We start from the raw sequence: 144179 nt of genomic DNA on the forward strand, positions 1-144179 counted from the left end.
GTTTGTTTCCACCGTTTGTGTTTGGTATTTGGTTGATACATACTGGGATTTGTAAGAAGAAAAATAAAAACTACCCCCCCCCCCCCAAGAAAAAAAGAAAAAAAAGAAAAAAACTCTTTATATATCGTGTCAACACTGTCGTCAGCTGTGTACGTGAATCCAATCAAATATGATGACGGCGTCAATTATTTGCGTCCAACTATCGCGATAATCGCGTTAGGTATCGACGTGGTGTCTAGACCAACCGGGTGGCTATCACTCAACGCTCCGTGACCCAACAACATGGTGTATTTATTATGACAAACATTTGCCAGGCCGGCCAGGCGTACTCAACAGATGAATCGCGTTCAATTACACGAAAATAACAACGCTTTTGTGAAACAATGATGAAATGAACAACAGCAATCTGTTCCAGATTTCAATGAGAATATAGTTAGTATAGTGGTGAAAGAGAGAACATCAATTTGGTACAAAGCCTTGCCTTTAAAATAATTTTAATAAATGTAACGTTTCTTTGGATATCAGAAAGTATAGAGTTTTCGAAAGAAATCAAATATATAGAGATTTATATAGATAGTGTGTCTATTAGATGTCTTACTTCATATATTTGTAGTAATACTGCTTGGGTATTTATTCACTTTGACGTCTTCAAAGCAGTAGGAAATGTATGTCTATCCGACAGTGTCTTTAGAATCACTCACTGTCTAACTTTTAAAGTTTCCGAAACAAGGCCAAAGGAAATTTGTATTTTAAAGTCCATTTCAAGACTATTAACTTTTTTAATGTCCATTTCAAAAAGGCGACACGTACGTTTGTTTTGGGGGTTTTTTTGTGTGCTGTTTTGTTTGTTTGTTTGTTTGTTTGTTTGTTTTGTCAAATACAGTATGTTATGACCTGAAAATATAATCGCTTGAAATGAAACTGGCGAATGTTACGTTACAGAATAACTTTATGATATTTTTTGAGGTTTGCCGCCCATAAAATCCAAGTCTGAGAATCGATGTTAATTTCATGACTGGTTGATATGATATCGAATTTTCATACACATTATATACGATGGAACCTACAAAGAACTGCGGTATGTCTTAACGACCTCTGCTTTGGCCTAACACTGTGGTTAAACGTAGAAAATTAATATTTCTAAAACTTGAATTTTGATCACCGTGTCCCCCGTACGTTACCGGCATTTATGTGTAACCTCTTTTCACCTAGATACCTCCCAGAGTGAGTTATGAAGGCCCTGTGGACGTTCGTTCTGGGACACAAGGACAAGAGTCGATTACAGGCATACCGAAATACTAAACTAAATACATGACATGCCACGACCCAATAAATGCGTTGTGTTGATCCCAACCATACCACATAAATCAATCAAGCAATTTAAAATCCTTATTTTCCCCTTACCGAATATATTCGCCTTGCCTCATCATCATCACCACCACGTACGCAGGAAACTTGTCGCATCGGGTCACTTTGTGAGCAACGTTTAGTACGCAATTATCGTCCAAACAGTCGTCCGATTTTATTGTACAACATAAATGAAAAATTCTCGTCGGTATAACGCCATCGTTATTTATTATAAAACATATCAAGTTACGTAAAATTCGCACCCAATATCACATAGGTTATTATCTGTTGCTCGTGCAGATGCTTTATTCACGATCACGTCACTGTATTGCTTTTCGGAGAGATGAAAATTATCACAGATTAATGAACTAAAATTGTTGAAGCTTAATTTGCGGAGATATATGAAAGAAAGGTCATTTTGTATTTTCAATTTTTAGAGTCATGAGGCCACAATAAAAAAATGGTGTGTTTCCGATCGATAACCCGACCGACCCTAGTTTAAGCCCACGACCCTATATATTTTTTGCATGCAACATTTGCAAAATGGTAATAATTTACTTCTATTTCCGTGTACATCTTTATGCCATTGCCTCATCTGTGGTCACTTTTTTTTTTAATCGTACTCCAGAGAAAACAACAGGTTCTTTGGACTACAACAGTACAGTGTGCATAACGTGTTCTTCTACTTAACTTATAATGGTGATAATTTACTTCTTTTACACCTCATCAAACTCTCACAAAAGCATTGTGACCGACAAGTATCTTATCTTGGGGTCTAAGTAATTAAAAAAGATTAATAAAATAAAATTCCGACCTATCTACTCTATTTTCTGAAGTCATGTTATCGGAATCAATTTTGTTTAATTTTGAATTGATTCGTGCGCGACTAATAGAGTGGCTAAATAGACTAAATAGCTAAATAGACATGTGTTTGATTAATCCGTGTTTGACACGGAAATAAAGACTCGGTGATACACACCTATTATTAAAGCTCACAGTTAACCACGCTTCCTCACAAAGTGATTCTCCAAATATGTTATATTCTTAAATTTAGTTTCAACTTCTGTGTAAGTATGTTTGTGAAAGGCACGGTTAGCATTTTAAAATAAAAAAAAAGTCACTGTGTTATTTAATGCTACAGTGTAAGATTTCATAACGCCTAGTCATCGGAAACAATTAATATCGTACTGAGCTACAATTTCAACTATTGATATTCTATCTGTGTTATATCTTGATTTGATATTGCGTGATGTAGTTTACCGTGACTCAGAAAACATAAATAACACAGTCTTTTCCTTTAGTAAAATCCATACATGAAATCTGTGAATCATCCCCATCATTCTTCCCATTCCCACAGAGGGCAGTGTACATACACGTCACTCTCGTTTGAGTTGTACATCGGCTCGGGTTTTGTTTAATTTGTGCATATTCTTGACCACTCTCATCAAACTATTTATTTCTTTTTAAGAAGTAAAGAAACTTTCTAAGAAAATAAGTGTAGAGAAAAAGAAGGAGAGAAAATAAGTGTAGAAAATATCGTTATTATTGTATAAATTTCAACTAGCCCTTAGGTATAATGAAACATAAAAAAAAAAAAACAGTTTCTATGCTAGCACCATGATACGACAGTGGGATAAAATTCAGACTGTATAGAAAAATTGAAATAAATATTAAGAAATTATAACCTTCATAACTGTACGGTCTGTACTTTCTGCAGCAGTCGAACAGCGCAGTGTGGGAAATCGACCTGACTTTTTCACCGTTCAAGTTTCTGTACGTTATAACCATATAGAGTTACACAAATAACGTTTTAAAAAGATTGAATCGTTATAAATCCAATTTAAAGTTTCAGCGAAACCAAAACCGAACTATAGACACGTGGGGATTCGTGAAACGCCCACAGCAATTTCACATACAAGTCATATGTGAGAAGCCGAGTCGTGCTGAATTGAAACCTCAAATCTTGATTGTGCGTGTGACTTCTTGTATACTCAGAACAGCTGAATCGCTCTACGAATACTGCTTGCGTGTGCAGTGACATAGGGGCGTGTTAGTGTAGTGTTTCTCATAGTGTTGATAGAGATTGATACATTTGTAGCAACAGGATTTGTAATATTTTTCCTTTAAAACACGTACCCCTGTGGTGCGTGATAGGTGATCAACTTTCAACTTCGCGCACACAAATAATAATATAGCTTTCGAAGCTCAAATTTCACAATTACTTGTTTCATAAGTTTAATTGCATGGTTATAGCCATGTCATGACAGAAGAGCGTGAATTCCTTCAAGTTATTGTGTTTACAGTGGGGGGGGGGGGGAGTTGGATACTTTTTAGCTTCTCAGTATGTATCCCGATCCCCGGATGTACAACGGGTCGAATTCGGGAGTTGAAGCTTACTACCTTGCGACCACTAGCTCTATAGTAATAGTATATATATATATATATATATATATATATATATATATATATATATATATATATATATATATATATATATATATATATATATATATATATATATATATATATATATATATACATAAAATGAAAGAAGACGAGTCTGATATTACATTGTGGAATTACACTACGGACCGTTAATATCAGACAATGTAATTCCACAATGTAATATCAGACTCGTCTTCTTTCATTTTATGTATGATAGCTCTCCAAGGTGATCGAGCACTCTACTTGGCGAAAGAAGAATGAAATTATATGTATATATATATATATATATATATATATATATATATATATATATATATATATATATATATATATATATATATATATATATATATATATATATATATATATATATATATATATATAACTCGGTGAGTATCAATCTGCTAAGACAGTGCTCTATACCGCAGTGGCAGAGCGTAATAGTTTTGGTAGTACTGGAACTCTTTCTTGGTTGTAACTCGGAGTTTCACGCATGGCGCGATCATCAGACAACTCGAGACAACAAGAGTTGTCTGATGATCGCGCCATGCGTGAAACTCCGAGTTACAACCAAGAAAGAGTTCCAGTACTACCAAAACTATATATATATATATATATATATATATATATATATATATATATATATATATATATATATATATATATATATATATATATATATATATATATATATATATATATATATATATATATGGTGCGATATACATACGCCAAGCACTTTGACTCATATATGAACGTGAACACCAGCCGTGTGATGAACTTTTCAATTTCTCTATTAAAGTAATGCAGCTCGATGCTCAAGGCCATGACGGTGAGTGTTTCGCCTTGAGAGATTTATGTTAACCCGAGAAGGTATAAACGTAATATAGTTACTTGTGAGGACACATAAGGCACGGTTTCATCAATATTTAGATGGTGTAGTGATATAAACACCAGTACAACTACAAGTGAGGATAAAATCGATGTAAAGAAAGATCTAAAGTACACACAAGCTACCAATTTGTAAACTTAATCAACCCACTCTTGTTCAGTTTTCGACCACGATTTCGTGTAAGTTTGAGGCTAAAGTGTTTTTAACCAGTAAGCTTAAACAGTTCATCTATCACGTGATGTGCTTTCTGCTCGGTACTATACACATACGTAAACCAGTACAGTGGCAAAGTTATAGACTATGATCTGTGAGCAATAAGGGACTCGACTCGGGACTGTTCTCACAGGTGTTCGATCTGAGGCTTGAGATCATATCCCTGAGCATAGCTAGCTGCACCTGAATCGGAGCCGAGGACTAGCCTAGCTAGGTACGGGTAACTTACACAGTAGTGTCCCAGTGTGGTAGGGACAGTCCCTGACACGATAACGGTTAAAGGTGAACCTTATTTCGTAAAAATGGGTTCGTAACTGATGATTGGTCGGTAAACACAAACGTCAAAACACCTGACAGTCATGTGGATATTTCTGCTTGGGAAATACCCCGTCCACGCACTCATGTTTTTCCACTATATATGGGCCGAAGTATTTGCTATCTACATGGAAAAATGCCAAGGCGGAATCGCATTGTAATATATAGTTATCGATAGTTCGACTCTGTAGGTAGACGAAATGATTCCGAAATTCCTTGTTCCATTCATTGTTACGGCTGTCAATGTAAAGCTGTGCGACCCTTTTATTTATGTGTGACGCACGTAACTCGATATTCGCAGAAGGTCTATTGTCTCGGACATCTATTTTTGGAGAGGGTGCGTTTTTTCAAAAGAATGGTTGTTTTGTTTTGTTAAACAACGTTCAAAATGTGACAAACACGTGAGTTTGTCAGGGTATGTTGTGTATAAAAATAGATTTAATAAAAAGGCCGTCATCTCAAGCACGAACTCGCTATTGGAGCGAGTTTTTTCCCCTTGGTGACTCATTGTTTCTTATGGGAATATCAATGGTTGGAAGATAAACAAGTTGACTGGGTGAAATTTGAACATTTGTATTTGTTTCGAAAATAAACAAGGCGCGTGGAACTCAAGTTTTGTATTGAGAGTGTCAGGTTAAAAATCACGTGAATGTTAACCTAGTAGAAGGTAGCGATTGTGAACTAGGGCTGTTTTGATGCTACTAGTAGCATATTTTCACTCAATAGAATTATAACATTATTGAGACCTGGGTACCTTATTTTATAATGAGATTTCGATTTCACATGTTTGTTGTGTTTTTGAGCCTTTCTAGCGAATAAAACTGGCGAGTCGTCGCTATTTCACTACCGATATCAACATATGCAAGCCTTTATCAGCCATTCTCGCAAACCAGAGCTGGGAGGCTCGTTAAGAACGTTGCCGTAAAACAGGCCGTGGTTTGCGACGATGATATCATGATGTCAGCTCGTCGTAGCAAAACACATTTCTTGATCTATCGCTGTCTGCACCCACGCGTCTCATTAAACTTACCAATTTTATCGTCACAAGAGAAATAGAAATATAACTCCTTTCGTAGTGATAGTCATCAATGCCATGTTTTCGACTCTTTCAAGCTAAACAAGTGGGCCATCACAAATGAGTTTACATTGTACGTTTCCTCTGACGGGGTCGTGTAAACAAATCCGTTGTAAACAATGCAATTTCTTTCCACCGATTTATTTTGTAAACCCAATAAATTAATAGTAGAAAAAAGGCATTGTGTTTTAAGTGAATATTTAAGCTCTTCCAATGCCATTCGTCAGTTCAAGGCGAGTTTCTTGCGAACGGAGTATAATTTGGCCTTGCCGACAATATAACGCTTTTAATTATGTGAACTAATGTAGGCAAAAGATTGCACCGAGTTGACCTTAAATTGTCATGCCCTTCGGACATGTCTGCTAGACATTGTGTTGATTTTTTCGCTGACAGTCGAATAAGATATTCACCCGTCTACTATAGTCACAAGACGAAAATCACAAATTCACGACGGGTTCATGGGTGGTCGTTGGTAGTGTGCTCGCACGTTAATACTAATATTCTGTCTTCATAGCTAGCGCTAGATATGTGCGCTCCGATAACTCAGACACAGCTCCGGAGAACCGGAAATGTATCGGAGTTATTGGAGCGCACATAGCCATAGTATAGCTATCTCCATTAATTACACACACACACACACACAGTCTCACTAAACAATGCATCCAGGCAATATATTTACAATTTTAAGAACGTTTTATTGTTTTCTGTAAAACTTAAGAACAAAAAGTCCTAATTACAATAATGCCATGCAATTGTAAAAGACTTTTAAATAAATATACAAATAAAGTTCTGGGAAGATTTTTCCCAACTTTGAAATTATTGTTGAGTGATAGGGAAGCCAACATTTGAAACCATGGTTTCCCAACCACTTGTAAAATTATTTAATTTTGTCCCGCTGAGCTCGCAGCAGAAATGAAGAATAAAAATTGTCAGTTTCACAAATACAAAATACATATAGTACAGAAATCTGAGACGAGATGAAGTATAGAATGTCAGAACAACAATCAACACTTTCATATACATAAATTTTGTTTTACATGGCCTACAACAAGGACGTCAGGTGGTCACTGACTTCTGTGACGGCAACAGGAAGTACAATTATCATAATATATTCATTATCAAAACGGATACTGTAAAGTAAACAATAACTGTTGGGCATATTAACAGCTAAAGTCTGGCAGTTTTAGTAAAAATATCTACAGCTCACACGTTTAAAGAAATTTCGACGAGGAAAGAAGTGGGAAATCCCGTAGTCATGACGGTAATTTTCAAGTTTGAATCGGTATAGACTAATGATGTCATCTACAGCCAATGAAATACCTAGTGATTCAATGCATAATTAGGTATGACATAGTGTATATATTCCAAATATGGGCATGACTACGATAGTCTACGACGTGGGATTTCCCACGCCTGTCAATGAAACGTGCTCAAACACGTACATTTTACGTCGAAATAACACATTTGCGATCGATATTGCATAAGGGTATTACCATCTCGCGTGACGCAGAAAAAAATGTATACACACACTTCCTTGATCCTAATATACCAGTTATGAACATTACAATTACAAGTTGTGTTCACATGATAGTCTTGAAGTAGCCAACCACTCTCTTATAAATAAATTATCGTTACAATGTTTCTTTTTATAAAAAAAAATCAAGAAAAATATCGTCCACAAGTCACTGTCATTTGGATGGTTTAGAACGCTAACTGTTGCGCAAGCATAACTTCGCAACCGCTCTTCACATGGCTCATAACTTGCTGTTTCAACTTACAAACTTGTTCTCTAAGTTCTGAAGCACTCATCGAAAGATTGGAATTTTGTTCTTTGAGATCTGACACCTTGTCCTCAAGACGAGCGATCCTTTCTAATTTTCGCTTACGGCACTTGCTGGCTGCCACACGATTCCTCAATCTCTTCCTTTCAGCCTTGATTCTTTCTTGTGTTTCCATGTCTATTGGCGATAATGGTGGGGTACCGTTGGCGAGGAAAACGGGCACAGTTTGTGGTTGTTCCTCTTGTTTGATACGTTGAACGCCAACAGTTGCTATACCACTGTAGCTGTAACTCTGTGATGTTGAGGCAGTGTTTGTACTGTGATTTGTTCTGTTCGCTGGTTGTCGAAGTCCAACTGAAGCACTACCAGGAAGAGATGTTGTGGTTGTTAGCGCTTGTGCCATGGTAGTTTCTGGAAGCATAGAGGTAGTTATAGGTGGACCCTGTGTTTCATGAAGTTGGGTCAATGCCTGCACAAAGCCTTCGGCAAATTGTTCTTGTTCTGCCGTAACGTTTTTCGGGTACAAAACAGATGTTGGTGTCGGAGTTGTCGTAACTGTACCTTGTTGTGTCATGATCAACTTTTCGAGTTCAGGCGACGCTAACTTCAGCATTTGAACGTCCGGTGTGGATAACAGTGTACCGTACGACTTCTTTTTCTTCGGCTCGCTGAGGTCTAACGTCATGGACTTCTTCTTATCCAACCATGGGTTTGGTTGGTCATCGTAAAGTTGCGGTTCCATTGTCATGTTTGGGCGGTTTCGATGTGGATGTTCAATATGAGATGAGTCAGTGGAACTGGATGATTAAGCAAACTGCTTCTGTTCGATTTTGAGCAAATACTCGCTGTTATATGGAGCTCTGATCGTCGCGCTTGTAGCTTCTCAGAACCAACGTGTTTCCTGTCTGCTCGCCGTCGATTGCTGCTTTATACTATGATTCATGTTGCCAAAAATAGCTGCAAAATACATGATGTCATATTTCTCGCATTCTATTGGCTAGTGATGAGGTAATGGTTTTAAGTGACTGGTACTATTCGGAACCCGTGACCAGTTTCCATGGCAATAACCTAAATACCGCACTGTCTCATGGGATAGCACAACACTGTATAACCATTACATCAGCATATATTATTTTTGGCGGGAAAGTACGTAGTCTTTCCCATTTACTTTTAGGGTAGCCATTGTTTACATTGTGGTCATATATGAACCAAAAGATATGCAAAAAAATGGGAGGAATTATTTCATTGTTAAGTTACATATCATGTCATATATTTACGGTTTATTGTCTCTCTTTCTCAGAAAATGTACAATTTCTTCAGCCTGAATTTGGAACTCATCCCTTCGTCATTAATCGTAAAAACCATCCATAACCTATGACATCAGTATAAATTATAATGAATTACGTAGGCGAGACGTCAAAGATATGCAAATACAAACGACAGATTGCATTGTGTTTCTGGGTATTGACCTCTAACTCTGTTCGAAAGAAAAGACGTCATTTCGTTGCCAAATAAGGAATGGTGAAGCTTGGGTCAGTTAATTTTGGAGGCAACACAATTTACCCTTCTTTTATTTAGTTCAGATAGAGAAAGATATACAATCAAAGGTGAGTTAGTTAGTAGGTCGTCGTACTCACAATATTGTAAGAAGAATCAGATCTGAGGTGTGTGTGTGCGGTATGGTTCGAATCCTTACGGGCTAGCGGCTTAGTACACGATAAAGTACATGCGTCGCATAGCTGTTTTTTCTTCAAAGTTTTTTTGGAATTGTTAGGTGGAGTGAACGCCCAAGTCAAGTCTTGACTCTAATCCAAACCATAGAGAAATTGTATGGTGTTGAAGCGGGCGGAGCGTGTTAGTACGGCATTTGAAATGTTTGACCCAGCCAGACGCCTTATAGCATCTGTCATGAGCCGTGTGTCGGTGGTACTTCCAAGTTCCATGAGTAGACGGTCTCGTGTCTTATGAGATTGTCTCAGTTAAATCGGATCAATATAAATTATAATTATTATAGTGCTTCCTCCAACGATTTTGTTTACATATTCCTGTAACCAGTGCACCAGATCATGCTCACTCCTTCCTTTGGATGATAGTGATTCGCATGAGATTGTGGCTTTGGTGTTGTTGAGATGAAACTTTGAGAAACAAATCACTGTACATTGAGCTGAGATACATGAACTAGTTCTGCTTGCAGACGGAGACTAGACTAGACCGTAGACGTACATGTTGTGCGTAATATTGATTACAGTCGTGCTTACAGACGGAGTAATTCAGGACTTGACACACTGCCCATCTACACACTACACAAGGAAGGGACAATGTCAAAACCGAGTCCTAGCTGCGTCTGCAAGATGAAGCAGGTCCACATTCGACATTCTGACGTTTCCTTTCATTCGCATTCTCAAAAGAGAACAGTCGAATCGAGTGCCGAAGTAACACGTCCGCAAGCGGGACTAAGTTGGGAAGGGCAACTGGTTTTAATAATATACACGTTATGTATCCAATTCCATAATCAATGTACAATAGTACATTTTCAAGGAACAGGAATTATAAATGTTCACTAAAATAAAAAGTTTATAACCTGTCAATAAAGGTGATACCAAAACTAAAACCCTCTGAAATTAACTAAATCTGTTGGCATATGTGAAGATGAACATAGTATTGCATTGTATATTAGGGCTACTGGCTAGTAGTGCACCTAGGTTTTTTCCCCTCAATTTATTAGCTCTATGTAATAAATGTAAATGAACATCACAATTTTATTTCCAAGGTCTTCACCTGAAAATGAACAAGTGGGAATGAAAAATGTAATAAGACCACTGTTTTTGTGTAGGATGGGTCCAGTTACCCAACGGCAAGAAAGCCAGTAAAACTGGAAATAGAGTGGTGGTTAGTGCATAGACCTACCTGTGGGGTCTATGCTATGGTTAGCGTCTAGATGCTAGCCATGGTGTCGAAGAGATCTTGAGATTTGATGCCACAGAGCTAGACTAGTAATTGGTGGCGAACCCTGGTAAAATGTGTGAGGAATTTAGGGAGATTTTAATACCTAGTTACCACCCTTCACAAAGCACTGGGCAGACTGTTTGAAGTGTTGTTGAGAAATTCAATTTTCTAAGGAAAACAAAAAGCTGCCGGGGTACAGAAGGTTAAAAAAACCAGAAAAATAGGATTAGACTTGCAAGAGACAGATATTAATAATAAAATGAATAGAAAGGGTTTGTGATTTTCATCTCATTGGAATCTATTTGCTATGAAAGTAGCCTTATAAAACTTATCCATTGGTCTGGTAGACTAGAGCTATAGAAAAAGTTAGTTCAGGACAAAGGAACAATCCTATCCTATGTAATCCTTATGGCTTCACTGATAAGAAAACACTGATGTGAGAATCAGAGATTGCATCCCTGGGCAGCAACTCTGATTCATATCATGTGACCTGACCCGAATACAAAATAAAAATAAAATCGTCATGTCATTTCCATTACCATATTGTAGTAGAAGGAAATACTATATCCTTTCAACTTGTTCTCTAGTTCCATCCCCAACCCTTTCCTGCTAATGAAAGAGCCCACAGCGTGTGATGTTATACGGAAGTCATCAAATTGTTGCATGCTTTTGTTTTTAATATTATTATTAAATCATGTTTTATGATAAAATCATCTGAAGTGTAGAGTGATCTCGAATACTTGAATAGATTTGTACACATGTCCAGAGTACAACCGAAAAAGTTGAAAATGCTGTTTCCATCAATTTAAATATATTTACAGTCATTTCATATAAAAATTTTAAAAATCACAACAATTGCCATCGAGACGTTTACTGAATAAATTTTGAACTATAGAGTTGTGTAAGACAAAAATTAAATGTGAATTTAAACTCATGAGTATATGTGTATAAATGGTATGTTTAGGCGATATCATGATCAAGGGCCTTTTATGGCAGTAATCACTAACTAGGGCCAGGAAATCATTTGCCTTGCTTTAGAAACTAATGATTTCCTGCCCTTAGTGTGGGAGTTGTGTTTGCTCTTTGATATCACTACGAATATAATCCCCAATGTGCTTGAAAACAATAACTGGGTCTGTTGGTATTGTAATATTAATATTTATGAGATACAGCATTAGTTGGTTGTCTGGTAGATATTGTGTGTACTTCACACACACAGCCTTGTTATCAGTGACCTTGTCAATTCCTTTGCATTATTCTCCCCCCAAAAATAAACCCTGAATGGAATTCGGTAAATATTTGCGAAACGTTTGTCTTCATTGGCTTTGGCAGTGACAAAGACAGTATTCATTGTCTGTATTCAATAAGGTATTTCCTTCATGAATGATGCATGACTTCTTGCAGACAGGTTGACCTGCTATGTGTTGATAACATCACTTCACTACTATAGTATAAATCTAGATAAAGGAGGCAATTGCTGTTTTTTTTGGAAATTTTTCCAAATAAAATCACTTTTTACACAAAATTTTGTCGTGAATGTTTTGAAAACATTGTTTTTATGATTCTGATTTAAAATTATATTGAGCATTACTAAAAAATTATTGAAAATTTCTGTTCAAATAATTTTTTAGTGGGAAAAAAGAAATGAACAACTTGTTCATCAGGCAGTTTGTTCATTCATCATTGGCCTCTACTAGTTTTTGAAGGGAGAAGGTTAGCCTAATCTTTGCCAATGTCATAAGACTAGAGCTGTTCTTAAATTACTCTCGAGACAAAACTGAAGGTCATGGCCAACCATTCATGTGAAAATTTCACCAATATGCATGGAAATTTCACCAAAAGCATAAGATTTATGAGAACATATGACAATATCATCAGTAATTAGCACAAATTTGACCTTGTCATCATTAACATTGTATTGCTGAAACTAGAGTAGTGTGACATACAACCACAACTGATTTATACAATGACATTATATAGTTTACTGCATGAAATGATATCCTTGGAAGCTATGCTTGTAAATTGCCTCCCAAGGACAACTGTCAAACAAGATTATCCGTAATATCGGATGGTGACATTCAGTAATTTGACAACTTCATGGCAAGATTGGGGTATTAGGTATTGGGAGCGGCTGTAATGAATTAAAAAAAAATTATACATTAAACATTTTTGATAATTTTTTTTTCTTCAAAATTTATAAGTGCAGTGCATACTTGTACATAGTATGAGTTTGATTGTGTGGTTCTACCCACTGACTTTGTGAGACCACATGTGTTCTATTAAAACAACTGCAAATTTTACCATACTAAAGTGCAGTGCTGCCAGCATGAAAATAGAAAAAAAAATTACTGTGTTCTATAGTTTCCTTGTACTCAAGTTTCAAGTGCTTGTGATTTATCTGGGCTAATTACCTATAATGGACATTTAGGTATGCATGCATTCAAAGCGGAAAATGGGTTTGTGGACATTTGTTCTGTAATAAATTAATATATACTAAATGCTGTAAAATGGTAGACCATGAATGCATAACAAGGTCAGTGTCTTGTTGTACATTAGTGTTTTTTGTGAAAATGGGGGACCTCACTTAGTCTGTAACAAATAGCGTGAAATCAGATTTTGTCTCCCGTACATTATACCATAACATTATTCAGGAACTCCAGTAAAGTGACTGGTAGTCATTAGTGCTATGTGTGCATCAAATCTCAAGATCTCTCTTTACAAAGACAAATCTTGATTTGATACCTCATTAGTGTCTAAACTATTAAAGTGACTAGGGAACCCATTTACATTTTCTTTACTTGCAACCCATAGCAAAAACAAGTTGGGTAATATATTGTATTCTGTATGGGCAAAAGGATGTATGGTCTCTGTTCAAAGAATTATTGTGTTTCTGGACCGTCGCTCTATAGTAGTTTAACAAAGAGAGACTCTTAGTAGCCTAGTTCCTATACAGTATCATTACAATTTACACCACCACTCACAGTCTAGTTCCTAGACAGTATCATTACAATTTACACCACCACTCACAGTCTAGTTCCTATACAGTTTCATTACAATTTACACCACCACTCACAGTCTAGTTCCTAAACAGTATCATTACAATTTACACCACCACTCACAGTCTAGTTCCTATACAGTTTCATTACGATTTACACCACCACTCACTTTAAAGAGACCTGTATTTACTACTGAGATGTTGATAAGTTGATTAAAATTTACTGCTAAATGTGATATACAGTGCTGGGTTTCCAATAGTATTTTATTGTGTTTTCTATCTGTTTACATTACATCAGTCGTAGTCATGAGACTGCTACAATTTTCATCATGGTTTACAACATATATAAATGTGTCAATGTTGCATTTGTGAACATTCATTTAAGGGGGAGGGGGTGTTGTCCTAAATGAACAAAGTTTGTTTATTGAACTTATGAGACATTGTGCAATCGTCCCTTACAGATTTTTAAAAATCACATGTCCACTTTATGTTGTGAACTATGTAAACTGAGCAACTAAATTTTGAACTATATCCACGCAGTTGGACACGAAACCTAGATAAAATTTCTTTGGGGTAATTATTGAGTCTTTTTAGTGTGTTTTCTTTGTTCAATGACAAGAGACACATATTACATTCAAAATTGACAAATTATTCATTTGTCTTCTCTTGACATAGAAATTGATATATAAAATATGTTTATACCACAATGCACTGCAGCACAGAAATAAAATGTGTGTCTTGATAACTGATATTTAAACTTATTAAATTATGTACCTCTTATTTCCCAATCCTACACTTTTAAGACGTTTTGAGAAAAAGATAAAAATAACGTGAAAAATATAAAAATAGAAAATAACAATAAAATAATGAAAGATAAAGATAATGAGAAAATCAGAAATTTTATAAATGTAAAACACATCATAGAAGTGTTGTTACTAACCACCAGATATCAAATTGAGAAAAAAATACTGACTGCTCATGTTTCTGATAGGTTTATAATTTGAATATAGGATATTTATATTTAGTCAACTAGACTAGGGGTTCCCCTGACTATTATAGAATAGTGAGCCCCACCCTCTAGTTCTTAGAAACGGTAAGGTGGTTTATTTATATTATAATCAGAAATTTTGAAATTGTAAAACACAACATAGCAGTGACATTAACACCAAAAAATAGACAAGAAACGTACTGATGACTATTTCTGAAAGGTTTTATAATCAGAACCATCCATTTTTCTTTTATTTGTCCAAAACTAAAAGGGGGTTCCCCTGACCTTTACCTGATTATGGATTGCTATGGCCCCACCCACCTAGAGACTAATCATTGGCTGTGAATCTATCAATCAATCTATGATGTTGGAAAAGATCGTCAGATTAAAAACCAATGATAGTCTCTAAACCCCCCCCCCCTCCCCCCACCATCCAATTCTTAGAAAACATGTTTTATTGACATTAATATACAAGGTTGGTACATTATTTAAACTAACCATAAAATGATTTGAATTTCCTAGAAGAACTTATACCATTTTCATGTAAAATGTTATTACATGTACATGTATATAGTTATTTGGACTAGTATTGTTACCTGCTGGCAATTGAAACCTTGATAATAAAAATTTAATAAACTTTTAAATTTACTATTTATTGCCCATCTGTCGAGATAATGTTTTGCCTTTTGTGGAGGGAGTTTTTTTCTTTCTTTTTAATATTATATAAGGTAATTATATTGATCAAAGGAGTGCAGATTTGTATTTCTAGGAATGTCCTTGAGCAGTTTTGTGTGAGACTGATAACAGTGGTATACATGTAGATATATGATAACAATTGTGCCGACACAGACAGACAAGGAGACATAATTCACACACACACTCACTCACTCACTACAAACTGGTGCAATGATTTATCTCAGCAAGCTTATACCTGACAGATTTACTACTTGATTTGCTCAAATTACAAAAAGTATAATGTGCTTTCTCAAATTACAAAAAAAAAGTATGGTGGAAAATCAGTGTGATTTCTGCAAAGACTACAACTGGGAGATAATAAATTTTATTCGAACAAGACCTGAGGCTGTTGTAATATCCATTTCCCAGCAGTCTGAACTCTGTCTGAACTGGCTAGTAGCGGAGTTTGTTTTCTAAATATATTTGTCTTTCATTATATTGTCATTCTCAAATTACAATAAATGAAACGTTATGAAAATATCAAACACTTAGATATAACGAAGTGATAGCATTTTCATCTGTTTTACATAAAAACCAAAGTAAATTAACCTTATAACCCACTTAAAATGAAGAACACAATCACGTCATAGTAACGAGCTGAGTTTTATGAGAACAAGAAAAAGGGTTTGTCTAGTAAATTTTTAATTGTTTGTGGGAAAATGTTCACATTTAGAAAGGGGTGTGGGGGATTATATGTATGGTAGTAGGATTTTGATGAGGACATTGATTTAGTGAATTATTTAGAATCTGTTGTATTTTATGGAAAATGAGGATATTTGTGGGTGTGTGTGTGTGTATGTATAATATATGTGTGTGTGTGTATGTATTGACATACTTGTTAATATACAGATTGTACAAGTGACTAGATATGTAAGTGATACATTGAATTGCTCAAAAGCCAGTATTTGTTTAGGTGAGTTGAATTCACCGTTCACCATTCACATTGCTGTATTGTCTATTTATTCTCACATATAAAAGTTGAAATTCAGAGTATGTTTATTCTAAACACTCACTTGAAAGTACGATAGTATTGTCTGTGTAGTAAAATGAGAGTGTGTGAAAGTACAGCCGAGACTCATACAGGCTGACGTAAGTGTCAACACTGGTGTGTAGCTAGAATACCAATATAATATCATTCTTATCACAGAGATGAGTGTGATGGCCAGACAAAACAGTAACACCAGTTTCTCAAGATCTGGAAACAACGACAGTACTTCGTTGACAACAATAACGAGGAAGTCTTTGACATCAGATACCGATATATCGTCTGACATTAGTGCCAATGATGTGGTTCAGAGACGTAGATGGCCTGCAGAGAATATTGATGAGGATGATGTTACACAGGTACTACACTTCTTACACATTTTATCCCACTCTTTCCAGTAATCCTAAGCATGATTTTTTTCACTGTCAAACAAGAACAAGCATAACATTCAATCGCCCACTTTGATGGTGGAGTAATTTTTCACGCTTCACAAGATTCATTCTCATGCCAAGGCAGTATGAACCGTAATGAGTCAGTCACTGTTCATATTAAGGGTGACTCATAGTTGCCACTGTCTGTGTTTTGTGTCCAGGGCATTTGAAACCCAACACTTAAAGCAACACAACTCTGATCACCTCATTGTGTCTGGTCAACTATGATGATTGGGTATTGGGCAAAGTTAGTAGGTCAGAAATGTTGACGGCCTTCTCTTTGTCAACACAAGAGGGCGCTGTTCAAGTCTATGCAAATTTCAGTAGAACAGACCTGCGATGGATTCTTTTGTTAGATTTGATTTTTACTATAAAAATGTTTGCAAAATGGCTTGAAATTCGTCATGACGTAGTTTTGTCATCAGGAAATAAGATTTGAGAACTGTAAGGGAATTTTATTGAATTTGGTCTAGCATGGAAAATAAAATAGATTACCAGTCGTTTTATCGTATTGAACAATGGGATATGATTGGTCAGGTACATGAGACAAGTAATGGAATTTCTGACTCTAATTAACCCTTCTGGAAATTTCCCAGTCTGTGGAATTTTCCATTGTTGCGGCAAAAACAACGAATAACAAAACCACTACATTATTCAATTCCCAAGTGATAACGGTTCCATCAAGTGATTTATAGAATGGTTAATTTCCGGTGTATCACATGAATTCTTAATTTAATATGTTTCCCTCGAGTTTTTTTTAATATTTCAAACCATTAAACGATGTGTTTAAAATAAATCTTTATTGTTTTAAACCAAGAAATATTATATCTTATTCATATTTTAAATGTTATGGCTGTCATATTTTATTATGTGAATAATATTTTTATATTTTAAGTGTGAACAGTTGTGTCAACTATTTCATATTCAATATTTATTGTAAACCAGGAAATACAAGTTTTAAATTTTATGTCAGTGCTTGAATTTTTATTTCAATGATAGTCTGATATTTGAAGCATTATTTTGTTTTAGCAATAACTACATTTTTTGTATACTGTAATGAAGAAATATTTTATTTCCAATGTTACATGTTAGATACATCATAATATTCCTCGTTTCCTATTTTTCTATGAAAATATTTGAATATTAGCTTTATTTTTACAATTTGGAGTAGAGATATTTGATATAAAATTTTACACAAACTAGCTTGATGTTCACAATTGGTATTACAAATTTTAATGAAAAGACACTAAATCTTTATTTTGGTTGATTATTTGGACTGTTTTTTTTTTTCCTTTCTTTCAATGTTAGATAATTTTAAGTGTATTATGGGGTGGTGGTAAGTTAGGACTGGCCTACTATGATGCAGACACGTGTCAAGTTTACATGATGATGGATATAGTTGAATCTGAAGACTTCCAGATATTACAAAGAGGTGATTATTATTTTTTAGTATATTAACCAGTATACCATGCATAGCAAGGTTCAACAAAAAAATATAAAATATATAATCTGGTCGTTCTACTTCACCAACGCACGTCTATGTCACAACAACAGTTGTCTACATCACTGGTTCTGCTGTGTTTGAAAAATGAGTCAAAACTCTCAAAATTGGCATTACTTTCCCCAATTTAAAAAAAATATATTACTGGCAATGGTATAATTATACTATTCACCAATATTTTTCTTCATTCAGTCAGAAAATACTCGTTGGTTGTCGCTACAATTCGCTAGACTCCTAGTGACAGAGGCAAAGGCCCCTTACGTCACTCGTATTTTCCTTGGCTGAACAAAGAAAAAAATTGGGGAATAACATATAATGATATAATATGAATTCCTTTACAATGGCAAATGTCACATTCATGGTTTTATTCTAAGAATTTACATCCATACTTAGTCTTGCTTTTTCAATAATTTTTATATTTTTTCTATAATTCTCTTGCTTTTTCTTTGAGTTCCATGTTATTTTTTCTGTAATTTCCATAATTTTTCTATAATTCCTGTGCTTTCTGTACAATTTCCATGTTTGTCTATAATATCCTTGCTCTGCTATATTTTCCATTCTTTTCCTGTGATTTTCATGTTTTTTAAAGGATTTCCATATTCTTTACTAAAATTTTAATAATTCTTTATAATTTGCATGTATTTTTTAAACGATTCAACGTGATGATTTCCATATTTTTCCATAATTTTCATGCATTTTCTATAAATTATCATTTCTGTTCTATTTTCTGATAATGTCCATGTTTTTTAATCCCGTAGCCATGCTAGGATTGCCTTTACTACGACATCTACACTTTTACTATCACACCTATGGTTTTAACATTCATGCGTTTTACTACAACAATCCATGCTTTTACTATTTCCTTTCTTTCACAACGACATGAATGAACAAATAGCTTTGTGTGACCCTTGACCCTTGACCCTAACTATCGTGATGAATTTCACACACTGTGTCATAATGCATGACAGCAAATAGAGATAGTACTCTTCTAATGTGCTGAAATCTTACCAACCCCTTTTCATTCAAAATATTGAAACATTGCTTAGAGAAATTATCTCAGTTGGAATTAATTTCATTGATATTTTTTCACATTTTTATCTTTCATTTATCATTTCATTTATATTTTGTGTACAACTATACAATTATATAAATTAAGACAGACTTCAAAATTTCTACATTTCAATAGAACCAAAATCTGAAAAACTAAAGCTTTCCAAAAACCCTGACTGGTTTTCGCCTTCAACTGTTATCATATTGAAAGTCTGTCATATCGTACATATTACCTTTACGTCAAGGAAGACATTTCTTTCCGATAATAAAACACTGAATTCTAAATCTATATAAAAAATACTTCAAGTAGTCAAGTTTTTACCCAGATATATTATCTAGAGTACTGCTACATTAGAAAATAAAATTCAGAATTGAAACCACACGTGCATCATCTTCTAATTCTAGCCTTTAATATATTCAAATTAAATTTGATACACAGTACGAATTTAGTCAGAATAATTATGTGCAGAGTATATTGAAGGTTTAGGTTCCATAAATGTTGTATTTTGACAAAATATTAGAAAATGATAATTAACGTTAGACTTGTATAGTATAGTACATTAATAGTATAGTAGTGTATGGGCCAGAGGTCTGGAAATGCAATAAACATATTCTTGGACAACTGACATTTACGACTTATCGGGAATGAAATATACACTGAGCTTGAGTCAAATTTAGGATCCTGACTGCAGTCTACATAACCAATCAAGTTAAATCAAATTAGTTAATATTAAGTTCAAACAATCTCTGCTAACTATAAATCCTATCTACCAAATTCGTGCCAATATATATGGAATATTGTCGGAAAAACACTGTAAACCTTTATTCTAATGTGAGTTGATTTTGTTAGTCTAGATGTCAATAAAGTGTGAGTAGCTATCTTTATAAGTACTTGGTTGTACGAACATCATTCCTTTCCAGAACCTGTTTCCAAACACTTCATTTTAATAATATTCCACACGATTGCATGAAGTGACTGTATAAACTTATATTGGTTTAAATATCAAATGAAAGCCATTAGGTATCGACGAATTTCAATTCTTGTATTTTTATTTTGCAGTAAAACAACAAATTTTACCGACTACTATCATCACAAGCAGTAAAATGGATGAAAGACTGTTACAAGCACTGTCTAATACAGGTAGGCTACGGTAATCTGACTTAGCAGTATAGTGAATGTGTAGATACGATAAGATCATCCATCAGTCAGGGTCGCTGCTAATCAATCTTATAGTACAGACATGTGATATGTTTTATCCATCTAATTAATTCGTATTGTACAATGTCTGCAGTGTTGTTGCTACGTATTGTACAATGTCTGCAGTGTTGTTGCTAAGGTTTAGGAACCCCGGTAACGGAAAGGGGTAAAACTGTTTATTATAGTTTTCGGTGGAATCTACCATAGTGAATCCTGGTAAAATGACTAGGGAACCCTGGTAGATTTTACCTGCTTAATAGGCACATGATCTGATGCCTCAGCCAGCTAATCAAGTCACAGTGTCTGATACCTAGTTAGTATTGTCTCAAGGTATTGTGTACGGAGAGAGAAAGACTGGCGTCATCGGAATTAGTGACTAAATCATGTACTTTATCATTCTTCAGATATATCAGTCCCTATATTACAGTGAATAATGTTTAATTTAGTATTGTATGCAAGGGACATACTCACTGCATGACAGCCAATCAGCTTCAGCTATGAGTGACCCAATCACAATATAGTGTGCAACGTCTAGAGTTATATATGCAGGGACTCACTGCCTCCCAGTCAATGAGCTTAGGACAGCCATTTTTATTTCTATGTTTCTCAACCCACTGAACCCAAATTTCTCTGATTTAGTAAAAAGATTTTTTTTAAAAATTGACTATGTCTGTGTCAGAAGAAAATCACAACATCACTGATGGTAAGGTATTGATACCACAAATACATTGTTGGGCAAAAATTATTATTTGTCAGTGAAATTCAGGACCTTTAGTAAAAGCAAAATGGTTCATAGTAACCTGATTTTAACTGTCACTTCTAAGGCATCCAGACATTGAAAGTATGATTATGAAGTGAAGACATCACCATTGATACACACACCCTTTTGTTTTCTTTTTCATTTGTTTAATCTACTGACCGACTTATCATTTTAAAGGTGTTACGATGATCAAGAAACATGGAAGAGATAGGGTCACCGTTAGCAATTATTGAGCCAATCAGTTGCCTCAAATATAACAGTATACACGACATCATGTAGAGTTTTGTATGCAGGGACTTGCAGTCTGATAGTCAATGAGATTTGTTATCAGTCAGTTGGCCAATCAGCTGCTCCCCCTAATGTACTTGGCGCCATGTTAGAGCTTTGTATGCAGGTACTCACTGCCTCACAGTCAATGAATGAATGAGATAATTTGTTATTCAGACAGGTTTGAAATCGACTGCTACATTGTAGAGTATACTATGTACGATGTCTAGTTGTGATGTCTAGTTGTAATGCAGAGGGATCGGTTTGCTTCATCAAAGTCAATGACAGTCTAAATTATTTAATCTATCATTCACCGGGCCTAATCAATCAAACACTATGTTACAGCGAATGCTTGAATAGTAAATGATGAAATTGACCTGCAATTTGGAAGACGTTGAGTGTGTGTGACACTGACCTTTTCAAGGTGTTTAAAGTGACAATGAACTTTAGGGTATTACAGATTGATTTTAATGGCAATAAGAGATGAAATGTACATGTATGCTAGTAGAGTGTATTAAGAGAAAGTATTGCCAATAATCTGACAGTGTAAATACATGTTCAAGTTTATAGATGTAATTTCATAGGTACAGGACTTAAAGGGCTAACTAATTTCAACATTTCAAAAATACAGTGACAGATTTCTTTCCTGTATATTCATAATACTGTATTCCAACATTAGGAGATAAAAAAATCTGTAATACTCTCTAAACCGGCAGTTTCATAGGTGGCTCTGTGAGCAATATTACACGGTCAAAGTCATCTAGCATAATGAGCGTCATCTTAATCCAATCCCTATTTATATGCAGAGTAGGCCTTTAAACTGATGTATAGATTGACAGATTCATTTTGAACTAAAGCATCTATTGCCTCAACTGTCAACTCCGTGCTATCTTTAATTCATCAGGTTCATGTCTGCCATCCAAGTAATATCCGCATAAACCGACGTATCATTAGTTTTCTCCTTTATAAACTAATTGCTGATATTTTTCTCACAGTAATTCAGACAGCATGCAAGCATCATCAATACTCAAACATTCACTGTCTAGCGTGTGATAAGAAGGTGATGCCAGCTGAGTAGTGTATGCTAAAAATACAGAAAAAAAATGATGTTTCTTTCTTTAGATTTGATATCTGTTGATAGCTACTACGGTGATAAGCCGTCAAGTTTCAAGACAGATTTTTCAGCAGGATGGATCCACATGTAATATGACAGTACAAGTTACTTTGGAATGGTAAATTGGAAAAGAATGCGATGTTTTGATCCATCTACTACAGGGTACTACTATCGAAACATCGCATTTGTTTCCAATTTACCATTCCAAATAACTATATTGTACTGTCATATTGATTCTTGGAACCGTGAACAACATATTCTCCACATTTAATATGTCTTTGTATCATATACCAGTATTTATACATGACGGCTGTTACTATGGATTACATTAAGATTCGTTGCTAAGGACACCCTCTCAATCGTTCGCTCATGTGTAATGAATCTAACTAGGACTCAGTGCAAATGACAAAAGATGTTTTCAATGGTTGTAGATAGCGTTACTGAAATACAGGTTTTCAAATTGTATTTACAGCCAATGATTTAGGAGAGGCGGGCCATCAAATTGATAATGCTGTAGATATACAAATACTACCCAGTATTGAATTCTGTAAGTATCATCAGGTTAACGTTTCAAATGATTTTTGCAAATATAATATTTGTTGCAATGCCAAACTAGTTGTATTGTTTTTAAGGAGTCATTTCAATGTTTGTATGTTTCATTTCCATTTTTCACTAATCTTTCTCCAATCACGTGACCAGAGTTCTTTACCTACCGACATGTTGAATTTTTGAAATCGAGGACCACAATGGAAATAAGTTTTAATTGCTTTGTTGTGTTATCCTCGGCAATACTTTTAAATGTATGTTTTTACTTTATTTTATTGCCAAATAAATTCAAATCAAATCAAATCAAACTTATCCTAATGATGAATGAAGGTACAATTCTGACAAAATTTCATTTGACGGCAAATGGTACGAAATATAAAATTCTTGAAACATTTGATGTTAAAGGTGTGTTTTAGTAATGTACATGTATACTCAAAATATTCTGTTCGTGTTAACTATGTTTATATGTCGTGTATTTGTGAAGTCATCATCATCTTTAATACTTTGTTCAGGGAGAACACAGTCTCGGGTCAACCCGATGACTTAGTACTGTTTCAACCCGATGACTTAGTACTGTTTCAACCCTATGACTTAGTACTGTTTCGAACAGATGACTTCGTACTGTTTCAACCAAATGACTAGTACAGTGCAATTGCTTGAAAAGTCTACTGTTAAAATGTATTATTTTTCATTTATTAGTCCTCAAAGGATACGTAGTTTACAGCTCACAACAAATGAAAACAGTATTATACACAAAAAACACTGAAAGAGGCGAGTAAAAACAAAGGGAAGCTACACAAATACAACTTAGCATCGATTTAACAATCTGATGGCTGATGGGACAAAACTCTTTCTGTATCGAACTTTGGAGCATTTAAGACAACGGTACCTTTGCCCAAATATGCACTAAGCAGATGTTTATTGTCAACCTCAATCATACGTGCCTTGCGTAGTACTGCACATCCCATAAGGTCGGAGAGAGCAAGAGAAGGCAATAATTGTACAATAAAACATATACATGATATATGGTTGTCAGTTTGATTGATCATACATAATTTACTTTTGTTCATTTTTTAGCCCTTGAAATCAGTAAACGGAAGATTTTGAGTTTGAATTTACCCTGTATACCTGAACATTATACAGAGAATGAGAGAGTTATTTATATGTCATCATTAGTACCATTTGAACAGGTTAATATGGTAAGACTTCATTCTTTACTAAACTTTCACGAGACATCCATTCTCCTCAAATGCAGAATGTGGATTTTTTGTAATAGCATGTGAGCTTTTGTGTAAGTCTTTCAGACTTTTCTTCAAAATGTTTGTCATCGATTGACCTGTTTAAAAAAGGGACATTTTCAAATGAATATTATAATATTGAAGTCAGGAAAGTAATTTGACCAGCAGTCTTAAAACAGACAGAGTAAAACTATAGAATTTGAAGTCTGTGATGTGTATACTATATTAGATAGGAGAACATAATTTATGTTATCATGTATCATTAAATAATCATTAATGGAAATGATATATTTCCTGTGTACTCTCTCTCTCTCTCTCTCTCTCTCTCTCTCTCTCTCTCTCTCTCTCTCTCTCTCTCTCTCTCTCTCTCTCTCTCTCTCTCTCTCTCTCTCTCTCTCTCTCTCTCTCTCTCTCTCTCTCTCTCTCTCTCTCTCTCTCTCTCTCTCTCTCTCCCCCCCCCCCCCTCTCTCTCTCTCTCTCTCTCTCTCTCTCTCTCTCTCTCTCTCTCTCTCTCTCTCTCTCTCTCTCTCCCCCTCTCTCTTTCTCCCTCTCCCTCTCTCCCTATCTATCTATCTATCTATCTATCTATCTATCTATCTTTCTATCTATCTATCTCCCTCCCTCCCTCCCTCCCTTATAATTTCAGATCCGTTCAATGGGAGCTCTGCTAAAGTATCTGGACAAGAAACGAATTGGAGTTGAACTAGAAGATCAGAGTGTTAGAGTACCTGTCTTGGCTCTCAAGACATTCTCACTGTAAGTTGTACATAGTCATAGTTTATTTGTTACATACATATATATCGTTGCACACTGTCTGTAGACACAGTCAACAGCAGTCCACATTTTGACAGTTTAGAATGTTATTTTATCAGTGAAATATGCCAGTTTTGTAAATTGTTTGCCACGCATTCAGCACTGAATAATAACATAAAGATAAGAAACCAACAAAATGTATGGAATGCTGAAAATAATGAAAACAAAGTATGAATGTCACAGATTGACCTCACCAGTTTACCAGGATTTTCATAGGTACACACCAAGGTGACCTTGAAATCATTGTGAAACCTTTATCAAGTTGATTACAACAAAGTAACTACCAGAGATTTTGATATTCTAAACAAAACATGTCATAAATATCAAGGCCAGGTACTCCAAATGTGGAGGTTACTTTTGATAAATCATAACTGAAAAGACCCACACAAAATAAATATAATAACATTCCGAAAGTGAAATTCTGAGTTATATCAACAAATGTTCCAACCTTATGACCCTGTTTACCTATAATTGAACACTGTTTTGAAATGTACATTAATGTAAGTTATTAACTGTTTTGAAATGTACATTAATGTAAGTTATTAACTGTTTTGAAATGTACATTAATGTAAGTTATTAACTGTTTTGAAATGTACATTAATGTAAGTTATTAACAGTCTTGAAATGTACATTAGTGTAAGTTATTAACTGTTTTGAAATGTACATTAATGTAAGTTAACTGTTTTGAAATGTACATTAATGTAAGTTATTAACAGTCTTGAAATGTACATTAATGTAAGTTATTAACAGTCTTGAAATGTATATATTTTATGTTAACAACTCTGTTTTGAAATGTATTCATGTTATTAACCCACATATCAAACCTTTATACACAATAGTATTTCATTAGTGTGCCAGCTTGGACTGGCAGAGCTATGAAAATCCTCAACAAAGAAAGGAAAGCCACTTAATCCTATGGTTCCATGATAATGTAGACTGTTAGATATATGTCCTGTCACCCCCTCACCCTCAATAGTGTGTAAGGGGTTGGTCAATGTGTGAGGGTACCCTGATATTGCATACCCTACAGGCTACCGATAAGGTATAAGTACTAATCAAAAACTATTGGTTTCAAACATTTTGGTTTAACTCAGCCTCTAGCCCAATGGCCGAAACATCTCAAGAATTTTGTCTAGTGAAATTTGTTAAATCTGCCATGGCCGGCTGATAACAACAGACCAAGTAAAGGAAAATTAGTGGCAGCTGTCTCCAAATGATGTTGATCAGAGTATATTTGCAGTGTAGCATTTAACACAGTTCCTGTTTGTCGTCATTGTTCCAGACTTAAATATACATATACTGTGAAATACTAAATTTTCATGAACAATTTATTTTCATTGGTGAGATTTTTCAGCTAAAATGAAATACCTTGAAAATACATTTTATTCATAGATACCATGTATACATTCCTAAATCAGTGACAATTAGGAAATCAGAGAATTTATCTATTCAGTGAAAATTAAGTCTCTTGAAAATACAGCATTTGATAGTGCAGAGTATGCCAAGCCCAGTCTGTTATAGAAAACAAGCTGTCATATGATATGATATGTTCTGTACTTATCATAGATTTAAACAAAGTAAATTTGTCCAAGTCACATGAGGTCTTTATGGTTTGCTTGTTTTCATCACCACGGAGACTGATTTATTTGTGAAATGCAACACCTGGGAACATAGTGAGGTCAAAGGTCATGTACTGACTCAGTTCAGGTGAACTTTTAGTACACGCAGTGAGCTGTGAAGGGGAGATGAATTCAAAACATGTCATTTTTAATAGTTTATGCATTTTATTTAGGAGAACAATTTGTATTGACACCAAAGTGAAGTAGCCTTCAATCAATCAATCAGCAAAGTTTATATAGCGCCAAAATCCAAAACATTGTTTTGCTCTATGACGCTCAATGGCTAAACCACACTGTATGCTTTGGAGAATAAGTGTGTTTTCAGTTTTCTTTTGAAAGTTTCCAAGTTTGGAGATTCTCTGATGTCGAGTGGTAGTACGTTCCATAGTTTAGGCGTAGCATATGAAAATGCACGGCCACCATATGTGATGGTTTTGTAGGTTGTAGATGTTAAAAGTTTCTTGGTGGATGAACGGAGTGTACGAGTTGGAATATAGGGCTGGAGCAGATCACTGATGTACGCAGGAGTCTGGTTGTGAATGGCCTTGAAAGTTAACAGCAAAATTTTGTAGTCAATCCTGAGACGAACTGGTAACCAATGGAGATGGGTGAGAACTGGGGTGATCGGTGCAAATTTCCTTGTGCGTGTGATTATTCTTGCTGCAGTATTTTGAGCTCGTTGTAACAGGCCTATTGTGTTGTCTGGGAGTCCATAGAGAAGTGAATTACAATAGTCAAGTTTGGCTGTCAAAGTTGCATGTATTAATGTTTGGCATGTTTCATTAGTGAGGTAGCGTTGTATGGATCCAATCCGGCCTTGCATGTCTTGTTGTCTCCACTGAATAAAATCAAATGTTAAGTTTAAAAGTCTGTAAGGTACGACGTGTTGAAATTTTGTCTGAGTACTACAGTTAAATAGAGTGGGCCAGTGAGGGCAGAGTGACATGACATATCGTACAGTCTAATATGAAACATTCATGGGTACTGGCATATCTGTGAAAATAAGTATACATTTGCAGCTACTGCTATGGTATTGTCACTATCCAAGTTGTTTGGCACAATGTACCTGAACCTTGATTTGAACTTTCACCTCATAAAAGTTCAACAGCAGCCAGGAGATCCTAACACTGTAATAGTGAAGTATATTTATTACAGTCATGTATAATATCAAAGCTCTTTTGCAATTCTCTTAATCATTACATGATGCATGTATCAGCAAATCTAACCATTATATCTTTGTTTTTGTTATCCTGCTAGTGACAACATGTTAATGGTTGATGACAACACCTTCACTGCTCTACAGATCTTCCAGAAAGAACTACATCCATCTATCTATAAGTTTGGTGGCAGTGGTGCCAAAGAAGGGCTCAGTCTGTATGGTGAGATATGAACACAAACACAAACTTTTTTTGTCAAAAGTTAAAAATTAAATCACAAAAATACAACACTTGAAGACAAATATTTTGAATGTCAGGGATAAACACTTTTCGTTTTAATTTTCATCAGAATGGAGATTTGGTGCAAATTTAATGCCATAGACACCCCCTCTGCTGTCTATGGTATAACTTTCTCCATGAGTCTTGGCTCAAGAGATGTGGGCAAAGAAAACTGAAGAGCGCCCTCAGTGTTGACAGTTTTATCACATTCAAAATAACCCGCCAAGAAGGTTCTTGAGGTTTTGACAACTCACAATTTCTTTCTTAAAAATTCTGCTTTCTTTGAGGATGTTACATGTAATTTACAATTGTTGGAGCAAATATTTGATAAGACTGCATATCTGTCTAGAGATTTTATTGAACTTTGTTCACCATGAACACTTTCTGTAAAACTTTCACATTATAGCTTGGTCACATAGCAGTGATTAATAGCACTGATTTGTGATATTACTGATAAAGACCTGTTGTGTATTTATACTCACAAAGATTGCACTATTTTGATAATCACGATATCATGAATATATTATATCATGTTTTTGTACATACTGTAGGGATCATGAATCGGACTAAGTCAGTGTTAGCAAGTAGATTGTTAAGGTAGGCAGTATAGTGGTAGTGACTTGTTTAGTGAGGTCAGGGGTCAAAGGTGAAGATAGAAATGTGACCACCAGCCAGCCAGAGTATAAATGTAGGGGTCAGATATCAGCTGACTGATATATATTTTTGATACCAGAGTCATAAGACTAGGAAGTTAGTGATGTATACTCTTGTTAGAGTAATACTATTGCATGGTATTTTGGAACATGAGCAATGTTTTGTTATAGTGCAAAGTGGTCATAGGAAACTTGTTATATTTTTAATTTAATCCATAAAGCCAAAAAAAACAAAAAAAAACGCAGAATTGTTTCTGGTCAGTGCACACATCACTTAAATACCCTTGCGTAGAGCTTTTGTATTTGTTTTTGTCCAGCCAATGCAGTCTGCAGATCCCGGGGGAGACAACTGCAGATCCAATCATGAACAAGCAAATAACATCTGCCCCACATACACACTTGCTCTAAAGTACTAAATAAAAAGAATAGTAACTGCCATAGTAGATTTAGTGACAGGTTTGTTGAGAATAAAAAAAAAAATTGCGTTGTCATACAACTTTAGACAAAATGTCCTAACCAGAAACAATTCTTTCTTTTTTTACTGGCCTAATATATTCACAACGTAGACATAGAAGAGATCTTGCAAGTTAAGCTTGATGGATAAAGTTGGTATTATATATACGATGCGTTATAAAAACAACTCAGAATCTATGGTTCAATTTGTGATAGGTACTGTAACTGTAGTTTGATTTTGAAGTAAATAGTCATCTTCCATTTTGTAGATTATGGTTCATGAGACCTATACAAGACATTGATGTATTGAAAGAACGTCAGGCTGCTGTAGCTTTCTTTGTTTCTCCTAGAAACATTGAAGTTTTGACATCTTTACAAGATGCTCTCAGAAATATCAAGAACGTGGCTGTAAGTGAAATAGGTCTTTGTTTAGACAAATTTTACCAACTGTGGTTATACACATACATGGTTATTGCCCCTTCCACCCTGTATATATATAGCTTCATTGGTTTTTAATGATAAGGCTTACAGTGAACAGGAAATTGGGGTTGAAGAAGTTAGAACATTTCTGACAGCAATTAAAATATCAAATACAGAATTCCATATATTTCACAAAAGCTCACTAAGATATAACATGCGTTTCTCCAGAAATGACAACAGCGCCCTCTATCATCAACAATTTTGTAGAAATGATTATGTTTTCAGTTTTATTCATGGAATTAGGATTCCATTTCATACACCATCAGTGTACTTATGAAATCTCCAATGTTGTTAAATAACAAGTCATGTAACAAACAAATAAACAACAGACATACAATTCACAAAGTTATGTCACTGAAGTATTAAGTTGAATAGATAAAAGTTCTCAAGATATTATGAATTCAGTCTTTAGAAATTCCTGTTTCTTATTGTTGTTCTCACATGTATATTCATTCTCAGAGGATACTGGGACGGATGAAAACAGCTCAAGCATCTGTTGGTGATTGGCAAGCTTTGTATAAGGTAACATGCCTCCCAATGTAACTTTAATACAGTACTTCACACAATGGAAAAAAACAAGGCGTAACATTTAAAATGATTAATAAATGTCAAGTTTCAAAAGCCGTTGTGTCAAACATTTACTGTGTTTTAATAATTTCTCTGTCTTTCTTAGTCTAACCTGCATTTACTTCATATGAGTTGAGTTTGCATATTCATTCTATACTTGAAATATGAAATCCTGTTTTAATTTCATTTTGCATAGACTGCCTATAATGCAATATTTATTGGTGATATATGCAGAGCACAGACTATTAACATTGCTATCTTTAAGAAGGTAATGTATAGAATAATGCATGTATCTTTTTTTTATCTTATTTTTTTTTAATATTCTTTAAAAATAATTTTTGCTACACATAGACACATAATTCTACAAAGTTCCATTCAGGTTTGGGACTATGTGACAGGGCCTATGTTGCACTCTTGCTATTGTGTCGCTGTGGAACTGTCAAGGCTTTCCCAGTCAGTCCACAATCTATCTGGAGTCGCTCAGTCCCAACAATGTATGGCATCTGCAGGCTCCGTTTGTATCTTAAAATAATACCATCAGGAAGCTGGATCTATATTATTGGGATAACATAACCTGTGACTTATCCATGAACTAAATATGAATTAACAACCTCCAAATAAAAGCACAAACGTTGGTTGTAATAAATCTTTAGAATCACATTTCTTGGTAACTACCACTGTGTTTATTGCTAAAGCAATGGTAACTATAATTCTATGATTTGTATGTCCATCAAGTGATCTGTATGTTTTCTATTCTTATTGCATACTGACTAACTAGTATTTTTTTTCTTATAAAATGTATAACAACCGTTTATGTCAGTCTTTGGGTAGTTAAATCATCAAATCCTATATTCTGTATTTACAATTTATTGTACAGATTGGAAGTACATTTACTGAGGAATTACACCGTATTGCTAACCTTATCAGCAAAATTGTAAGTATCAACCAATTTATCAGTTTCCTTGTTTGAAAAAACCTGACAAGAGTAATCATTTCTCCATCCAAACTGTGTCTCAACTCTTGCATTGCTGCTTTCATTAGTTTATAATAGACAGATTAAGAATAGATGATTGGTTGGTTAGTTGGAGGAATGGATAGTTGGTTAGATGGATAGAGAGATAAATGGATGGATAGATAGATGGTTGGTTGGATGGACAGATGGAGAGATAAATGTATGATAGATATAAAGACAGAAAGCAATACAGATTGACATGTCATGGAAGGGAGAATAAGACAGTCATTAAATTGATTTGTTGATTCATTCATTTCTTCTATTTCTACTTTATTGTAGGTTGATTTTGATGAGTCTGTGGTTCTGAATAAATTTGTGGTGAAACCCAACATAGACCAAGCTTTAGATGAAAGTAAGATACATTTTATACACAAATCAATGTCTATTTTACAATGATTTTTACTAGCCTGTCATATACCAGATAGCCTTGTTTCAGTATACGACAAGATTCACCTAAATATACTGAAAGAAAAAAACTTTATTTACCCATATCAACAATGCTCGACTTGTGCTAAAAATATCTAAAAACAACAATCTTACAGGAGTGTGGTGCTAGTAAAGTGTTAATGACTGGTGTGGGATTTTATATATACAGCACTGCATGTAGTACCTTGTATGGCACTGCATAACAAGAGTTAAAATATTATGCATGCAGTGTTTTCTGCTGCACTGTCACTCACTACACTCATGAAGGTAAAGCTCCCCTGAGTATCGGTATACTACACTTGCACTCACACATCATGGGGTTCTGTCATATGCCTGGTCACAGTTTTGTAGAAGGATATCTCATAGTCTCTGTTTATGATAAATTAGAACATTTATAACCAAAATAAAAGATTCCATGAAATTGTAGTTATGTATATATCTCCTTATTTTGTAGAAAAGAGAACTTATAATGGACTTCCTGATTTCATGACCAAAGTAGCAAGAGAAGAGTTGAAAAAACTAAGTGATGATATCAAGGAATGTAATGTGGTATATCTGCCTCAACTTGGTTATCTACTAGCCATTCCAAGGTCTCCTAATATGAAAGATGAAAAAGACTTCCACATGCAAGGCTTAGATTTTGTAGTAAGTTATCATTTTATTATATCTTGTCAAGTTCTTGGGATATAATGTGGTAGTCTTTTCTTATATATTTCATGAAGTCTTTTGAATGTCATTGTTATGGATGATTAGTAAGTAAAATCAAAGTGACTGGGTTCTCCAGGTATTATTACATATGTACCAGAAATTACTTGTACTGTTGTGTGCATACTAGTGTGATTTGTATTGCAGTGCAATACTGAAATCATTATTTCATACCTAATGTGTAAATGAGGGTGTGATCATTTGCTGTACATGAAAGCTTGCCATCATACAATATCATTTTTTACAGAATTTTGCTGTTTCAGATAAACATATGTAATAATACCAGAACCTCATGCTGCTGCATGAGTTTCAGTGTAGGTACTCAGGGAGGGGTATTTGCACTCATACTTGCTGCTGCACTGTCATTGGCTACGCTCATGATAGTATGGCCGCAGACAACACTGCAAGCACTCATGCAAATACCCCAAGTATGCCATACTTGCACTTGCACGTCATGGGGTTGTGTTATATTATTATCCACCAAAACTGTGAGACAAGGTATAGAAATCTATGCCAAGTTTTACTGGATATCCTACTTTGTTAGAGAGGTTCCCAAAACTTATTGAAAACACTGCTATACTTTCATTTATGTGTACAATAGTATACAATGAAAGTTGTGTGTCAAGTTACCTCTCAAATGTGTACAATTCAAAAAGTGAATATTTGATAAAGTTGGTTACTAAGCCTCCTCACTTGAATTCCAATAAGGCCAAAAAAAAAAAGGTTTTGTTTCCCGTCCTAAGGTAATTTCAAAAATGATGCGGTGATGCGGTGATTTTTTTTTTTTTTTGATGGGGGGGGAGGGGGGGGGGGGGGGGTATGGAAACACACAACTGGTGCCATCCCAAGTTACGATCTTGCAACCACCTGATAATGGCATTGTGGAGTTCAAAACGTCTGTTTGGGCGGTGTAATGTACAATCACCAACATCATTGTCTATTCTCTGTTCTAATTCAATATATCTTGACTTTCACTCCATCTAGTTTCAGTCAAACAATATGGTCCATTACAAAAGTGCTAGTACTAGAGGTGAGTGGTTTAACAAATAAATCAGTCACTTCGGTTATACACACATGTTTGAAGGAAAAGTTGGATTGAAATAAAGGTGATTTCAAATAATTTATGATAATGATATATATTGTCCACATTAAAATGAGAGATCTTCACATTTTCTGAATAATTATGTACAAGTCTAGTATTTCTACACTGTCTCTTGGGTATTTTTCATTTAAAAACTGGTAACACACAGGATTTTTTGTCAGAGTTTGAGTAGTTCCATTTTCCACAATTGATTATGATTTTAAGTTATTTGTATTTCTTATATGGATATTAGTTTAATATTCTCTCATAACATTAGTATATTATTCACTCAGTGTCAATAACTGTTTGTTCCTGTGTGTGAAGTATTTTGTAGTCTTTTATATATCCTTGATAAATATGACAGTAACTTTACATGTGATGTCTGATTGCTGTTATCGTTTACAGAGCTGGATGCAATACTTGGTGACACACAGTGTGAAATCACAGGTAATACATTTCATTTAACAGTAATAGAGATTATAAAAATATTATGTATATTGAATACAATTCAGGCATGCATGGCATTTACTGAATTATTTTTGTAAATTAGTACACTTCTTGATAGTTTAGTTTTGTATGGTTCTATGTAGTCTTGTCTTGTCTTGTCAGCACACCTTGAATTGTATAACTTGGCAGTGTAATCTTGTATGGATCATTTTTTGTGTGACATTTATAGTGTGAGAGCACATTAACCCAACACGTAGAAGTTTTGTGTGTCTTGTAAATAGAACTGTTGTACACCTAAGTTAGATATATTTTGAACACATACACTCTTATAATGATATTTTGTATTTCAGACCATGAGACAGGCATAATGCACAGATTACAGAATACAATCTTGGAACACTGCGATGTCTTATATTCAGTCCTGGAGTATGCAGCTGAGTTAGACTGGTAAAATAGCCTCACTTTTTTTCTGTCAACCTATTTGAAGTATTTTCAAGGTACTTTAGTTTAGTGGCAAACCACACCAACAAAAAAGATGACAATAAATTTCAAGTTAAAATTTGTATTTCAAAGTAGCAAGACAATCAGTGAAGTAAGAAACTGTTAATCAACATTCTCTACCCTTTTTTTTCAATTTTAGTTTGATATCTCTAGCTATATGTGCTAAAGAGTATAATTACAACCAGCCAACATTGACTACAGAGAATGTGATTGACATAGAGGGAGGTCGACATCCACTACAAGAACTATGTGTTACTCCATTTGTTCCAAACACTACTAAATCTGGTGGACAAGCTGGTAAGATGAAGTTCCTCACTGGTCCGAACTCTAGTGGCAAGAGTGTCTATATGAAACAGGTATGCAAGAAATGTCAGGTTTTATCTTTTGATCTCTGTTCACAATAATGATAAAGGTCAGGGAAGATATCAACATTCGACAGTCCCAAGATCAAACAGGGTCATCAAACTAAGATCAATGATTGACTGATCATAGCGCCACCTAGAGGTCAGTTTTGACTATCGATGTCTTGTTAGGATCATTGACCAGGACAGATTGAAAGTTCTCTATTCTTTCCTAAGTTGAACTTGTTTGTTGTAGCCTTTGTAATTACAATGTAAATAAAAATAGGCATTTATACTGAATAAGTTTTTTGTTTGGGTTTTTTACTAAAAATGTGGAGTGAAAATAACCTGAAAAGTCCCATTCTCCAATGTCTGATTTGTTTGATAGTGTTGCAAGCAGATATAGGCATTAGTTTATATACACCAGAGTTGGTTGTTTCTATCAGTGTAACTACTTATTCTATGTTTCATTTACATATATTGTGTAGGTTGGTGTGATACTATTCTTAGCACACATTTGTAGTTTTATACTAACAAAGTTGATACTTTTCATTAACCCAATCAAACCCTATTATTTTCACCTAGGTTGGACTGATAGTGTTCCTAGCACACATTGGTAGTTTTGTACCATCTGAGTCAGCTCATATTGGTATGTGTGATAGGATCTGTACACGTATCCATACCAGGGAGTCTGTATCAGTTGGGTTATCTACATTTATGATAGACATAAACCAGGTAAGTCTATAGCTATGTGATATGTGGGTGATCAGATATGTACACATAATCTATACTAGGAAGTCTGTATCAGTTGAGCTATCTACATTTACATTTTTTTTTTTTTTTTTTTAGCTAGATTAATCTTCACGTTTTTACAAAGTGTTACTGTTTTTTTCTTGATTTGTCTCATTTTAATATTTCCTGATACGCACCTATGAACACTTTTCTGGATATAAGGTGCTCTATAAGTGCTTATTTATTATTATTATTATTATTATTATTATTATTTATGATAATTGCTAGACACAAACCAGGTACCGGGGTAAGTTTAGCTATGTGGTATATGTGTGATCAAATATAAACATGCATAAAAACCTGGGAGTCTGTACATGAACAGTTGGACTATCTACATGTGTAATAGATATATATAAACCCAGTGAATAGAGCAATGGTGTTCATACTTTCGACTTTTTAGTGATGTCTAGCACATAAAAAGCATGATGCAAAACTATATACTACTAGTATAGTTTGATATTATTGCATTGTACCTAAGGGACAACAATATAGTAGAGTATCCAGTAGTTTTCAAAGTCATAAAGAATTGCAAATGTTTTCATTTAAAGAGAGTGCTAATTCAGAAATTGGTTTGTCCTATAATCAATCAATTATGTGTAATCTGAAGTTCAGTGTTTTGTGACTTTCTATCCTGATTGAAGGAACAACTCAGACAGGATTATTCAGAGCTAAGTCATAGGCTGAAAACAATAGATTTCATCTCAATAATCCCTTAGACTGTAAGATACATTGTGTCGGTCTGCCTTCGCCAGCCTCCTCTCACTGATGTGTGAGGGCGCCCTGTCATGGCATACCTTACAGACTAACTAATGTCAATAAACGTTACCACCAAGTTTCTGACCAGTCCCTTTATTTGCAGTGTACGGGTGTAGACGGTACAGAATCACTGCTAGATCAATTCTTACATCCTGCCCATGACACTGTCCACTATTTCTGTTATTCTTGTAGATGTCTGTGGCCCTGAGATGTGCAAGTTCAAGGTCACTAGTATTGGTGGATGAGTTTGGTAAAGGTACAGAGACAGTGGATGGTATAGCTTTGCTGTGTGCATGTCTACAATTCTGGCTTGATATGGGAGTCAACTGTCCTCATGTGCTAGTGTCGTCACACTTCCATTCCATAATACATCAACATCTACTAACAGAGTCCAACCAACTCACATTCCAAGTTAGTAGTAGTCCTGGGGTAGTAGCATGACTAGTAAAGCAACTAGCCCCATACTCTAGTCACCCCATCTTTCAAAAGAAGTGTCACAAGAGGGCGCCCAACATCAAAAAAAGTGAAGGCTAAAATCACATAGGCAATACATGAAACCGTTGACAAAATGTGGCTAAAAGAACTGATGTTCCTGAATATTCCATCATCTGTAAAAAAAAAAAAAAAAAAGTTAGCAGAATGTATTGTCTTGTTGAGAATTATACAACCAATTGGCAATATTATCATGAAACACAAGGGAATGATATGACACTTTCAAAGAAGACTGTACTGATCAACTATCATGACTTTCACTTCTAGTCCAAAAGCTGTTTCTTCACAGTAGCACTCCTTGAGACCACACTCATTTGTCCTTCTGATGACCAAAATATTGTTGTCAGGTGCTGAGTGTGGATTTTATTGTCAATAGATTACCAGGATAAACACGGAAATTAATTTGTGAAAAAGACAGTATTTTCACTGTTATTAGGATGAAAGAGAGAAGCCATAAAATAAAAAAGAGAGATTTTCAATTGAAAATGATTCCTGTAAAGACTCAAACGTCACTCCATGCCATCCCATCCCAAATGACAGACTCTAATACAGGCACTTTCTGGGATCAAATTTCTCATCTGTTCTATTAGTGTTTGGTTTTCATTTGGCTCACCTTTTGCTATTTTGGCTGGTGAGATTCTTCACTGAAAAACACCTTCAAGTGAGTTTCCAATTTTCAAACACTTTACCTATGTATCTATGCATATATTAGGGTTAATAACTTTCTGTCTTCTTTGCCACCAGACAATGGAGGTTTTACATGAGAATAATGATTTAGTGTTCCTGTATCAGTTAATTGATGGCTGTGGTAGTTGTAGCTATGCACACCATATAGCTAGAGTGGCAACAGTACCAGAAGACATAGTAGTTAGGGCTGAACAGGTATGTTGCTGTTGTTGTTGTTGTTGTTGTTGTTGTTGTTGTTGTTGTTGTTGTTGAAAGTAGTAATGGTACCAGAAGAAGTAATTTATACTTTCAAGTGAGTTCTTTCATAGACTGTTAATGGCATAATAAGGTTTTGATGTGGTGAACAATCCCACAGAATAACTCGTCCTCAAACTACAAATGTACATAAGGTACTTTTAATTAATATTTTCAATCACAGAGTAATATCAAACAATTCAGTAAAAGACAGTTGATTGTAGCTTCTGCTATCTCTGCAAGCAAAGCTCCATGAAGAACTTTTAAAGTTTTTAGCCAGTGACTCATCTACATACTGTTTGTGCTGGTTCATACAGGTACTAAAGCTACTACAGGAGAAGAAACCAATCCAGCGACCCGACTCAGCTGAGATGGATACACAGCTACAACACTGTCAGTCATTGGTCACTACATTTCTACAGTTACAACTGGATACAGATGATGTACAGGCATTCCTTACTGATGTAGTCATGCCTATGTCACAACAAATCAACAAATCTATTCAACTGGAGGCACAACAACAAATTATCAAATCTGTAAACGACGATACAACACAGCAAATAGAAGTAAACAGCTCTGTGAATAACGACGCAACTCAGCAAATACACATACCTGTGAACAACAATGAAACACAGCAAATACAAGTAAACAGATCTGTAAACAATGATGCAACTCAACATGTAAATAAATCTGTAAATGACGAAGCAACCCAGAAAATGAATAACTCCGCACTCAGCAATGCAACACAACAAATGAACAGATCTGTAAACAATGATGCAACACAGCAAATAAATCTGCAGACGACCACACAAATAAACAAATGTGTACACAGTGAGGCACAAAACTAAAACACAGAAGTATGCATCTTTATAAAGTAGATAATGTTAATAGTATGAAAGAGACAAAAACCAGTGTCTAACTGTACTGTAGTAAAAGTATAAACATGTTGTACACCACGGTGCTATTGCTGTTAATTAATGACAGTGCTAATCTTTGTCACTATCAACATTTACTTTTGATAGTACTCTTTCAGTCAGTCCTGCCACAGAAATCCACTATATATATGTGTCTTTTATTGTGTACCAATAATATGACAGAACTCCATAACATGTGAGTGCAAGTGTGGCATACTTGAGGTATTTGCATGAGTGCTTGCAGTGTTCTCTGTGCCAGTACTTTCACAAGCGTAGCGAGTGAAATGCAGCAGAAAACACTGCAAGCACAAGTGTAAATACCTCTGTGTACCCACACTTGAACTCAAGTGGTATGGGGTTCTGTTATTATTACATATGTTTATCTGCACATATGTTTATCTGTTATTATTACATATGTTTATCTGCACATTTCCATAAAAATCATAAAGATTGTACGATCATGCAATTTCATGTGTCTAGTGAATGACAGCATTCTCATTTGCATATCATTTGCATGCAGGTATGCAATAATGTTTTCGGTATCATACTGCAGTGAAAGTACCACTTGAATGTGTGTTCACCTGTGCAAGTCATCTCTGGTACATATGTAATAGTACTTGATGGCTGTCTGTGGGTGGAGTATCTTTTCTGGTAGAATTTGTAGTGTTTGATGTAGCAAACACAGCTCTGGTAATTTTCACATTTTAACAATGAAATATGCTAACTGCATTGACAATAGTGACTCTTTCATCTCAATTCCATGAACTTAAAGTGGGTACAATGTTTGCAGTACCTGTAGTCTTTCTCAAGTGATGCCCATACATGTCACTAGTTCTATGTCAGGCAATGTCATAGTTTCCATTGCCAAATTGACAAAACTAGTTTACTACAACACTGCATGTTTGCATGTAACATTAGAAAGAGAACACTTCACGTATTCTATCATACACATTTTTATGTTATGAGAACACATTTTATATGTGATGATATAAATACACTGAATGTTTCACCAAGTTGTCTTTTACATGATTCATTATCCAGTCATTGTAATTATTTAGGAACTGATGCAATAAATTTATGCAATGAATGCTGTACTTGAAATTAACTGCCTAGTTCCATGGTATGTATATAATAGTGTATGAAGTGTAGATGTAATATACATACATTACCTACCACCTACTTCAGTACCTACCTACCTACACACACACTCATACATACATATACACATACATACATACATACATACATGCATCCATCCACACACACACACATACATACACACATACATACATACATACATACATACACACACACATACATACACATACACACACATACATACATACATACACACATACCTACATACACACATACATACATACATACATACATACATACACATACACACATACATACATACACACACACATACATACACACACACACACACACATACATACACATGATGGTTGCTTGTTCAAGCCCATCATACAACTGAAATATTCGGTAGCTGATAAACAGATCAGTGAGACAAAGACAACTAAAATTCCATATATTTATTTAAATAATCCTGACAATTGACATGATTGATGTGACAAGTGAAATACATTAAAAAGCTAAACAAATCAACATTTTTTTATCAAAATTACAAACAATATTACATTATCTAGAAAGGGTTATTTCACAATTGGTACAAAATATCATGTCTACATACAGATACAATTTAGTCAGTGTTAATCAACACCATTATATAGGGAGAGAGCCTGACAACCCCTGAACTTCCCAAATATCAACCCACTTTCAAATCTGTGGTTTCCATCGTAACTATACCTAAGAATACATCCATAATCAGATGACAAAAACCTGAATGAAATCACTCATATGTAAAGGGAAACTACAGACACACAGACAAGAATTTTTTTATATAAAAGAATCCATCTGCAATTTGAATTGACAAAAAGCATAAGAGAGCAGCAAAGAAAAGAGCAAATGTGTAATTTCAATGTATATATAAATTATTGTGTTTGAATGACAAGTTTATACAACTATTGTACTTCAACCCTGGATGACCTTCGTTGATCTGACCTGGTCACACTGGGTGGATAGTCACTATGACAACACATTCATACATATAAATGGCAAACCTTGCCATCATCCAATAAAGTACCTCAACCCTTTGTCACTATCCAATCACTATAAATATCTGCATATTGTTCTCAATTAATCATTTTGTTATTCATTAGTATTTCATTGCATGATCCAAAAGTCAAAAGTTTCTTGGTTTTCTTATCTAAAATATTCCCATTTCAGGATTGTTGAGGTCAGCTTAAAAAGACAAATTTTATACATTTTTTTTCCTCAATAATTTGTGGACTGTTATATAATAAGTTATTTTCTTACTGCATATGTGATAAAATTGTTCACCATTTAAAAAGTTCACAGTGGGCATTTAATCTGTATGTGAAATTTCTGAGCCAGTGTTTTTCTTGACTGTAAGATACTACATCATGTTGCGCCACCCTCACCGGCCTGAAAGGGTCGACCGATGTGTGAGGGCGCTTGTCAAGGCGTACCTTAGCATTTGTCTTGATATCATACAATTATTTCACGTACTCCAAGTCTGGCATAATCAAAATACTAGATTAAAACACAATTTTTTTATCAACATTTCATTGAATCATCCTAGTGATGACTTAGTCATCCCTATGTCTTGCTTATCATGGTATGATCCTATTGTCTTCTATAGTCATTTGGGATGTTCCATTATGTTGACAGGTAATACAAATAGTCAAACTGATGTACTAAATTGTGGGACTAAAACTTTGATCAGATTGTGAACATTGGTACCTACAGCAGCAACAATAAAATGGGTGGTGGGGATCAAATAGTTCTTTAATACAATACATGTGGTATGACTTATCCCTGAATAAAGTCTGTGACAAATGGTAAAATTCTTCTTTGTGATCTCAAATCATATTCCTTAAAAGGTTTCTTTTTTATACTAAGTACCATGACAGATGACGGTCCTGTAGTGTAACACAAGTCGACTTCTTTGAAAGGAAATTAAAATATGATTTCAGAATAGTAGATTTCATGTGCATTTCAATCAAACTAAGCAGAGATAGTTCCATTTATCATCATCCTATTTCCTCTTAATTTCATCCTTCATCACTAAGGTTGCCATGGAGATTGCTTCTCCAGTGATGGCTTATCCTCGTTACTAGGCAACCTTAACTGATTATATAGAAGATGAAACCAGTTGATGTTACAGTCTGTAAAGATGTCAGATTAAATCAATCTCTCCATCAAAGTTTAATCAGAGTTATTAGGGAAACAAGCAAATTTAAATTTTCAATCATAACACTTATAAAAAAAAAAGAGCAAATTGAATTCTTGGTACCTGCAATAGCATTTCATGTCATGCTAGAGGGTTGTCTTATTCTCACATGTGCCTATAGTAATGCATGTGAAGCGCATGGTGTCAGTAAAAAAATCAAATGTTCCATTATTTTTATGATGCACCTAGGCAGTAATATTCTATTTCAGGTACCGAGAACTGAATTAATGATTTCTGAAGCTTTTGTAAGTCACTATTTTTCAAACTGAAATTTTGAAAGTCATGACATGAAATTATTTGTATGGGACATGCTTAATGTATTCAGAGAATGTTATTACTTTGCGTAAATAATTTTGTGATGCCTTATATTTTTATAAACCTTGCATAATTTATCTCATAATTATGTGATGTAGTGTTAATATGATGTTTTATGAATTTGCATAATTCATTATTATAATCTTCACCTTTGAACCCTGCCTGCATTCAGACTGAACAAAATGTCCACATCTCAACCGTTTTGTTGCTAGGCAATACTTCACCTAAATTAAAATACAAAACACACACAAACACACACAAACAAACACTACAAAGTAAAGTAATAGTTCATTGGCAGAGATGGATTATGAAGTCTTTGGCACAAAATTTACAATATTAACCTAACTAGATGTAAAGTAAAGGATATAGAAAATATTGTGAATAAGAGAGAAGATTAAAACCATTGGTGATATTATCAACTAGAAGTCAATGAAATGAACACATATCTGAAAACAATTCTTTCCTCACACTTTCACTACTCTAATATAGTCTCTCCCCATAATTTAAATACCCTAGTCTATTGCAGTCTATTTGCAGACAGCCATCTCTCATAGAACTGCTCTAGTCTATTTGCAGTCTATTTGCTGACAGCCATCTCTTATAGAACTGCTCTAGTCTATTTGCAGTCTATTTGCTGACAGCCATCTCTTATAGAACTGCTCTAGTCTATTGCAGTCTATTTGCAGACAGCCATCTCTTATAGAACTGCTCTAGTCTATTGCAGTCTATTTGCAGACAGCCTTTTCTCATAGAACTGAGTAGATTATATCATGTTATAGATAGATCCAAAAATCTAATGTGATTACCATAAGTTGATGTCTAGCCAAACTGATCCCACAGCCATATTATTATGTATTCTGTTTGTCACATGACTGCTTGATTATAACAAATTGTGTATATATATACCATATACATGTGCGTTCTGCCTTGTAACATGATCTTTTACCAGTTTCACAAGATGAATTTTAAAATTGAAGGTTTTAGGAATAATTTGTGCCCACCAGTTTTAAGGTTGGCAGTTCTACTGTTATCTATTAATAATAAGAAAGGTAAGCAATCCTACAAAACGTTCTTCACCTTCTGATGATCAGAGAGCTAGGTAGTCCTACAGGGAATTTCAGCTTAAACCAGAAAGCTGTGCAGACCTAACTGAAAACCAGAAAGCTAAGTAGACCAAACTGACAACCGGACAGTGAACAGTATCAGTCAAACAGAAAGATCCCTATCTTGAAGTGCAAAAAGTGAGTTTCAGATTGAACCGGCAATTAATGGCTTCATTCTATAGCAACTATGAAACACTTAAAATATTATCAAATATGCAAATTTAAACCAACACCATTGATTATAAGGTCTGAAGAATTTTTTTTCAATGTGAAGAAAAGTCCAAAATATACAATAAGGAGTCAATTAACTATCAATCAAATTGATCAACCGATTGTCAATTGATCTCAATCTCTCAGAAATCACTGCTGTCAACAATATATGCTGCAGCTTGCAAACATGAAGCACACTTGTAAATAGTCGATGAGATGGTAACAAACAGCATTGACATACAAACTGGTTGAGTGCGCTATTAAAAACACGATACCACTCTTATCAGCTGTTGTGTTGAAATAAGAGGAACTGTGGCTACAGCTATCAATATAAACAATACCACATCCTTCAAAATACTACGCTAAACAATGAAGGGGTATCATTGCTCACAGACACAAAATTATTCACATTAAAAAAATTAAAACAATATACAGATCTTTTCAAAACTGGTGGTTGCATTCAAGAATGTCATTCGAACACCCTGATCATGTCATGTTTGAATGTTGTACAGTAGACACTAGTGCACCATCTGAGGCTATTTAATATTCATTTATGCAAATGAGTATTCTGGTATCTATGGCTTGTTCTGAATGGAAAATATTCATGAGCCTCTGACGATGCAATGTATAAGGCTTGTTATGTTATATACTAAAAAATATCAGATAAAATAACACAAACTGAATCTAAAATCTTTTTGATAAACGCTGATAAGTCTGGATTACTGGTTAATATCCTGCTAGAGTTGATTTCTGCAGTGTTAAGATTCTATATGAGATATGCACACATCCCTTAGGGGTGGTTTTGTTGTTTGTTTGTTGTTATATTCTCCCGGCTTTAGCATCTGTAATAGCTCCCCACACATCAAAGACAAACTCATCTGGGAATGCAAAGTCTCCTAGATTTGTATCCATGGCTTGGGCGAAGTCGTTAGGGTTGTCTTTATCTTTACCTAAGTCAACCATTGTAGTAGCTACAGGGGAAAAAAACAAGAACATTATTTTTTACATACTACTTTCCAGAGTGAAGGAGGTAGGTGAGAGATCCTAGGGAAAAGACCCATTTCTTTCTTTTATAAATTTTTGATTGCACTTTCTTCAAACACAGATGGCTAAACCTGCCCAACCCTTCATCTATGATGCAGTGTCAATTTGCCTAACTCTACTCCACAGACACATGAATCAACTTACTTAACTCTTCAATGTTGATGTCAAGTATCAATTTGCCTAACTTGACACCACAAATCAACTTGCCTAACTCTTCAATGATTCAACCATCAATTTGCCTAACTTGACACCACAGATAATTACAAATCAACTTACCTAACTCTTAAATGACTGCCCCATCAATTTGTCTAACTCAACAACACAAATAAATTTGCCTAACTGTACTCTACACTGCAAATAAAGACAAACACAACTTACCTAACTCTTCATCTCTGATGCCCATATAACTTTCCAGTAGATCATCTACTTTTTTGATAGCTCTTTCATCAAAGGCAGATGGCTAAAATAAATCAGACACAACATACAATCAAGTTTATGTTTTCTAGTTTTTACAAACACAAGGCCTCTTCATCAACTTTTCTTTGGAATGAGAATATTCATATTTTCCGTAGCCATACATGTCTCAACAAATTCAAGGACAAAAATGAAAGGGTTGTTCATTTGAGGGACAAATAAATTATAATGTTTACACAACAACTCAAGTTTTGCTTTTTATTGAAAGTATAGACGATTTATGGCCCTCATTCGGGTATTTTACTCACATGGATATTTTTCTTAATTTTTAATTTGTTTTAAATCATGATAAAACACATTGAAGTGTAAGCAGAATGTTGATGTTATCAATTTTGAAACTCAAAAGTATTTCTATAAACAAAGTGAATTGATTTGAGCTAATCCTATCATGTAAAAGAAAAAAATCCACTTTGTGTGAGTGTGTCTGTCTGTCTGTCTGTGTGTGTGTGTGTGTGTGTGTGTGTGTGTGTATGTGTCTGTCTGTCTGTCTGTCTCTCTGTCTGTCTCTCTGTGTGTGTGTGTATGTCTGTCTAAGTGTGTGCATGCATGTGCATGCACACATGCATGCATGTGTGGATGGGTGTGGGTGTGCATGGTATGGATGGGTAGGTGGGTGGGTGTGTCTATGTGTGTATGTTGTGTATGTTATGTATGCATGTACATGTGCATGATGTATACAAGATTTATGGGTGTGATGTATGTGGGTAGGTATGAGTTGTGTAGTGTGTGTGTGTGTGTGTGTGTGTGTGTGTGTGTGTGTGTGTGTGAAGTATGTGTATATATTTCTCTGTGTGTGTATTTTTGTCTGTCTGTGGCAATTGACTTACTATTGCTTCTATTGTTGCTGGTCCTTTAGATCTTAATCTAAGTGTTTCTTTGCCTGATTTCACTTGTGATTCTGTTGCTGGAGTTGCCGCAGCTTGTGTTGGTGCTGTCTTGCTTTGTCTGGGTCCAATCTCAGCTATCAAAATGAAATCAGAGTCATACATTCAGAACACAGCATTGTGCTAGAATTAATACTAAGCAGTCATGTACATCAATGATAAACAGACATTAGTGATATATTAAAGTGCCTTAATCAATTCAAAATCCTTTCAGCCAAACATAGGACACACTTGTATATAAAAGCAGGATTCCTTAAGCTAGTGAATCATATATACTGCCATACAGGACAACTTGAGGATGAATTCAGATTCAATATAAGCCCTTGGTAATTTCACATTTACAAGTCGGACTTACAACTTTACACTCTGAAATCTTACATGGGGTAGAAATCCGACACTTTTTGTGGCTATATAAATATATAAATATAAAAATATTAAAGTCAGGATAATATTTATTGTGATTTTATTCTTCACTGACTGTAAAGGCATCAACCCCAGCTTGTTTTCCAATTCATTGCATATTGTCCTTATCAATAGACAAATATTCCTTGCATGCATGGATTAAATTGTATCTCCTCTTGTAGTGGTGATGCAGTCACTCACAACATACATGTATACTATATGCTAACAACATGGACCAGTCATAGTATAGATTGGACACTGAGTGGTTGTGATTACATAGGTCTGCATGGTATTGTGTTCATTGATTGGTTATAATTGCATAGCCCCAGGTGGTATTGTTCAGTATATGTCAATTTTTCTATCAATGGACAAACCTTGCATGAATTAAATTGGATTTCTAGTAATAATGTTGATATATACTATTTTGCTAATAAGCTGTTGGAAATTAGACGTTCACCAACTGTAATGACATTACAACCATGTACTGTACATGACAGGCATGCAATTCTACACATGTACATTGCCCCTATATCAATGCACACACACATACATTTACAGGCCCCCTATTAATGGATATACGTGGACTAAATGCTAGGAGTACACTGCATTGTGCTAGAGAGTCCTACAGTATTATATTGTACAGTGTGATTACATTTCTAGACAAAGTATCATGATTCAAAACCTAATTTCAAGTCAAAGTAATGTACTTCATTCAGAAACCGATCACCGTCAATATCACTTCTAACGAAGTAAGTGCCCAAATTCCTTCTGAGCAGACTAAATACCCCTGCCACCACTATCATAATTGCAGTACATGTATAATAGCTGCCATCATAATTATAGTACACCACCTTCCAGTACATATGTACACAACTACAAATATACTTAGTATGGTATTTTACATATATTGTAATATAGCTGCTTTTACATGTATATCTACTGCTATACAGCTGTCTGCAAATTTACATACTGCAGCTTAAAGTATGCCTGTATTAGTCTAAAGGCTATACCTGGCTGTGAATCTGAAGATATTGTTCACCACAATTCACAGCAATGGATAGCCTTTAGACTAACCTGTAGTACAGCTGATCATTGAGCCTTGAGATGTCATCTTAATTAATTAAGGGATTCTGACTACGATATCTCTATGGATGTCGTCGAGAGATATGTGAGAAATTCACCTCCTGAATGTCTAATTTACAATACTTACCAAACGCTTTCCTTGGTTCAACTAACGTCATGGTAAATGTGCCTCCCTGTGGCAATTCCTTCAGTGTTCTGGCAACTTCAAAATGCCGACATCCCACCATACTTTTGCCATTGATGGATTCTACATGGTCTCCGATACACACATCTTTGTCTCTATCCATGACACTGTTTTCTTTAATTCTCTTGATAAAGGCATAGCCAGCACCGTTATCAGTGATTGTTAGTCCCAGGGCTGGTTCACTTTTAAGTACAGTTACATCTTTGCTAAAACCCTTTATATGGGCAAAGATGAAATCTTCAAGCCCTATCTGACCGCCTAGTAATCTCTGCATATCTATTTTATGTGTGTTGAGTGTACAAAAGACAATCTGTAACGGAGAAAGAGAAAGAGATGCTAAAATGTGCTGCAGTAAAATTCACCCACTGTCATAAACTGCAGCTTAATTTTCTTTTGTGACACATCGAAAAATCTTTGGACGGGTGCCGTAAAAGAGGCTGTAGTTTATGATGAATTCACGTAACTAGTCCAGAGACTTGGCTATCTGGTTCAACATACTGGCTTGATAGATTCAGTGTATAGCATGAATTTGTCAAGCAAGGTATAGCCAAGTCTGTAGGTTAACATTCACCATGTTTGCCACAGGTTTGTCTAAACCTCAGTTCATTGGATGGATACTGCTTCCACTATCTCTGATCAAAAATGAGGATGAAAGTATCGTTTAATTAACTTAATTTTTTTTTTAAAGGTATCAGCTGTTTAATAATTCAATGGATTTAGAATGAAAACAAAAGTTAATAATAAAATGAACAAGGTTCTCTTAAATGCCAGTCTATTTGAGTTTAGCAACAGTAAAAAGATAATAATCTTTACAGTGCAGATATTAATTATTATGGACTTTGCAGACCTAGGTTGTATGGGGGGGGGGGGGGGGGGGGCATAATATATTAACGAGGTTCATAAAACCCATGTCTGGTCCATAAAGGTTTTATCATATATATGTACCATATGGAGTATTAAAATATTGGGGTGATATGGCTGTGACACTGGGTATATGATATAGATTGAATTACATTGGAGGTGATATGGCTGTGACACTGGGTATATGATATAGATTGAATTACATTGGAGGTGATATGGCTGTGACACTGGGTATATGATATAGATTGAATTACATTGGGGTTGATATGGCTGTGACATTGGGTATATGATATAGATTGAATTACATCGGAGGTGATATGGCTGTGACATTGGGTATATGATATAGATTGAATTACATTGGAGGTGATATGGCTGTGACATTGGGTATATGATATAGATTGAATTACATTGGGGTTGATATGGCTGTGACACTGGGTATATGATATAGATTGAATTACATTGGAGGTGATATGGCTGTGACACTGGGTATATGATATAGATTGAATTACATTGGAGGTGTTATGGCTGTGACATCGGGTATATGATATAGATTGAATTACATTGGAGGTGATATGGCTGTGACATCGGGTATATGATATAGATTGAATTACATTAGAGGTGATATGGCTGTGACATCGGGTATATGATATAGATTGAATTACATTGGAGGTGATATGGCTGTGACATTGGGTATATGATATAGATTGAATTACATTAGAGGTGATATGGCTGTGACATTGGGTATATGATATAGATTGAATTACATTGGAGGTGATATGGCTGTGACATTGGGTATATGATATAGATTGAATTACATTGGAGGTGATATGGCTGTGACATTGGGTATATGATATAGATTGAATTACATCGGAGGTGATATGGCTGTGACATTGGGTATATGATATAGATTGAATTACATTGGGGTTGATATGGCTGTGACACTGGGTATATGATATAGATTGAATTACATTGGAGGTGATATGGCTGTGACACTGGGTATATGATATAGATTGAATTACATTGGAGATGATATGGCTGTGACATTGGGTATATGATATAGATTGAATTACATTGGAGGTGATATGGCTGTGACATTGGGTGTATGATAAAATATCTGTTTGTTTTTATTGTTGTTTATTTTGAAAAGCAGAAGTGATCAGTAAAATATAACTGAATGTAGCACCATTGGTATTTTACATTTACTACTCAAACAAAATAATGGTACATAGACAAGTAGATACCCCACCTCCGCCCCTCCTTCAATTACTGGAGTTCAAAACCTTCCCAAAAACAAAGTTAATGTAAATACGCAAACAGCAGTCCAATTTTCTATCTACCAATTACTACAATCTACTAGTACTAATGTTGCCTGTTTGATATTTAGAAACTGAAAGTTCTATATATTTTATGTAATTACACTTGTAATTCCCATTTCCCCTACTACTCAGCTGTAACCATGGCAACTAATAAATTCTACAATTAGCTTTTCTTTCCCCATGTGAATTTAGCTAGGTTGATGTGATGAACTTTGACCCTGAATCATGATACAAGAACACACTGGGCTGACTTGTAATATGAACACTGTAGTAACACATTTTATACTGCTCATTTTTGAAAGTCACACGAACTATTTGGCCAAAAAATTCCTTCTGGTCATCACACGCATCACTTAAATACCCTTACGTCTGTCTTTTTCGTGTGTTTGTTCAGCCAATGCTGTCTGCAGATCTGGGGTGAAACACAAAAATAACCCTCCCCACTTCAGTGAAGACAACTGCAGAGCCAATCATGAACAAGCAAATGACATCTGCCCCACATACACACTTGCACTAAAGTAGTAAATAAAAAAAGAACAGTAACTGCCATAAATATTAGACTGAGTGACAGGTTTGAGAATTACACAAAATATAAAAAATTCACATCGTCGCACCACTTTGAACAAAATGTTCTGACCAGAAAAAAATCTCTTTTTTTGGTCTTAGGGTTGCATCTTTCAATGCTATAGTACATCGTTGATGTACATCACAGACAAGGAACAGACTTGTCCTGTGTTTGTGGGTACACGTACAACATTCTGTACAAGAAAGGTGTTTAACTTGTGGATATCACTTTGTGTATACAATATGTTTCTGAAAGGTCTGAATAGCTTACAATTTCTCTTATTCCCCAATTTGCATGTTTATCAAAAGAAAAAAAGCTAAATTTTCACTGTTTACATAAATTTCAATTCGGACTAATGCATCAAAGGCAGCAGTACACATAAGTGGTATTAAAAATTTGACACTTTCAAAACCCAATCTCATTTTGCTTTAAGCTCTCATTTTACTCAAAATGCAATACTTACAAATCCTACTTCAGCAAATTTCCAAATTCTGTACATGCAGTATCTCAACTCTATTGCTATATGTTCCTTATCACTGAATTATCGAATTCACATTTTGAAAAACAAAAATGGAAATTGATATCGCACTATCACACATTTCAGGAAACTCGTGATTTCACATATTCTCCATTTCTCACGTTAAAGATGGCAGGTGGTCTCATAGGTTGTAGACGATAGGTAGAGATGAAGGGCATATTTCTATGAACTACCTACAGGGGTTCTATATATCATTTCATTCTGTGAATGAGTACATGTATATGAATTATTTGAATGATGCTTCTTAAAGTGAAATATGTATAATCTGTTTTTAAGTATGAATTCATATATGATATGTATATAAGGAGCTATATTTGATTTGGACAGTTAAAATTATTAAAAAGCAAAGATAGGATGATAATTGAAAAGTATGTATTTGTCTAGCTGTGCTTTGTTTTATGTTGGTATATACACTAATCATGAATGTGTATGTGTGTGTATTTATGTGTGTAATAATGTATATGTGTGTGTGCACTGTATGTATGTATGTATGTATGTATGTATGTACGTATGTATGTATGTATGTATGTATCTATCTATATATCTGTGTCCATGTTTGTGTCTATATGGGAGGGGTTAAATGAATGTATGTCTGTCAGTATCTTCTATGTAATTGAGCAAATCATGAGTACTTAGGTGTTTTTTTTACACAGTTAAAATGTCATGCAACTATTTCTTACATAACAAACTACCATCACATAAAACTTACTAAATATAATCTATAAGCTTGAAATAAACTGTTACTGATGTGTAATAGTATTTATTTGACAAACTGAGAGACTAGTAATTAATGATGTTTTATATGCTATAAATCAAGTCGGTGACCAAATGCAGAAAATATGACACGTTTCCTATTTCCTTGGTAATAGTGATATTACATAACTTCATATTGGGGATTAAAATTCTGGTCAAATTTTCCACTTTTTGTAATGTACATGTACAGCTTAATAATCAGTGTGCTTAGATTTTGAAATGGTATTTGCTATCCGTGACATATGGACTGGCCAGCTGCTGTCTGGCACGTATATTTTTCTTTTTTCACTGAAGATAGACAGGAATATAATTAAAAGATTTCACAAAGAAGCCGTCCTTCTGTGGACCATTTAGAAAGTCTTTCCTGTTGTTGCTGATCGACCCTTCAGTAACAGTGTGAGTCTGCCGACTACTTGATTTCATAAATTTTGAAAAGCGTCAGTTTTCAGTTCTATTCCTTATAGAGTATTCTGTAATAATACTTAACGACCATACACTGCCTTGGTTCAAATAATCAGCATGGTAAAGGAGAAAGGGTTTTGACATGACTATTATATAAGGCCAGTCTGATTCTTGTGAATGCTCGAAAGTGCTTGACAATTTGCATCATAGCAAAAGCAGATTGATTTCAGTCAATAAATGATGGCAAATTGAACTGTGGTGCTATAATTTCCATGCTATTGCTAGCCACAATAACACGCTTTTCTAGTTTGAATTTCGGTTTTCTCTCAGATATTTTGTATATTATTTATCATTGTGACTGCTTTGGGTTAATCCGGCTCAGCTATTATTTTTTCTGTATTTCAAGTTTTCAACGTTTATTGATATGAAATTTCAAATAGCATAGCAACGGTTTCAAATATAATACACAGTAACTTATTTTCTTCATTTTTTTTCAAAATAAGTCATTGTGACATCACAGCAACACATGTAGAATTGGTATTTCAATAACAACATATCAGCGAGGGCAATATCACAATTTAGTGCCTGCACAAGGGTTGGTGCTTTTGATGATGCCCAAGCTGAATTGGTAATTATTTTTTTAGTCAACTTCTGCTATACATGTATGTATAGTGACCTTAACTCAAGCATGGATCACTACAAAAAAACGTCACTGCTCAGTGTTATGATGTGCAGAATACACATGAGCATATGTTAAAATAACGCCACTGGGCAATAGTTAGTCTCTGCATGCATGGGCAATATGAGCTTCTGGGCAAAAGACTATAGTAATAAAGAATATCATGTGATTCAATTCTGACCAATGAGAGCTTATGTAAGCAAGTTGTCATTGTTGAGGTACCATAAATATATATTAGAGGCTGTAAAATAATTATCTGAACAAATAATTTTGAAATATTTGTTATAAATACGGGGACCCTCACCTGAGGGGTAATTACTAGCATTTCAATTTATGTACAGTACAGAAGTGTTTTGTGAGTAAAATGTAATAAACTAATATGTTTTCTTTATAATGTGCACTACTGCTACTGTGAATTTCACAATACTGTTCAGCTTTTCTGTTTGATACATCCACACAGAAAACAATAAGAATCTGCATATGTGATATGTCACACTTCAAAAGCAAGATCACCTATTTTGCTACATTTAGTCTAAATGACATAAACCATTTCAATCTGTTGCAACTCCATGCAGACATTCGGGCACCAATGTTTTTCTTAGTATCAAACATCCAATGAAGGGCGAATAAAATATCCTTTGCGGTATTCATTTGATGTCTGAATGGTGGTGGTACATGTATGTGTAGTTCATTTCACAAAATGTAGCAAGAAACTGCACTCATTTAATCTTGCTATCTGAAATTGTACATGTCCAGTTTCTTATGGGTTTCTGTGTGGTTGTATTAAACAGAAAAGCTGAACGGTAATGTGAAATTCGTGAAATAATTTTGTCAACCAGTATACTCTCATGGGAGTTAACCAATATATTCCCATTAGATTTAGTCACACAAAAGAACCATCATTTATTAGCTTGTGTGAACAGACCGGCAAGACAAACTGTATTGTGGTACTGATAATGAAGCCTTAGGGACAATAAATACTATCAACATACAATATTAAGGTCAGTAAAGCTAAGTAATTAGACTAAAGCTTACTGGTTTTAACAAAATTTACAGTCACTGTGTAATATTGAACTACAGCCTGGACTAGCTATCACTTTCATATTGATGAATCACCATAGGTGAATCTCTTTATTTGGTAATGAGTTTGGTTGCACATCAGGAAATGGGAACAGCTATCATATATAACGGATAAATTCAACTTGCACGGAATAACAACTTAAGTTGGGTTTTCAAGATCAATTACATTCGACAGTCATATCAGGATACCTAAACTTTTCCATGAGCTTGATGTAACAGAAACATCTGGATACCAGTGTTGTGATGGGAATAATACAGATTTGGGAAGTGATCAAGATGAAAACGTAAACAAAATATGTCATACAAAGGACGTTTCAAGCCAGAATAAAGGTAATATGATTGAATTGAACTACTAGCTAACCTCTACCATTAGATTTTAATCAAACTGGATTCATCCATATAGATTAAAATAAAGCAATGTATGTTATAGAGGTTGGATGAGATATCTAGGTAGTGTACATCTAGAAAAAATTTGCCTGAATTTAGCAATTACATACTGATACTGGTAAGGGGCAATCACACAATGTCACACAAGCTCAACAAGCGAACTTTGTTCGTTTAGGGGGGTCTGGCGTCAATGTGATTGCTGAACTTCATTTTCTCACTTCTCATCCAAATTCCAACGGAAAACTTTCACTCCTTCAATGATAACAGCTTTTGTATTTACTAGTGAGATGTTGATAAGTTGATAAAAATTTACTTCTAATGTGAGATATGGTGTTGGGTTTCTGGTAGTATTTTAATGTGTTTACAATCATGTTTTTACATTACATCAATCGTAGTGGTGTGACCGCTAGTTTTCATCATAGTTTACATCATATATGAATGCTTGATGTCGCACTTGTGAATGTTCATTTAGGGTGAGGGGGTTTTGACCTAAACGAATGATGTTCCTTTTGTTGAGCTTGTAGTATTGTATTGGGATACTAGAGATGATTTAAACCTAGCCATGGATTGGGATTACTATCATGAACCTACATATAGCTGATGATATAAGGGTAATCTTTCCTCTACCAAACCAAGTTCCTCTGATTCTAGCAGTTACATGTACCCAAACAATTATACCTTGCCTGATAATTTTAAAATTTTGACCATATATTCCAATCTCAGGAATCTGTATTACCATGTAATATGGTTCGCATCACCATGACATCGCTGAATGAAAATGTTGACATTAAAAACAAATTCAAATGCACAATCCTGGAGTTTTACTTCAGAGCAAAAACATGAATTATTAACAGTACCCACTGCTGATAAATTACTTTTGTCAAATACCAGGTACAAGTCTATTTTTTTGGTTCATTTTTAAATTTCAAAATCACAATTTACTATGTGTGAATCTCTTTGTGTATCATGCAAACTGAGTACATGTACGAGTATTCATTTTCTACGACAATAGGCTGAGGGTACCCTTATTTTTTTGTTTCTCATTACCTAACCCACCCAAACTTTCAGCTCCTACATCAACATATTTTATTTTCACCCACCCTTAATATTTCGTGGAATAGCACCCTTTCTGGCAAGAATGAGAAAGTGTATGGACTGTCAATGTCATCTATGTTCATGGGGGCTGCAATGGCACTTGTTCAAGAACAGAACCTTGCTTTCATGACAGAAGTTATTCAAGTGGAAGGGGGCTGAGAACATGCCAATTGTGTAGAGAAGCTGTGAAAGGGTTTGTTACCAGGAATCCAATTAAAAAAAAATAGCGAGGAAGAAAAGGAAAGGCAGAGAAACATGTAGATTATATTTTATTTTTTACTCTAAAAAACCAGATGAAACCAACCAATAGCTGTCATGAAAAAGTAATGAGAAACATAAAAAACAAGGTGACCCTGATGGAAAATTTTGCTGAAACATGAACACACTGTGTATACACCAACATTGTTTGTAATATTAAATAATACAAACACTGTGATGAACCAGGTTTTATGTCAACAAGGCCACCTCATTATGATCAGAACTGTGGTTTTTGTTACATTACATTTATCAAAAACAACACACACACACACACACACACACACACACACACACACACACACACACACACCCAAAGTGAGTGAATTAAACTCTACTGACTTCATCATGCCTTGAGGTATATCACAATACATGGCATCTATATTTAGCTCGCTTTCATACATAAACAGATGTGAAATATACTGTTCAACATTTCAAAAGGAGTCGTGGAATCAACTATAAAGCTAACAAATGGAGAGAATTAATTGGTACATTATTCTGTTAGCTCAGAGCATTTCAGTGTAATATACAATATACAATATACTACATTTAGTAACTGTGTATGCATAGCATGGATTAAATAAATGGATCACAATTGATAGATCCATGGAGGCCAAGGTCTACCATCACTAATTCCATTTTACCATTTTTAACGACTATACCTCCAGGTGTTTAAAAATTGATTTCTGAACAGAGCATTACCAGGCACTATCAACCTTCGATTAAAACATAGAATCAAACTTCTCTTCCAATCATACCAGCCCAAAGTATAACCAGATCCCCATCCCCTCCCTCCCTCCTCCACAGCATCTAAATCAATGACCAGATCACCCACCACTGAGGAAAGGTAAACAAGGCACGCAACATCCTAAATTTTAAGTCTGGTAAAGCCGCCACTTCAGGACTGAACTTTGACAATGTGGTGCCATACTTCTAAACATATTTCTAAGTGTTATCTTTTCATATTTTATAACTTCCTGTACATTGTAACCCACACTCAAATATATAGCCATTGCCAGACTACTTCAGTAGATTATTACACGTCGAAAGATACATTTTCAATAACAATCAACTCTAACAAGATTTTTACAACTAGATATTAGCCTCTACCCACCCTGTAACTAGATATTAGCCTCTACCCACCCTGTAACTAGATATTAGCCTCTACCCACCCTGTAACTAGATATTAGCCTCTACCCACCCTGTGACTAGATATTAGCCTCTACCCACCCTGTGACAAGATATTAGCCTCTACCCACCCTGTGACTAGATATTAGCCTCTACCCACCCTTTAACTAGATATTAGCCTCTACCCACCCTGTGACTAGATATTAGCCTCTACCCACCCTGTGACTAGATGATAGCCTCTACCCACCCAGTAACTAGACATTAGCCTCTACCCACCCTGTAACTAGATATTAGCCTCTACCCACCCTGTAACTAGACATTAGCCTCTACCCACCCTGTGACTAGATATTAGTCTCTACCCACCCTGTGACTAGATATTAGCCTCTACCCACCCTGTAACTAGATATTAGCCTCTACCCACCCTGTGACTAGATATTAGCCTTGACCCACCCTGTGACTAGATATTAGCCTCTACCCACCCTGTGACTACATATTAGCCTCTACCCACCCTGTGACTACATATTAGCCTCTACCCACCCTGTGACTAGATGATAGCCTCTACCCACCCTGTGACTAGATGATAGCCTCTACCCACCCTGTGACTACATATTAGCCTCTACCCACCCTGTAACTAGATATTAGCCTCTACCCACCCTGTAACTAGATATTAGCCTCTACCCACCCTGTGACAAGATATTAGCCTCTACCCACCCTGTGACTAGATATTAGCCTCTACCCACCCTTTAACTAGATATTAGCCTCTACCCACCCTGTGACTAGATATTAGCCTCTACCCACCCTGTGACTAGATGATAGCCTCTACCCACCCAGTAACTAGACATTAGCCTCTACCCACCCTGTAACTAGATATTAGCCTCTACCCACCCTGTAACTAGACATTAGCCTCTACCCACCCTGTGACTAGATATTAGTCTCTACCCACCCTGTGACTAGATATTAGCCTCTACCCACCCTGTAACTAGATATTAGCCTCTACCCACCCTGTGACTAGATATTAGCCTTGACCCACCCTGTGACTAGATATTAGCCTCTACCCACCCTGTGACTACATATTAGCCTCTACCCACCCTGTGACTACATATTAGCCTCTACCCACCCTGTGACTAGATGATAGCCTCTACCCACCCTGTGACTAGATGACAGCCTCTACCCACCCTGTGACTACATATTATTAGCCTCTACCCACCCTGTAACTAGATATTAGCCTCTACCCACCCTGTAACTAGATATTAGCCTCTACCCACCCTGTAACTAGATATTAGCCTCTACCCACCCTGTAACTAGATATTAGCCTCTACCCACCCTGTGACTATATTAGCCTCTACCCACCCTGTAACTAGATGACAGCCTCTACCCACCCTGTGACTAGATGACAGCCTCTACCCACCCTGTGACTACATATTAGCCTCTACCCACCCTGTAACTAGATATTAGCCTCTACCCACCCTGTAACTAGATATTAGCCTCTACCCACCCTTTAACTAGATATTAGCCTCTACCCACCCTGTGACTAGATATTAGCCTCTACCCACCCTGTGACTAGATGATAGCCTCTACCCACCCAGTAACTAGACATTAGCCTCTACCCACCCTGTAACTAGATATTAGCCTCTACCCACCCTGTAACTAGACATTAGCCTCTACCCACCCTGTGACTAGATATTAGTCTCTACCCACCCTGTGACTAGATATTAGCCTCTACCCACCCTGTAACTAGATATTAGCCTCTACCCACCCTGTGACTAGATATTAGCCTTGACCCACCCTGTGACTAGATATTAGCCTCTACCCACCCTGTGACTACATATTAGCCTCTACCCACCCTGTGACTACATATTAGCCTCTACCCACCCTGTGACTAGATGATAGCCTCTACCCACCCTGTGACTAGATGACAGCCTCTACCCACCCTGTGACTACATATTAGCCTCTACCCACCCTGTAACTAGATATTAGCCTCTACCCACCCTGTAACTAGATATTAGCCTCTACCCACCCTGTAACTAGATATTAGCCTCTACCCACCCTGTGACTATATTAGCCTCTACCCACCCTGTGACTAGATGACAGCCTCTACCCACCCTGTGACTACATATTAGCCTCTACCCACCCTGTAACTAGATATTAGCCTCTACCCACCCTGTAACTAGATATTAGCCTCTACCCACCCTGTAACTAGATATTAGCCTCTACCCACCCTGTAACTAGATATTAGCCTCTACCCACCCTGTAACTAGATATTAGCCTCTACCCACCCTGTGACTAGATATTAGCCTCTACCCACCCTGTAACTAGATATTAGCCTCTACCCACCCTGTGACTAGATATTAGCCTCTACCCACCCTGTAACTAGATATTAGCCTCTACCCACCCTGTAACTAGATATTAGCCTCTACCCACCCTGTGACTAGATATTAGCCTCTACCCACCCTGTGACTAGATATTAGCCTCTACCCACCCTGTAACTAGATATTAGCCTCTACCCACCCTGTAACTAGATATTAGCCTCTACCCACCCTGTGACTAGATATTAGCCTCTACCCACCCTGTGACTAGATATTAGCCTCTACCCACCCTGTAACTAGATATTAGCCTCTACCCACCCTGTGACTAGATATTAGCCTCTACCCACCCTGTAACTAGATATTAGCCTCTACCCATTGTCTTCATTCAAAACAATAAAGTAAAACCATGATAAACACAAGATGACAAGGCAGTTTACAGCTATCATGCATAACACTAGCTTTCAAAGATAAAAAATACAACTGAGCTAAAATCTGTTTTCATTGTAAATTAATTAAATACATAAAAATAAACAATGTTATTTCACTCTGACTTCAGATATAATGAAAAGGAGCCCACATATTCTTTTTTTTTACAGGTTACTCATCTTTCTACAAGGGTTATTTCTTTACATGAAAAATCACAAGGTACGAAAAACACAAATAATTTACATACATAAAAATCTGCTTAAATGGTAATTTCAAAATCAAGAGATTTCTGACCTTCAAAGGTTATAACTCGCTTGGCAGGCTTAGAAAGCCAACGAGTCTCTGAGCTATTATTAAAAATGACACATGAATTATGAATGACTTTTGTTAAGTCTCAATTCCCAGTGGAGATCCATATTGACTTTGACTTTGATGTATATTGAATTTCTGTCAATTAGACATTTCAGCTGGCCGTAAACTTTGCTCTAAATCAACAGTAACCCAAATATATATTTGATTTGAACAGAGTGATAAATGATGCTCTTTCAGTTACTCAACTGTCACTAATAAATAATCCTTCACAAATAATTATTTTAATCAAATTTAGTTGTTACGAATAATGGCAATACACAATGGTTGTCTAGAAGTTGAGATATTCAAAATTGAATTATTTTCATGTCTGTGAATGTATGACATGTATTTTCAAGAAAGTTCACATTTTTCTTGTTTGTCAATTATTTCATGTATCAAACAATATTATCACAACTATCTCCAGCAACAATCAATCACAAAATTTTGACTCTTACATGCATACAAAGTGTTTTTGCTAAGGTGTGGGGAACCCTGGTAACAGACAGAGGTAAAAATATGGTAAAACTGGCATAGTTCTCCCATACATTGTGGTATAATTTTGGCGGGGAACCCCGGTAAAATGACTAGGGAACTCAGGTATTAAGTTTTACCTACCCTTAAAAAACACCATGCAAATAAGTACCCATATCCCCCACTTTGACTTGATACTAAGCTTAGCATTGCACTTCAAAACATAGTGTAGAGTACAACCGGTAAAAGAAATTCTGCTTAAAAATAGAAACTAAAAGACAAATGAACAATAAGGAAGTAATTATTCAAATTAGTTTGCACAAAAATGAAATCAGGATACAAAACAGGATGTACTGTTAACCTGGAAATATTTGCTGCACACTTACTTTTCACTTATTTCGCTGGACAACAAGAACACAAAAATAAGTAGTGAATAAAATGTCCTCTTGTATGCGAACACAATGTACCAATCTGTTTAATTACCAGTCGCAACAATTAGTCTTTACGAACTAGCTGAAGACTGTAGAATTATACAATTTTCTAGTGGTGAAAATATCTAAGTTTGCAATATCTCAAACAACAGAAACTCACCACCACCACCACCACCACCACCACCACCACCCTTTATAACACAAATGTATATGATAATGCAGGATTTGTTTACGATTTCATGAATTTCATACTATCTCAATCAATCAATCAATCAATTAATCAATACCATACATGAGTTATTCTATCAATTATGCCTTATTCCCCCATTGCCACGCTCCTCTGAAAACAGAAATCCTCTCAGTTTCATAAAGTATGCATTTACAGTTGCATAAGAGTTGTTTACAGTTTAATATGTACCATACACCATACATGATGTGTTATTCTATCAATTACAACCCACCCCCACCCCATTACAATATACTACTACTATTACTTCCAGTAATTAAGTTAGCAACAGTTTAGCAGTGTAGGGTTTCTCACACATAAACATGACTGCATTCAGACCTACTGTGACACACAAAAATACTGAGATTAAGACGATTAAGTTTACCATAAGCCCTCAATGAATGTTACATAATGACCTCATGACATAGTACAAATAACATGATAACAAACCCTACACCTTAACATAGGACTTATAATCATTGTTTGATTTTCTGATTACTGGTACATAGTTACATTTCAAGTTCACATTCCAAATTTTGAATGTAATTGATAGTATCTGCAGTGTTGTAGCAGTGATTCCCAGTATTGATAATGCGAGTACACAGTAGAAGAAATAGTATAAAAGTCAACATTAAAGTGTTGAAAGTAGCACCAGAATAGCATGTAACATTTATAGCATTTAAAATGTTTATTTTCACGACCTACTGGCATTAATCTACTTGTATATATCAAATGTCACGCAATATTGGTCACAAGGAATTTCTCATTCTTGTATCTTGATATGTATGAATTACTTGCATGTACACATCAACTCACTCTGTAAGATACTAGTGTAGTTCCTATATGACATGTTGTAATTACTGCATGTGAGTGGAGATATCATAGTAATCGTAATGGGTCATATAGGAACTAGACTAGTAAGATACAATCAGCTGTGGTTTTGAGAAGCCTGACAGGGTTTAACAACAAGACATATCTTACCGCCTATTATTGACTCTATCTTGCCAACTTGGAATCAGACATCACCCTCCTAGACTAGACAGTGTCAATTCCACATTGATTTTTAATCTGAAGGCTTACTGTGTGTTTATTACAAACTAAATGAAGCTTGACATTGAAACCACACTTCTTCAAAATACTTTACACATGACTGAACTGAAGTGTTTAATGCAGCATGTACCTACAATAAGATGTTGCTGACATCACAACATCCTCCATCAACCCACCCACACACCTAGTACCTGTATATATAACAGTCATTGGGTGTGAATGTAAAACATGCCAATTACATATTGGTGTGGCACCATACAATTATTTAGGTTTGTATTCAGCCTATTGACAGACACAGAATGTTGGTGGAAGTTCTTCACACACTTATAATATACACTTCTACATTTAATGATAAACAACATGGTAGATTCTTAAATCTATATAACTGTCACTGATTTTTAGTCTTGAATTTGTTATATTTTAAATCATATTGTTTTTTGAGATAGAGAAAAAAAATCAAACACAAGTCTTCTTCCTGTTGTGTTTTTCATTTCCATGTGCACACATCTATGTAGTCTATATGTCAGTGTTGTATGTATGTATGTATGTATGTATGTATGTATGTATGTATGTATGTAGTATGTATGTATGTATGTAAGTGTGTATGTATGTATGTATGTATGTATGTAAGTGTGTATGTATGTATGTATGTATGTATGTATGTATGTATGTATGTACGTCCGTACGTACGTCCGTACGTACGTACGTACGTCCGTACGAACGTAGTATTTCTAAGGTTACAGAATCTCTGTACCATGTATTATGCCTCCCTAAATATGTATCTAGCAATACCTCCGTCTGTGACTAGGTGTACATTTTTCAATTCAAGCATAATAATTTTAATACATATTTTTTTTTTGCTAGTGATAGCTGACAACTTCAACAATTCACTGAAAGTACCACTTCCCATTACATCTCATTAAGACAGAAAATTAAAACTCTTTGACATGTTCTACCCATACACATATATTTCATTTGCACGGTAATATTTCAATAAGAATAACTAATAAATTCATTATCACATCATAATTCATAACACAGAGTGAGATTAGTGTAATGGGACATCTGGTCACAAAAGAACAGGATGGAAAAAATTGGATAAATGGGTAAGTATATGGAAGTAGAACTCTGCTGAAGTAATAAAAGTGGTCTATTTTCAAAAACTAGTTAATATTTTACCTGCTGGGGCTTTGTACACTATACTGTAAATTGATATTATTTATGGCAAAGCACAACATGCACAAAAGACACTCAGACTCATATACTCTTAATTAGCTATATATAATATATTAAGTACATGAAGACATTTAACTGTGAAATATATACATTCCATTTTCATCATGGTGTTATGATTTTAGTGATTTTTGTGATATTTTTGCCTATGTCCACTCTTTTGCTTATTGTAATATTCAAATCTAAGTGAAAACACTAATCTAAATGTTTAACTACAGTAAACAGTGTCCAAAAATAAAAAAACAAATGGGGTTGTGTTGTTGAGGGGAAAAAAATACATGGCAGTATTTTTCTTTTGGTTGACATGTTTCATGTATCTCACCAAACTCTGTTTACAACCACCAGTATATTTTATTTATTAATTATGCAATTTGACCTCCCTTTTTGTATTTTCTTCCTGATTTTAATACCTTAAGCATATGAACCCTTTCCACAAATTCCAGAATGACCACAGCATGGTACCCAGTGATGCAGTTGTTTACGACATTATCTCTGTAATTCAGACTTTGAGACCAAAAGATTTTGTAAAATGGTTGTGATATCAGACTATCACGGGAATGGCAATTACTACAGGCTTTTTTAGTAGAACTAGGGTAAAGACCAAATTATATCCCCCCAAATGAGTGTCGACATTACTTAAAGTAGTTTAAACAAATCACTGAGATAGAATGTATAAATTTATATGAGTAATTTTTTTTATTAATATCATCCATCAACAAAGATAGTACTAAATTGAAGTAATTAAGAAGTCACTGCAGTGTTACTGTTAGGGGTGGGTGTAACTACCACATACCATACCATTGCCATCTTTGATTTATCACTTTACTACTGCAAATCTGTATAAATCTAAAACAAATTTACCAATAAAAGTTTATCTGAAGTTTAATATGGATCCTCAATTCATAGGTATGTTAATATTTAATATGATTGTTACATTAAAATGTGTTAATTATATTAGTAACTTTCCCCAGATGCATAGTTTAATAGTGTCCTACATTTTCGTTTCAGTGCCTGCCACATAGTTAGCTTTCTTATCAACGTGGTTAAAGTCTAACTTTTAATCTCATCTTGTTCAAATATTCCACCTGTGTGTATCACATGTTTGACGTTTCCATATTATCAGATATATATGTACTCTGTGCTCTCGAATGATTTATGGAGGGGACGCACGTACTATCGGGTGCCTCCCGCTTTTTGGAAGGCGTGCATCTTTCTTTTTTTACGCTAATTTTATTTGGACATCTCATATGCTTTATCGATATTGATTATATTGATATTACATCGTACCTGATTTGACGGCATGTCGAAGGCTTCGCCGATTTTTTCATAGAGTTCTTTTACATTTGTAAAGCCTTCGATCTTACCGGTTGGACTGCCATGAGCGAGCTGACAATGAAACACCAACCGTGGTCTTCTGTCTTTCCCGTACATTGGTCCCCTCGGTGCAACTGCTGTTCCGTAGACACCCCCAGGGCCTTGTTGTTGTTGGTTTGACATCGTTGGTTGTCTGCCCGTTGCTCCGTTGTATTCCGTAGCGTTTTGTTGACTTGGAACGGCATCCGCTGTATTCTCTGTCAGCGGCTCTTTCGTTTTCTTGCTTTTCTTTGGGAAAAGAGGCATCTTCGGGTCTTTTTTACTTATATATTACTACACCTTTCTATTTTTGTCCACAGATACGTCACTCGTCAAGTCTTTAAGGAGTGAAAGCGATTGGTTTCCGAAGATCCCACCCTAGCAGCCCTACGTATCATCAATTGCCAAGTGCTATGATCCAAAATGGAGGTGTTGTAGCGGAAGCAGGAAGTAGGCCCCACACTCATTTGGTACACGCCCTCCTATTGGTCCTGACCCATCCAACCACCTGTTGGCTGAAGCCGTATAAAGTCCTACCAAAACACCCCTTTCAAAAAGACACATTCAATAAACATTTGGACAACTTATAATTTTTAATTTGTTCAAGACCGGTAAAATTACAATTTGTAATCGAAGGTTCACTTTTTCTCTTCAGTTCAGTCAAATAAGGCGTAATGTAAGGAGAGTTAATATCTCCCAAAACCAATCACTAGTGACGTATTTTAACATAAATAGTGATTCAGGGAAAGAGGCATTGTGGGAGATTGTCATTTCATCATCAACGTACAAAAACGTTCACCCCTTCACGATAACAAATCTGTAAATCATTTTCCCTTGCCAAAATGCATTTTCAAAATGGAATGTTATCCTTCTTTTATGGAAAATATCATTTTATGATATCACATTTCAATGAAATATAAGTTGGCGATATGGTTACATCTTATGAAATTTGTTTTTCGTTGCTATAGTAGAGGTACCATATATACATTGTCAATCTGTACGTTTATATATCATTATATGTGAAGTAGTACTGTGAAAGTATTACATAAAGGAACGAGAGCTTTTAACAAACAACACGTTATTTGTGAGAATTCGAACGTTGTCCGCACCTTAAACATTGCGTAATGTGTCTGTGCGTGTGATATTTATAGGCGACATCGACAAATTATCTGTTTGACAGTGTGTGTATGTTGCGGGTATATGTGGCGGGGTGGGGGTGGGGGTGGGGTACAATAAATCATAGCCAAGACGCTGAATCAAAAGATTTAATACAAAGAAAGAATTCGGAAAATTAGCATTGCGAGCTGACGTTGGAGATTTGTTATCTGATAGACTAAAGGAAACACTGCAAGGTTGGTTATATTTTGTCGCAAAAAAGAGTCATTTTCACTAATTGTGTACTGATCGTACAACCTGTCTAAAGTAGAGTTGTAAACATTGGCAATCTGTCTTAGAGTAAGTCTGCTGTCTGTACACACGGTGAGGCATTCTGGGAAACCAATAATACGACAAGCTCTCTATAAACAATATCCTCAGCATTGTTTGGCAAAGAGTAAAACGAGAGTAGGAGCTCATCACTTTGCTTGTTTCCCATAATGCCTCGTTCCAGAGTACAGAATGCCTTTTCTATGCCAGATTTGCTAATATAAATATGTTTCAGATAGGATAAATGGTGCAAGGTTGGTGAGAACTCGGACCACAATAGAAAACTTATGGTGAACATAATTTTCTTGAGTTGCCTATTAAAGCACATAGATATAAAGTCTAGCTGCTAGACCTCGGATGTTCTTCCGATACATGACCGAACGTGGCTATCGAGGATGGAACATCGGAGTTCGGGCTAGCCCTCAAGCCCTTGTAGCTGTATGCAAGATAAATCAAATCAAATTGATTATGGGTCCGCACTCAAAAATCGTCGCCCTCAACACATGAGCACATGCTAATTCCTGGGAAAGCTGGGAAAGGGTTTGTTACGAGGAATCCAATAAAAAGAAGATGAGGAGGAAAAGGAGACGCAGAGAAACATGGAGAAGATGATTTTTTATTTGTTTACTTTTTCGACCGACCGACCGACCGATCGACCGACCGACCCATAGTTTTCTAAGAAAAAGTAATGAGAAACCTTTTTTATTTAAAAAAGGGGGTCCCCCTAAACACGTGGATGTGCAAGAGGGGTGATTGTTGGATTGATTTGCGAATGAATGATTCAGGATCTCTCATCATAAATCAATGAATACATAATTGCAGGCATGCCTGTATTACTAACGTTTGAGGTCAAGAATTTAATTGTATTAATTACTTTTGAGATTAAATAATGTTTATGTAAGATAGGACATCCTACGATTAACAGTCAAAGTTTACCTGTTGGTTTCTTGTTACTTGCATATTACTTATACAACAATTCTGTGTAACAACGGATCGTGTTTGCGGTCGATTCTGCCAAATCACGACAATAACATTCATGAAATTTGTAATTAGGGTCTGAGGTCATTTCGAGGTGCTACTCTGAGACAAATCATCATATGATGATGATGACTACGGTGATATGCATCTACACGGTATATGTTTTTTTTTTATCATCGCGATCTTGGTACATAGTCTTTGAGCGCCCTCATTGTCCAGTGTCTATGATTAGTCTCCTTTCGTTTTTCATGTTTTTATCGTTTACGTCATTTACTTTATACTCCCACAATTCCTTGCAACAGACACTTATCATGGCCGCCTACAGGAGACAGTCTTAGAGGAAAAGGTTTATTCTAATCAAAGCCCGTTTCGTAGCGATATAGTGGCATCTTTTATTAGTGTTCGGTATCTGTAGGTATCGAACGAATTAAGCGGTCGCTCTCTTGAGGGGATAGATAGATTTCAAATGTTACCGAAGGTAGTAATTTTATCCCGAAGCTGAAGTCATCGAAACTCTGAATTTTCTGGATTTTGTCCCGAGTTGAACGCCAGTTAGCAGGCCAAGGTCTCACAATTTTTTACATACTTTATGTTCATGGAAAAGTTTCTCGATTTGAAGCGTTCGCTCTCTGAGAAAACAAAGGTAAGATCACAATTCTAAGTTTTATTGTGCACGATTTGTAAACATGCCATCGGAACAAAGGGGAGCAATGTGATCTGTGTCCATCGAGTTTTTAAACCCGTTGCACTTGTGGTTTATCCAATATGCCATTCGACCGGCTCAGACTCCAAACATATCGTATAGATTTCTCAACACAATATCTCAATATCTGACTAGACTTTGCTTATCTTTGTGAAGTGGTAATAAGCCATTGCAGTCCGTGTCTGTGAGTAAATTATAGTCTCCGACTGTCAGAAGTATAATCCATTGACTTTGAGTTGCCTCTTGATACTGTTAGTGTTACTGTTACGTATAGTAGTGAAATGTAAATAACTTGACGATCAGGATGTCGGGCAGGTTCCCATGTCAAGTTACCGCCCTCCATACTACTATACGATGTTAGATATGTCCTTGAAAGTTACCATACCGGCAACTTGGCATGCGCATTGTGGTCTAGTTGCTGAATCATAGTCACGGACGTCTTTTACTGTGTAATTCATTCATGAGTCATTATATATACATTGTTATAGTTTACGGAGAATTTCCTCTGGAGAGACTGGAATGAACCTCATATGAAAGGAAGGGTGTCATATGGTGATATGTAGGCAATTAATCAAGTCTTCGTAACATCTGTGGAGTATTTGAGGGAGGAGGGAAGGGAGGAGGTGTCTCCAACCTTGATGTTTTAGATAGTTTATATGGTGTTTACTTTGTAATATAGTCTTTTGTACATTGAATACAAAGGCCTGTGTTTGTTCACTGGTATAATGTACATGGGTATATAGGTACTCACTACTATCAAAGACACTGTCTCTGGTACTATGGAATGTGTGTCCTCTAATAACAGAAATGTTGTTGTTGTGGGCCACATTCATTAAATAAAGAAGTGTTTCCTTGTTAGTCACAATATAGTTCACTCAAGGAATAAGGGAACGTCAAATATTACTTTGTCAAAAAATTGCATAAAACCAACTTAGAAATAGAAGACTCACGGCTGTGGATAAATTTTTTCTTCATATAATTAGCACCAGTCAGTGAAAAATCAAACCCCAGTGAAAAGATTTCATAGGATTTCTTTTCATCTTGTACTTAGAATAGTAAAAATAGGATTATAGCAAACACTTGGATTCTATTTTCGGTCTAAAATTGAAGCCCTTGAAAGTGAAGTTTATACATCAGATACATTATTTCCTTTCTCGGGTAAAGATACATAGTACACAAAAGCACTGTTTCTTGCATGGAGCGAGAATCTTGGTCATTGTAAAACTTGCAGATTTCAACATGTCTTCATTTGTGTACTCTCTTAGTGTGTGTTTGCTCACTGTCTCAATACTCCAGACTAAATAAAATAGAGTCTGCCATCAAAATGGAAATCAGGCTGAATTATCAAATGTGAAGTCTGTGTATCAGCATGATCAGTGTGCCATCTAAGCCAATTTGATGTGCCACTGATGCACAGTAATATCTTGTGGCCCACCCAAAATTTGATAATCCTCAATCTGAGGGGTAACTCACAAAAACCCACAATCTATCATTTTGACCCACATCATAAACGCTTGTCATTCAATTTTAGGGTACACTATCGTAGTAGAGTTGGAAATTTGAGTTTTGATTGCATGAAATGTGATTAGAATACAACATCAGCATGAGCTAAGTTTGTAATACTTCCCCAGTTGTGTATTGCTGTATTTGCCACCATGATTCATGTACGCAGGATTCTATACAGACCAAACAGAACTAACAATTGTATCCTGCACATACAATTTTCTGACTAAGGCAGGAATAATTTGAAAAAGTATTCAACCAAAAAAGGAATAAACGTAACACGCTCTTTGCTAGCTCAAATTGTTCATTCAATTTTGTCAATTTATTAAAATGGAAAAATCAGACACTTCAACTCGATCTGTCTACCTAGTAGTGATTGATTACTGGATTCCTGATCTTTCCCTAGATTCACGTTTTTGCAGATCTTTGGGTTAGTGTGATTTAATCTATTCAACATCTGTAATACTGACGTAGAAAACTGGCTATGAACCTCTGACCAGGTTTCACTCCAATAAATATGCTTCCTCAATAGCATGAATAAGAAAATATTGAGACTCGGAAGATGTGAAGACTGAACAAACAGATGAAATATGCTGTGAATTTTTTAGACCTGCCGAACATAAGAATTAGGCTTCACTCATACCATAGACTGGTATTTAACGTTTTCACAGTTCTGAAAATGTTGATAGCAATATTTGTGTTTCTAATCTGAAAGAAAAAGTAAAAAAAAAATGATATAAAAACTTGTGAATTAGAATATTTAAAAAAAAATTTTACTTTGAAAAAATTGGTCAATTGCAGAAATATTGAACACATTTAAAAAGAGATAACAAGAAAATAACTATGACATGCATGTGTGTACATAAAAATGCAAGTTGACCTAAGGTTAAACTGTACAAAGAAACATAGGTTTATTGTATGCAAAATAAGTATACAGACTATACACATCTATACAAGTGTAAGCTCTAACACTAAAAAGCTTTTGAACTAACAATGTGTGAATGAAACTGGAAAGTAGAGATTCAATTTTGGAAGACTCCAAATTGTAATGTGATAAGTGACATGCATGAATAAAAGATATCAAAAACAGTCTCAAATGACAACATCTACTCAGAATCCCCAAATTTTTTACACACTCTGAGAGTGGAAATTTTCATTTTATGAACCTCGAGTCCATGAAATTTTATTCTTGTATATAATGGACTTTTTTTTCGCTTGAGTGTCATATTGAATGAAGTGAGCTAACATTTCACAAAGGCACTATCTTATTCATATAATTTTAAAGGGCTTGAGGGGGTTGGAAATTGTAAGGGTTGAAAAAAAGTGTTACATTATCAGCATAGTTTTATCTTGTGTAAAATGTCTTGGCATACAAAATACACAATCCTAAATGGTAGATCTAAGCAAAAATATTCATTTATCTTTTGCTCCCATTTTCTTTCCTGAAATCTCGTTCATTTGAAGTCAAAAAAATTGTAAAAAGTTGTTCTTCAGTGTATTTCCCATCTCTTCATAAAATCAGGATAGCCACAAGCGTTTGTAAATATGCTGGTAATAAATCAATTTAATTTAGAACTATAAATAATATACAATATAGTAATAAGGTTGTGGGGTTTTGTATACGTATACATGTGTGAAATAGTAAGGTAATTAATTGATGTTTTTCTTGTACATGTACTAACAAAATGTGAAGGACACTTTTATAGAAAATATAACTCTTGGCTGTTTTAGTTTTTAGTCTCTTCCTGTGTGTGTTTAGTGTTTAGTTCCTTCTTCTTGTTTACATCAAATGTAGTGGTGTTTAACCTGGGCCAAAACATGGTAAAATATTATATCCAAGGTCCAAAAATGTTGTTTTTTTGTATTAGCCAAATGTGTATATACTGTGATATACATTTTTTTGTACACTATAGCTGTTGACTGTCTAAGTGTACATGTATGTTTTGTTCCTTCTTGACGTAAAGTTTAGTTGTGTTTAACCTCAGCCTTAAGAAAAAAAACAAAGTCACATAAAATGTCCACAGTCCAAAGAAGTACAAAGTACATCTTAAATGCTGATGTTTTTGGAATCACCCTTTTCTTAGAGCCAAAATCCTCACAGTGTGGTCAGCCTTAAGCCATTACTTCTATTGAGTTGTAATAAGGATCTAAAGCAACACAGCGGCCCTTTACTTCCTCAACTCCCTGAGGAGCATACAATCCATTGCAGCTTCTATAAGCGTATAGGATTAAAGCATTCACATTGCAACCTCTATCCTACCAGGTCCCCCAATTATACAGCTGGGTTGACTGAGGCACAGTGGTGGTTCAAATCTTGCTCAAGGACTTTAACCGTTCAGAAAGAAATGGCAGCGATGGGGTTGTGGTTGTGAAGAAGTTGTAAAATGGAATACTATTTGTGAACATTGTACTGAGTGATTCATGGAGTACTGTTTTTTATATCTTTATTGGAAATTCATTCTCACACAAATATAAAACCTACCCTGCCACACATTGGTATTTTTACCTTCCATACTATGTAAGGTTATAATTTAGGGATGATAGTCTGCATGTGTGCGTGCGTGTGTCTGTCTGTCTGTCTCTGTGTCTGTCTGTCTGTCTGTCTGTCTGTCTGTCAATTTCTCAAAAACGGCTGGCTCAATTCAAACAAAATTTTGTGCATATATTCTTCAGGAAAATGGCTAGAATTGATTAGGTTTTGGTAACCATCCATGAATATTAATTTAAATGATCTATTTGCATAATTAATGTTTTTCAGTAATTAGGCTATATTTCAAGAATGCATGCTTCAAATTCAATATAATTTAATAGCGCATTGATGATAACAAAGTGCATGTGTCGTATAAAGTTTGATAATATAGCTTTTAATTTGAATGACTCATTTGCATAATTAATGTTTTTCAGTAATTAAGCTAAATCTTAAGAATGCATTTTTCAAATACAATATAATTTACTACACACATCAACCATAGCGAAGTGCACAGCTTCTGAACAGCTTTGTGATGCAGCTTTTAGTTTTAATGACTCATTTGCATCATTAAAAATTGCAGTAATTAGACTATATCTTAAAAATGCACTTCAAATTCAATTAAATTTGGTACATACTTCAAACATGACTAATAGCATATGTTCTATTGCATTCCAACAATTATTGTGTGTAGGCACAAAAATCTAAAGACTTTGCGCTTATGAAAGGCATTCAGTTTAAAATGTGGTTAGAAGTGAAGTGAAAAGTTTGATCAGAATTTTCTGAATTCATTTCATTAAAATACAAATGTAGTCGGATTTTAGGATTAAAATTTGGGTATGAAAAACTGTTGTCTTGCAGAGCTGTAGGAAAAAGTTGATCTACTGCAAAAGTATGATCCTGTGTAATCCTTATGAATCCACTGATAAAGGCCTACAAAAAAAAATTGTTTGGTGCCGGTTACCCAATTGCTGGCCCTACACTTATTTTTACGTATATTCAAGAAAACAATAATGAAATCACAATAATTGTGAAGTATCACAAGAAATAATGGATGCCAGAAATGACATCAAGTTAAAAAGACAATATAAAACTGTTCTTCCAATCTGTAATGGCTGTACATCTGATGAGACGAAACCAAAAACACAGATATCACATGGAAAATAACAGAAAATATAACTACTCATGTACCTGAACTAGACACTCGCATATGAAAAAAAGTATATATATATATATATATAAAACAAAATAAAAAATCTACCTACCCCACCTACTAAGTATTCTAAAATTGAGTATAATTGGAACCACACAAATTTTTTGTTAGGCTTAAGATAACAGTAATGCAAGAACCTGCGGTTGAAACCCTGGCCTTTGATAATAATATATTTGATAGTCTCTATAAAGTTCTCAATTTGAAATGTACACCCACAGCAGCTGTAAGTTTTGGCACTTTAAAAAAGTATTTTGTTTGACGTGGCAGATTTTACCTCGTTGATATTCTACAGATGTACAATGTACATGTTGGATCGTTTATTACTTCAAAGTGATATGTTTAGGAAATACATAGTCTTGACTATCAATGACCAGGGTATACATGGAAGTGTTGATTTGTAATAATATTAATTTGAACTCTGATCTAAATTCCAAATCGTAACCACAGTGAACAAGGAAATATAGCGAGTAATTTTTGAGTTCATGTAAATTATTAGGAAAAGATGAGTATCCAGGTATCCTTATATATTGATTCCCAAATTTATTCTTTGCTCAATCAAGGAAAATATGAGTGACCTAAGGGGCCTTGTCACTATTAGTCAAAGACTGGTTGTGACAAAACCCTCAGGGTGTATTTTCTAGCTGATTGAGGGAAAATGTTTGGAATAATGTGACCATATCTGTACAAGATTAATTTTGACATAAAAACAGAATTGTAAAAGCAATTGAAACTTTGATTCTTTGATGAATATTCTGAGCACGGCAATACTAATACTGTAGACATGTAGAAATAAGAAAATGAAATTCCAATCTTATGTTTTCCATTTGAACGCATACAGCTCTGTTTATGTTTGGTACACATTGACCAGCGTTACACTGGTATTTTACTCCCTTTAGGCTTTAGAAGTGAACATTTTCCATGAAGTCTGTGGATAAATTTTTAATGAGTAAAACTATCATGGTTGTAGCTACTGTGGGTGTAAGATGAGAGATCAGATAACTAGTGCAACCAATCTCTATGGTTTGATGAGAAAACATGAGAAAACATTGACAAGGTACATTGTAGTTTACTGAGAGGAGAGTTAATTATTCATAGAATCTACCATAATACTGAATTATAGAAAACTGTTCTTTACTTTAGTAGTTACATGTATGCTATCATTAGTCCCTGCCGGACGAAGTCCGGGACGGGGACTTATGGATTGGGTTCCGTCGTCTGTCCGTGCGTCCGTCCATCCGTCCGTCCGCAGCCATTTCTTGGAGATGCCTGGACCAATTTTTTTCAAACTTGGTACAGGGGCAACATACAATGGCATACATATGCACGTCAATTTGTTTCATGATACGATCCAATATGGCCACCTAGCAGCCATTTTGTTTGCTAATTTTCCCTGTCTAAAGCCATAACTCAGACATGCTTGAACAGATCTCATTCAAAGTTGGTATTTGGACAGTGTTCTATGGCATATATGTGCATATTCATTGTTGTCATGATACGATCCAATATGGCCGCCTGGCAGCCATTTTGTTTGTGAATTTTCATGTCCAAAGCCATAACTCAGACATGCTTGAACAGATCTCATTCAAAGTTGGTATTAGGACAGTGTTCTATGACATACATGTTCATATCCATTTTCATTGTGATACGATCCAATATGGCTGCCTGGCAGCCATTTTGTTTGTGAATTTTCCATGTCCAAAGCCATAACTCAGACATGCTTGAACAGATCTCATTCAAAGTTGGTATTAGGACAGTGTTCTATGACATACATGTGCATATACATTTTCATCGTGATATGATCCCCCATACCCGACCAATCCTTTATTGTTGTAGGCATGTTCCATGTCCAACAAGCAGACACAACATATCTAAGTCTGTTTGATTTAGGTTCACAAGTGTTGTTGCGTGATCAGAGTAGTGATAATTCCTTAAAACCCAATCATAGTGGGGACTATGTCATTCTCAATGACTTGTTTTGTCACAGGATGTGTTTTGGAAAGTTTGCTTTTGCTTGGAATCGTAATTTGGTGGGATGGATGGTAGTAGCAATATCAGTTTTGTGGATAAGCACAATTATCGATTTTACACAATCAAACCAAGTTTGTATATTGGTATTAGCTCCCAAAAATGGTATGTGACCTACATGTCTATACTGTCTACTAAGATGGAGACAGACAGACAGACAGACAGACAGACAGACAGACAGACAGACAGACAGACAGACAGACAGACAGACAGATGCATGCATGCAAGCATACATGTATACAAATGTACAAATGCATGCAGATATATGACAAACTCTGGCAAGACTTGTCAACCCCCCCCCCCCCCAAGAATAATGGATTGCAGCCTGAAGTACAACCACCTATATATAAATAAATGGTGACAACTGAAGCTTTAATTGAACATGCAATGATTTATTGTTTTCATTATATAAATGTAATATACTCAAACACATGCTAACATTTTAAAATGTGATGACTCATTTGTCATATGCATGTTTATTCAGACTTTGTCGTGGTAATTTTTCATACTGAAATGATATGATCATTACAGTACATTTGTATGAAATTATGTAGCACATAGTCTGTGATAGTGTGGGGGATATAATTTTGATAGTGTGAGGAGGGGATGTTTTTGATAGTGTGGGGAGGGGATATGCCTTTGAGAGTGTGGGAGGGGATGTCTGATAGTGTGGGGAGGGGATATGCCTTTGAGAGTGTGGGGAGGGGATGTCTGATAATGTGGGGAGGGGATACATGTATGTCTTTGATAGGAAGGATGGGGTTATGTTGCAAATGCTGAGAATAGGTGTAGTTCCCCACAATAGTTTCATAATCAACATAAATTATGCATTGTATTTAAATCTACAATTGACACTTTAAAATGTATCCGTAATAAATATTAATTCTCATAGAATGTTTTAATTTCAAAGGCCAGGGTTTTAATCCCAGGTTTTTGGATTAGTGTTATTTTATATTCATTGACACTGTGAGGATTAGATAGAATTACTGTATCTTTTATCTTTTGTTTCAGGCCAACTTCTCCTATAGCCATGCTAGATGACTGTTTTTACTCCTAAACTTTCATCCTAATCCAAACTGGAATGTTTTGGGGTGGGGGTGTGAGGCAATGAAAAATCACCCATTTTGAGAATGGTGTTATCACACACTGCACCTCAATTTTACATTTCATTTGACATACCGCATACATTACCAGTGCATATACATGTATCATGTCTTGCTCCGAGTACATGTACATATCTATGGAACAACATACATGTACCTTATATACATAACCCGACCTTGTTCTAGGTGAACTGACCCCAGGATAATGCATGTTATATTATTACAGCTGTGTCATATGCACTCTGATTGCCTTGTCATCATCTCCATGATATCACCAATGATGTCATGGTACATACATGTAGTTTGGTCAGAATTTTCATTGCAGTACCTAGGCAAGTCATGAAAAGCACACCTTGTGTCTTTTGGTTGACAAGATCCCCTGATGACAGCATGTAACAGGAAAATGTAATCGAATCTAGGTTAAGAAATATTATATACATCATATATAATGTTAATAAATTTAGGAAATATTTGACCAGGACTTGAATTCAGCAGTAGTCCGTGACATAGTCACTACTACTACTACTACTACTACTACTACTACTACTAGTACCAAACATCATATCTGCAGACTGCCAAATTTATGAGATGTTAGCCTGACCAATGGAAATCAATCAACAATTGTACATGTAGCTGAAATAGTTCACTTGGCTTAATCTGACTACCAGTGTTCATGTAGAAGTTAATTTATTATCAGTAGAGAGGAAGTATGTGTAAAAGTCAGACTTCATACTAGAAAGAAGTTGTCCAATCATTGCTGGCAATGAGATTGTATTTATCCATTGGTGAACACAAGTGACTGACTTTTCCCAGCTTACATTTTGTACATAGGATATTTCAAGATTGTAACTCATTGTAACTCTTGAGTTTTTTTGTTCTCAACTGTTTTAACTAGAAAGGATTGCTAGCTCCATCAATAGTACCATCAACAGTACTACAATGTTTCAACCCCTAAGGCATATTACAGTAAAGAAAGTGTTATTTTTAATGAGTTGGCTGTCTGAATCTGGCTGACAGTATACTACAGCAGAAATACCGAAGGGTCGCCGAAAGTCTGTGTGTAGCAGACACATTTTAATTTTTCTGTTCCCCAAGAATGATTTACACAGATCAGAAACAGGCTTCCCACAGACCCCTCATCACAAACACAGACAATACCATTAGACCCCAACTGATACACAGACACACAGACAACTTCCTTGGAACAAAGAAGTTATTTAATGTCATCACATTGCAGGCTCAGATTTTGGCACGTACAAATTGATGATAGCAAGAATTTGAGTTTGTTTGCATGGTTCCTCATGGCGACACGTATGTGCACATACATGTACAGTGCCTGCTTGTTGACAGGAGTGTGGTGTTGTTTATATTTGTAATGACTGGTCTGTGGGAAGCCTGTTTCTTATCTATCTAAATTGTTCTTGGGGAACATAAAATGTGTATGATACACAGTCTTTCAGCGACCCTTTGATATTTCAGCTGTATCATTCAAAGTTAGTCATAAACTGAAATGTTAATAACCCCGATTGAAATGACCCATGTCCATGGGAGTCAAACTTTTAAAGCTTTATTCTTAGAAAAGAAAATTATTTTCTAAAAACAGAACTAGAGTACATTTCTACGACTGATTACCTTTCATATCCATCATGTATGAATCAACGCAGAAAGAGTTTTCCTGTCTACTGGCAATGTTAGTCAAATCCATATATGTATGATGTAAGATTAAAAGAAGCAATCTTCGGAAACCCTTGGGCTTAGACATTTCAATATTGGGAAAGAAGAACAAGAAAGTACACTAATGTCAGTACATTGGAAATGTCATAGCTGCAATAATTGTAGCGTTAGTTGTGATTGTGAGGGTTTTTTCTTCTGTTTTTCTGATTTTTTTTTGTTCCGATGTTTAATTGGAAGCAAATGCTACAATTCCTATGATGTTAATGCAAGTAGACAGAAGTGAAGCAGATCTGAATCACCAAGTTGTGTGGATTTTTCTGCTAAATTACGCTTTACCTGTCAAAAAAATCTGATATTTCTTTAATTCCAACATTAATTACGGAGCCTTCAAGACCCAAGAAATGTTCAGAGGTACCCCAATCCCATCAACATCTGCAAAAGTAGAAATGCATGCAGCATTTTGAAATCAGTAGTATGCTGAATCTCGCTCATGTTTTCAGCATTATTTGAGTTGGCCGGCCCAGCAGGAATTGTACCATTTGTTTCCAGTTAAACATCGGAACAAAAAAAGCACACACACAAAAAAAAAACAGAAGAAAAACCCCTCAAAATCACAACAAATGGTACAATTATTGCAGCTTGAAATGTCAGTGAAGTGAACAAAGGGGTGGAGTTGGCGGGGAAAAAGTACAAGCAGGTGTTACTAGAGGGTCAGTGACATGACACGCCATACAGCATACATGTATGTTGAGACTGTCAACTTCCTGGTCAAGATCCCATCTGTCTAGAGCTTCAGTACATAAAGCTCTAATTGTAACCACTTTTTCATAAACTTTGTCCTTATATTCATGGAAGAGTACAAGCAGAGGGTCATTGACATGATATGACGTACATGGTACAGCATATGTTGAGACTCAACCCTCTGGCCTAGATCCTATTGTCTAGAACCCCCCCCCCCCACCACCACCACCACCACCACCACCTCATGTAACTGTAACCACCTTTCCATAAACTTTGTTCTTATGTTCATGGAAAAGACTGTTGTTACTCAAGGATCAGTGACACGACATGCATAACATACAAGTACAGTAGGACTTAGATTGTATAGCTTTCTGGCCTAGAGATCCTGTCAGTTTAGAGCCCTTCGGGTCGTCTGTAAAATACAACATGTCATGTCACAACTACCAGTTACCATTACCTGAAAGGAGTTAGCCAATGCATAAGGGCACCCTATCCAAGTGTAACTTATACTCTAGAGCGCCAGTAGCTCAGAGTGGAGCGATTTTTTAACCCTGTGATCAAACCCTATCACAGACTGAAAGATTTGTGGTCACATATACACCTTTTATACCCGACTACTGAATGCTAAACAGGATTGACAATAGCAATGAACATTTCAATTTCTTAACCTCATGGGTATTCTACACATTTACTATTTGTTGAAGAATTAATTACAGTTGGTCCAGGCCAATTTAATTTGTACTTTACATGAATTCAGAGTTACTCAGTAGATAGTGTATATTGTCCAACGACAAAAAAATATTGAGACATAGCAAACAGATACTGGGGTTTACATTTCTTTTTCATAATGCAATACTTAGGTTCATTTGTAACTATAGATAGACATAAATTTGAGATATGTAATTATGTGTTACTTGTTTTCCCTTGTCACCCAAGTAGTATGTATAGAAGTGTCTTCTCAATTTAGTCAGTAATTGATAAAGAAGTCTGTCCTCTCTTTTTTAAATAGAATTGTGAGATGTGTAATTATGGTATGTGTTACTACATTTCCCAAGCCACCCTAGTTATTATACATGCATATACAGTTTACATGTACTAGTCCGTAATCGATTACAATATAAGCTATATTTAGAATTTTTTTTTGATAAATGTTAGTTTTGAAAAAAGGAAAGTAGCTAAATAAATGCTCTAAGTTTTTAAATTCTGTATGTAAAACGTATGAGGTGTCAAACTATGTTATGACTCTCCAGAACTCAGTCATAGAAATGTCTGTATTTCTTGAAGTGGCATTCCCTGTAACACTGTTTTTAGGATGGCCAAAATTTTGATAGGACAAAGAAACCATTTCATAATCTTTGAACTGTAAGATTTGAAATTGTCTGTGACATAAATGTGTCGTAACCATTCGGATTATATGATACATGTACATGTAGGTCATTTTATGGCCTTGTCTAGATTGTAATCTTTTCCTATTTTCTAGAAGCCTTAAATCCCTACTTTCCTGTTTTAAACTACAATACCGGAAATGAAATGCCAGTGTTTCAAGGATAGGTATATAACCATTTTCAGTTGAGTTTGTATATTGTATTTTTGGTTACATATAGTATTGTACAATTTGCTATTCTACATGTATAATGTATGTATTTATTGATGAGTAATGTCTGTGTATACTGCAATTTTAGTACAACAACAGTTGACAAAATGTGAATTTTTTTCATGTGTCATATACCTGTAGTTTATTCTCAGGGTAGGTTAGCTAATTCCTGTTTTTCCCAAATTGTATTTTATGTGTAGATACCCCCCCCCCCCTCCCCCATCCACCTCCACCACCACCACCACCACCACCACCACCACCACCACATGTAGGAACAGGATGTTATGAAAATACTTTATTTATATCATGGTTGACTCATTCTATTTCACAACAACACATTTCTATGTCTGTGTATATCAAACTAAATGCCACGCTTTTGAACAGAAAATACAGGATCGTCGATTTCCATCACGGCAACACAACATACTGTAAAATTGGAAATTTTCACTAAAAGACTCAGTTTCAAAAATGCCAAAAATAAGTAGTTGGACTAAAATGCCTTCTTGCATATGAACACAATGTACCAGTCTGGTAATTAGAGAAAATTGGTCTTTGAGAACTAGCTGAAAACTGTAAAATTATATCACAAAATTTTGTAGTAGTGAAAATATCAAGGTTTACAGTATCTATATCTACATTGTAGGTAACTCAGTCATGATTTGTTAGTCCCCGCCGGACGAAGTCCGTGACGGGGACTTATGGATTGGGTTCCGTCTGTCCGTCCGTCCGTCCGTCCGCAGCTGTTTCTTGGAGATGCCTGGACCAATTATTTTCAAACTTGGTACAGGGGCAACATACAATGGCATACATATGCACATCAATTTGTTTCATGATACGATCCAATATGGCCGCCTAGCAGCCATTTTGTTTGCAAATTTTCCCTGTCTAAAGCCATAACTCAGATATGCTTGAACAGATCTCATTCAAAGTTGGTATTAGGACAGTGTTCTATAGCATATATGTGCATATTCATTGTTCTCATGATACGATCCAATATGGCTGCCTGGTAGCCATTTTGTTTGCGATTTTTCTATGTCCAAAGCCATAACTCAGACATGCTTGAACAGATCTCATTCAAAGTTGGTATTAGGACAGTGTTCTATGACATACATGTGCATATTCATTGTTGTTGTGATACGATCCAATATGGCCACCTGGCAGCCATTTTGTTTGTGAATTTTCCATGTCCAAAGTCATAACTCAGACATGCTTGAAAAGATCTCATTCAAAGTTGGTATTAGGACAGTGTTCTATAACATACATGTGCATATCCATTTTCGTCGTGGTACGATCCAATATGGCTGCCTGGCAGCCATTTTGTTTGTGAATTTTCCAGACATGCTTGAACAGATCTCATTCAAAGTTGATATTAGGACAGTGTTCTATGACATACATGTGCATATTCATTGTTGTTATGATACGATCCAATATGGCCGCCTGGCAGCCATTTTGTTTGCGATTTTTCTATGTCCAAAGCCATAACTCAGACATGCTTGAACAGATCACATTCAAAGTTGGTATTAGGACAGTGTTCTATGACATACATGTGCATATACATTTTCATCGTGATATGATCCCCCATACCCGACCAATCCTTTATTGTTGTAGGCATGTTCATGTCCAACAAGCAGACACAACATATCTAAGTCTGTTTGATTTAGGTTCACAAGTGTTGTTGCGTGATCAGAGTAGTGATAATTCCTTAAAACCCAATCATAACGGGGACTATGTCATTCTCAATGACTTGTTAATATACCAAACTTAAGCCATGTTTTTGAACAGAATGCTGGATTTATACATCATGACAACAAGTGTTCTGAATGCATCAAAAATTCAGAATTGCTTATTTACTTTCTGTAGTTTTCTTAAAATTGTGTTTATCTACAGTTATATTATTTTGCGTATACTATTGTCTTCATTCAGCAAGAAAATAATCTTGGCTAGTATTTTGACACCCCCTTCCCTCTCATATTTGACTTGACTGGATGTAAAAAATGTTGGGAAAAAATAACAAATTATATACCTGCAGAGTATGTACATTTTGCACATTTGTATAATAACTTGACTGAATTATGTGGGTTTCCACTTTGAAATGGAGAAATCATTTTGAAGATCATTGTGCGTAAACTTGCAGAGAGAATAGCAATGCAATTATGTATATATAAATCAAAGTTAACCAGAAGTGCCACATAATTGAGGAAATATTTCATATATATCATGAATGGAAATGCAAATTTAATATATGGTAATACCTAGCCATGACTCAAAGCCCATATTCCTATTACAACAGATGAAATTAATATTTTTTTGGAGACTCATATTTAACATATTCTGTGTGATATAAATTTTAGAAAATACATTCCCCTACAGAGTATTCTACAGTAGGTGTGAAGTAATTACATAAAATTGTCAGTATAAAATTTCAAATGAGATCATTATATTTCCTGTATAAAAACCACAAAGGATATATATATTTATAATCATGTGATGTTGGGTCAAAAGTTCAACTGTGTCTTTCTTATCATATTCAGATCAATTACAGATGGGGTGACATTTCCTTTTGTTTGTCAGATTTCCTCAAGATCATAATGTGTCTGAAAATCTTAATGTCAAAGCTTCATGCTACATGTTACTTCAGCTTGGACGGAAAAGCTTGTCTTTCTTGGAAACTGGCATTGTTCTCATACATGTACATGTACTTCTAGGGAGTGAATAAAGTGTTGTGTGTATTAGAATCCCCAAGCTCAGAGAGAAAAGTAAACAGTCATTTGTTCTGCATGTGATCTGCCTTCTGAATAGTGTTCATTCATACTTTACATTAGGAGTCCTTTACTTCCATTTGGCATGATCTGAATGAGTTGGGGGGGGGGGGGGGGGGGGGGGGCTATAGCATTGTTTCCATCCATCTGTTTGTTTATTTTTTTGTCTATCTGCCTGTCTGTCTGTCTGTCTGTCTGTCTGTCTGTCTGTTTGTCTGCCTGCCTCTCAGTCTATCTATCTATCTGTGGCTATCTCTGTCCATTTGTCTGACTGCCTGTGTCTGTTCATCCATCCATCCATCCACCTGTCTGGCTCTGCCTGCTTGCTTGTCTGTCTCTGTCTGTCTATCTGTGGCTATCTATGTCCACCCATCCATCCACGTCAGTCTGTTTGTCTGTCTGTCTGTCTGTCTGTCTGGCTATCTGTGGCTATCTGTGTCCATTTGTCTGTCTGCCTGTCTGTTCATCCATCCATCCACCCACCTGTCTGTCTGTCTGTCTGTCTGTCTTTGCCTGCTTCCCTGTCTGTCTGCGTACATTTATAGTTTGTGTAGTCAGTTTCTCTGAAATGTAGATTTCTTTTTTCTCCTATATGTTGCATTCATAGAGTGATAGTCTAAGCTGTGTGACATATTTTATTTGTGTGTTTATTGTTTACCGTCAGTCTCTGCCTTAAACTGAACACCTGTATTTGCTTACATGTATTGCCAAGTGTTTGATAGTATAGCTGATATCTATTGGGTTTGAATCTGAAGATGGTGAAAGAGATCTTCAGATTCAAAATGAATGGATAGCCACTAGACTAAATACATGTATACATGTAGTTGAGGGCATACCATATACATGCACATGTAATAGCATATTTTCAGAGAAGCCTTTGTCCATATCTGAAAATTTAGCATTTCAATAAAACCATAGAAACATACTTGTTAGTCCCCGCGGACGAAGTCCGGAACGGGGACTTATGGATTGGGTTCCGTCTGTCCGTCCGTCCGTCCGTCCGTCCGTCCTTCCGTCCGTCCGTCCGTCCGCAGCCGTTTCTTGGAGATGCCTGTACCGATTTTTTTCAAACTTGGTACAGGGGCAACATGCTATGGCATACATATGCACGTCAATTTGTTTTATGATACGATCCAATATGGCCACCTAGCAGCCATTTTGTTTGCAAATTTTCCCTGTCTAAAGCCATAACTCAGACATGCTCACACAGATCTCATTCAGAGTTGGTATTAGGACAGTGTTCTATGGCATATATGTGCATATTCATTGTTGTCATGATACGATCCAATATGGCCGCCTGGCAGCCATTTTGTTTGTGAATTTTCATGTCCAAAGCCATAACTTAGACATGCTTGAACAGATCTCATTTAAAGTTGGTATTAGGACAGTGTTCTATGACATACATGTGCATATCCATTTTCATTGTGATACAATCCAATATGGCTGCCTGGCAGCCATTTTGTTTGCAAATTTTCCATGTCCAAAGCCATAACTCAGACATGCTTGAACAGATCTCATTCAAAGTTGGTATTAGGACAGTGTTCTATGACATACATGTGCATATCCATTTTCATTGTGATACGATCCAATATGGCTGCCTGGCAGCCATTTTGTTTGCAAATTTTCCATGTCCAAAGCCATAACTCAGACATGCTTGAACAGATCTCATTCTAAGCTGGTATTAGGACAGTGTTCTATGACATACATGTGCATATCCATTTTCGTCATGATACGATCCAATATGGCTGCCTGGCAGCCATTTTGTTTGTGAATTTTCCATGTCCAAAGCCATAACTCAGACATGCTTGAACAGATCTCATTCAGAGTTGGTATTAGGACAGTGTTCTATGACATACATTTGCATATCCATTTTCATATTGATATGATCCCCCATACCCGAACAATCCTTTCTTGTTGTAGGCATGTTCCATGTCCGACAAGCAGACACAACATATCTAAGTCTGTTTGATTTAGGTTCACAAGTGTTGTTGCGTGATCAGAGTAGTGCTAATTCCTTAAAACCCAATCATAGCGGGGACTATGTCATTCTCAATGGCTTGTCTTGTATATTAATCAGTATGTCATAGGGAGAACAGGGTGTCTTTTTATAAAACTGGTGAAATAGGTAAATCGTGAAAATATCTGAAATCTCCAGCACATTTCATTGAAGATTCGCCTAAACAAATATATTACATGTATATGTACATTTGATAAGGTTTACTTTCTCCATTAAAAGGAAAAGCTCAGAGGCGAATTTGAAGTTGAGTAAAATATTATCACACTTGTGTCTGGATATCTCTAATGAAAGACAACATTTGTTGTTGTAGGGTCAAAATGATAAAAAAGTAGGTTTCTTGTGAGTCACCACCTATTCAGGGATAGGGACACCAAACTTTGATGGATCACACACAAGAGATTTCTCCGCATCAGTGGCACATTGAATTAGCTTAGAGGGCTCACTGCTCAAGGAAGACTTCCTTGTGTGTTGACAAAGCTGTTATACGTACATCATATGTAAGTTATTAGATAAAACAAGTGAAGGATCAATAGAATTCACTGTAGCTAGGAGTGTGCTTGTAATAATCTAGTAACAAAAATATTGATGTGTTGAACTTTGACCAAAGTTGAACTCACTCCATATATCTGTACATAAGTGATGTACCTGTTCTATCTATATAAGATAATGTGCGAGGTCAGCAAAACAGCTGATGCATGTATGAACATGTTAAATGATAGTGTGTTATGTGTACATCAAGATGACAAATACTAGTACTTTAAATATACCAAACCAGTTAAAAACTGTCTGTGATGTCACGATCACCTTGATAGATGTGTGACTGTTTCAGTGTTTGCTGAAAACAACACATTTAGCTTCTCATTGAATAACTAATATATATGCAGGAATCCATAACTGATAATCTTTTTAATTGATGATACATGTAAAATATACAGAAATATATGATGAACTTTTATCAGACTATATAATGTTACTGAGTTGCATGCTCGATATGTATGTTAGTGTAGACTGGCAAACCATGTATGTAGATGTATAGATGTACCCAATGTAGTCAAACCTTGATCTGTATAAATGTACCATAGTCAAACCTTAGTCCGTGTACAGAGATGTCCTCACCTAGACCATCATCACAGTCTTGCTTTTGGCCCTTGTGAATATTGTCATTGGAATACATTGTTTAGTGTTCTACTCTATAGGGAAGATGTCTAATAAATGACAACAATATTATAGTCTAGATGACAATATGGTATCAAATCATCTCTGACCTGGACCCTGAGATATTGAGATCTGATGAAGGATAGCACTAGGCTGCTGCAATATTAGCCTGTCTACTGACTGAATCTGTGACTCCACTACACTCTGACATTCACTATAAATTGTCTACTGACTGAATATGTGACTCCACTGCACTCATTCACTATAGCCTGTCTACTGACTAAATCTGTGACTCCACTACACTCATTCACTATAGCCTACATTTGTATCTACTGGTTGATCTGTGACACCGCTATGGTTATAGTGATTGAGTGTAGTGATGATGTTACGGATTCAGCCAGTAGACAGTTTACTGTAGTATTAGCCTGTCTACTCGGGGTGAAGAGATATCATGGGTGGTGTGAAGAGATGATTCAATATCATGGGTGGGGTGAAGAAATGATTTGATATCACAGGTAGAGTGAAGAAATGATTTGATATCACAGGTGGGGGTGAAGAGATGATTCAATATCATGGGTGGTGTTGAAGAGATGATTCGATATCATGGGTGGGGTGAAGAGGTGATTCAATGATTCGATATTATGGGTAGGATGAAGAAAGATTCAATGCCATTGGTAAATCTGATTCAATACCTTGGGTGGGGTGAAGAGATGATTACATAGATACCAAAGGTAGATCTAGGCTACCTTTTATTGGCTAAATGTGCAGCTTGCTGCAAATGGGGAATGAGTGTGATATAGATACAAACGCAGCCAGCAGACAGGTAATACTGCAATGTTATCGCAAGGCTTGGAATGTGTAAGATCTACTCATTTGTCCAGTGAAACAACTTGATTGTAAAGGTATTATGTTTTACGATTTGTTTATGTATTTGCAACTATAAATAGAAACCAAAAGCTGTCAAATTGCTAATTTTAGATCTTAGATTGGAATAATACTTCACTGCCATTTCCTTTAATCCACATGAGCAAATCAGAAGCTATTTACGAACATATATTGTTTGATATGATTAGTGAGAGAATGAGACTTGTGGGACTGGAGAATAAAATGTACTACACTGGCTAGTGAAATGAGTAACAGGATGTCTGGCAGGCTGTGGCAGTCAAACCCAGAGAACCCTTCAAATTCCTAGTGTATGTTAGCTGGAAATATATTAGGACAGTTCAATTGGATGGGCAGACCTAAGATGAACCAAAACAGAGTTTGAAGGAGCAAGAAAGTTTATTCAACTTTGACCTTTGACATCTACAGACAGTCCAGTCATGTTTATAGGATAGTAGTACAGTAGAGGAAAGACATGGGTCGGAAGGACATGGCATGGGTCTTTTTTTGTCATACATTTATGTCAGCATACACTGTATCAGAAATATAATGTACAACTTAGAATACAAGTCTTACCAGATAACTTCATGTACAGACTATAGTGATTCCAGTGTGTTTGAATTAAAAATATGAAAAATATATATTTTAAAAAAAAAAAACATGTTTACAAATTTTGATTAATTTCATAATAGTATATGTATTTCTCATAGTATTAGTAATACATATAATTGCTTTTTCTAACACAGAGGTAGCATTTCCCCAACCATTGAGTTGACATTGCATATTATGACACCGATTATTTTATGTGAGAGTATATCAAATTTGTAATGATTTATTCTGAATAGTTCTATATCGTTTAATGTGCTCATGGTTGAGTAGGGAAAGCAGTTTGAAAGCAAGTGAGGAATCTTACAAGTACAGCAGTCATCAAAATAAAAAAAGAATTGGTCAGATTTGAATGTACATTGTACTTTGGTTACTCGGCTAGATACTGCAATTTACAACTTCCAGGAAAATCAGAAGATGAATGAAATTTGATGCATGGTGACATAAGTTGGGGATTTCTATATATATTTGTACATGTAATATGATAGTTACATATACAATACACATAAATTCTTGGAAATATTTGCCAAATTGTTGTTATAATGGGAAATTGAGTAGCACATTGACATTTACAACTGTGGCACCCTTAGCTTCGACAAGCTGAAACAGACAAAAACTAAATTATCTTGGCATGTAGCAGGTTATGATGGGTGATAATTGTGCCTTGGTTATGTGAATATATAATAATCACCCTGTAATGTACATGTAATCGTGATAATTTACAGGTTTGTAAACACTGGAAGTCCCCAGAAATGTTGACTGGAAGTTTATACAAATGAAACACTGCATGGGTCTGGCAGTAGCCTGAACAAATAATCCACTCTGAGTGTAATCATATCAATGTCAACTGATCGATTAATGTCAACATGCCATAATAGTAATTTTAGTTTATGTCTCGGATTGTTGAAAGTGATATTACCAGAGAATGATAGGCTGCTTATCTAAACTACTACACTGGTAATCCAGCCTTCCTTTTACTAAAGATAGATGCAAACTATTAAAATCTATTGTTCTTCAATGTGGTAGATTACTACACAAGTGGGCGCTGTGCGATTCTAATCACCCTGTGTGTGATCAATATGGTGTAAACATTGGAAGACCAAAACAGCACTGCAAGATCATGGAACTCTGAAAAAACTAGTTTTCAGAGACGCCTTCCTACTGAGACTATAATTAAACTAACATCCATTCAATACATGTAGCTTATCACTGGTGTATCAACATGTTGTGACAATAGTTTTAGCGTGTGTCTCTCTTAGAAAACCAAAGGCTCAACTACCAGGGTAATATATGTGTTTAAAGTGTACATTTGAATGAATTTTGACTAGGGTGCTTGAGGTACATTTAGTACTATTTGTAATCTGAGTTAGTGAAAGTTTATCCAGACATGAAGTAAACAAAGCCAGAACTCCATATCCATCCAAGTTAAAAGGGTAAAGGTCATTGTGTAAGCGGCAATGAATGTATTTGTTAAACATGTCAAGTCCCACAAGAATAGCTTATAGCTGAGAATCTATTCCATCTTATTCTTTATTGTAGTACAGGGCAGCATGGATTTCATGTGTATGCATTGTTACGTTACATACATAGATATATCAGATTATATTGTCTTTAGAGCCAACACTTTAAATGGCTGTGAGGAGGGGTTCTAGCTGTGATCATGGAGGTATATACATACCACCATGCTGTGATATATGGTACATTGGTATGGGGAGGGGGGGGGGATTCTGAAGGTGGATCAAACTCTTGTAAATCTGCAGTCACATGTTTTGAAGTGAGGAGAAGAGTGGCCAAACTCTTGTACCTTGTAGTCATGTTAATGTGAGGGGAGGGGATCAAACTCTAGTGTGCATTTGTGAATGTCATGGTTAGGGTACATTGTAGTCCTGCATTGTTTGAGGAGTGAGGAGAAGGACTGATGTCAATTTGTAATCATGTCATGTATTATGTGTTCAAATCTATAACTGAAGGAGTTATAGACAAATAGAAATGTGGTCACGTTCAGTATATTAATTTCAATTTCTTTTCTTTTTTAATTACAGTTGAACGATGGACTCATTTTTTGCACAGGCAGATGACCTTGATAAAATGCTAGATGATTTTGAACGAGAAGGTAAGAGTAAGACATGTGATACTAGTACCATAGTGTAATACAATGTATATGTGATACTAGGAATACCATAGTAATACATGTGATACTAGTACCAAAGTAATACATGTGATACTAGTAATACCATAGTAATACATGTTATACTAGTACCATAGTACTAATACATGTTATACTAGTACCATAGTAATACATGTGATACTACTAGTACCGTAGTAATACATGTGATACTAGTAATACCATAGTAATACATGTTATACTAGTACCATAGTAATACATGTGATACTACTAGTACCGTAGTAATACATGTGATACTAGTAATACCATAGTAATACATGTTACACTAGTACCATAGTACTAATACATGTTATACTAGTACCATAGTAATACATGTGATACTACTAGTACCATAGTAATATATGTGATACTAGTAATACCATAGTAATACATGTGATACTAGTACCATAGTAATACATGTGATACTAGTACCATAGTAATACATGTGATACTAGTACCATAGTAATAAGTGTGATACTAGTACCATAGTAATACATGTGATACTAGTAATACCATCGTAATACATGTGATACTAGTAATACCATAGTAATACATGTGATACTAGTAATACCATAGTAATACATGTGATACTAGTAGTACTATAGTAATACATGTGATACTACTAGTACCGTAGTAATACATGTGATACTAGTAGTAGCATAGTAAGTGCCGTAGTAATACATGTGATACTAGTAATACCATAGTAATACATGTGATATAACACATACAACTTGACAATTGATTTTTGGTGTAGCAATCTCAGAATCTGCCATCTTCTGGACCAGCTGTGAAAAGTGATGTGTTACGGAAATTAGAATTGAGAAAATTTATCACTGTATTAATCACTCATGTTCTAAATCAGTCTCTCTTTTCTTTGTTTATCTATCAGAAACACATGGTAATTCTCACATACATTCAATTGATCCCAAGACTAAAGAGCAACATTATACCAATCAAACTATCAATCAAGCCAATCAAAACGGAATAGCAACTTCAAATAACTTATACAATATGGAAAAATATGGAGAACATTTAACACCTGTAGATTTAATCGACTTATCAGAGGCCGACTTTGCACCTGCCCCAGAGACGTCACTTCCATACCTGTCAGCAGCTGGTCCTCCAACTCAGAACAACACACCTATGGATGGGGTGGTTTTCACTGGGTCTATCTCAGTGGACAGTCAGGCTCAAGCCAGGGAGAGTAGAACACGAAGCGATAGTAATACTATGCTAGCAGACCAGGATTTTAGCAGTTACTTACCGACAAATCTTCCTCATAGTATCTCACTGGAGAATTTACAACGAATGAACAGTGCAGCCCATTCGATGGAAAACCAAATCAATAATTCAGACAGACCACAGTTACCACAACCAGTAGAATTTAACCCAGCCATGAGTATTATCACTTCATCTAGGGGTAATCCAGTGATGGGTGAGATCAATTCCCAAAATAGTATGATAGATTCTTCCCTAGTGACCGGACAAACACCCAACTGCAGTACTTCTGTTATGAATTCAGCACCTCAGATTTCAAGAACTGTTGCAGGAAATGAAAACTTGATCCAAGATTTAAGGACTAATTCAGGGGCACAGCCAGTAATGGACAGGTCGTATGACTTGAACAGGGAATCATTGCAAATGCCAACCTCAAATTTGTCACAGGAACATTCTGTGACAAGTACCCAGCAATTTCACATTAATACAACTCAAATGCCTCCTGAATCACCGCAAGTAATAACAGCTATGACAGCATCAACTACATCACAGGTACCAATCGAACATTCCTCAAATGAAAATGTAATGTCTATGAACCCACCAGTGGCGGCAGCATCTTCACTGACATCAGCTGTGGGGCATGGGAACACCCCACAAATGACAACATTACAGTCCAAAATGCCTACAAATGTGGCAATATCTAAGCAAGCAGAATCACCAAATATGGCAACATTATTACAAGAAGAGTCTCCAAATATGGTTGAGTCTCCAAATATGGCAACATTGAAACCAGCAGAATCTCCAAATATGGTAACATTGCAACAAGTAGACACACCAAATATGGCAACAACAATGCCAATGGAAACACCAAATATGGTAACAGCAACAACAGAATCACCAGATACATTGAAATCAGATGAAGAACCTAGAAGACCAGGAGAAACTCTACAAGCTTCAGAATCACAGCCAGGTATATTGGCACCTACAGAGACAAATCAACAAGACTCACAACTTGAAATGTCATCCCAAGTAGCAATGTCAGAAACAGCATCATCCATGGAAATGCAACATCCTGAACAGACCATGCAACCACACAAAGAAGCCACACCGTATACAGAGGCATTGCGGCATGAAGGGATGCCTGATGCAGTTATGTCAGGAACAGAAGTTGTATCACAACCTGATGCAGCACCAGCTGTGGAGTCATCACAGTCAAGTATATTCACACCTGTACCTACAGCCATGAAAACTCAAGAGACATCAGTACCAAGTTTAGGTTTTCCATCGCAAGCAAATGCTATCAGTGTGCAAGAGGAGGTGAAAATGACACCACCCATGGAAGATTCCATTGATGAAACAGAAATTACTCATAGTGACATGATGCAAGCTAATGTGACAGAACCACAGCAGAAAATGACAGTGAATCAGTTCAGATCATTCCCGTCAACCCAGCCCTCAAACGTCATAGGATTTGGAAACATTGACAATGTGGACATGTCGCCGGATGAAATGGATGCATTCCTTCAATCTGATGAAGACTCTGTACTTCAGGTGAACAGCGGTGACATGAACAGTCAAGTTGGACTGCCGTCATATGATATGGTGCAACAGGACTGTAGAGGATTCATCCAGGCGGGAGGGAACAGTGATGCATTCCTTCAGTCTACTGAAGACTCTTTACCTCAGTTGAACAGTGGTGACATGAACAGTCAAGTTACACTGCCTTCATATGATATGGTGCAGCAGGAGAGTAGAGGTTTCATCCGGGCAGGAGGGAACAGTGATGCTGGGAGTGTAGCAAATTCAGCATTTACTAAGACTGTAGAACAGACCTTTAATCCAACAAATCCTGTGAATTTAAGTCCGGGAGTCAATAATCTTACACCAGATACAGAATTTCAAAGTCTGAATGCAAACTTTGTATGCCATCCCTCATCAAATCCTACAATACCACATGGAAATCCTAACATGAACAATATAAACTCTGATGGTAGTAGGAATAATCCAAATCCAGCAGAAATGGGACAGGTGATGGATTATCCCCAAGCAGAGCAGAGGTCACCGCAGCCCGCTAACTTACCAGTTCAGGATACCACTCCAAATGATCTTATGCATGATTCTGCTGCTTGCGCTATAGAAGGCCTATCATTAGCTGCAGCAGCAACAACACAGTCTATGTTTGAAACATCTACAGCGACGGCAACAGCAAACCAACATTCCCAAGATGTCACTAAACCGAGTGACATTGAAAATCTACGTCGCAAGCAACTTCAGCAGTCCCCAACAAAGGAAGTGCCAAGCGGTGAGGATACTGGCGATGAAGCTGCAGCAATGTCGCAGTCGCAGTCTATAACTAGCAAACAGAGTGTCATGAGACAAAGTCTACATCTTGATTTCAATCACCCGTCACAGCGGCGAGTGCAGCTTGATAACCAACCCTCTAGTCAACCCCCAATCCATGATGAAAGTGATGGCCCAGTAGGGGGTCAAGACACAGAAATGACAGAGGGTAGTGTCACTGAAGAAGACAGTGAAAGCAGTGAACCTGTCCAAGTCATGCATTCACCCATGGCGATGGTAGCTGACCCTTCACTGACAATGAATGAAAATATGCCTGCCAGGTTTAATTTGGATCTACCAGACGGTGCCTATCAGCTGGGGAGTTCAGCACCACTGTGGGTGCCAGATCTGGAAGCTCCTAATTGTATGATGTGTGCAACTAAATTTACATTTACAAAGCGAAGACACCACTGCAGAGCATGTGGCAAGGTAAATGTTGACTCATGCAGTTGTATATGTACACACACACACACACACACACACACACACACACACACACACACACACACACACACACACACACACACACACACAATATCTCAAATACTGCTTAGCAGTTGCGTGAATGATTGTTTCCAGTAATTGCTAGAAACTGAAAGATGTTAATTTGCGGAAATATACGAATTGGAAATTGGGTACAAGTTGGTGTGTCAGTAAAAATGAACGAAATACCACAATTCAAATGTTCTGCGCAAACTTTGACTTCTCTAACCTATTTCTGTTTTTCATGAATATGTTTCCTATGTAATAAAAGTTGTTTTTCTGAGTTTGATTTCTGTGTTTGATCTTTTCAGGTGTTTTGTTCAAACTGCTGCAATACGAAGGCCAAGTTACAGTACATGGGCAACAAAGAGGCTCGTGTGTGCGTGTCTTGCAATAATATAATGCAACGAGGTAAGTCAAAATTATACTTATAACAAATGAATGTCACTTTTTGGACTTCTTGAATTTTTGCATTCTTTACCATCGGACAGAGTGTTTTTCCAGTAATCTTCCAGAGAGACTTTGCTTACCAAGCTTTCAGTCTTCAGTAAAATAATGTGAAATGGTACTATATGTGGTATTATATGTCTTTACTCTTACTTGTCGTTAAAAAATAACAGAGTTTACAAAGATGGTTTCAGGTACAGTTATCTTGATAATTGTGTCGTTGTTTTTGGTAGTTTTTCCATTTATATCTTTCTGGTTGTCTGTATTTTTTATATCAAAACAATAATGTATATCTCTATGTATGTATTTAGGTCAGTATGATGTATGCTGTTGTAGTACCATTTCATCATTGAAACATCATGCCAAGCCTTTCAAATAAAACAGTGCCACCTAGTGATAACATTTCACTTACCAAAATAAGTGACATAGACATGTTGTTCACAAGCCAGAACATGTCAGATACTAAGGCAGCTTTGGTAATATCTTGCAGAAAAACACAAATGAAACATTTGTATGAAATAAGGTGATAATTTAGGACTGGGATTTTCATATTTGTGAAATTGGTACAATTAACACCAGAGGGTGTTGTCACCATGTAAACATTCTACACAAGTGGGTATTATCACATAGCAACATCCAACACTAGAGGGCGCTGTTGTCAGAGTCACATTCTAAGGGTTGTTTTGGTGCCATGCCATTTATACCCCATTTCATAAACTCATTTGTTTGTTCTCTGCTCATCTATCATTGGCTACAGTTGAAGCAATAAAAGCCATGAACAGTCCAGGTGGACCAGGGAGATCACCCAATCCTAACAACCCATCAGAATACTGTTCCACCGTACCACCTTTAGAACAAGCCAGACATAACGTAGATCAACCTCCACCAAGTGTTATGGTACCTAGATCCAAGTCAGTACTCAGAAGACCAAACTCTGAAGGTGAACAATTAACAATCATTATCACATAGAAATTAAACCAAAAAAATACATTTCTGTTTGTCTGTTTGACTGAAGTTCACACTTCCCTCAAAATGCTACCGATATTACTTGCTGTTAAATCTAAAATTTTGCCATCATCACCTCCAAAGTAACGTAAGAAAACTTGAGAAATGCTGCTATTTAGTCTTTGACCAACAAAAAATGTCACCGCATTGCTTTCATCATCAGAGGTATAAAAAATTGACTGTATGTATAGATCTGTAGTCCTGAGAAAACTAGAATTATTCAAATTAAACTTTTCCCTAGAATAACTGCTAAACAAAGAGTAACAAGATTTTTCACCGAATACTGTTGAATGAATACTGTATTCTAGCACAAAACACTGCTTTCATCTTGACATTCTTCATCGTATCTTGTTAAACGCCATAAATTTCCATTTATTGTGTGTGTCATAGCTTAACCATCTCACTGCAGCTAGAGAAGGCTGTGTACAAACATCATCTTTGCCCATTATCAGAAATATTCACAATTTCCTCATACAAATTTTCCATAATTATTCTGAAAAGAACATAATGTAATAAAATTCATCATAAGATATCTCGAAACATGTCTGTTTCTCAATCAAGTGGGAGAAGAGAACTTGTGTCATGAATCATATTGCTTCCATGATGAACATACATAGTACATTTGTATTATAAATTATCCAGAAACATGTGTTTCTTAATTAATCTGTAAAACACTTGAATAAATTATATTGTTCCCGCTTCTCATTTTATATGCAATACATACTAACTTGAGTGTGATGTTTTGATTTTGACAGGCTCACAGAGACAGAGAGAACCTCGTCATGTGAGATTCTCGGATGGCATCCATCCAGGTGGAGATCTGACAGATGATAGCCCCACTGCTTTGTCAATCCGACCACCTAGGACATCAAGGCGTGTCAGGTCAAGGAACAGCAACTCATCAGGTGGTGTTGGGTCAGCTAGAAGACATACGGCCAATTTCCCAGTTAGTTTGATTCCTAAAGATGACATAGGACTGCCACCTGTTGTTGTCAATACTGGAGTCAAGGGCGGTAAGTGACCTTACGTAGAACAGTCCCTGATTCTCCATATGCTGGTTAGAAAGAGATGATACTAACTGGAATTTGAAGAATGTAAACTGAACAATATGTTTCAAGTCAGATCCATTGTTTATGTAAATTATATGCATTTAGCATGACTCACAATTGACATCTTTTGATCCTGATTATCCTATGGAATATTAATGAATTTGAATATATAAATGACCAACCAGTACTCCTGTAGTGCTGGGGAGAACCCTATTATCAGGAATTGCTGGCAACACATGTGTCGTTTTAATGATATAATTAAAGGTATTATGGGTACTAATTCTGCCCAGCTATGAGGGCTCTAGTTTCCAATTATATCTCCAAGGGATATGGGTGTTCACCTCTCCCCTCCCTCCCTTCCCCCAAACACACATCTCCCAAACACATAGGCAAAGGAAAATAGATGCCATTTCACATCCACAAGGCAGAAGTAACATCTACTGTGTGTGTTCCCACATTGCAGTAATTTGTATGCCTATAATGTGTGCACACAGAGTATCTTTAAGGGGCAACACCGCGCCAGGAAATGAAGGTATTGCCATAAACTTTGATTTCTAGAGAGTCATTTCATGATTTTAGATTACGTAATTTTCACATGGTTGCCAAGAAACACCAAATCTTTTTCACCTGTATTGTTCTTTCAGTGATGTACCATTGCATTATGGGTCTTAGCATACATAATGAGTCATTAGATATACACTGAATAGTTAGTGTGATTAATCATATCTGCTACAGGTAAGCCCCATAAGGCAATGCTGCTTCACTGAACAAGCAATAGAGGTAAGAAAGAGGTTCATTTTAGTGTTTCTTGGCAACCAAGTGAAAATTGTATGATGTGGAAGCATGGATTGACTCTCCAGAACCAAAGTTTATGAAAATATTGGTATTTCCTGGAGTGGTGTACCCCTTTAAATACATACCCTGCTATGGAGTGAATGTGATAATTAGTTACTATGTAAATGTTCACTCACATTATTATAATTTGTATATTACAGAATACACCTTAGAAGAAAATCCAAATCAAGAAAATCTGATGTCAAAACTTACAAGTAAGTCTTTCTGTACTTGTAGGTTTCCATCTAAATTATCATACCAAGATATAGCAGTCAGTCAATACATTGATCAGAACTTAAAGGCACACTAGCTGTAACTAAAGTATTATGTTTCAATCAGACAACTAACTATTATTGTTAAAATACCAATAATGGGACATTGTACATGTTAATTCTAGTGGTCAATTGTATCCAGAAGTAGTACATTGGTAGATTGAAATCGTGATAACTTTATGGTGCTGAGTTTTGGTTTGGACCCAAAATCTATTATGTGGATTTATTGTACCATATTATGTGTACAGCTACACAAATACATTACCCACGGGAAATTCAATACTGTTCAGATTGTACAATATTCTGAGTAAGTCATTATATCGTACATAACAGTTTCAAAAAATACATTCCAGTTGCAGCTAGTGCAGTTCGTGCAGTTTTAACTATTTAACTAATACAATCTGTAAGTCCTCGTTTTTACCTCAAACGATAAATTTACTGTCCAGTGAATTGAAATAAAATGAAGTCAAATAATACTCAACAAAATGTTAGTGCTTTAACCATGATGTGGATATTTAGATCTTATCTGAGCAATAGTTACTGTGCATACTACTAGTATCCTAACTGTTGGTTGTCTTTTTCCCCTCCTAGGTGACAGTGTGGAACCAGTAGTGTTTGTTATCAATAAGAACTTATTTGTACTTGTCAAGATTATTAATTGTAAGTATCAGACCACTTTGCCTGATATTCACAATTTGATATTTTACTCACATGTCATGTGAATTTTTGCTAAAGATCTATTTTCACTTAATTCGTTGGAAAACAAAAACGCAAAAATAAGTAGTAACTAAAATGCCTTCATGTACAAAAAACACAATGTACCAATCTTGTAATTAGTAAAAGTAATCTTTGAGAACTAGCTGAAGACTGTAAAATCACAACATTTTACAAACATTACTGTCATAGAGATACAATGACGGTTGTTATGGCAACACACATAGTGCCCTGTGGCAGTAGTGTATACGTCACTGACCTGGCAAGTATCTCAGATGGTTGTATTCAATGGATGCTATGGCAACATGTATAGTGCCTGGGGGTAGCAGCAATGTTTATATCACAGAACAAGTAAATTTCTGATATGTTTGTAATCAATTTATACCATAGCAATGCTGCCTCGGGACAGCAGTGTACATATCACTGAACTGGCAAGTTTCTTGGATATTTATCTTCAAATCAAGCTCATATTTAAAACATGAAATAACACAAATATTATATTAAATTTTTATATGTACAACTTTTCTTCCTTTCATTCCAGTGGACTGTTGTGTGAACAGAGTATGTTGGTGTTTCACCACCAAAGGGATGCCAATAGTTGGTCAGGATGAGATAGTGATTGTCGTTGAGTATCTACCACAGGAGAAGACTATACCCAGAGATATATTCTGTCATTTCAACACAGTGTATGAGGAGGCCTGCAGAAGTAAGTTGTTAGCTTTCATCTTATCCATGTTATGTTGAGAGTAATGTCTCTTCTAGGTCCTTGACTTCAGTTTTATTTTTTGGGGCCAGGAACTTTGGATTTCTATACATTAGTGGCCTAATTCTGCAAAGGCAGTGGAAAGATGAAAAGTGTGCACGCTACTGTGGGTGATAAAGGCATTTTCATATACTATGGGTTTTGGAGAGCCATTTCATAATTTTACATCACCTACAATTATTACAATCAAGTTGATCTTGTGCCTGTATAGGGCATCTTTGTTGTGGACTGTTGCCTCATGGAAGTCAACAGAAATTATATATTCATGGTTGAACAATGAATATTCATGAGACCTAAGTAAAACACATATCATGAATATTCATGATATTAAAAAAAACTGAGCATTTGTTCATTGACTGAAATATAACTTGCAATGTGATGTTTACACTACCAAATCTATATTTCAATAAAAAAGATGAAATATGGAACATTTATTTTGTGTTTGCTATCAATTTTCTCCTGTTTTTTGCTGGTGTCTTTTTTGTGCTCCTATACATATTCTTGTGAAAGTGAACTTTTAAAAAAAAGACATTCTGTGTATATTTTCAACAAGGAATAGTTGAAAATGGATGGCAACACAAGAAATGTAGTCCGCTGTGAAAAATCTTTGAAATCATGTCAAAATGTAAGTCATGTAAGTTCATCATAATAATCAAACTCCATATTTTATTTTAGACAATACCGTTACTGAATTAGGCAACACAATATTTGCCCAGAGTTTCCTTGGAAGTCGAGAACATGGAGGGTTTCTGTATGTCAGACCAACGTTCCAGTGTTTACGTAAACTATTGCTGCCAGAATCACCGTATCTGTTTGGTGTGTTACTACAAAAGTGGGAGACACCTTGGGCCAAACTGTTTCCTATACGATTGATGCTAAGACTTGGTGCTGAATATAGATGTAAGTATCAACACACTAAATTGTAACATCATCTCTTTCTCACTTCAAGCGTTGGTGGTGCTCTTGACCATTGCTATCACATTCTGCAGTGAGGTGATTCACCACATGATGTCTTTATAGGAAATTTGATGTTTGCTTTGGCTGAATAATAACAGGCTGAAAGACATCGACAATATTGATACCCGCGATATCAATGATTATACAGAGGATATCAAGGCTGCAATAACACCATATTTCTTGTCCATATTTTTTTCAGACTACCCTTGCCCACTAATGAGTGTCAGATTCCGTAAACCAGTGTATGGTGAAATAGGTCACACTATTATGAATCTCCTAGCTGTAAGTACAAAACAAGCAGTGTTTTTGTTAAGGTTTGGAAACTCCAGTAAAGGGGAGATCTTGTGAAAATTGCATACATTTCGACTCAATTCTTGTAGTAGTTTGTAACATAATTTTGATGGGGAACCCTGTGTTAATACTAAGATTTGGGACTGCCAGTATGGGGAGACTGTGTTAATACTAAGATTTGGGACTGCCAGTATGGGGAGACTGTGACAAAAGTCTTAGACATGAATGTCTGTTTTAAGATCTATGCCATAGAGTGAACATCTGTTCCAAGATCTGTGCCATGATATATCTAACTGTGATATGCTAAATGGTTCCATTATTACCAACCCAAATAATGCATTTCATTTCTGTGCATGGCAACTATGTAATCGTTTCTTTTGCATTAGAAGTTGTCTGAGGGTGTGTAATATATGTCACGTTACATGAGTGAAACAGCAAGCCAACATCACTTTAGCTATAATGATTGGATACAAATCATAACACTACTGGCTGACAACTTAATCAGTTTTCAATGTTTGATATTTAAGTCTTATTTTTACATTATCCAGGATTTCAAGAACTACCAGTATATGTTACCCAGGATTAATGGCGTTGTTATACACATGGAAGATAGACAGACATCAATTAATTTCCCCAAGAATAGATACGATGATGTAAGTACATAGATCTGTGTTATTGGCTTCTTGGCCTTTTGGCTAAGTTTATGTGTTGTAACTAACTGGTCTTGTCGGCATTTATAGTATGTGTAGACACCTATTAAAATGTAAATCGCAGCTGAATGGCTGAAAACATAATATTGATGGGGATAGATTTATTTATCAAAGATTTTTACAAACAACTACATGTATGTCTGTGTCTGTGTGACCACATTGGTGTTCCTATGTGTGTGCCTGTTTAATGTCAGTGTGTTAAACATTGTCTTACTAATAATATAGCTACTATTTAGATTGGGGAGGACGAGGAAGAGTTCCATGGTGCTCCCTTTGTGAAATATACTCTGTGTGTGTGTGTGTGTGTGTGTGTGTGTGTGTGTGTGTGTGTGTGTGTGTGTGTGTGTGTGTGTGTGTGTGTGTGTGTGCCAGCTAAGAATGAGTTACTTGTTAATATTCATAATACCTACTGTCACTTTGTCCAATGCAATATTAAGAATTGTCTGATAAACATCAACTTCCTTGGAATTGAAGTCCTTGTAATATGATAAAAGCTAAGTGATATACTGTATAAGCTTAGATATGTAACAAGTGTAATGTTTGGCATGTACATCTTTGGGTCCCTCAGTGACAGTCAACCATGCCTGAGAGAGAATGGTATCATCCAAGCCTTAGCCTAGGTGTGATCCATAATATAATATACACACTGGGATCAGCGATGATTAAAATATTATGTAGTCATAGTTACAGTTTTATGATTGATCACTGTCTTTTCCACAGATCATGAAAGTTCTGAATAATTCCAATGAGCATGTGATGGCGATGGCATCCAATTTCAGTACAGATGCTGATTCTCATTTAGTATGTATACAAAATGATGACGGCCACTATGCTACTCAGGCAATTAATATACAAAATAAACCCAGGAAAGGTAAGTGCCTATTTCTGTAAATATGATGTGTCACTTGTGAGAATTTACGATTGCTAGACCTCAAAATGTAATATTTTAGACGTAAAATTCCCAAGCAGTGTATAAAAGTGTTACAAGTACTGTGATTTGACAAGACAGTGCGAGTGAAAAGGATACACTAGTTAGGCTGCCATATTCAGTGCGACTGTTGGTGACACCATTCACAACATGTGACAACTCATACGGATGTTAGCAGGACTTGTTTCTGTGGAAAATGCTTTTTGCGCATATTCAGCTAAAATAAATTCTGTGCTCAAAAAACGTATAACTACAGTATACAATACTAGACAGAGCGTACATATCCAAACCTTGAATGATAACTTTCAAGTATTTTGTTTGTAGTGACGGGTGCAAGTTTTGTGGTTTTTAATGGTGCCCTCAAAACGAGTTCCGGCCTTATGGCCAAGTCTAGTATAGTGGAAGATGGTCTTATGGTGCAGATACCACCAGACTCTATGTCGGCATTACGCCATGCAATGAGAGAAATGAAAGACTTCACTATATCATGTGGTGCTATTGGTGCTGAACAGCCAGAGGAAACAGTTGTTGTGCAATGGATAGGAGACGACAATAAAGTTAATTTAGGGTAGGTGTAGAAAAGAGAACAGTGTGATATCATATGTTGAGTTTCAAATACAGTATACACTCTTCATTGTATCTAATCATGCTTCAGATGCTAACCTTACAATAAAAGTTATTTACAACTGCCGACATCAGACCGTAGACGAACAGAACCTGTTACACACAGAGGAAAGTAAATGAATTGAAATTAATAACACTTTGCTCAGTATGCTAGAACAGCAGACTTTTATTACACACCATGGTTTGATAAGAACAGTTTTTATGGCCTCTTTGTGTGTACATAAAATGCCAGAGGAACTAGAAATTTATTTGTGAATGTGAACTACTATGTAATGACATAAAAATTATGTAACCATAAAACTGTTCATATCAAATGATGGAATGTAATACGAGGCTCTGTACATCTAACATGCTGTACCAAGTGTTATTAATCCAATTCAGTTGTTTACATTCCCTGTTTGTGACAGGTTCCGTTTGTCCGCAGTCTGATGTCGGCAGTTGTAGGTTAGCCATTAAGGAGAACAGTTTATGGTACACAGGTGATGTCATAGATGGAATTTATGGGAAACAGCTGGAATAACTGATTTTGTCAAGTCACCGGTGCTGCAGTGCTACCTCCTCACCTTGTACCTAGTATGACAGAAGTGTGAAAGTTTAGGCTAAAAACTCATGCATATCAGAAGGGTTTCACTATACACATAAAACAAAGTCACCGAATTTCAGGAGATGTCGATTTCCTAATATATCTTTTAATATCTTATGTCTAGGGAAGTCTAGAGAGGAACTGGACTGAATACACTATACAAAGTGTTTTTCGTCACATAGAAAATTTACAATTAGTACATTTTGGGAAATTACTCAGTACATTAGACAAATAACACATAAGGATTGAAGAAATTAACGTTTATTTCTCATAATTAAATTTCCAGGAATGAAAGATTTGTGTCCACTGTTCCTACAAATTCATCCATTGATTTAAAAAATAAAAGACATTTCAAGGAGAAAGTTAAATTTAAATGATAGTTTGTTTTTTTTTCATGTAAAAAATTGATGTATTTACAGAGTTGTGAGTCCAATTGATGGCAAATCTATGGAAGGTATTACTAGTCTAAGAATTCAAAATGGTACCGACTACATGGGGGAAAACAAAACAATTCGATGGACTGAAGTCTTCTTCCTACAAAATGACGAAAGTGTTGGACAAAGATGTGACGCTGTTGAACTGACTCGGTTAGCTGAAACCTTGGCTCAGGGCTGCTGTATTGCACTGACACCGTGTCTTGATGGATTGAAAGAGATGAACATGTCCAAGATAGCATTAAGAGTTACCATTGGTACAGAAAGAGTAAGTATGCAAATTAGATAGCACTAAGAGTTACCATTGGTACAGAGAGAGTAAGTATGGAAATTAGATAGCATTATACAGAGTTACCATTGGTACAGAGAGAGTAAGTATGCAAATTAGATAACATTAAGAGTTACCATTGGTACAGAGAAAATATGCAAATTAGATAGCATTAAGAGATACTATTGGTACACAGAGAGTGTGTATGCAAATTAGATAGCATTGAGAGAGATACCATTGGTACATAAAGTATGCTAATCAGATAGTATCAACAGTTTCTATTGGCTTAGAGAAATTATTTTGAATATAATTTGTTTTGAGATCACACTTGGCTCAAAAGTTATTTTGTGTCCAAGATGACATCTATGAATAATCACATTTAAGAGTAAAATATAAATTCATTTCCACTCTTTTTTAACTGAATATAGTTACTGCAATAAGATGTACAAAGAATATCTTTAGAGAGAGAAAAAGTAATGTAATGTTCAATCGTCTTTGTTTTCATACCAGGTGGGTTATGAAATTGGTTCCAATGGAAAAATTCTACCGGGAAAATTCATGAAGGAACTGGATAATCACTTGATCCCAGTCATCACAAATGCCGTTACTCAACAAGATGACGGACCAATCACATTGGAGCTTATCTTTTATGTGCTGGATTAATTCAACAAATGTTAACATGCAGTACTCCAAACTCTGCCAGGTCTGCATTTACTAGCCATTTATGGTAAATCCCCAAGAAGGATATGGACTAGTTATTCATGGCAAATTCCGAGTATTTGATTAGTCATTCATGGCAAATCCCAAGGATATGGATTAGCTGTTCATGGAAAATCCCAAGGATATGATTTAAGCTATTCATGGCAAATCCCAAGGATATAGACTATAACCATTCATGGCAAATCTCAAGGATATGGAGTAATCATTCATGGCAAATTCCGAGGATATGGACCTTAAGTGGAATTAATCAAATCATCAATAATTGGTGACATAAACTTATTGAATATTTGAGAACTTCAGAATGAGTGATTTCATAGAATTCTAATTTTAAAAAAAAGGAAAGCTGCAACAAGGACTCGACGTATAATGTCTGATTGTAACGTTATTTCTGTAAGTGTTACAGAGGAGTATGGTTGGTGAATATGCAAAATATATTGGAATCTTAAGATATATCCCTTCTGATAGGAATTTGTAAATTGTGAAAATGAAGATTATTAATTAGTTGAAATATTTTCAATATAATAACATTTACTATTTTTACAAAATTCATAGATATAAATACTAAAATATTTAGGAGTATGCATAGTATTCTCTCTTTGACATGAGGATTAGTAGATATTTTTTTTTTTTTGAAGGATGGTCATGTAGTGTGAGTAGTAAATAGAAAACAGATTTATGCAGGAATGAATAGTTGAAAATACCTTGTAATTCATCATCATGTGTGTGTGTGTGTGTGTGTGTGTGTGTGTGTGTGTGTGTATGCGCACACAGGTGTGCATCCATACATGTACATGTGTGTGCGCGCATGTGCACAAACATGTAAAGTGTGGCTGTGTGAATATGTTCCAGTGCATGCATGTCTGTATGTCTACATGCTGTATATGCTTGTGTCTGTGCACATATGCACGTGTGTGTAAGCTGGGTTTATTACTGTCTGTGCATTTAAAACTGTTGTTGCCTGTATCAAACACCACTTCAAATAGTCAAGTTTATTGCATCCTAGAAAATGTGTAGGTCTACCAAACCAATCACCTGTAAGTTTATCTTTGTGTTAGGGCTGGAGACCTTGTCGATCACATACAGTTTGTGTTAGGGAGCCTTTTTCGTTCAGACTTGTGCATGCATTGCTAGGGAGCCTTCTTAGTCACAAACTGTTTTACATATTGATATTTTGCAAAGAAAAAGAGGTTATTATTCACAAAATGTTTGATTTTTAGAGCTTTCTAATGTTGTTGTATGATAGATAATGTACACCTACATGTATACAGAGCCTTACTATTTCACCATTCACTCTACCAGTAGGATCTACGTCAATATGCCATTACTGATAAAGTAAGTGTTAGGGGCATGTCATGGAGTCATATTCACTGACTATGAGATTATAATATTACATACAATAGGGAGCTTTATTCATTTAGTATATCATGTATTAGGACTGGAGCCTTTACTTTTCACATACAGTTATGCTTTAGGGAGCTTTATTCACACAGTCATCTGTTTGATAATTTTATTACATTATATTACTATTGCATGATAGGCAGCCATATTTACAAACTTCATGTTATGTTAGGGAGTCTTATACCTACTGTCAAGGAGCTTTTTCACATAATGATGTGTTAGGGAGTCCTTTTGTTTATCTACTGTTATTGTTCAGAGAGCCATATTATTTCAAGACATCATTCTAAATGCTATACATAGGAACAAAAATCTGAATTTTTCCAACTTCCCTTTTACAGCCGTTTAGTCCCTTTTATCGGTATGAATGAGGTTAAACCGTCCTTCTTTTATGTAGTAACATCCCAACAATAAGTTGTACATTATGTATGGTTCAATTTAGTGCTTCGTCATATGATATGAAATTAACTATGCTAGAAATGTTCTTATATATTTACAAGTTTTCTGTAGACTTATATGGCAGTCTCTATGCAAGCATTGTGAATCAGTGCACTTTTTAGGAAAGCCTCTGCTGTGGTGTGTATTTAAATGTGATAGAACAGGGATTGATCACAGGCAGATAGATAGACTTGCTGCAATAATGTGGAAATGTGTGTACAGCATTGATGTCCTTGACATTTACTACATAGGAATTTTAGATTGCTGTCTTTGTATAAGCACAGAGGTCAGGTTTTCAATATTTACTTGAAAAGAGAAAGGTAGACATATGGGGAAGGGATTAAAGCAATATGTACAATAACAAATCTGTATGTGAAGATTGGGTGTTTGGGCAACCTTCCTAATGCCAGCTGACCAGGCTGCTGTGATTGTGTGTTTGGGCAACCTTCCTAATGCCAGCTGGCCAGGCTGCTGTGATTGGGTGTTTGGGCACCTTTCCTAATGCCAGCTAGCCAGGCTGCTGTGATTAGGTGTTTGAGCAACCTTCCTAATGCCAGGTATCCTGGCTGCTGTGATTGGGTGTTTGCGCAACCTTCCTAATGCCAAGTATCCTGGCGACTGTGATTGGGATTTCGAGCAACCATTCTCATGTCAACTAGCCTGGCTTCTATGATTGGGTGTTTGAGCAACCTTCCTAATGTCAGCTAGTCGAGCTTCTATGATTGGATGACACTCCAGCATTTTCTTACCAGCACATATGATGATACAACAGTGTTACACAGGGCATCATGTAATCATGCTAGTAGACTGGTTTGGCATCTGCTAGAATGGTATATACAAATTACCAGCTTTAAATAGAAACTGAACTTTGCAAATTGTTAAATTTATCACAGGTGTGTTATGAAATTTACTTACTAATTTAGTAGAGTTGCTTTTGAAAGATAGATCCAGGAATAAGTTCACAAACTTGATGAAAACAATAGGACATAGATTACCACACTTAATTTTATGAATGAATGAATGAAATATATTGGTACATATATATGTAAAGAACATTGCTAGAGTCAACCGAATGCAAAAGAAATTGAAATCGTGCAAAATATTCTTTTTTTCTTCTTCATTTATTCCCATATGTATCCATTTCTTCAAAATCCATTGCCATAGCAACATACAGCTTGTTGCAGGTTATTGTTCACTGTCTGTGTTTGATATCACCATGCATGCAGAAACCAGTAAGATAGAGAAGATTGAATGAATACAGTTTCTTGCTACATTGTGTCCAACTGATGAAATGAACTAATGTAGACATGAAATGAACACTGATAAGAATTTGTGTCACACTCCGTCAACACTTACCAACAGATTACAGTTGTAATTGGACTTGGGTGATAATGGACTCCATCAGTACATCCTTTCGAGTAGCAAAATCCTCATATTTGATACTGAAAAAAAAACATTGGCACCTGCATGTCTGTATTTAGTTGCAGTATGTTTATTTGGTTGATTTCATTCAAACTAAATGTAGCAAGAAATTGTATTCATTCAAAATTGCTATCTTAAAGTGTAGAATGTGCTGTTTCTTTTTGGTTTCTGTATAATTATAATTGTATCAAACAGAGATAGTGAACAGTATTCTGCAATGAGCTGTAGGATAAACCAAACTGATCATCTGTTGTTTGTACGTTTGTGAGAGTTGAAATGTTAATATCTCTATAAGTGAGTCATTATAGATTTTTGTTTGGGCATAATAGTCAGACATCAAAGCAATAAATAATGTAAAATTATTTTAATTTACACACAGCTCTTTTCATTTGATGTGTATTTGGCTACTGATGATCAAGTATACATGACATTTTTAAAAAGATGAATTTTTTTTTAATTTTTTTTTTTGATTCTGGGTATGTATATTATTCTGAGCTTTTACATTGTAATAGCTATTTGTGAGTGGTAACTAAGCAACCCTACCATGTATAGTGAAAGTGCTGATATAGAAATTACCTTGTAATGTAATTGAATGCACATTAAAGAAAATTTACTCAACTACACAGGTTGTCTTCTTTGAGATAATGTGAATCATTCTACTAGTAGTATCACAACTGTTTGGGTTGAAGCAGTCTGATTAAAATCCGATATAGTGTACACTTTGTGATTTCTTTTTGGCTGTTACGTTTATTGTTGTTTGTTCTTTTGAGAGTGCTCCTTACATACATCTGACACAAAACCATAGGCATTCCCGTACCAAATCTAAGCACTGAGTGAATTCACTCAATGAATGTGAACGTGTAATGTGGGGAAACGTACGGGTGCAGTACTTCAGAGCGCTCTGTTCGAAAAAAAAGCTCGAGCACAGAGCACAGACAACAATGTTATTGTTATTGTTTGGTGGTTCTCTTTCTTTCAATTTTGAACATTTAGTGTGTATAGTGTAAGACAGATTCTGATTGGCTACTCATAAGTTTTGGTACGGGAAGGCAATGGTGTTATGTCAGATGTATGTAATGAGCATTCACAAAAGAACAAACGACAGTAAACGTAACAGCCAAAAAGAAATCGTGACGTGTACACTACATCAAATTTTCATCAGATTGGGGTTTGAAGGCAAGTGTCAAGTGGCCATATGGATGACACATGGTTATTTAGTTTTGGATTTTTAATTTATAAAACAATTCTATGTTTTCCTACTTAATAAAAACAATGTGACAACAATAAATACTAAATCCTTGTTTGTAACAGTAACTCGCAAAACATTAAAAAAAATGTTTGTTATTGTACATACAATAACAAATTTTTTTTCCCACTTTTTTTACTTTTTTGTAGTTTATTGAGTTACAAACACAGATTTGGTTGATGCTGTTTCATAATGTGTTTTCAAGTACACCTATCCTTGACAGTACAATCTCTACTGTCGTCACACATTTTTTGTAAGACCTGGTGGAGCAATAGGCCTGTTAGTGAGAACATTATTGAATAAGTAGTATTCCGTGGATCCGCCCTCGATTGCACCTTTCAGTTGCAAAACAACCTTCAGTCACTTGTTGTAACAGAAAAAAAGTGTCAAGGTCTAGCATGTGCACAATTACATAGTGTGCTTTTCCATAGATTATTGCCTTGATAGACTTTAACCTGCGAAACTCCTTTCCTTTGAAAAGAAAAACCCAGAACATTTTTCGTGTACCCCTTGGGCCTGAACTTGTGATCTCATCTTTCCCCATCTCATCTCACTGGGACAAAGACTGCATCTCAAATAATTATATCAAATTGCTTCTTTTTTTGAAAATGTTTATTTATTTGAATTACAAAAAGAAAAACAAAGACTGAGAAACAGAAAATGAGAAAACAGGAAAACTTAAAATCACTGTAAAAACTACTAATAAAAAAACTAAGATTACAATTACAATCCAGAAGTTAAGGTATTTTCTGTGGTAAGGACTTTCTTAATATTCTCAAGAAAAATATCATGAGACGGCTTCATATTGAAAAATCTGACAATATAAAATGATATTTTGCAATTAACAATAGGTGATTGAGCAGCTGATCAATTTCTTTCAAGAGGCAATGCTGCAAAGATTACATTTCTACACTGTGACAATAATTCAATTATTCTCTGCAGCAAGAAAGCAAAGAAAATTGCTCTTTTAACTGTTTGTGTAGGACCTCGTCTGATGTATCTCCTTCATTCAGCCTACTTTTGATTTCAATAAGGGAGTGCATGTTGTATTCTGCATGTCGTTAATTGGCTTTACGCTTTGCAAAATTATGTATTAAACTCCTTCAATGTGGTTCTTAATTTCATCCCACCAATCACCACAATTACCAAAGTCGGCTTTTTAGAGTTGCCCAGTTTTCTATTTGTTGTGGAGTTCATTACGCAGTTCTGAGTTTTGTTAGAAAGAATTATTACATTTCCAGACAGCTGGTTGGTCCTTCTCGATTGAAAATTATGAAGATTACTTAGTTTCAAAGTGACAGTGTACAGGGAAGTACAGAAGAAGAAACAGGTACTCCAGAAGACACATATCATCTGTCAAGTCGTCTGCCAATAGAATTTGAATGTGTATGTCCATATATGTACAACCATTTGGGTCGTGATCACACTGACATGTGTCCACATGTTGTAGTCTTTTGAAATGGTTTGCATTATGGTCAGACTATGATAGTGGTGGTCTGAGCATTTCACCTCCAATGAATCAGCTAGCACTAGTAGAAGACCTAAAATGATCTTTATCCTCGCAAACAAAATGAAAATAACCACACAGGATAATGTGTCAAAACAAATGTAAACCATCAATTATACTGGTAGGGTTGTTTGGGGCGTAGATGTAGACAGGTGGACAGAGAAGTTGCCTTTGTAAATCACACCGGAGAAAAGATGACCCTCAGTGTCAGTCAGTGTAAGTTTTATCTGGGAAAATTTCAACAGCTTTCACTTGTCCCCATTGATGAGAAGTTAGATCCACCCCATTTACAACCCAAAACATTGATATTGTTAATACTACCACGTGGGCTTCTTGAATACAAATATCAAATTCAGAATCTCTACAGTATTTAAATAAATTATGTCTTTTAATATATTAATCTTGCAATCCATTAATATTAATGGTGCAACAACAAATATTCATCAAAATACGAAAGACCTTTTTCGAGGACAAAGGCTGGGTATTCCACTGTGTTGTGAATTAGCCACTCTTTTGGAGATGGAAACACAGTCTTCTTACACTTCTTACTGACTTTGATAATACTTTTTGACAGTTTGTTCATTGTATAATTTTAAACTTGTATATTGCTTGTCTTTATTGTGGCTGATGACCGCCTCCCCTCCTTTGAGTGAAAACACGTCCACAAGGCTGGCCAAAAACTGACAAGCATTGAATTTTCACAGATGACAACAGCTTATTGAGTTTGGGCGAAAGGACAAGATGGTTATAACTTTTGCAACTCGGACTTGGACAGGTGTGAGGAGCTAGAATCGTCCGAGTTCTCTACCTTAACCCATAGTCCCTCTATGTATGTGCTCTACAGAGCATGGCATGGAGGGTCTATGATCAGAGGGACTGTGCTCAATTCACCATATGTTGGAGATGGAGTCGAAGTCAGATTCCGGATGAACGTGCTTAAAATTGTCGAAGCAGTTGTTTAATAGAGTCAGAAAAAATGGTCTTTTCTGACTTGGTTGTGTTGTGTCAGTGCAGTCCTTGTCATCACCTAGATTGTCGACAGTCGCTCGCGTCTTTTTTCCCTACGTTTTATCTAAACTTTAAGCGCATACTGATATCGAGGGCTAGGGCCGAAGGTTGCAGCGATCAATCGGAACAAAACAAACGACACAAAATGATGGACAAATAGAGGTAAATAAAGGCATCTAACCGCTTTTACCAAATCAGATTTTAATCAGATTGATTAGACACATGCTAGCATTCATGCAAGGCTAGGCATTAGACGTGTACATGTAAAACACGGTACATGAGGGCGTCTGCCCTCTACGGCAGGGTTAGAAAAAATAACAATCACAATGTCACTGCAGTTGTAAGCTATACAGGTTGCCTACCCGAGTGCTTTAATGATATATGGGCGAAAATTATCGTTTTGAAATTTGAAAATTTTAATTTAAAAATGGTTCAAAATTTCCATCTTACTTTAATTGTAAAAATCCGTTACCTTTCTCGTCCACGTTTTTTTCCTATTTTTAACAGCGCAAATCAACATTAAAATATAGCATTTTTGTATAATTCAATCGGTGGCTGTAAAATCAAATCACCATATCAGCTTTGTTTATTAACGGTTTGCGCATAAATGCATTCATTGCGTACGAAACATGGGCGAGAAACGTAGCGGATTGTAAGACACTTCTATACGAAAGCCGGTACGGCTCACATTTTTCATTGCGTTGAGGGTTTTTTGTTGTTTTGGTTTTTTTGGCATTCATACTTCTATGACATTCAGTACGATTATGAATTGAAAGTATTACATGTATTCATACACTTTCTAATTCTTCCTTATTTCGAACCGACCGACCCATTATTTTAAGGTTGACATATATAGATTGACAGATAACATGATCGCATGCATAGAATTACATGCAACTTGCACGCACGGACCATCCAGATATCTAGTTTGAAGTTAAATTCTATCTTTGGATTTCATTATCGCCCCACGAAGTGGGGACTGCAAAAATTAGTTATAAACTCATTAGTTGTTCCTCTGCACGGAAATCTTTAGTAAAAGGCGAAAGATTTATGCGTGTTGCAGAAAAACCAGAGTGACCTTATGAGCGGATGCCTGACCGAGTACTTCGACGGTGTCCAAACACCTACTACGGTGGCAGAAACATCAACGGGAAACAGTTCTTATTTTGTCAGTCGAAGATAAGATATGATATGTTCGTTCAGAAAAATGTTAGAACCTTGTTCCTCATTTTAACCAAAATCTTTAGTTTGGATATAATTCCTATTACATGAATAATTCCACCGAAAATGTAATTTTAGTTCATTGACATTGCATTGTGGGTTAAAACAAGCTTCGCTCGTAATATTTACATATCAATAGAACAAATAAGTCTTCTGTTTGTACACACACACGCACGCTAACTGTTAAGTCCCTTTTCGGCTTGTTTCATTTGTTGGCACGGAAAATAACAGTCCAATCCGGTAGATGTGGCAGGTCAACACTCTCTCCTTATTTTATTGTTACTCGTCCATATTAAAATGTAATAGAAGATGACAGTTGGTTGAGGATAATATTATATATAGACTGAAATATTCGTCGTTGCGGGCGCTCCACATCGATGCCGCTTTAATGCACTCGTAGTCGTAATGCGGAGTCGACAATCTTGTCAGTTGAGAGAGAGTTAATCAGATCTGACAAAACGATCCCTCTAAAAGTATCTAACTTAGAGTGGATGTCAATCAGACAAAATCTAAAAGTATTTAACTGAGAGTGGATATCAATCTGGGCATTCAAATTCAATATTTCATTAAATGTAGACATACACCATCTACAAAGCAGAATATCTGGAAAAATCAGTCTTAAAATGTGTACTCAGACTTCTGCACCATAACTTGGTCTCCTGATGAGGGTGAGGTGAGCCAAACTGACAAAATTTTGGGTGTGACAACAGGTATCTAACAGAGTCACTAAAAAGTTGGTCTGAAACAAAAGAATACTTCACTGTGGCTCTACAGATAAGATAAAACTAATGGCGGAACCCAGGCCTTAGACTATCGACAGTCGTCCGTGCCTTTTTGCTACGTTTCATCTAAAGTAAAGTTGTCGCCTCGCTCCTTAGCACGGAATACTAATGCATACTGGTAGGAACTGCGATTGCCGAAGGCATGAACTGTGAATGCACCGTGCACTTGCTCATCGGTACGCGTTTATAGTATTGCTCCGGATCGGAGCGAGGCGACGACTTTAGTTTTAGATAAAACGTAGCAAAAAAGGCACGAACGACTGTCGACAGTGTACCCTGGCCTTTACGAGTTGGAAACTTGTATTGGTAATTACAGCTAGAGGAGTATTTTTGTTGTGAATATATCGGAAGATCAAAAATCAGACTTGGTAGGATGGGACAGATATGAACTAATAATCATTAAATTTCAGTCCTGTCTTCTGTTGCCTTTCTTGACTAATGTTCACATTTCTTAATAGATCATAAAACATGCATAACAAACTTTCAGCTGTAATGTAATCTGAGACAAGGAATGAATGTTCTCCTTGTCTGTGGTTAAGTTGGTCGATATTATTTGTGTATGCCTCGGCTCACGACCATACTAGTCCACAGTCGACATCGTGTGTTGGGACCCAGAAGTATTTGATCGATCATCGGTGTGTTGAGACCCATGATGAGTACTTGGTCGATCGCCACGACCACGCCTCCTACTACCGGTACGCGCAGCCATACTTCTCGAAGAAATAGCACTTCCTGGACGTTTACTCTTATTTAACATTTTTTCTTTACAATCTTGACACCAGTAAGAAATCTCGCCCTCCATTCGATAATACTCGCCCTGGTGGTAACGATACACCATTTTCCCGTCGATCTTGACTGTATCACAGTTCTGGGGGTATGCAGCTGGACGTAGATTTTCACCACAACCATGGCATGGTATACCTCCTCCCTTCTGCTTGTTAAGAGAAAAAAAGGACACAGTTAACGTGGAAGACTGATTAATATAAATGGGTTTCAAAATCAAAGTTATGAGAACCTGGGTCAGTACATCTAACCATGGATGTATTAGTGATCCATGATCTAACCTAGCCCAGAGGCTTGGCGGACACCATGCAACATATAAGCTTATACCTTTTAATTTTTTTTTAAACATTCCATGTAACCATGGTAACAAGTCGAATGGCCAATACTCTGTGCTAATATGTCCTAGCTTGCTGCGATTACCTGTACGGTACCATAGACCCTACAAGTGTAAGGTCTATGAATGATCAATAGATCAAGCGATCAATTACATGCTCACTGTCCTCTGTGGTTCAATGTGACATTCTGCTAAATATTGCATGTTTCAGGCCTAGTGTAGATTTAATTGTAGGCAGATTTTAAATGTAAATATCAGGCCAGCATTTACTCACGTTATGTACTTTCGGCTTTGGGTTGTAGAAACAAGCTTCACAATAAAAGTAAATAGCGCCCGACTCCCGATAATATTCACCGTTCATGTATCGATAGATCTTCTTTCCCTTCTTCTTGATCACCTCAGGTGGTCTGTCCTCATGAGCACGAAACGTCTTCTTACATTCTTTGCACGGAATACCGCGTCGCCATGGCTACATGAGAAGGGGGAGAAATAGCGTCGATAAATATGACTGATTGTCAAATATTTAATAGTTCTAGAGTGGTGGTTATATAGATGAAACATAACTCAAGTATATTTGTTATTAAAAACTTTGTAAATGACATTTTCAATTTGGACAATCTGCAATTTTACCGTTTCTTCCTTCTACCAATCTAGTACTTACCATTTTCTCTACGGCAGTTTCTTACTTTTTATCAACCGTGTATTAATATTACTCTGGAAAATGAGATATAAACATGAAATAAGTTACTTGTATATACGACTTTGTATACAGGTTATACTTTCGACAGCCAAAAATTGGTCGTCTGTTGATACTGGGGTAGCTGCAGAGTAAACACTGCGCATGACAGTATGGTTACTATGGTGACCATAATATTTAAACAAAGGAACACTTCAAACTTCTTGAAAAAACACCAAAAAAGTGAGAGATTCAAGCCGTTTCTGTACCGAATAAACAGAACAATGCTATTTTCTAGACTACTGTCCTCTTTTTGACTTTTAACTAATTTGTAATCACTCCAAATTCCATAAAGAAAACGAAACTTTCCTGCTTCATAAATAGATGGTCAGAGGGTAAACAGTAACATATTTGTAAATTAAAACAGTAAAATGTAACAGCTCAACAAAAGTCGCATTGACTTCCATTTTCTCCCCCTTTTCTTCGTCTCAAGACACCGTAGCGAAAGGACAATAAACATAACGAAAGGTCTCCAAAATACGATACAAGTTCATCTCTTACCTCGCTCGACCCATGGCCTGTTTAAATTCAGAGTTTAAACAGTAAACTATTACGTACAACAACTCAAACACAGAATACTCCAATTAATACTTGAATGTGTCACTTGAATTTTAAAAAAGAACAGCACAAGGCACCTACCAGAAAAATAACTTTCCAAATGGATACGGTAAGGCTTACATCAACGATGTTCACAGGTCTGATTAGTACTAAATAATACAGGCCTCTTGGAGTCTTGATATTTCATGTGATCAGCCCAACCAATAAAAACAGAGTAAACTGATCACATGTAGCACTAAATCAAGTTGCAAATCTCCTACAAATAATGACAGCTGGGTAATGTATAATAGTATGTAAAAAAAATCTGTAAAACATTACTGAATTTATGAAATATATATGGTCTAGTCCATTCTTCAAATGCAATAGATCATGGCTGATAAATAAAAACAAATAAATAAATAAATAAATAAATAAATAAATAAATAAATAAATAAAGAGATTTTATATAGCGCTAATATCCATTGATGATGCTCACTGGTACTTTACAATAGAAACTGTTACAGATAAGCTCTCTGAAAAAGGCTAATGTGGTATCATTAGCAAAACGGTGATTAATTTTGGGAAATGTCCAGTAAGTAAAGTGTGGTAAATAGTAACACGGTATTTTTTGAGTATTACTTCCCTTTTGACAAAGTCAGTCTCCCTAAAAGAAAATGTTTTATTTTGGATTGACTGAATAATTTCAAATAAAGTTTATCACACACACACACACACACACACACACAGACAGACAGACAGACAGACAGACAGACAGACAGACAGACAGACACACACACACACACACACACACACAGACACACATTCATTCATTCTGTGGTCCAGCTATATCTATCCAGTACCTACTTTGACATGGTTTTGTTTGTCTTCCTTTTATATCTGCTCACTTGTTATCCAGTATAGTATTAATCTCCAGGGTCTTTTTGTTAGTGTTTATCAAGTTTCAAGAATTTTCATTGTTTTTTATTTCTGTTTTATCACCATACCATACTTAACCCTAATAATAGTAATATTAGTAAATTATTAGCACATTGACCTTACTAACCTGTTTCTTTACTCTGCACAATTTACCAGTGATACTTCCTTCTATACATGTCTGATCAATCAGATCAAGTATTGGTTTGATTAGTACAGTGCACTTTGAACTGATTTTGAAAATCGTCGGATAAGAATTAACATTTAGGTGGGAAAACAAATTGTATGGAAAGTTTGTTCTGAACAAAAGAGTGATTCCATTTCATCTTTATGGTTATAATGATAAGAAAGTTCTTAAACATGGGATTCAAATATTGGGCTTTAAACCCACATGTATTTTGACCAATGTATTTAATCAGTGATTGACATACACAGTGAAAGCATAAGATTGACACAAGTTATCTCAACATCAGAGCTACTGTATTTGTGATGTTTAGTTTTGTACGTACATGACTATTGTACTGTTCACATCTCAACCTGTACAGGACAAAACTATGCAGAATTTACTGATTGAACTTCCTTTTTTCTAAACAAACCATAAATTAGATAAATAGTGTGTTTATTCATAGACTCTCCACCATAACCATGGCATATTTTACAAAGGCTGATTTGTTGTCAGGGTCAGACCAGGGTTTAGATCCCAGGTTCTCACATTAGTGTTATCTTATTAGTGAAGCCATTCATAAGGATTACATAGGATTATTCTTTATGTTCCGGATCAACTTGTTTAACAGCTCTGCCAGGCAACTGTTTTTCCACACATAAATTTTAATCCGAATCTGGATTTCAATTTGTTACCATTCTCATAAAGATACATACTGCTCATATAACAATGTACCAATACATATTTTGGCCAAATCAGGACCATTGGTTGAGATGTAACTTTTATTTCCATTGAGTTGTTTCTAGTGTAGGTCATAATATATTTTCTAAAATAAATATGTTAGACTGTGAGATACATTGTGTGGTTCCACCATCACCAGCCTCCTCTCGACGGGTTGACCAATGTGCGAGGGCACCCCATCACGGAGTACCGTACAGACTACAAATATGTATACTGGGTACAATGACAGCATAAAACTGTTCACTGATCTTTCAATATAAATTGATAAATCTGCTGCAGTACATTTAATACATTAAATTCAAATGAACCTTGCAAGGTCAGTATTGTAGTACTTCTGATTTCAGTCACCTCCAGCATTTTGCCTTTCAGCCCTGTAGTATTTTCTTTTTCATTTTTGGCAAAAATTGAAAAAGAAGCAGATATCATAATATAGTTAAACTCTCATATTTGACACAGAAACAACAACTTACATTTTACATGTTTGAATAGCTCTGTCATGTATGAACAAGACAGATTTCTATAATATATAAAAATGAAAATGGTTCATTTTACAATAAATGAAACACCCCCCCCCCCCACCCCCATCTACAAGTATATATATCACAGCAAGTTGATACTCTGTTATAAGGTAAATAATCAAAGAATATCATGCCTTCTGATTATTATTCATTTCCTGATTATTTATAGATTCAAAAGTGACGATAACTTCTCTCATACACAGCACATTGCAGGTTAGTGTTCTCTGGGTCTCTTTGATACAACCATGCAGAAACCAATAAGAAAATACACATGCTACACTTTAAATTAGCAACATTGAATGAATACAGTTTCTTGCTACATTTTGTCTAAATGAAATGAACTAACCTGCCACCATGCAGACATCAAATGAAGATATCAAAACATTGGCACCTGCGTGTCTGCATCTAGTTGCAGTTCGTTTATAGTTCTGCAGCATCTCTGGAACTATGCTTTGCTTGCAAATGCTTACTAGTTTCTTATTGGTTTCTGCATGGTTGTATCAAACAGAGCCAGTGAACGGTAACCCACAATGTGCTTTAAATATGCAACATGATAAGAAGTAGTATGGACATTAACATTTATACAATACACAATACACTCACACCATTGTAAATGACATTTGCAGAGTTTGTTCACTGAATATTCATTATTCCTTTTCCCTGTTTCTCTTATAGTTTTCATTTGGTACAAAAGAGCTAGCATATTTGCTGAAGATGTCAACATCCTCTGAGTCTCTTTGAGTTTGTTTAGCTTCCCTGGAATCATATTTCGTATTCCTTTTCCAGACACTGGTATTCTGATCCTTATCACATTTATCCTGAATTCCAAAGTCAGAATGATCACTATCATGTTTTCCATCGTTGAGAAAAATATCATCAAGGAATGAAAAGTTGGCTTCGCGATGAAGAGATGGTGCGTCGTCTTTACCGGTGTTATCTTTACAAGTCGACAGTATTTCATCTTCACGAATATTGCCTTTGTTTGCATCATAGTCTTGACTATCTTTATTATCAATTAATGATTGTGCTAACTTTTCCTGTAACCCGGCTTCATCTTTTTCATCTTCATTCATATGTAAGATTTTAGATCCTGTAATACCCTCATGCTGTTTCCTTTTCCTCCTAGCTCCAACTCTCAGACTCACATTCTCATCCTCATCTGTATCATCATCAACATCATCATCATCATCATCATCATCATCATCATCATCATCATCAATAGTACCATCTTCTTCATCTTCATCATCACTTTCATATATTATTGGGATGGAAGGCTTCGTTTGTCTTTTTCTGACTTGTTGCCGTTTTCTCACTGTTGTTTTTGGAGTTTTAGTCTTTGAGGTTGCTTTTGATTTTTCTTTCCGTTCTTTCTCTTCTACTTGTTTCAAATGATAGAATTCTGTAATATTTGGTAAGTTGTCATGCTTTTTGGTGTAATATCTTGTCAAAAGTTCACACCGTTTTTCAGATTCAGCTCCGAGAATAACTTTAGCAAGTTGAAGCTGTGAATTCATACCAAGAACTTGGACCATATCAGAGAACTGTTGTCTGTTTAAGAAAAGAAAGAAAATGATGCAGGTAGCAAACAAAATATACATAAGCATTACGTTACAAGTTTTGTAAAATATCTATTTGTTTCAGTAGTTTGTTGACCTAATGATCCTCTATGAATAGAGTAAAGGAAATTCAGAATGCTTAGAAAGTTACAGATTTGAATTTTATTGCCCATAATGCACAAAATATACAGTAGAAATAAAATCTTGCATTACAAGTCTTGTGGACTATCTATTTGTACCTGTGCAGAACTTATTAGTTTGTCATCTTGATGATGCTCAATGATCTGCTGATGTCCTGTGATTGGGGCAAATGAAAGTCGAGTGTTTAGAAACCTAACAAGTCCAATTTGTTGGGAATCCAAAAGAAAAATTGGAAAAGTAATGGTGACATGGAATTTTTGAAAGTTGGGGTGTTTAGAAACTTAAAGAGTTCAATTTGTTGGGACTCCAAAAGAATAATTTATAAAAACTGGAAAAGTAATGGCAATATGGAATGTTTTGACTACACAGAACCAGTGACATCGACAAACGTTGTCATGACATAGAATGATGGGGTATACATATATCGTCCATATTTTCTATTCAACGACAATAACTGGTCTCAAGTGACTTGTTTCTGAAGTGGGATGATATAACAGCATTGAGCAAAATTACATACACTGAACATCTCTTGCATGGAAGCCATATTCCAATGCCAAAACTACTTACTTTCTTATAGCTTTCGGGGTTTCTCCAAGAATTACTGTCGTGTTTCCAACTTGATAGTTGTCATGTTTGTTGTGTAAAATCACTGGGTTCAGTATGTCTTCAAATATATCCTTCTCAATGACACCTTCTGACTCTGCTGTGGATGTTTGGTTGATGGACTGACTTTTTTTTGAAACTCCCAAATCATCACTTTCTTCACTGCTCTAAAAGTATGTAGGAGAATAATTGTACACAATTCAGATTCAATTTTGCTTCTAAAATCACACTGTTTAACCTTGGAACTTTGAAAAATAAGAGTTTAGGGCCATAAATGCCCAATACAGAAACCCTATATATACACATTAGCCAGATATGTTTTCTCTCCCCCCCCCCCCCCTCCCCCTTCCAGTTTTTCAAAACACTGCAAGGATTCTTGATGAAACAATGTACAATATCTGGATGACATAAATATAATATAACCAATATTCAAAACTTTTCATTCTCAAAAATATGACAAGTAAGCTATTTTGTTTGGTGAGAGATATCTGTCTTTTAACTTACATCATAAAATGCCAGTACATGACAGTTAGCAGGTTGTTGTGAATACTGTTCTTCCACAAAGACATCCTGAATTGCACATTTTGACATGTGTTTTTCTGCCTTACTACCACCAATAATCTTGGCATTAGAGTGAACATAATTCACGCCACATTCCCCTGTAAGGTCAAAGTAACAAGTACACAGTCAATACACACAGAAATTACTCGTACTGTATTATGACAGAACTCCATTACAACCCATAACACCAAAGTACCATAATGCATTTTCTGTATGTACCACAATCATTTACAGCATCCATATCAAGTGTAAAAGTATACTGTTTCATTTGCTAATTGACCACATTAGAAATTCCACATGCTAGGCTTGTAAATAAACCAATTGAAACAGTATACTTATACACTTGATATGAATACTTTAAAGGAGTGTAACACATAGAGAAAGTGCTTTACTTCAGTGTTACCCATTGTAACATATATGAGTGCAATTGTGGTGTACTCAGAAGATACTTGCACTAGCATGGTCATACTTACACAAGCTCAGTGAGGGAAAATACAGCAGAAAATGATGCAAATACCCCTGAATACCCAAGCTGACAGTCACATGGCATAGGGCTCTGTTACATATGTTTATCTAAAACAGCAAATTTCTATAAAATTCATACAGTTTGATAAGGTGGTTTTATGTGTAGGGAACGACTGTGCTCTCATTTACATATCACTTGAATGCTAGGCATGAGATACACATCATGTACATGAAGGAAACAGCTGTTGGTAAAGTTTTAGTTTTCAGTCTGAAAATTATCCTCTTTATTTATAACACATACAAAATCAAGTTACTTACTCAGTACATTATCAATATCATCTACTGCATCAACCTTCTTCACTTTCATCTTTTTTTTGGTCTTCACTGAGCTACCTTCCCCATCATCAGATGACGTTTGTGAGCTCTTGTTATCACAATGCTCATAACTCTGTGCAGTCCTGTATGCCTTGCCTTTCCCTTTCAGTGACTTATCTGATGGTTTGTACTTCCCTCCTCCTTTCCTGGATTCTCTTGACGTTTTCTCCTTTCCAGCATCACCTTTGTTGCAATCCCTGTCTTCAGCTTTCCCACTTTTTAGTACTTTCCTTTTCCCACTGCCCCCAGGTGTAAGTTTGGTTCTCTTAAGTTGTAAATGTGTATCTCTTTGACCACACACAATTTCACTGTCACTGTCAAAGTCATCAATTTGATCCTCACATCTGTTTTTCATCATCCTGTCAAGTTTCTCTTTAGTTTTCATATTCTTGAATTTGACAATTTTAGTCCTTGTAAACCTATCATTCACATCACTTTCACTGTCATCTTGTTCATCTGTAGACAACATCATCGCTGATTTTTTACTCCGTGGAGTTGTTGTTCTGTGTGTCTCCTTTTCCTCATCTCCTGATTCTTCTAAATCCATCATATCTCTACTTATCTGAGATGCTATCCAATGCTCATCACTGTCATCACCACTGTCACAGTTATCATCATCACTGAATTGCACATCATTCAGTTCCTGTGAATATACATGCATAAGGGTGTGAAATCAATTTTGAAACTGGTTGTCCAAGGACCACAGACTCAAAATATGTAGTTGTTCTGTAATCAGATAGGGTGGTCCTGATTTTTGCACTGATAATTTTTGAATATCATACAATATGTAATTGAACACAAAATACATGTACCTGTGTTAGTTATCATTAATCATATTCTGTTAGTAATTTGGGGCCAAAATTAGAGGTTCTCACGGGTAGGATGGATTTGCTCACCCCTGATGTATATACAGAAGAAACTGCAATAGCTATAACTGAAACAGACAATTTTACGGCATATAATGACTCATCCTGGGCCAAAAAATAACGATAAAAAGACAATGTGCAGTCTATAAATTCTTTGAATCAACAAAGCATTTTAGTATGATCAAGATGCTTACCTCATCCACTGTCGTTTCTTTTTCCTCTGTTTGTGGTGTCACTACTCCACTGATGTATTTGGCCATTTTGATTCCTTGCTCCACGGTTTGTTCTCTCTATCAATACATTATATGACATTATTGTTTTCCATAAGAAAATCAGAATTTGACCAAGATTTTCAACAAAACAATATACAGTAAAATGCTGGCAAAAAATCTCCAAATTGATGCACAAGTTATGCAGAATATTAAGGTATCAATGTAGCCTTGTATTGAGTGCATCTGGAAACAGTCCACTTAAAATACCTATTGGGAGGTTTCTGAAAAAAATTTCTGATCTTGTTCTGCGTATGAGTTAATAAGTCATGGTCTTGCATGTATATTCAAAATTGTCCTGTACTGAGTTAGAAGCAAGATATATTTAATGTCACAAGTAATATTTTTAGGGGTGGTACAATCATGCTCCTCATAAATAAGAACTGAACTGTACATTATTACATTTCATTATTCCTGAATGTTAATCTCGTTAAGTTTCCACAGAAAATGTTAAAATGGAAAAATTATCCATAACTCTTAATCACTTCTATCATTGGAATATGAAAATGGTAAGTTTACCTCAATGAGATCTTTAGTTAGACAACCCTCTGTACCAAATCTGAAGATGTTGTCTTTTCCAAACAGTTCACCATGATGTCTCCTATCACCAGCAACACCCACAAAATAACGCCTTGCAGACTCTGTGTGCATTGTGGTACTGGCTACTTGCTGGTATGTTAAAATAATAGAAGACGATATTATAAATAACGCCTTGCAGACTCTGTGTGCATTGAGGTGCTGGTTACTTGCTGGTAAGTTATAAATAATCACAGGGGGATGTTATAAATAATGCCTTGCACATTCTGTGTGCATTGTGGTGCTGGTTACTTGCTGGTATGTTAAAATAATAGAAGACGATATTATAAATAACGCCTTTCAGACTCTGTGTGCATTGTGGTACTGGCTACTTGCTGGTATGTTAAAATAATAGAAGACGATATTATAAATAACGCCTTTCAGATTCTGTGTGCATTGTGGTGCTGGCTACTTGCTGGTATGTTAAAATAATAGAAGACGATATTATAAATAACGCCTTGCAGACTCTGTGTGCATTGTGGTACTGGCTACTTGCTGGTATGTTAAAATAATAGAAGACGATATTATAAATAACGCCTTTCAGATTCTGTGTGCATTGTGGTACTGGCTACTTGCTGGTATGTTAAAATAATAGAAGACGATATTATAAATAACGCCTTGCAGACTCTGTGTGCATTGTGGTGCTGGCTACTTGCTGGTATGTTAAAATAATAGAAGACGATATTATAAATAATGCCTTTCAGATTCTGTGTGCATTGTGGTGCTGGCTACTTGCTGGTATGTTAAAATAATAGAAGGGGGATATTATAAATAACGCCTTGCAGACTCTGTGTGCATTGTGGTGCTGGTTACTTGCTGGTAAGTTATAAGTAATCAAAGGAGGATATTATAAATAACGCCTTGCAGGCTCTGTGTGCATTGTGGTACTGGCTACTTGCTGGTATGTTAAAATAATAGAAGGGGGATATTATAAATAACGCCTTGCAGACTCTGTGTGCATTGTGGTGCTGGTTACTTGCTGGTAAGTTATAAGTAATCAAAGGAGGATATTATAAATAATGCCTTGCAGACTATGCATGTATTAAGGTGCTGGCTACTTGTTGATGTCGAACATAATAGAAGGGGGATATTAGAAATAACACCTTGCAGACTATGTGTGCATTGTCATGTTGGCTACTTGCTGGTATATTAAAATAATAGAAGGGGGATATTATATATTACACCTTGCAGATTCTGTGTGCATCGTGGTGCTAACTACTTGCTGATATGTCAAAAATAATAGAAGGGGAATATTGTAAATAATGCCTTGCAGATTCTGTGATTACTTAGAATATCAAAACAGTATGTAATTTCAAAAAACATCTTTGAATAATTGCACCCACTATGATATACAAAGGATGGGTTTACAGCACCATACCTGTTTATAGACCTGTCGTAAATACATATTTTCTTCAATTGTTCCTGTGGATATAAGTCGATAAACTCGTACATCTCTCTGTTGTCCAATTCTGTAAGCCCTGTCTTGTGCTTGTTGATCGTATGCAGGGTTCCAGTTTGGATCAAATATCACCACTACATTGGCACCTGTCATGTTCAAACCCAACCCACCAGCCCTGTACAGAAATACAAGGTCACACATTCATCTATGTATCTTTCATTGTTAACTTAATTTTCAACTATTTTGTAAAGAAAGTGTTCCAGTTCATAGTTACTATTGAAGGGCGAGATCAGTAGTTCACTATAGGATGAATAATTTTTCAATTTTTTTAGTTAGGCCTCAGACATGTTTAAATGTATCTTTGCATATTCAAGTCATAATTTGCATATCAAATAAAACAGTGACTTCTCACATGCTAAACAATCTCAGTTTTTTTACACTTACTTGGTTGATATCAGACATAAAAATATGAATTTATCTTTATTAAATTCATGTACATATTGGACACGTAGTGCTCCAGGTGTCTTGCCATCTATACGTCTGTATTCAATACCAGTACCCTGGATATACTGCTCCAAAATGTCCAATAACTGCAAAAGAATTCATTCAATATTAGCATATCATTAGCATATCAGTATATTCAATGACTGACAACCAAAGAATTCATTCAATATTTGCATATCATTAGCATATCAGTATATTCAATGACTCTATCATAGAGTGACTGTGCCCAATTTAAAATAATTTCTAAACCTTATTTCAACGAACTCACCTTAGTATAGTAGGAAAACAACAGAACTTTGCTTCCTTCTTTTTTGAAGATGTCCAATAATTTGACTAAAACCTGTAAGATATGAAAATATGTATTTTGTATACTGTGCATTATTCAAACCAATTATCATGTCACCAGGATACTTCCCAGCTTGTCATTACCAACAAACACTGTATCATAACTTGAAATTGGTATTGATTTACCTAATCTTCCTACCAGCACATGTTTGAGGTTGGGGAGATCCCTGTTTAGTCCTAGCACAGTGAAAGGAAGCTCTGAGAAATGTTTCCAATTTCCCTTATGATAGCCAGAATTTTGGGAACTTCTTTGAGTAGATTTGCTCGTTCTGGAAAGTTATTGATACATTGTGATAGCAATCACATCATAAGAGTTGTCAATATTTTACTAAAGTTAGTACGTCATGTGACTTGATGCTGTGACCCCCTAGCATAAGTTAAAGTGATTGGAACATGAGTCACTGACCCCCTAGCATATGATACAAATACCTATCACATAACAAGATCACTTCTGAGAATATAGGATAACTTTAGATTGTCTTACCTTCATCTTTCCACAGTACACAGGATCTGACAAAGTGGCGAAAGCTGCAGATCTTGTTAACTGTCCAAACTGTGGATATTTAGCAAACATTTTGGCACAGATCTCCTTGGCTATGTCTTGCTGGTTCTTACTTTGGCTGTCACGTGGTATCAACAGAGCAACATGATTGGCTACTTTGATCAAGAATATCAAATACATAAAATTTAACTGTTTTGCAGTGAGTCCCTTGGAATTTTTCTGTGAAATAAAAAAAACAACATGATTTTTAAATTCAATTGTTTCTAACTGTTGGTCAAGATTCAAAGATACTCAAATCTATTGGTCATATTGTTGAAGGAAGAAGTGGGGCAAAATTGTGAAAATTGTGATAAAAGATTGTTTTTATTGAAAATTACTGAAAAACGAACTGAAAAAAATTCTAAACAGCAAAAGAATTGTTGGTTAGATATAAATTCATTTTCATCACTGTAATACAATAATCAAATTTTGAGTTCAGGATGGATATTATTTTTTTAGAATTTCACACTAAAATGTACACTTTCAGTCTGACATCTCACCTTATAACAGCACAATCCTCGTGATTTATAACTTCCACAGTCGCACTCTTCATGTTGTCTCAATACCATCTCCATATCATCACAATTTAACACTTCTTTATACACATTGGTTTGAAAATCCGATAGGTTACAGAACACAACTTTTTCATCTAAAACAGAACACAATCACGTCAGGATATTGTATAATTTGAGAAAAATTCACATACATATGGGGGGGGGAGTAAATGATAAAAGTTTTATTATGATGATGTAGTACACAGAACTAGATCTCATAGAAGCTGTAACCATGGAAATTTCAAGACCAAACTAAGAACATAATCTATTCAATCATGTGTTCAGTGTTTACAAACTTAAAACAATATTTTGGAGTCTGCGGTGCTGTTTTCACAATTTTTTTTATGGATTGGTTGATGACTTTAAGGCACTTTCAACTTACAGTATTCCACTGTTGTCTGCTTGCAAGATACACAGTCAGATTGTCAAAATATTGTTCACTTACCTTTAGTTGGCATCTGATGAGCAATCAATGCTTTTGTTCTTCTCAACAACCACTTGTCTCTTAATTTGGCAAATTCTTTACTCTCTGAATAAAGATGAAAGAACACAACGATGACACAAATACAATCTACACTGTAATACCCTTTATGACAAACTGTTACACACAATATTCTTCTCTGTCCTTGTCCCCCAAAACGTATATTTCAAATAGAGTAGATGCATACATGCATGCAAGTACAGATGCACACACATACACATACCCATCCACACACACACACACACACACACAGACACACACACACAGACACACACACACACACACAGACACACACAGACACACACACACATACACATACCCATCCACACACACACACACACACACACAGACACACACACACAGACACACACACACACACACAGACACACACAGACACACACACACAGACACAGACACACACACACACACACACACACACACACACACACACACACACACACACACACACACACACACACACACACACACACACACACACACACACACACACACACACACTTACTTTTCCTAGCATTAGCCAATGCTCTTTTATTGGTGTCAAATCTTTGACCCTGCATAATGACATCTTCAATCTTTTCTTTGAACTCAACTAAATCTCCAAGACACCCAGGATTTGCCCTGTTGGTCAGAGAAAGGAAGAATTTGTAAATGTAACTGGTGATCACATCAGACTCAAGTTGTAGTAGTTCACCATATGATGGTGTTGTATAGTAAAGAGAAATCACACTGCTCAAATGAATGTGCTTTCATTTTACTCAAACACCAACTATCAAAACTAAGTTCTTTCCTCCGTATTTCCATATCTCACTTTTGCTGGTGGAATAGTGAAGATCATAATCTAGTCTAAAATATGTAACAAATCATTTTGGCTGTCTGTATAACAAATTGTTCACCAAGTCAGCATTTGAACAGATGTAGTGATCAGGCAAATCAATAGTTGCAAATCCTCCATCTTGAATAGTGCATTGTGGGAAACAGTGTATTGTGTTATTCTAAAATGGTTCACAAGTACTAAAACTAGTCAATCACAAGTGTATCACATGTACATCACATGTATACCACATGTATATTACCAGACATCACATTCATATATGGCTATTGTTTTATTCTACAGGACACTGAAGAGATAGCTGGTATGACAATCATTCTACTACTAGAGACAAATTGGATACACTTACCAATCTAGAACACACCACAATTCTGACATGTTATTCTGTACAGCTGTTCCTGTTAATCCATACCGGTGTTTACTTTTCAACATTTTAAATGCTTGGGTTACCTGAGCAAGAGGTTCCTAGTGAGAAATTTGCAAAATGTGATGAAAGATGTGACAAAAATTTGAGAACTGATAGTTACTATCAATCGATACTATTGCATATAAATCACATGAACTCATACATCATGAATAATTCACATACATACACATGTACATCACGAGTGAATTAATACAGCATACATAAATCATAGCTGAACAATATTCTATAACATGCTCAAAAGTTTGCCCTCAAAATCACCTGTCGTTCACAATCCTACCTTTATTTTATGAACTTCATCCACAATGACAGCTGACCAACTTACTCTGTTGATGTCATCCTAAAAGTGAGTAAATGAATGTTAGGACACAATCACTGAAAAAAGTATAATGATTTTTTTTAGAAAAAATCCCCTTTAATGATCATTTCCATTGACATCTCAGGAAACAGTAAATCACTTGATTGTGTATCGCATATACACAAGTACACCACATGTATATCACATGTATGTCACATGCATATCACATGAATAGCACGTGCACATCACATGCACAGTACTTGAATAGCACATGTATATCACAAGGTATCACATATACAATCCAAACTTAAATTGTTCGACTTTGACTAATGGAACTTTATGTGCCTGCATTACTATATACTGTATCCAAGGGTTACTTCACTTCTTCTATAACATAAAACAACAAACTTACCACACTAATTCGGAGGGTTTCATGGGTTGTCAGAACAACATCTAGTTTTCCTTTCATAGCTTTGATTAAAGTATCTTCTCTGTCCTTACCATGATACTTGCTAAAAGTTGGAGACAAAGATTGACTTTGTTACATTTTTTAATCAACAAATGTAATACAATGCATGCACATAACAAGTACATCAGAAATTGCATCTAAATCAAATATCATTGGCCATCATCAATTTCACACATTTTGCCATTAGCAAATGACAAATATTACATTTTCATTTTTTGTATTCACATCATCACTTGTATATAATGAAATGTATTATGGGATGTGCATATATCTAATTCAATAATTTTATGATTTATGTTTTTACCATTTGTTAAAAGTAAGAGTTTGGTATATTGCTTTCTGAAGGATGAGTTTCCCCATAAAAAAGACTTTTGATCCAATGTAATGGTGTTATAGTTAAAACTTACATTGGTAGAAGAAAAACTGAAAGCATTGAAATTCTGCTGAGTGGTAACTTACCCAACATTGAGATAAGACCATGTTTCTAGTTCATCCAACCAGTTGTACATCACTGACTTAGGAGACGCAATCAGGAAGACATCTCGCTTCGTACGACGACAGTGCACTTCCTACATCAACGTAAATGACATTATAGCATGGTTGGTTAGCAATGACCACTTGTGAAATGTTATACACAAGATCTTTGGTTATCACAGCAAATTATGAGCTACTTTGAGGATATTTGCCACTTTGACAACTGGAATTGTGATGCACAAAGTTCAAGTTCTGAGTATAAATCCCTCAAACCTGAAGTTATTCATCCTGTTCTCAGACTTACTTTTTGCAGGAATTCTGGAACTCTTCTCTGACAATCCTCTCTTGTTCCTGTCTTCCCCAGAATTGCACAGATGAAACTTATCACCTACAAAATACCAAAAAGCAATCTTAATAAAACACATTTTACCATTATATACGACGAACTCTCAACTATTACATACCGTAAATATTCAAGATGTTTATTTGGTGGTATGGGTAAAAGTGATGGTAATGGGTGAGATTAGTGCAGCTACATGGTTGTAAGAACACATCTTCTAGCGACAGTAGAAAGTTCCCAAAAGGCTTTTCTGTGGGTGAAAAATTATGCCAATTTTGACATTACTTGTAGCCCCATATCATCATCCAATATGGCACCTTCCCCATGTGATATTACATGTATTGTAAAGTCCCATATCATCATCATCATCATCATCATCATCATCATCATCATCATCATCATCATCATCATCACCCAATATGGCGCCTTCCGCCATGTGATATTACCTGTATTGTTTTACCAAGTCCCATATCATCACCCAAGATGGCTCCTTCCCCAATCTGATAATGTTTGTACAAAAACTGTACCCCTTCACGTTGATATTCACGGAGATATCGATTAATAGTAGCAGGAACCTAAATCAGGAAGACAAAACAAAATTGGTTATCAAAGTAAGAATTTCATTGCTGTTTCCTATATCTATGTTAATGGTGATATTTTCCTATATTTGTATGATCTGGTATGAGAAGAGTGCAGTCTTGCATGGCACATTTTGGCCAAATGCTTCAATGTTTCATTTATAATGATGCTATCAATATTTTTCACCTAAAATGTCTAAAGTAACCAGGAAAATTTGACAGAAAAAATGGTTTGAGAATTTATCTTTTTCAGATGTAATACTCTTGTCTTGGAATAGAATACTTGGAGATTAGAGTTTAATATTTGTTTGCTTTGAAGCTCTATAAACTATGTACTGGTAGACCTTTACCTGGATAACTTGGGCTTTCTGCTTGCCTAAGATGAGAGGTTCTTTCTGACCACAATTTGATATTCCAGGGAAATGTGGCCTCTCCATATCTTCATCTTCAAAACCTGAAAAATATCAGATGAGTATTTCTCAACAATCTTGATTTTAATATGTTGCTGTATTTTCATATATGTTGTATGAGATTTTTAACACATCTGATAAGCAATCTTTTAGATTTTTTAATAATTTACAGAAATCAGAATCAAACCATAGTGATAAGATCTGAATACATTACAAAGTGAGTTTTATATTCATGTCGAATTAAAATTTTAAAAGAATGAACTGTATTTCACATATAATTGCATGAACCATTATTTTAGTTTCAACAGATCCTATGCATTGGGTCAGACCATTGTTCCCAAATGGCATTATTACTTAATTATGATGGTACATTTACTGTGATATAAACTATACTTAAAATGTCATCAAACAGCATTTTGTAATGTTACTTTGCTTCATGTTTTTTGAACATTTGCAATGTCAATAGGGGAGGAAAAGGCCTAAATATGTCAAACTAGATATTTGACATCAATCCCAGAGCTAATACATAAACAAATAACATATCTATTGATGCTAACGTTTCTCAAATATTTATGCAAAATCCTAACCACAGTCTCTCTATAAATTGATAAAGGGACTGTGTCCTAACTTGTATATGTACAATACCTTTATAATCGCTACTTTCATCTTCCTGTCTACTACAAGACATTGGACTTGATGACTTGGCTTTGCTAACTTCCGGCGATGATGCTGTCAACTTAGGTGTTCTCAATCTTGGAGAACCTACAGCTGCTCCCCCTGTAGCTACCACTCCTTTCTGTCTCTTAGCTCGTAATCCAAGTGATGGTGTTGGTGAGTCCAGTAGATGTCTAGGGCTTCTCTTAGTCATTGAATGTAGGTTGTCTTCTTCCATTAAATCTGCATATTTGTCTCTGGTAAGACATAAAAGAAAGCAAGGGGATCAAAGTTTTACAATACTGTACATTTTTTATGTTTGCTTTGAATTGTTTTCTTTTAATTATGATGTTTCATTCAAATTCTAAAGTCTCTTTTAAACTTTCAAATTAACAGTGAAAACAGAGTTGCTTTCTTAATAGTTGTATTCAAATTCAAGCAAGACAGCAAATTTCTTTTTGTAGGAAAATAAAACTTCCTTGATAATAAAGACCTTCACTGTTTTTTGTTTTGTTTCCAGGGTACTTAATTGTCACAAACAAATAAATAATATATTGTTTAAAATACTCCAAAATCTAGACACCAACCTGATTCTGTTCCTAACTTCATTTCCTTTCAATGGACTAAACATCCCACAATCTGAAGTGGATGTAGATGAATCCATACCACCTAATGAACAAGAGAAGCAGAAAAACAAATGATCAGAACAAATCTCAGTCTTAACAGAGAGGGCATCATTGAGTTGATTATGAGCAGCACAGATTCTATTCATAATATACACACAGGGAAATTGAAGTTGACCAAAGGTACCATTACTGGAAAAACACATAATATTACAAAAACAGAGTCTAGCATTAATTGACCAATTGTTGATGAATTCAATTCTTAATGAGTAATTTATCAATTATTCGTAATCAGAATTAGAGTCTTTGTATACACTTGGTGAATATGGCTGCTGTCATCTTTGATTTGATTTGTCAGCCTCCATTTTTAAAATGAAAAGAACACATTTATGTAGCATTAGAAATGTTGTTTAGAGTAAAAAAAACTTAACAGTGCTCCTGCCTGTATGTATCTCATTAAAATCTGTTAACTGTGTTTGTGTGAGTGACACTTCAAAATTTGCAAAAAAAACACCAAAATAGCTTAGTAATTAAATTTCTACTCACAAAGTCAAAATAATTCTTGGAAGCAAATCCCTAATTTCCGCCAATGTCTCATCAGCATCGTCAGGGGTTGAGAGATCAGCAAAACTTTGGGATTTGCTTCCAAGAATATTTTGACTTTGAGAGTAGAAATTTTCATTACTAAGTATGTACTCGGAGTCCATGAACATTCATTCTCACACCAAACTAGCTGTTTGATTTATGAAAGGGGAACTATTGTAAAGAAACACCATATGTAGATGTGTCAAATAGTCTTTGGATATTTAAACAGTATTCTACAGATACAAGTTTGAATGTTGACTTACTATCCTTTTTCACAACATTCTTCATCTTTCCTGCTGATTCCTTTAGTTTTGTAAATGGCAAAGTTTCATTCTCATCTGAGTCATAGTCAGTATATCTAACAACTGCCACTTTCCTTCCATTTTGTGTAGTCTTGATCAACCTAATAACAGCGTTGTAGTAGTCACCATCACCGGGAAACTCAGCTAAACACTTATCACCTACACACCACACCTCTATCAAATAAAATGACATTATCATGATTTTTTTAAATTTTGCAATAATCACATTTTTTTAAATTAAAAAATCTTGATTCGTATGGCAACTGTCACCCTTAACAACCATCACCCTTAGCAACAGGTAACCCCTCACCTTAAATTATAAATACTTACTATCACTCCTGACAAAAGAATCATCAATTTCCTCTTTCCAGGATTCTTGAGAATTGCTCTTCTGTGATGCTTCATTGTCTAGATGTTGAATCACTGCCACACTGTCACCTTGACTTTCTAAAAAAGTAGCATCAGATTCACTGCTCATTGCTTAGCAGTCTTACCACCTGGTTACCGTACAATAATGGTAAACCATAACATGGCAAATTGTGTCCTGAAATACAATGTTATCTACTTATAAAAATAGACATAATGGAATGATACTTAGTCGATGATTATGAATACACAATACCATAGATCCATAGATCTATGAGGGAAGCCCTCCTAGATCTTTGATAATACAAAGCGCAATTTACAACTTGACCATTCACAGAATATGTTGATCCTAAGATTTACAAAGGAATTGTCTGTGTGAACATGGATGTATTGGGGGCTAATACATTCATGGCGTGAATAAATAAACATTACTCTATCGCACGTCTGTCATTTTTGTCAGTGTTGATATATTTGTTGATTTTTGATTGTTTTGTTTTTTCGTACACATAATCAGCCAAGCCTGAGCTATAGATGCATGGCATGAATAATAGTGTACGAATGTGTATATCATGGAAATGTCACCCACTGTGTGAATGTGATACTTCGATGATTTCAAATACTGCTTCGTCAACAGTTTCAAGTGTGCAGTAACGTTTGCGTTTTGTTAAGGGTCTCACTCTTCGAGTTGAACTCACAACAATGCAAGACACAGCAACTAACATGAGAAGACAGACTATAAATGCATAAAGTAGGGAAAATGGAAAGGTTGGAAACCGGGCTAATAAGTCTACGGAAGTGCTAAATATCAAACTTACCGCGAGCGATTGTAACCTCAAATGACCTTTGACCTCAGTTTGCCACTTACTTATTTGCGGTAATGTCGTTTACAGAATCATATGCCATTCATTCCAACAAGTACTTGGATTTTTTCATTGATGTTTTAAGATAAAAGGATTTGACAACATATTATGAGTAAATGGTATAATTTCTGAAGCTATGTCGAACTGAGATTTGTCGGCGATACAACAGGAGAGGGACGTACCCTTTTGCGACAACACATGAAACTTGCAAGTAAATAATCATAATATGGAGTTCCAAGCGGTGATCCTTGCAGCTGGACGTGGTTCTCGAATGTTAGATTTAACATCGAGTACACCAAAACCACTTCTACCAGTTGGTAATAAACCATTGATATGGTATTCAATCAATCTACTTGAAAAAGCAGGATTCGCAGGTAAAAAAAATTAACAACTTGCTATAGTATTGCATCATGTAATGTCATGTAGTCCTGCTTGCATACGGATTAATCCAGGACTCGATTCTGACAATTGTCCCTCCTGTATTAGAGTCAAGTCAGTAATATAGACTCGTGCACCGTCTGTAAGCAGGACTAGTAATGTCACAACATGTTTAGTTTAGTTTAGTTTAGTTTAGTTTAGTTTAGTTTAGTTTAGTTAGGGATTAAATATCCAGAGATAATAACATCCCATCAGATACTAGTAGTATATATGTATACATAGACACTGTCAATTATTGTTGTGCAGTGTACCACATACAATGTAAAGACAGATACCCCAATTCCCCCTCCATGTTCCACCCCCCCCCAAAAAAAAAAAAAAAAAAAAAAAAATTCATGATCATCATCACATGAATCAAGAAATATTGATTTTGTTGATATCCATTGAAATTCACCCATAATACTATTAATACTTCTACAGGCATATACAGTAGACCCTCGCTAACTCGCGGGTGTCCGGGTCCATCAAGAAACCCGCGACTTAGCGAGGGCCGCGACTTAGCGAGGTGCTCATTATATATTCATAACCACACATTGTCACACGTCAGCTTTTCTTCATTCTTCAGTAATGTGCAGATGAAACTAGTACTGTACACGTTTTTATGAGTGCAAGTTCAAGGGCGATATTCATTAAAAAAAACAATGAGATACGCACGAAATCAAAGTTTCAATATTCAGTAAATCCAGGGTAAATCTTTTCAGTTCACGAACATGACGGTATGTATTCGAAATTTATTGTGATGGACGCATGGACGTAATATTGTAACAGTCCTGGGTTAACAATAAATCTTTGAGGAAGATTATCGTACAATTGTGTGACTCTCAAAGCATCAATCGCGGCTAGACTTTTTTTTTTTGCACGGTCGACAAACTAACACAGTACAACTTACGAACTCACGCCTGGCGGCCATGGTAGGGCCAAGAAATGCTGTTCAATTTCCGGGTTGCGGAAGTGCAGTTTTGACTTTTATATCATCGAATAACGGGATTTGTTTTATATATTCTAAAACAACAACTAATTTTTTATGTTTCTCAGTACAGTAACATTCCTAAATGATGGGGTTGAGTTGAGAAATCGCATAAGGAACTTGTGAATGTGAGGCAGTCCGAATAAATAGAAGGCGATTGCTAACATCAAAGTCAAACCGCGACACCTCTTCATCGAAACACCAACGAGTTTGAAATTGGCAGGCGTGCCATTTGTTTAAAAAAAATACACAAAGAGGAGTTCCGAAAACAATAGGAAAACTAAAGAAAAAATGGGATCCAACGTGACAACCGCGACTTAGCCGAATCCGCGACTTACCGAGGCGCGAGTTAGCGAGGGCCCACTGTATATGAATAGACTAAATCCAAAGAATAAGGATTCTATAAGTCGTGACTCAGAGTTTCACTCTTCCTCTGCGATTACCAGGTGACTGATAAAAGTGAGCTTGTCAATTTTATCGGTCACTCGATGATCGCTGAGAAAGCATGAAACTCCGAGTAATGACGAATATAACATCCTTATTCTTTGGATTTAGTCTATAATGCTCTGCTACTAATATTACATTGAGCACTGTTCTCTCCAGTGAGTCAATTATATGAATATATATATATACACACACACACACACATACATACATACACACATACACCCATACAGATTGATTTAAGTGCCTGTGGATACTTCCACATAATTGTATGTGTTGTTTTTTTGTTATTCTCAAATGTGTTAAGATGATTCAGCTAGTAATAGTAGTATAATATAAAAACTGCATACAACAAATTCAGGAGTATACATTCCTTTATCACTGTCTCTTCACTTTTATTCTAAGAAGTGTATTTCTGATATTACATTTGCTTTTTTGTGGTTGTCAACAAGGATATCTCTACAACTTATATCTATCAATACATTCAGTTATTGAATTTGATGTTGAATTTGTTAGCTAATATAATGTTGTGGTTTATTATTTTCTCTACAGAAGCCATAGTGGTATGTTTGGAATCAACAAGTACAGATATAAAGAATGCATTGTCTAATGTGTATGATGTCAAACTAAATGTTGATATTGTTAGTATCCCAAATGATGAAGATTGGGGAACGGCTGATTCATTGCGCTACATAAAAGACAAGATTAAGGTATGCTGTACAGTCTTTTGCTGGCATGGGTGTGGATGGTGGGGTGGGAAGGGGGATGGTGGTATGCAGATCCTTTACACTTTCTCAACTTCCTGTTGAGCTTACAATCCATGTTGTCACTAAGCACACAGGATAAAATCCTTCACATAACGGTATCTATCCTGCCAGGTCCCTATTTATACAACTTGGATAACTGTGGCACAAGAATAATTCAAATTTTACTAAAGCTTTGAAACAATACTCTCTCTTCATACACTAAAATGAAATCATTTCCTCTACACGTCATAGTAAGCATAATTCACAGATTGATATATCTACATGTATATTTTATTACAGAGTGATATTATTATATTGAGTTGTGATCTGATAACTGATATACAATTACATCGTTTAGCTGACGTACATAGAACATATGATGCTTCAGTTACTATGTTATTTGGTAATCTGCCTGACCAATCCACAGAGACTGTTGCAGTACCCGGTGTCAAATCAAAGAAAAAACAAGGTGAGAAATCCACTTAAGCCAAGTTTTGTTTGTGTTACCATTTTGAAAAAAAAAATTGTGTGTGAGATGTTATTCATCAATGATTTTCTTCATTCAGCCAAGAAAAATGTAAGGTCCACAACTTGGCCTTTGTTTTATGAGTTGAAGATGAAAAATACAAATGATACAGGGGACCTTTTTATTGAAAATCAAAGATGACTAGTGACAAAATCCTTATGTCATGATGTCATGAGTACTTGCTGAAAGAAGGAAAATATGACATAATAACATTATTATATGGGAAAGCCTTATCAGATTTTCTGTCAGGTAACAGAGTTAGGCGAATCAGGTAACACTTTCCCCTATATGTTATTTGAAGGGGAACCTCTGAGTCAGTAAATGGTTGGTAGAGTTTGTCTCCTCCCAGTCTTTAGCCTACATACTGGATCAACACTATAAATTATGTCTTTGTATAAATGTCCCTGTATATGTGTTCCACAGTTCAACAAGATATTGTTGGTTTGGATGACAAGAAAGAAAAAGGAAGACACGTCTTGATGTTAGAATCTGAAGCTGATGTAGAAGATAGTATATCGGTTAAAGTGTCTCTCCTTAAACAGTAAGTGGGCATTTAAATCATAGAAATCATGACGTGAATGTCATCTTTCTCCACGCATAATTTACATACGTGATCAAATTCCTGATTGGTTGTACAATAACATGATTTGCATACAATTTACATATGATTAGCATATAACTTATCAAATTCCTGATTGGTTATACAATAACATGCTTGCATACAATTTATGTATGATTAGCATATAACTTATCAAATTCCTGATTGGTTGTACAATAACATGATTTGCATGCAATTTACATATTAGCATATAACTTATTGAATTCCTGATTGGTTGTAGAGTAACATCAGATTTGTGTGAAATTTACATATTATTTCCACATGATATGCAAATAACTTACCTTAAACATTTGATTTGCATATGATTGCCACATGGTTCCTGACAGAAAAAGGAATATCTTTATCAACCAATTGATTGCTTGAACCTAAAACTTAAAAACCTTTTGAAAATGCTTCACTTTGATAATATAAATAGTTGTTCAGGTTGCACCATCAGGTGATAGTTACTGCATACGACAAGAGTCTGAAGACAACGTCACCAACATTTTGATGGTATGTCTTAGGATTCTAACCAAGTAACACACTGTGGTTTTTATATTTTATGTTTGTAGGTATCCAAGGATTAATATCAAAACCAAATTACTTGATGCACATCTTTATATTATGAAAAAATGGATTGTTGATTTTCTGGCTGAACACAAGTAAGTCACCATTTCTTGTGGATTTTGAAAAATTGTTTGTGTGTAATTACTGTGAGTGCATGTATATTGGCTCTAGCTTAATTCACAGAAACAGTTTTTGCACCTTAACATGAAAATAGAATCACTTTTCTGGTAAATTCTGAATAAGTACAGTTAATAAACCTACTAAAATGATGCTGTTATATGTCTAAATTGTAGTCATCAAAATTTGTCTGCCAAAATGAAGTGTAGTCAAAATAGTGAAAAAGTGCCGTTGTGCTAAAATTTGTTTGCACCAAATTATACTTTGTACACAGCATAGCTACTGAGACACCAGTACTCTCCATGCTTATGATGGTGATACAAATCAGGTCTACTAGGGAGTCCAATGTCATCTGTAACCCCAGTTATGACTCCTTAGCATAATTACAAATCTATATCACTGTGTTGTCAGTGTACTAATGGATACTAATTACTATTGTCTTGTTGTGATTTATGTATATACGACATCAATTTACAATTTAGCTGTGAATGTCCAATGTTTCAATTCCACATTCTCACGTGAATACATAATAATTTGATAAGATAATTCTTTTGTTCAACTATTTCAGACTGTAACTGAGTAACTCTGTCAAGGAATAGTTATTCTCACCCAATCCTAATCCAAGGTGGGCCTTAAATTTTATGGATTAGTATAGATGTACAGTGAGTTAATGTGTAAAATTACTTTCCTTGCTATTCTACAGATCCATTTCAACCATCAAAGGTGAATTATTACCCTATTTGGTGAAGAAACAGTTTCAAAAACCAAAGACAAAGAAAGATGAAAGTATACAAGACACCTCAATGGCTGTCACAGGTGACCCAATACAAGGTGTGCAATTTCTCAAACTTCTCAAATTTCAAAGTTGTCTTTCAAGTTTACAAAAATATTACATGCGGAGTATGATAATTTAAAACCTTCTTTAATTGCTGGAACATCAGTTCTACTAACCAACACAAACACTGTATGCCAGCACCCTCGGAAAGATGTATAGTGCTGATAATTATTTTGTTATTTAACAATTTTGTCAATTTTTTTCTTTAGATATTTACAGTCTTGCTGTGGAAGATGACATGACAAAATGGGTACGTGAGATGTCAACTTGGAACGACCATACCGGTGATATGGAAGAGTGTTACCATGGCAAAAACATTCGTTGCTATGCTCATGTGATGGAAGAAGGGTTTTGCATCAGAGCAAATACATTGGCAAGCTATGTAGAAGCTAACAGATATGTGAGTCTTTCTATATGGTATCCTGATAGGCCAGTGCCTCTTGGTTTCATAGATAGGTATTATGGTATTAACCTTGAACTGTCAAGATTATCATACTGAAGATTTCTTGTTACAATGTAATAGCGTTTAATGTTCCTTGTTTTCTCACATCACAGAAGGTGTGTTACATTGACTTTGAAGTTTTTCTTTAAATTCTACGTCTAATTCCAACCTCTCACCATCAACAAGCAACCCCCAGAGTGACTGTCACACTGAGCAAACTGTTAATCCATTTGTATATCAGATTGTTTGTTTTTGTATATCTTTTCCCCTTGCCTGCACTCAAGTCAATTGTATTCAAACCTTGCACAATAATGAGACATAGTAAATTCATAATATATGCAAATCAAGGTGACTACATTCTCTAGCATGACAGTGTGTATGTAGTAACATTCTGATGTCGGTGCTAAAAAACCAGCTCACAGTTAAGAACTTGTTTTATTTTTTCCCCAGATGCCAAAATGTATATCATCAATATCAGCTGATGGAGAAGAAAATCTTATCCATTCTGCAGCTACTATTAAAAATAGATCACAGGTATGTTTATTTCTTTCATTTACCTTTCAATTCTCGATACTTGCAGTAGCATTTCACCTCATGCGTGTGGCTCAAGATTGAAGAAAGAGGTTGACATGTTCTTGTGTATTTTTATAGTAATGTATGTGCACCACATGAAGCAGAAGTGAACAGTCACCTCAAGAATTCAGTTGATTATACCATGCATAAGTCAAAAATATGGAACATATACCCTGGTCTTTTTACATCACGACGATGTGTGTCCACATCACCAGTTCTGCTGTGTTCGAAATATGAGTAAAAACGCTCAAAATTGTCATTACTTTCCCCGATTTTTCTATGAAATTACTGGCCTGGTATAATTATATTACTTTCCCCGATTTTTCTTTGAAATTACTGGCCTGGTATAATTATGTTATTCTTCAATATTTTTCTTCATTCAGCCGTAAAATACTTGTCTAGTGACTCATAGTGACAAAGACCCCTTAGGTCACTTGTATTTTCCTTGGCTGAACGAAGAAAAATGTTGGGGGATAAAATCTAACTATTACTGCTATGACTCACCTAGGTGGTAAACCTTTATTTCAATTATTGGGGATTATCAGTTACATTTTAGTAGACATTGAACAAGTAAAATCTATCTGTGTTACCCTGGGTATTTTATCATGGTTTCCTCGCCAAAGTTGTAGTACATGGTATATAGAAATGTATACAAGTTTTATGATATCCCCTTCTTCCCCCCCCCCCCCCCATGTCCAGATATCATAAATAGACAGTAGCACTTTTTCAACTTGTGATATTGATATAAAATATTAAATTTTTATTCATGTTGTTTTCATCTTGTGTAGATTGGACATGACTGTATGGTTGGTGAGGGGTCCAGTTTGTCTGATAAAGTATCCGTCAAGAAGTCCATTATAGGAAAACATTGTAATATCGGAGAGAAAGTCAGGATAACTACCTCAGTCATCATGGACCATGTAACTATATCAGAGGGGTAGGTAGTATAACAGTGAGGGGCACATAACTAGTATTATACCAGCTACCATTGCAGTTATCATATCCTTGAATGTTAAACCCTGTGGTGATTTGGAATAAACTATTCCATACCTGGTCTATAATTATCCTAAAGCCAATAAAGAAATATTATGGTTTGGATTACATTACCTCCATCGGCAACCCTTGAAGATACACACTACATTGTCATGTATGTAGCACGCCCTCGCAGGCCATGAATTGCCATCATCCTAAAAACTTATTGACCAATCACAAAGAACCTTGAAATCTGTGATATTTTGGAGAAGTTTAGGCTGTGAATATTGATATATCAGTGTCTTTGTTAAGGGTGGTAAGTGGTAAAATCTACCTGACTTCCCCTGTCATTTTACCGGGGTTCCCCACCATAATTATGATACAATGTATTGGAAACTATACCAGTTGTACCATATGCCCCCTTTCTGATACCAGGGTTCTCCAACCTTAGCAAATACACTGTATATGGACACAGCCATTATTAATCTAAGCCAATGTAATGAATTTCCACCAACCAGATGAACTATGTGGTGGCAGGCTGATATATTGTTGGTAATTTCATGTGATATATTTTCAAATTAATCAAGCTATGATGCTGTCTTTGTTTCAGGTGTACCATACAAGGCAGTGTCATATGCAGTGATGCCCATATCAATGTACAGAGTGAACTTAAAGATTGCCTAGTGGGGGGTTCACAAACAATACCTGCAAAATGTAAGTACACTTTTCATTATCTTTATAATTCTTAGTAAAGAAAAACTCCAACCAGTTTGACTTTTATTATAGCAGTCATACTGACATACACGAGACACATGTAATGTATATAATATCTGCATCTCTTCTTTTATTTATTACAGCCAAATTCAGTTCAGAAGTCATGGTAGACAGTGACAGAATGATGGAATTCTAAAAGAAAGACAGCTGAATTGGAAACACATACAGTCTGGTCAAGAGATGCAAATATGAAGTTTGTACATGTGTATATCAAAAATCTAGCTGTGCTTGCTTGGAAGCATGAGTTGGTTGAGTTGATATGAAATTCTGTATGCTGTGACTTTGCATACCCTGCCGTCATACCCATAAACTTTCTGTAACTAAAGAAAAAAGACTGCATGTTCTCGAATGGTGTAGCCATACTCTGTAATATTGAAGTTATTCCATAGTGATGCACACTTACTCTTCTCAGTTTCAACCAGAAATACAAGTAGTTAATTTTAATAGACCCGATATTCACACTTTATGATGTATTCAGTGGCTTCAGCTCTGGATCTTAGCTTGGATTGATAGTTCCTACACTCACTCACTGGGTGGAGTCTGCACTTACTTAGCCATTGTATGCCAAATCGATGTCAATAATTATCGTTTGCACATTCACGCAGAGGAGTCGTGGCTAACATCAATAATAATTTACAAGCTACCAGTCCAGATGTCAATAACACCTGTGGAATGGTCAATCCTTGTAGCTGGCGAACTGTTCAAATGTTTGTGTAAGGAAACCTATAGTAGAAATGTTGGAGTATATTTTAATGTCTCCACCATGGAAAATAGGAAAATATGGTCCAAATAAACAGATCCAGAAATTGTTAAAAGCTGCCATTGTCTTACTTCTCTATTGTCAGTCATTTCACAAGTTTGTCTGAATGTTTTCTTCAAAAGTAATACTATGAGGTTATTACCTGATATCACCTGTTCGTTCGTTTTATCGCCATGAGTGCAGTTTCAGAAATTGCACGAAAGGTGAATACAACGAATGAAGAGGTGATATCGGGTAATAACCGATTTATCCTATGGCTATGGAAATTACATAAAATAAAAAGAGTACAACTTGCTATGCAGTCACATCAAGCGACCTGGTATCAGGTGACATTCACGTACACATATTTTGCAGACCTTGCTCAA

At 35.7% G+C, this 144179-nt stretch overlaps 6 protein-coding genes and 1 non-coding gene across 7 annotated transcripts; 3 read left to right on the forward strand and 4 right to left on the reverse strand.

The window, feature by feature from the left end:
* Nucleotides 1-6961: 6961 nt before the first annotated feature.
* On the reverse strand, nucleotides 6962-8982 carry LOC144436231 (transcription factor Jun-like). The gene has a single exon (XM_078124970.1). The coding sequence runs from the start codon at nucleotides 8814-8816 to the stop codon at nucleotides 7989-7991; it is 828 nt and encodes a 275-aa protein (XP_077981096.1). The 5' UTR covers nucleotides 8817-8982; the 3' UTR covers nucleotides 6962-7988.
* A 7899-nt stretch (nucleotides 8983-16881) lies between these two features.
* On the forward strand, nucleotides 16882-39224 carry LOC144436944 (mutS protein homolog 5-like). The gene is made up of 22 exons (XM_078125812.1): nucleotides 16882-17076; nucleotides 18457-18580; nucleotides 20760-20840; nucleotides 23511-23585; nucleotides 24662-24783; nucleotides 25469-25578; nucleotides 28512-28633; nucleotides 29242-29287; nucleotides 30066-30204; nucleotides 30736-30798; nucleotides 31040-31111; nucleotides 31721-31777; nucleotides 32135-32207; nucleotides 32736-32926; nucleotides 33971-34016; nucleotides 34473-34514; nucleotides 34865-34961; nucleotides 35155-35371; nucleotides 35942-36091; nucleotides 37097-37315; nucleotides 38141-38278; nucleotides 38635-39224. Exons 1-22 carry the CDS (start codon nucleotides 16882-16884, stop codon nucleotides 39163-39165), a joined length of 2910 nt encoding a protein of 969 aa, XP_077981938.1. The 3' UTR covers nucleotides 39166-39224.
* A 1562-nt stretch (nucleotides 39225-40786) lies between these two features.
* On the reverse strand, nucleotides 40787-65592 carry LOC144436089 (PDZ domain-containing protein GIPC1-like). The gene is made up of 5 exons (XM_078124770.1): nucleotides 65108-65592; nucleotides 48211-48577; nucleotides 46542-46675; nucleotides 45619-45700; nucleotides 40787-45167 (listed from the first exon to the last, which is right to left on the reverse strand). The coding sequence occupies exons 1-5, from the start codon at nucleotides 65438-65440 to the stop codon at nucleotides 45016-45018; spliced, it is 1068 nt and encodes a 355-aa protein (XP_077980896.1). The 5' UTR covers nucleotides 65441-65592; the 3' UTR covers nucleotides 40787-45015.
* Nucleotides 65593-67881: 2289 nt separating this feature from the next.
* LOC144436289 (uncharacterized) lies at nucleotides 67882-105562 on the forward strand. Its single transcript, XM_078125037.1, has 16 exons — nucleotides 67882-68219; nucleotides 90061-90131; nucleotides 91072-94169; nucleotides 94535-94634; nucleotides 95428-95610; nucleotides 96431-96688; nucleotides 97720-97773; nucleotides 98422-98490; nucleotides 99086-99250; nucleotides 99983-100207; nucleotides 100464-100546; nucleotides 101104-101208; nucleotides 101986-102136; nucleotides 102518-102761; nucleotides 103820-104102; nucleotides 104613-105562. The coding sequence occupies exons 2-16, from the start codon at nucleotides 90068-90070 to the stop codon at nucleotides 104763-104765; spliced, it is 5235 nt and encodes a 1744-aa protein (XP_077981163.1). The 5' UTR covers nucleotides 67882-68219; nucleotides 90061-90067; the 3' UTR covers nucleotides 104766-105562.
* A 7235-nt stretch (nucleotides 105563-112797) lies between these two features.
* On the reverse strand, nucleotides 112798-112915 carry LOC144437085 (U5 spliceosomal RNA). Its single transcript, XR_013480984.1, has one exon. It is a non-coding gene; the product is annotated as a U5 spliceosomal RNA (small nuclear RNA).
* Nucleotides 112916-119233: 6318 nt separating this feature from the next.
* On the reverse strand, nucleotides 119234-134307 carry LOC144436945 (DNA excision repair protein ERCC-6-like 2). The gene is made up of 25 exons (XM_078125813.1): nucleotides 134160-134307; nucleotides 133791-134003; nucleotides 132907-132988; nucleotides 132311-132576; nucleotides 131606-131709; nucleotides 131124-131252; nucleotides 130642-130725; nucleotides 130323-130432; nucleotides 129807-129906; nucleotides 129377-129436; nucleotides 129022-129137; nucleotides 128346-128461; nucleotides 127787-127870; nucleotides 127288-127436; nucleotides 126731-126967; nucleotides 126170-126241; nucleotides 125842-125987; nucleotides 125377-125572; nucleotides 123942-124091; nucleotides 123348-123443; nucleotides 122231-122930; nucleotides 121391-121545; nucleotides 120851-121053; nucleotides 119812-120134; nucleotides 119234-119745 (listed from the first exon to the last, which is right to left on the reverse strand). Exons 1-25 carry the CDS (start codon nucleotides 134305-134307, stop codon nucleotides 119234-119236), a joined length of 4551 nt encoding a protein of 1516 aa, XP_077981939.1.
* Nucleotides 134308-135271: 964 nt separating this feature from the next.
* LOC144436555 (translation initiation factor eIF2B subunit gamma-like) lies at nucleotides 135272-143846 on the forward strand. Its single transcript, XM_078125373.1, has 11 exons — nucleotides 135272-135429; nucleotides 137457-137614; nucleotides 137951-138119; nucleotides 138600-138717; nucleotides 139347-139436; nucleotides 140162-140289; nucleotides 140503-140693; nucleotides 141186-141269; nucleotides 142097-142245; nucleotides 142891-142994; nucleotides 143138-143846. Exons 1-11 carry the CDS (start codon nucleotides 135282-135284, stop codon nucleotides 143188-143190), a joined length of 1392 nt encoding a protein of 463 aa, XP_077981499.1. The 5' UTR covers nucleotides 135272-135281; the 3' UTR covers nucleotides 143191-143846.
* The last annotated feature ends 333 nt before the right edge of the window (nucleotides 143847-144179 follow it).

This window comes from Glandiceps talaboti, chromosome 6 (assembly GCF_964340395.1).
Source record: "Glandiceps talaboti chromosome 6, keGlaTala1.1, whole genome shotgun sequence".
NCBI classification, from domain to species: domain Eukaryota; kingdom Metazoa; phylum Hemichordata; class Enteropneusta; family Spengelidae; genus Glandiceps; species Glandiceps talaboti.

What these genes read in the sequence shown, in the direction of transcription:
- LOC144436945 (XM_078125813.1), bottom strand. Translation starts at nt 134,307, where the DNA reads ATGAGCAGTGAATCTGATGCTACTTTTTTAGAAAGTCAAGGTGACAGT. An exon ending in AAGAAACGACAGTGGATGAG is followed by an intron (nt 122,931 to 123,347) that starts GTAAGCATCTTG and finishes GTATATTCACAG; the next exon opens with GAACTGAATGATGTGCAATT. An exon ending in TGATATTGATAATGTACTGA is followed by an intron (nt 121,546 to 122,230) that starts GTAAGTAACTTG and finishes TTGACCTTACAG; the next exon opens with GGGAATGTGGCGTGAATTAT.
- LOC144436555 (XM_078125373.1), top strand. Translation starts at nt 135,282, where the DNA reads ATGGAGTTCCAAGCGGTGATCCTTGCAGCTGGACGTGGTTCTCGAATG. An exon ending in ATGTAGAAGCTAACAGATAT is followed by an intron (nt 140,694 to 141,185) that starts GTGAGTCTTTCT and finishes TTTTTTCCCCAG; the next exon opens with ATGCCAAAATGTATATCATC. An exon ending in ACAAACAATACCTGCAAAAT is followed by an intron (nt 142,995 to 143,137) that starts GTAAGTACACTT and finishes TATTTATTACAG; the next exon opens with CCAAATTCAGTTCAGAAGTC.
- LOC144436089 (XM_078124770.1), bottom strand. Translation starts at nt 65,440, where the DNA reads ATGCCTCTTTTCCCAAAGAAAAGCAAGAAAACGAAAGAGCCGCTGACA. An exon ending in CAGCAACAATAGAAGCAATA is followed by an intron (nt 45,701 to 46,541) that starts GTAAGTCAATTG and finishes GATTTATTTTAG; the next exon opens with CCATCTGCCTTTGATGAAAG. An exon ending in CATCAGAGATGAAGAGTTAG is followed by an intron (nt 45,168 to 45,618) that starts GTAAGTTGTGTT and finishes TTTCCCCTGTAG; the next exon opens with CTACTACAATGGTTGACTTA.
- LOC144436944 (XM_078125812.1), top strand. Translation starts at nt 16,882, where the DNA reads ATGAGTGTGATGGCCAGACAAAACAGTAACACCAGTTTCTCAAGATCT. An exon ending in AGAAGGGCTCAGTCTGTATG is followed by an intron (nt 28,634 to 29,241) that starts GTGAGATATGAA and finishes TACATACTGTAG; the next exon opens with GGATCATGAATCGGACTAAG. An exon ending in TAGTAGTTAGGGCTGAACAG is followed by an intron (nt 38,279 to 38,634) that starts GTATGTTGCTGT and finishes TGGTTCATACAG; the next exon opens with GTACTAAAGCTACTACAGGA.
- LOC144436231 (XM_078124970.1), bottom strand. Translation starts at nt 8,816, where the DNA reads ATGACAATGGAACCGCAACTTTACGATGACCAACCAAACCCATGGTTG.
- LOC144436289 (XM_078125037.1), top strand. Translation starts at nt 90,068, where the DNA reads ATGGACTCATTTTTTGCACAGGCAGATGACCTTGATAAAATGCTAGAT. An exon ending in CCAAGAATAGATACGATGAT is followed by an intron (nt 101,209 to 101,985) that starts GTAAGTACATAG and finishes TCTTTTCCACAG; the next exon opens with ATCATGAAAGTTCTGAATAA. An exon ending in GACAATAAAGTTAATTTAGG is followed by an intron (nt 102,762 to 103,819) that starts GTAGGTGTAGAA and finishes ATGTATTTACAG; the next exon opens with AGTTGTGAGTCCAATTGATG.